Source organism: Daucus carota, chromosome 3 (genome assembly GCF_001625215.2).
Source record: "Daucus carota subsp. sativus chromosome 3, DH1 v3.0, whole genome shotgun sequence".
Lineage (NCBI taxonomy): Eukaryota > Viridiplantae > Streptophyta > Magnoliopsida > Apiales > Apiaceae > Daucus > Daucus carota.
In genome coordinates this window covers 64317090-64429200 of record NC_030383.2, presented here as the reverse complement: position 1 = coordinate 64429200, position 112111 = coordinate 64317090, and the positions used below count along the sequence as shown (strand labels likewise).

The window sequence follows — 112111 nt, the reverse complement described above, 5'->3', positions numbered from 1 at the left end:
TTATGCAAGCAACAGATCAGTATTTACATATGTTGAATAGGGTGCACCCCTCGATGGATAAAAAAGCACTTGTTGAGAGAGCAAAGTTATATAAAATTTCTCAAAGTAGAAATCAAAACAAAAATTAGAAATTAGAAACTAAGTTGAATCTTTGAATCAGTTCAATCACATATTCCATACAGATAATTTCTTCTAATTTGATTATTTTTTTTCTATTAATTATTGAACTTTTTTGTTTTGAAATAGGACTAGACTGAGTTTTTCGCAACCTTCCAATAATCAATTTGCATATAATATATTTGTATAATATATTTCTACGTATTTTAAGAACTTTATTATTTTAAGAAAATTTCTACCAAATAAAGACCCTCTATATATACACAAAAATATATTAGATATTTTAAATTATGAAAAAATACTCCCTATATCCCATTTAATTATATACGTTTTTCCACTGCTGGACAAATATTTCAATACTCTTATAGAATATAGTTTTGTAATTTATTTTTAAGAATTTCTTTCTGAATAAAAATTTAACGGGTATTAAACCTTTATTCAGAAAAAAATCATAAAAAATAAATTAAAAAATTATATTTTACTAGAGTATTAAAGTCCGTGCCGCGTTCCCGGGCTATTGTATACTATTCAGGGTAGAGGGAGTATTATGTGACCGTTTGGCTAAACTTATTTTTCAGAAATAAGCTTATTTTTGGAAAAAAAAATTATATGAAACTTATAGAAAAAATATTAACCACCTCCATATGAAATATGCATTGGTAGAAAAAATGAACGAAGGAATTAATTTTGTAGCCAAAATGGCCCTGTATGATGGATCAGTAAGTACGAAAATGTTTTGTGTAAGATGTTACGGAGAAAGCAGGCTGCTGTAATCTATTTTTCATTTATGGTTTATAATTTGATGAGAAATTACCGTCTTGTAAGTGAGCTTGATGCTCCATTGTTTGCAGCCGCAACTTGAGCTCTTTGTTTTCAGCAGCCAGGTGTACCGCATCTTCCTGGGCGGAAACGGACGATAATAATAATGACAAATAATGTATCCCCGGTAATTTGTGGGGATGATAAAAAAAAAAAAAGGGCTTTTTTTATTCATAATCATGTTTTCAATCTTATTTTCAAAAATTCTATCTTTTCCAATCTTATTTTCAAAAATACTACCTTCTCTAAAATAATTTCAAAAATACGGTGGTTGCATATGCAACCATATATATATATATATATATCGATTCCAAAGATGAGGTCGAAAATGACATTTGAAATCTGAAACTTGAAATCAGGGATTCAGTTGCATATATGGTTGCATATGAGGTTGTATTCAGTTGATTCTATTGTAATCTAATGGCCCCGCAGGGGCACACATACATCAGTTGCAACTTACAGTTTCCGTTGCATATGAGGTTGCATGCAACCTCATATTCAACCTCATATGCAACTAAATGCAACTGAAAACTGTAAGTTACAAATAATGTATGGGTGCCCCTGGCGGAGCCATTAGATTGCAATAGAATCAACTGAATGCAACCTCATATGCAACTAAATGCAACCTCATATGCAACTAAATGCAACTGAGTAAGTTACAACCGATGTATGGTGTGCCCCTGGCGGGGCCATTAGATTACAATAGAATCAACTGAATGCAACCATATGCAACTGAATACAACCATATGCAACCATATGCAACCACCGTATTTTTGGATGTCTAGGACTTGATCTTGGGACTAGTCCATAACGATCAAAGTCGAATCGTGAGCCTATTAGTGAAGCAAATTCAATGAAGCAACAACTGGTACCATAGAGAAGCGGCCATAAACTAGAAAGTCTTGACCAATTTGAAAGATCGTTTGATGTAGTTGAAATAACTGAATTTTGGGTTGTTCGATCAAGTAAGGGAAACTCGATGGAATTCATAACTGTCTCAATATTCTTTTTTTTTTCTTTTTATTGTCTGAATGTTTAGAAGCTAAGACCATTCCAATTATATTTGAAAGATTTTAGATAAGGTAGTATTTTTGAAAATAAGATTGGAGAAGATAGTATTTTTGAAAATAAGATTGTAAAAACAGTATACAAGGTAATTCCCCTAAAAAAACCGTTCAAAAAACATGAATCGTCCCGCAGCCACGAAAATACTCTGTAAATTTATTGTCGGGTATGTGATCTCATTCTATAAGATAAATATATACTCCCTCCGTCCCACCCAATTGTTTACATTGGGTTTGGGCACGGAGATTAAGAAATATGTATAAAGTAGTAGAAAAGAGGAAAAAAAGTGGGTGAAATGGTGGGACAAATTGATTTTTAATATATAAAAGAGAGATAGTGGAGTAAAAGTAGTGTGAAAAAGAAGAAAAAGTGATAAAGTGGTGAGACCCATTAACTATTTTAGGAAAGTTTTGTAATGTAAAGAATTGGGTGGGACGTCCAAAAAAGAAAACGGTAAAGAGTCTGGTGGGACGGAGGGAGTATGATATAAACATATTTTTAAATAAATAAATCTATTTTTATGTAAACTATGTATATATACACACATAGACAAAAATTTATATACAATTTCATGCAAATTTAAAGATTAATATATATTTCATCAAATAATACATTAAATTATATTTTTTAAATACATTATAATTGAAATTTATTATATATTTATGTTTATATATATGTATAAAGAATTTTAAAGAGACAGATATGGGTTTATTCTATTCTAACTTATTAAGTTTTCAATATTAAAATTTGAATTACTATTATTATATTATTATCCATATCTGTGTAGTACATACTACATACCTTGTATATGTTAAGTTGGGTAGCAAGAGCCTTGGCCTCAGTTTGAAGGGACTTAACCTTCCTCTCCAGTTCTGATATGTAGCGAGCCTTTCTCTCCTTGGAACGAGCAGCCGACTGACGATTGGCCATTATTCTGATGATTTATGCAGTTTATTTTCAGTAAAAAAATCTATCATATACAAAGAGAGTCTGAAGCAACTGATCACTTTGAAATTATCATCCGATAATAATTTGATATAAATATCATGTGACGCCCGAAGATGTAAAGATATGCATTGGGGCATAACTCTATGGAAATAAAGCTCGGGCTTGAGAGGATTCATTTTAATTTATAATGAAAAGCCCGATATTACATTCATGATTAGTTTGAGTTAATGAAAGGTGATCAAGAGATGGAAATTATGTATTAGTTACCTACGAGCACGCTTTGGATCCACAATCCAAAGCTCAGCCAATTTAGCAGCAGACACTGCCCTCTTTGCCTCCACAGAGGTCTGAATGTTGCTGCCAGCTGCTACAGATAAATTGGGGTAATGCTGGGGCGAGGGGGCTGGGCCGTCGGGGCTCTCGAATCGTTTCCTCCTGTCAAGCTGCTGCTCCTCCTCCTTATCCTCATCACCATCACCATCACCATCTGGTGTATTAACCCAATTAATCCCGTCACGTTGATTATAATTGAAGTTGACATCAATCTGCTTAACCTGACTCGCATCATCACCACATAAATTGTTAATCACACTGCATTTTTCCTCCTGATCATTATTATCAACGTCAATGAATTTGGAAAAGAAAGCATCGTAGTCAAGATCATTATCCTTGATACTTGATGACATGAATTCATTATTATTAATATGGGTAGTATTGATCTCTTGGTCTAGCTGTACAATATCAGGGCACGAGTCTCCTCCTCCTAACTTAATCGTTGGCCGATGGATGATGCTACAGGGAAACTGGAAGGTCGTGACATCAGAAAAACCCCTCTGATGGTGGAAGGCCTTCAAGGGAGATCTGAGATGAGTGCTCATTTTATCATCCATATTCATCCTGCATGCAACACGTTAATGTAAATCTTCAAGGTTGAATTGTTTCAATAATAACAAATCGTTTTTATTATACAAAATGACTAACATGTACGTATATATATTTATCTATATGTAACTATCTATATCGATCAATTCTTCAGCTTCAAATCTCTCCCCAGCCTCAGCAGCACCAGCTAATATACCTATAATCCTCCTGCATCTAATCTCATCTAATTTATATAAAAGCTGCTAGCACACATGACATATACGTGTGTGTGTTCTGGGAAAGGGAAGAAGAAAACGTTCTTCCCTGCCCTTGGCGATTTGCACCACCTCTAATTGATAATGCGCTTGCCAAGGACGGAGGAGGACGGATAGAAGGGTCGGTTCATCACGTGTATATGATTATATTCTAAGCATGACTCACGACGGTTGGTTTAGAATCTGGATTACAAAATAAATAGTAACATATTATATCTTTATTTATTAATTTGAAAATTGCTATAAAAATATATGAGCATCTAGCACCTTGCACCCGCTAACTTTGGTCGTTTTTATGATTTGATCTCGAATTTTAAATTACAGCACCCATAGTTTACAAATTTTAATCACATTGCACCTGTTTGACTCACTTCCGTCAAAAACTAACTATCAATGTTAAAGAAAGAAAGTTTTAATTTTGTAAAATTTTGTAACTAGTACTTTGCACCCATCCACTTTTGTCATTTTATTCGATCGGTCTCATATTTTTATATATCGGCAGAATACATCCCCCAACATAAAAAAAATTTAATCATATTACAACCTTTTAAAGAATTCCCGAAATATTAACATTTAACGTTAAATGGCATTGGTAAAACATGAATTGTGATTAGGTGCAATCATAATTATTTGTATTTTTAACTCATACATTAAATTATAAAATTATTAAACATAATCTCTCTCAACTTCTTCATATCCCTCGATCTCATCCCTCATAAACTGATGGAATCAATGACGAGATCAGGTTGCTACCAAGTTCACCCCTCCCTCCACCCTCTAGTGCATACCTCTCTGATCAAAAAAACTTAATCATTTCTCTTATTATCTGTCCATCACAACACTAGATTTCATGACAGTGCTGAGATATTACCAAATCAAACACCTCATTCTTCCTATTTTTCTTTTTGGGTCACAACTGTCATCCACGCTTGAATGATTTAGAGATGAATGATAGGGGCTTTTAAACTGAGTTGTAGTCGATCGGAGGGATAGAGTTCAATTATTCAGGATTATGTGATGAGAGAATCTCAGTGGATGGACATGTAATTATTTGGGAAGCGATAGATCACCATGTTAATACATATCCTAATCCACTTAATTTTATCGGGTTCGGATCGGATTAGGAGTTGGATATTTTACAAGTCGATCCATATCCGGTCCATCCGGATCGTGGATAATCGGATCGGAGATTCAATCCACTAAAAATTACGAAATATATTTTTTCATCGTGGACAATATTTTAGCTTCCATACAGAAAAAAAAAGGTGATATTTTCTAACTATTTTAATTCATGAATTTTAAGTAGCAAGCTCAAAAAAAACTTTGATGTTTGTTCCTATAAAACGTTCAACATCGAATGTATCGAGTAAAAAAAATAAAAAAGAAGTTGCTTAATACTTTTGGAGGAAGCAAATAATGGTATGTTCCTCTGTTAATAAGAATTAAAATCAATAAATATGTCTTAAATACAGATACAGATGATTGAGGAGTTGTTAAGTGGAACAGCTCCTTTATACTCGCTCTACACAAAAAAAAAAAGTGATTATAGATTAATCGAATAATAAGAGTGAGAGTCAGGTCAAGACTTAGGAGCGGCAGATCGGTTATAAGAAAATATGACCTAGAGTTCTGTCTTGTATTTTTAGAAATTTTTATTTTGTATGTAATATTTAATATAATATAATATATGTATTATAATATAATATTAAATATATAATATAGTTAAGCATGGATCGGATCGGATCGTTAACAGATCGGATTTGACCACATCCTTATCCATTCTTTATCGGACCGGATTATTAGCAGATCAGATTTTTTTAATAATGATTCATATCCATTTCTTTAACCACGGATCGGATATTCGATCCATTTTATCGGCGGTTTATTAATAAAGTGGCAGTATTTTAGTTGTTTGCGGGGGGTTATGGACAATTTAATTGAGAAGTGTAATGTTGATACATATATAATATAGTGTTATTACTAAATAGTGCTACACTAGATATGAGTGTTTAATTTTAGAAAAAGAAAAAGGTATTATTGTCTAATTACTGATATACCAATATATTTAACGTTATTTTTTAAAATTAAAAGATAATCCGGTTTTATACTTGTTATTTAACGTTAAATTTTAATATTTGACGTAAATTCGCAAAAGGTTGTAATATGAAAAAAAAATTATGTTAGGGGATGCATTCTGTCGATATATTATAAAAGGTGACAAAATCAAAAGTTGATCGGTGCAAAGCGCTAATTACAAAATTAAAAGCAGCTAAACCCATACCTAGTGTTTGGTGGGATTTTTTTTATCTTCATACCCATACCTCAAATCCCCATATTATGACTTTTTAAAACCCAAGTGGAGGGGTGGGTGGGAGATGCTGGTATGATGAGTATGAGTATTAATATTTGTTTCTTATATTTAGAAAAAAATATTAATAATAATAAATAAAATATTTATATATACAAATAAATATTATTATTGATAATAAAATTATTTATAATTTTTTATTTAATAAAATAATTTAATTTAGTCAATAACATGATTATATTTTTAATTAAATATATTCATTCCAACACTCAACCAAACACAAGATATCATGATATCTTAACCCCATACCACTCCAAATCGATTCTTAATTCCAACCCGATACTGTTCCACGAACCAAACGACCTCTAACATTGACAGTTAGTTTTTGACAGAAGATAGTGAAACGGCTGCAATGTGATTGAAATTCATTAGTTATGAGATATACTTTGTTGTAATTCACAATTCGAGACTAAATCGTAAAAATGATCAAAGTTAGTGGGTGCAAAGTGCTAAGTACTCAAAATATTTTCATACAAGATAAATCTTATATCTTCTATAATAATTTTTTTTTTACAAAATTCGACAAGGTACTAAAATCATGACATAAATTATGATTCAGATTTAACTGTGTTAACCCCAAAATTGAAATTATTTACTCCTCCGTCCCACCCAATTATATATATTGGGCGTGGACAGAGACCAAGAAAAAATATAAAAGAATAGTAAAAGTGGATTAAATGATAGTACATATTTATATTTAATAACAGATTTGAGATAGTGAAGAAAAATAGTGAATATAATAATATTTAAATTATTATAACTCGAATCGAATAAAAAAGAAATCGTGGGAGCAGGTTGAACCGGACCATTTAGCCCTAAAATGAAATGAGATAATAGACGAGACAGATTAATGATTTACAAATATATAAAGATTGAACAAGTGTAATTCCCTGTAATGCAATGGAAGGAGTGGCAGAAGGGTTGTGGGAATTGGCGGATTTATCGGAGAAAAGAGGAGAAATAAGTAAAGCTGTGAAATGTTTGGAAGCGATATGTCAGAGCAGCAGCGTCTCGTTCCTCCCGATTGTCATCGTCAAGACACGACTCCGCATAGCTACTCTTCTTCTCAAGCACTCACACAACGTCAATCACGCCAAGGCTCATCTCGAGAGATCTCAATTGCTTTTGAAATCAATTCCCTCCTGCTTCGATCTCAAGTTTCGATGTTACAGCCTGTTGAGCCAGTGTTACCATCTCGTGGGTGCTATTCCTTCCCAGAAACAAATCCTCACCAAGGCTTTAACCCTTTCCACAGCCTCTTCCGAGTAAGCCCCCCCACTCCAATTGACTCATTCTCTTAATTAATTAATTAATTAATCATTGCCTAATTCCAATCTATTTTGTTCATTTCATTTTCTTAGCTTTGCTGCCAAATTATGGTCTTGCAACTTTAATTCCCAACTTGCAAATGCCCTCATTATTCAAGGAGATTACCAAGCTTCACTCTCGGCTTTGGAACATGCCTATGTGTCTGCGAGTGAAATGCATTATCCCGAGCTACAGGTTTCTCTCCATCCCCCCTCTCCAATCCCTCCTACTCTCTTGCTCATAACTTACTATATCTTCTTATGCTGCTGCACAGATGTTTTTCGCTACTTCTATATTGCATGTCCACCTCATGCAATGGGACGATGTTAACTTGGTTGACCAAGCTGTTAATCGATGCAATGTGGTTTGGGACTCTATCGAACCCGATAAAGTAAGTACATATCCCCACACCATCACATGTTAGTATATACCATATCTTGTGTATGTTACATTTGATTTTTTGCTTACTTACAATCATTAATCATTACCGATTCTTGTTATAGTATTTGAGCTTGAAGCATTAAAGCGTTATAGGCCCAAGTATTCCAATGTCAATAATGTACGTATATTTACAACTTGTGTACTCCCTCTGTTTTGAAATATAAATATAGTTCGTTAGATTTTGTGACACACACTTCTAAGTACTTTCACCGCATGGGTAAAATCATTATTTTCAAAATTTTCTTTTTTTGAATAAAAAAATACGATTAATATTTTAACTAGTATTTAAACCCGCTATGCTGGGCTTTTAAAATTTTTAAAAAATAAATAATCCAACCTTTATAATCAGAACCAAATTTAAGAATAGTTGGAAGAATGTTAAAATGCAGAGCAGTTATAATTGCTAAACAATTAATTACTATTATCTCTCTGCAACTAATCTCTTTTAGAAATCAATTCATCAAATTGTTTATCAAGATAATGCACTTTTTAACATAGATAATTAGTCAATACTTATGTTTCATAAGTTAATGGATGATGTCAATGTATTAAGACAGTTTAAAGAACAAAAAATAATAATAAATGTATCGAACCATTTCTTTTGCACAAACCATCAAACAGTTTGTGGACAAAGTTTAACTGCAGCTAAAATAATAAAAAGAATTCATAAATGATGACCCTGCAAAAACTCATAGACCTTAATCTTCAGTTTATACATGACTAACGAAAATATTAGTCTATCACATTTCTATATATTTAAGATGCTTCTCTTACACAAACCATCAAATAATGTATATGAATTAAAAAATCAAATCAAGAAAATTCCAACCATCTTCGATTACAGTGATCTCAAGAATAAAGTAAAAGAAATGTAGATATACCTGGTGTATGATTCCAACAAATTCACAAATTTTAAACTGCAAAACAAACAGATACGAATAAGATTAGTGGAAATCAAAAGAAGTAGATAATTAAATAAATAGCAGGAAGGCAATCGAGAAGAAGATGCATGTAAATCGATATATAAGTGTATTATGAATTTTAAAGAGGAATAGAGACTAACAGGGGAAAAAAAGTAGTACCTAAATGTTATATTTGAATTGAAGCTTACGATGAAAGCTTTAGTAGGTTAAAAATAGTGGACAGAGATAGAGAATTGTCCAGGAGAGCACGTGCACACAGCTAGTCATCAGATATACATCATCAAAACGGCCGAGATTTGTTAAGAAAACGGTGGTATTTTTGTAAAATTCAGCAAAACTAAGGCTAAAGACTTGTGGCGGAGGATTTACAGTGCAAAACACGCATCAGAAACTATTATATAAATAGATTTAAAAAAGGAAAATTTTAAAAATAATGATTTTAACTATGCAGTCAAAGGGCTTAGAAATGTGTGCCAAAAAGTCAAACGACCTATATTTTAAAACGGGGGGAGTACATATTAATGCTTGTATCTTTTCTTTATGCAGCTCACATTTAAAACAGAATTTTCTATTACATGTAATTGCTACAGCTTGTTATCTTTCCATGTCAGTTAGATGCATAATGACATGCCATGAAGTTGTACATATCTCTAACATATTCTATTTGCTCTGAAAATATAGAGACTACATTGCCATGGTTTACTCTTCTACAACGAGCTGCTCCACATATTTTATTTGCTCCGGATATGCGACTACAAGAATGCTACTCAACATGTTGATAAATTAGATGCTGCCATGAAGGCAGATTTACAAAAAATGAAACAAATACAGGCACTTAAAAGAGAGCTTGATGTTATCAATCAAGACCTCTCTTGCTCTGATCCAGGTATACCCTACAGAGATAGATTAGCCCTTAACGCGAAGCAAGCTCAGGTTGAAGAACAACTAAGTAATCTTACTGGACATAGTTTGACTGGCAAAGATGCTTTAGAGCCAGCTTATTTTGGAAATGTGAGACGGGAATGGGGAGATAAGCTTGAGTTGGCGCAACCACCTATCGAGGGAGAGTGGCTACCTAAGAGTGCGGTCTATGCACTAGTGGATCTAATGGTTGTCGTTTTTAGTCGTCCAAAGGGACTTTTTAAGGAGTGTGTAAAGCGGATACAATCTGGAGTACAGAATATCGAAGGTTCGCTCTTTATATACTTCGTATCCTTTCAGTTCCATCTTTATGCTATCTCTTATGTCAACCAAACTATTCAATTTTTTTATGTCAAACCATGTTGGAAATGTCATGACATGACCTTGGTTTGGGGTATTGGATTCAAATCTGATCTTTCATGTTGTAACTGGATACATCAGTGTCTAGTAATCCAATTCAGATTAAAATAGTAAGGCCCCTAGGCAACTAATCTATCAGGAACAAGAGCCAGAGGACTTTTGTCATATTATCGTAATACTTTTTTGTTAAGAATACTCATGTTTAACTAATGTGCACTTATGTATAGGAATCTTTAAAATATGTGAGAGAATGCATGTAAAAGTTCAAGTAAACAAGTGCAGGATGTGTTAGTGGGCCACACTAAAAAGTACACCTTTCCCAATGCCTCAAACACCCTTCTAAGAGGTGCCTGATGTGCTATAAGCTCAGACCATCTCCATTTCATTACTAGAAAATGATGTAAAGTTTACACTATTTTGGTGTTAAATTTACACCATCGACAAAAACAACTCCAACCCATTGGCCATTACACCATATATTACAATAAAGAGCAATATTTTAACAATAGAAAGACATATTTTTTTCTAAATTTTTCAAAATAATTGTTTTGTTTGGATAATTTGGACAACGGACAAAGAAGGAATAAATTTGTTTTGTTTATAAATTTCATAGCCAAGGAATTTTAGAAGGCACCAAATTTAGTGTGACAGCGTAAATTTTACACCATTATACTGTTGCATTGAAGTTGATTTTATACCGAAGCGCTGTAAAACTCGTACTATTTTAGTGTTCTACTGTTGCATCTGAGATGCTCATATATCGATATCATAGTACCTTTTTGCATATTATCCTAGCTGCGACGTCTTATGCTTTAAGTTTGAAGCTTCCTCCTTCATGTGTTAATCTATAAGTTCATTTCAGCTTGTATGTGGACAGGGCATGGCATTAGCATATAGGAAACAAAAAAAATATTGCTTGATTAATCTTAAAGCGCTCATGTTTAGAGCAAATCCAGTCTCTAATATAATTGGGGCTATATCTATATTATAGCACCAGAATTATAATTTACCACTCCAATGGTGTGCTAAGCATTGCACAATGCTATAGTTTGTGCTATATATAGAACAAAATATAGACGGAGCTATATTTGCCACCTTATAAAAAAGTGAAAAAAGAGATGGAAATATATAAATGAGGTATCAGGCAGTGTAGGGGTACTTAGACGCTAGTTAAAATTTTTATTCAGAAGTATGGAGTTTTTGGAAGTTCGTTAAATTTAAAACAAAATTTGGAACAATTCAATGGAGACATGGTGCTATTTTTGCAGCAGAAACCACTTTTTGGTGCTAAAATATAGCAATAGCTCCATCTATTTAGCACAATCATTGGACTTACTCTAACTGTAGATAAGGAACATATAGACTATAAAGGTTCCTTTCGTAGGTAGTACTACAGTTTTAGCGGAATCTGCCTGCCCAGCTTTCAGCTATAATTCTTATTGCCACATGCAGGAGAGCTAGCGAGACTTGGAGTCAATGATTCTATGAGAGGTGAGCTGTAACTTCCACAATCTTGTTTCTTAAAATGCTTGAGTATACTTCCTAATAGATATCTTTCCATTTGATGTTAGCTCTATGTTATGCTCATTATGTTTCATGTTTGAGATGCTTGACTTGCAGAAGTGGATATACAACATTCTGCCATATGGATGGCTGGGGTATATTTGATGCTTCTTATGCAATTTCTAGAAAACAAAGTTGCAGTGGAGCTAACACGCTCTGAGTTTGTTGAGGCCCAAAAGGTTGGCACTGCATCTTTGGCATTGTAGTACTTAATAATGTACGTTTGTTCCAAAATGTATTTGGGTCGGATTATGATGGGGTATGAGTGTATGTCTTGCAGTGATTTGTTCCAAAAATGTATTTGGGTCTTAGAATTGTTAGCTTATCTCATTTAAGTGAGCAGTCAAAACTAAAAGCTTTCATGCACTAATGTTTCGTGTTGGTCTTTGGTAATGCATCCCTGTCAATTATATTTTGCATACGTTAAAGTGGCTTATTATATACCGTGAATAATCTACTTGATTATATGTTTCCTGCTTGCAGGCTTTGCTGCAGATGAAAAGTTGGTATGTTCGCTTTCCAACAATCTTACAAGCTTGTGGGAGCATCATTGAGATGCTCAGAGGGCAGTACTCTCATTCTGTTGGCTGTTATAGTGAAGCTGCTTTCCATTTCATCGAGGCATCAAAGGTTTCTATCTGTTATAATGTCATCATCATCTGGAGTATTTTTGCAGCAACTAATTTATCGAGTGAATACATCTGTCATTAACAAATCGGGTTAAATGGCGTTTTGGTCACTGAACTGACCTCTAACTTTCACTTGGGTCATCGTACTCAAAAAGCTGTCAGTCAAGTCACTTTACTAGTAAAGATATTCAAATAGATCATCAAACACAATAAAAATTTCACCGCCGTTAAGTTCCTTTGACTTTAGACGGACTTCTGTTAAATAGCAACACATGTGCTGCCACATCAGCGGGTTAACCCGTCCATTATTAAAACCACCCAACTACTGACCCGACCCAAGCAATAAACCCACCCAATTGATAACCCGACCGAAGGAATAAAACCCCCGATCTCCCCATATCATTTCACTCTCACCCAAATTAACCCCAAATTAACTCATTTAAACCCTAATTGCAAGCATGGTGCGGACTCGATCGGGTATTGAGGTTCGTGTTACTCGACCAAACGATGTTGAAGACGAAGTTAGTAAAGGAGGTGGAGCTAATGATGTTGTGAATGTTGAATCGGAGAGTTGCGGTGAGGAATCGAATGGCGAAGATGGGAATCGGAGAGTTCAATGAATTGTTAACAGAGGCGTTTGAGGCTGAGGAACTTTTGGATGTAGACATGAACCCTAATTTTGAGGATGAAGATGCAAAGGAGATAAAAGATGAAGGTGAATGGAGACTGGAGAAAAGAAACGGGTGTATTGGTTTTAAATGGGTGGGTGCAAGTGTGCAACGGTCATATGACCCGATTGCCACGTTTCAAACTGCCACATCGCTGAAAACAAGCCACATCAGCTGCTTATTCATCTTTCCGTCCATGTTTTAACGTTGCTAACGGGTAGTGACCTGTTTGAAATTTTTTATCAGTATAATCAGTTGACTGACAGCTTTTTGAGTACGATGACCCAAGTGAAAGTTAGAGGTCAGTTCAGTGACCAAAACGCCATTTAACCCTTAACAAATCACTAGACTGTCCTGTCGATGACTATCTTAAAGTATCAAATACGTAGTATCAATGTATATTAAATTATTTTCTTATTTTTGATAGTCTGATAGACCTCTGATCACACATCAGTCAATCCTTTGAAAATCACTAAATAAATGATTCTTTTGTGTGTGTGTCTGTGAATGTTGTAATTATATCTGTCTATTATAACAGTGTCCAATATATTATTTACACATGCACATTGATATATCTGTACATGTTGTACATTGATAAATTTAAAAAGGATAGTGATAGTACTACAAATTAAGTAAATACTTGACACTCAGAGAAATATAGCAATTTTGATTAAATTAATTATCTGTTAATAACTGAAAATTAGAAATGGATAGAGTTTTGGAGATTTAATATTATAACAGTATCTGATAGCCTGTGTATTTGTGTGCTTGTGCACATATCTGTGTTCCATCTTTCGCTTTTATATTAGAACCTAACTTGTTCGAATCTCAAGCTAGGGTCATGAAGTAAAGTTGTTTGTCTATGTGGAACTGTAAACAAGATATGTTATGGTGAAATTGTAGTTAACAGAGAGCAAATCACTGCAAGCCATGTGCCATGTTTATGCAGCAGTTGCTTATATTTGCATAGGTGATGCTGAATCTTCTTCCCAGGTACTCTAATTTCCTTCCAGAACGTGTTAAAATACTCAGTAGTTGCATTTCATCATCGGTCTAAATTCTGACCCAAGTTTTATGAGTGCAGGCACTTGATTTGATTGGACCAGTTTACAGCATGGTTGATTCTTTTGTTGGAGTCAGGGAAAAAACTGCTGTTCTTTTTGCTTATGGGTTCTTGTTGATGAAACAGCAGAATCTGCAAGAGGCAAGGTAAAAGCTGTTAACCTTTTACTTAGGACAGAATGTCTTTGTTGTTAGATTATGTTCCTGAGCTGTGGTATGGTAAAAATATTTCCGGCCTTTGATCTAGAATTTGATTAATTGCGTGTTGGATTTGGAGCACAAAAGAAACAGGACTGGGTTCCACATGTAGTATTCATTTAGTCATGATAAATGCACCACTTAGGGTACATATTATTAGCATGTCTGGATGCAAAGAGATTATTTGCTGGAAACAGTCGTTGTTTATAAGTTAAACATAATTGAGCTAAAGATTCGTATATAATGTGTAGACTTCGGCTAGCCAATGGCTTGCAGACGACCCACGTCACTCTAGGAAATCTTCAACTTGTTGCACAGTATTTAACAGTCCTTGGTAACTTGGCACTTTCTCTTCATGATACTGGACAAGCAAGGGAGATTTTGAGGTCCTCCCTTACATTGGCAAAGAAGCTCTATGATATACCTACTCAGATCTGGGTTCTATCAAACATGACAGGTAAGTATGCTTTTGTTATTTCTTAGAGGGTTGTAAATACTCACTTCTCCAGCTTGAACTCAACTCCCTTGATTTGTTGACACCCAAGATGCAGCAAGGCTGTAAGTTCATACCAGCTACGTGTTGGTTTTTTAAATTTCCTTTTACATGTCTTCTGTTGTTACTCCATCGATTCACATTGCCGATTCTGATGCAATTATTTGGTTGGCATAATGGCATGGCATTACTTCTTTAGTTTATACCTTTTTTCTAAAGTGCAGCTTTGTACCAGCAATTAGATGAAAAAGGTAATGAAATAGAAAATTCTGAATATCAAAGGAAGAAAGAAATTGATTTGGAGAAAAGAATTGCTGATGCGCATGGATCCATTCATCATACTGAACTGGTAAGAGCAATTCTGATGCACATTGACTCTTTAGTCGAAGATATTGAATGCGCACACACACCCACTTTCATATGTTATTTTCTGTACAGGTTGAGAGAGTAAAGGTTGAAGTTTACAAACTGAATGATTTTGACATGAAGCCAGGGACTGCAGAAGCTTTCATGGGTGTAAATAATCTTGATATTCCCGAGTCTGTGGGTCTGTCACCGTCAACTAGGCGGTCATCTGCACGATTGATGGATATAGACATTGGAACCAGGGGGAAAAGAAAAGTGTAGTTCCTACTAGCAAAAGTAATGATAATTAAGCATTATATGGAAGCAACCTGTTTTACATATCTTAGTTTCTTGCAGAGTGTCCCTCATATGTTGAGGTTGGTTTCTATATTTATGCGTACACGTCACTGGGAGTATTCTGCTTACGATTATGTGAATGATAATTTTTTAATTTTGGGTCAACCTGAGTGCAAGTGCTCTTTGTCAGTGACAAATAGAAATAAAAAGTGGATATTAATGAATGAGTTTCATTCATTGTATGTTGAGTAGGTTCACCAGTTCATGGACATATGAGCTCTAAACATAGTATCGGACTATGGAAAGTTCTTTTATGTTCCGGCCTACAAGTGGGGTAAAGAGATGGAATGTTCTGGGTTGAGTCAAGTTGATCATGAGTTTGAATTATCAAAAGCAGGGCTGGTATCTGAGGATGGAAGTTATTTTATGTTCCAGCCTACAAGTGGGTTAAACAGATGGAACGTTCCGGGCCGAGTCAAGTTGAACACGAGTTGAATTATCAAAAGCAGTGTCGAGTTGAGTCTACAAGTGTGTTAAACAGATGGAATGTTCTGGGTTGAGTCAAGTTGATCACGAGTTAGAATTATCAAAAGCAGTGCCGAGTTGAGTTGTATTTGTGACGGGTTTTTTTATTTTAATTTAATATAATAAATTTTGCACTTTAATTTAAATTGAATAAAAGAAATTTATTTTTTTAAATAAAGAACAGTGTCTCATATAAATTTTATTAATTAAAATATATTTTACAAATAATTTGAGAGGTTCCCTCTTTAAATGAAATGGTAGAAATTTTATCGAAAATAATAAAAATATAAAAACCAAACAAATAAAATTGAACAAGTTCTGTGGAGTTTCATTTCATTGGAGTCTTGGAGTCTATAAAACGTATTATCGTGCAAAACATATTTCACAAATATCATTATTTCAATAAAATCATACAAATTTCATAAATTTCCAAGTACAATATATATGTTATGTAACTGTTGTAACATGTATGTTCCGCAAACTAAGCATATTTTATAAAATAATATAGTTTACAATGTTCTGCTTGTAAAGTGTATAGGATCCTCAAGATTTTAAATAAAATAGTGATGTTCGTAGAATATCATTCGAAAAAATAATATGTTTTATATTATTCTAAGCTATATATTACTTTATCTTGTGAGAAAAAATCTATATATTACTTGCAGAACATATGTTGACTCCAAGACTCTAATTGAAAAATAAATATTGTTTAATATAATTTTACTATAACATTAAATATTAAAATATATATGATATATTAAACAAATATTGTAACTCATCTGTATTATAAACTACTCCCTCTGTCCCATTTAATTGTATACGTTTCTTTTTAACTGTTCGACACGCATTTCAATGCTCTTATAAAATATAGTTCCGTAACTTATTTTTGAGATTTTCTTTTTCTGAATAAAAATATAACATCCAAACTTTAATTCAGAAAAAAAAAATTTAAAAATAAATTACACAACTACACTTTACAGGAGTATTAAAATCCGTGCCGCGTCCCCGTTACTACTCAGGGGGACGGAGGGAGTAATAGTTTGTAATATGTTATATAATAAAAATTATTAAAACTTAATAAACTAATTTTTTAATATGATATTCATTAAAAGAAAATTTTAGAATAATAATTTTGATTTTCGATCGATTTAGAGCAAGTCCAACAGTGTCCTAGTTGAAACCCTAAATATAATATAAAAAATTATGTCCTAGTAGTTTAGGACATATTCAACCAACTTCAACTCCAACAATGTGCCTTATTTTCTCTATTTGTTTAATATTTTATTATTAAAAGTTCACTTTCATCATTAAAACATAATAGAAAGTAGAGAGAGAAAGAGAGTATAGATAGAAATTTATTATAAAATATGGGATAGGGTAAGGAGAGAGTGCCTCAAAAATAGGACTTGAAGGAGTTGTCCTAGTGATATAAGGCATCACTAGGACATTGTTGGAGCAGCTTTCTTTATCAAATGCCCTAAATTTTAACTTAGGACAATAATTTGAGTCACTCTTGGACTTGCTCTTATATTGAATTGTGCGCTTATCAAAAAAAAAAAAACAATAATTATTACGTTGTGTGGTGAAGCTTGATTTGATGTTAGATTTCCTCCGGTCCGGTCGTAGACTCGTAGCAGCGTGAGTGACTGAGTGAGTATAAAAAAATATCTAATTATTCTGATATTCCCCACCTCCTCCTCGAGAGAGAGGGATTGAGAGAGATTTAGAAACAGAGCGTGAATATATATTCTGCAACAAAACCACTCGAGAGAGAGCGTGTAAATTGTGCAACAAAACCACTCAACGATGCAAACATCAAGAATTGGTTTGAGGTATGTTAGGGCTGGGAGACTCATCATCCACCGCAACTTCCATAACTCAAACAAGACGAATATTATCAACAAGAATCACCGTCCTCCTCTAGTTGTTGTATCTTGTTCTTCTCCTTCACAGCAGCAGCAGCACCAACCACACACGTATCAACTTTCCCCCGCCTTGTTTAACCACCACCGCCTCAATTTCCCAAGACATGTAAGTAAGTGCAAGTACGCGCATTTCCTTAAGTCTATAACAATGCATTCCAATTGTTTGACTTTTTGTTTCTTTCGACAGCCTTTTCTTCTTCCTAATGCTGCATCCTCCTCTGCATTTTTCTCCACTGCAACTAATGCTGCTGACAATTCTAATTCTAATTCAAATGCGAAGGCCAATTCCAAAACCAATGATCTTGAGGGGCCTCGCCCTGACCACCAGGAAATCAATAACGCACAAATCCTTACTACCCTTGCCAAGTCTTTGTGGATGAAAGATAATGTCGAGTTTCGCCTCCGGGTTCTTGCTGCCTTGGCTTTTCTAATCGGAGCCAAGGTTGGTGCTTAAACTATGCATACCTTCTCTCCTCCTCCCTTGTTTGTATTACTAACCATCTTATTCCAACCCCTCCTTTTCTCCTTTGTTTTAGGTATTGAATGTTCAGGTGCCTTTTCTTTTCAAGCTCGCCGTTGATTGGCTTACAACCACATCAGGAAATGCTACTTCCCTTGCTGCCTTCACAACTGCCAATCCTACTTCAGTTGCTGTTTTTGCTACTCCAGCAGCTGTTTTAATGGGATACGGGATAGCGCGCATGGGGGCTTCTGCTTTCAATGGTACTATCCTGTGAAGTCAATTGCTAATGCCTGTCTTTACCAACCTGTGGGCGCGCCTCTTTTTTTATTGTGATGCTAAACTTTGCTTGTGTTGAATGTTTTCAGAGCTGAGAACTGCAGTGTTTTCAAAGGTGGCATTGCGGACAATCCGGTCTGTTTCAAGAAAGGTTTGTGCTAGGCGGTTTTGTTAATCCGCTGCTTATGCATGAGAATCGCTTTGAATACACCTTTCATCTGAATAAATCACTCTTGATCAGTATCAGGTGGTGCCTATTATTAGTTTTCTGAAAGGAAGAAGAGTATACTGTAACTGTTTTGTTTTCTAGGAGCATAAACTTCACACTTTTTTTAGGTTTGATGTTTAAAAAGAAGGGCCGATGTGGTTTAACCCCCATTGACATTAAACTAGTACTACATAATACTTACGGGAAGGGGTGTAATCGAGCCGAGCCGAGTCGAACACTGCCAGGCTTGGCTTGAGCCCGATTAAAAAGTTCGGGGCTCGAGTTCAACCAAGCATCTAATTTCAAGTTCGAAGCTCGGCTCGTAAACAGTTTGATAGGCTCGAGTTTGGCTCGAAAGCTCGAATCGAGTCACCAAATATTGAAAAAAACTCAAAATATGATCGGCTCGGCTTGGCTTGAGTTCGATTCGATTAAATATATAAATATAAATAAAATATTAAATAGTTTTATAAAAATATATTTACAATAAAAAAATTCAAAATAATAGAGGCTTGACAAGGCTCACGAACCTTACGAGCCGAGTAACTTGAAGCTCGAGCTCGGCTTGGTAAAACATTCAAATAGCTCGAGCTAGAGCTCAGCTCGATTATTACCGAGTCAAATTCGAATTTTTTACGAGCCGAGCTTGAGTAGCTCATGAAGAATTTGACTCATTTACACCCCTAGTTGCGGGCATATTTTATTTGTTTTGTCTAATATATTTGAGCTTATTACATTGTATTTCTATGTTTCTGTGCATTTGTTTGGCATATTGGTCACTTATTTACATCTAATAGATAAAAGTTTGACACTTATATACCAAACTTTCCTGTTTGCAGGTATTTTCACATTTGCATGAACTTGACCTCAGCTACCACCTTAGGTAATTCATGTAGATTTATTCAGTGTCTGATTAGTTTTTTCTGGGAAAACTGCTCATATTGTTGACTTTGTCAAAGTTCAAAAGTTTTATATGCAATGTTATTTTACTCATATTGTCTTGAAACAGCATTGGTTAAAAGGCATTTTGTTAGCTATACACAAGTTGTGAAAGAGAATTAAGTTAACAAAACATGTGAAATGGCTTTATTAATTTGTTGAACTTCAAAAGAATCAAAAAAATTATTAACTTCTGCCCTGCAGTAATTTTTAAAGTCTATGTATGTAATAATATGAGATGTTGATTATTGTTGGTTTCATGTGCCTAAACCCATGTTACTTGGTCACAGTTTGAAGTGTGCGTGTAGGCATATAATATATACCAAGAAAACAACCCGTGCATGCACGAACCAGTATATTAATAATATAAACTATGTAAAGTTATGTTACCTAAATTTAACAATCTGGTATCACTCTCGCGGCCCACAAGAATGGTGGTTTACCTCTTGGTGAATATTACTTTTTTGAGTAACACGGCATATTATTTAAAATATATTTATACTTAAAATTCATAATAATAGTTTGGTTAGAAAAAAATAACTTATGAACATATTAATTATATTATCGAACATATTTCTAATAAAACATAAGATATTATAAAAATTTATATTTTTGTTTAAATTTTCTATAAACAATTTTAATTTAGAGTTCAGTATTATTAAATAATGTTTTTTTAATCTTTATATCTATAAATATAAGTATAATGAAAAAAATTATATGTAAATCGTGATATAATCAAAGAAATGAGTACTAAATATTACACTTATAAGTTATCTATGTTAAATATCTTATAACTAGCATATTCTATATGAATGTTACCAAAAATTAATACGTAAAGTATGTTGTAAATCTATTTGTATGTTTATTTAATAAAATTATTACTTTTCCCTGAAAAAATACATAATTTATTTAAAACTTTAAAAAAATGATTTTTTTTTACATAACTATATAAATACATTATAAATTTTGGGGCCTTGCAACTTTAGGGGCCTTAGGCCACCGCCTAATCGCTTAATGGTTGCGTCGGCCCTGTATTAGAGATATCAATGTATAATTATTTGAAGTTTGTATACAAAATAACTTAATTTATGCTAAAGACGTTAATTGTATAATAATTTATTATTAGTTTTACACGCATAATAATTTAATGAGAACTTGTAATTTATATATATACTTTTTTAAGTGAATAAGCATGTATTTTGTAACTCTTTGATAAAATATTTTTTTTGTCAGGATGTTTGATAACATAATTGATTACATGGTATATGTTGATTTTGTCTTTTTGTTAGGTATGTATCTTGTTTAGGATTTATTTTAATTTTTACATGTATTTGGATTTGTGCACATTATGATGCACATAAGAAATTGCAAATTTTATTTCTAAAAGATTCTCTTACCTAATAAAACTGTAAAAATGTGAAGCAGATGATATAGTGGGTGAAATATTTAGAACTGAACTTGCAATTTTAGTAAAAAAAATTTTTTTTTTTATCATGCAAGTAAGTTCATAGGGTATCTTGCTATATATTAGATGATAGTTATGACATTATAATTATAATATAGATTTTTAACTTAATTAAAGAGTATCAGTATTGCAGTTTAATTCTAAAACTGTAGATAATGATGATGAAATTATCATATAAGTATGATATGATAACCAAATTTGTTATTATTATGACCAGTATCTGTAATATTGTGATGTATCATTGAAATGGTGTTCCGTCTTTTAATAAAGAGCAATTCATATATTGATATGTACCATATATTGCATCTTTTTGGTTTGAGAGCATTTTATTCTTGATTGTGTAGTAGATTAGCATCTAGTGCAATTTTCATTTGACTAAATTCCCAAACTTCCATCTAAGATTGTCTACTTTCTCTTAAAAAGTTAATCTAATAGGCAATAGCAAAACTTATCTTTCCTATTGGCTGTTTTATATGCAGTCGGGAAACAGGCGCTTTAAATCGAATTATAGATCGTGGAAGCCGTGCTATTAATTTTATTCTTTCGTCCATGGTATTCAATGTTGTACCAACTATATTAGAGGTATGAACTTATGTCGAAAATGTTTCCATTTCTTCTTTAAAATGGGCATCAAAGAGTTAAGACAAACGTCTCTGATACAATTCTCAGTCATTGGCATAGATTTCTGCTACTATACTAGGATTCTTCTTTTTATTTTATTGTAATGATAAATTAAGTCACAAATTACATTCCGACTGATATGATGCGTGTTATTTCAGATCTCCATGGTATCAGGTATCCTGGCATACAAATTTGGAGCACCGTTTGCATGGATCACCTCCCTATCAGTTGCAACATATGTCATATTCACGTTGACTGTAACTCAGGCTAGTTATCTGTTACAGAAGCTCGACTTTTGTTACCTTCCAATAATATTTTCAAGTTATATTGCATGGTTGTTGAAAAGCGCTTGGTTTTTATGGCTCTTGGGTAGTTTCTGTAGTAATATGTGAAAAGATTGAAAAAAGATTGTTTTTATGCTGTACCATTTTGAATATTTTGCTTTTCTCCCCCTGACAAGATTACAAGGAATTGATGCACACACACACTCACTCATTTCCAGTTATAAATGCAGCGAACACAGAACCTTACTTTTCTTCTTTGTAAAAGAATAGCCTTTTTGCCTAAGGCGTCTTGTTTCTATCCTCTACAGTGGAGGACTAAATTTAGGAAGATAATGAACAAAGCTGACAATGATGCTAGTACAAGGGCAATTGATTCCCTTATTAATTACGAGGTAATCTCTGATGCATTCAATAATTGTTTCTTATTCTAATATAAATGTAATGTGATGTTTTCTCTCATATGTAATTTCTGTTTTCTGTTTTTTTCAGACTGTCAAGTATTTTAACAATGAAAGATTTGAAGTTGAGAGATATGATGAATTTTTACAGAGTAAGTTTCTGTAGCTGGGGTCCTCTTCTATAATCTTATTAAAATATGAATCAAATTTAAAAGGAGCTTTGCCTAATGGAGTGTATCTATTAGCATGTACTTTGTCTAAAAAAACTGCTTAATAGAGTTTATTTATTAGCATGTACTTTGTTAAAAACCGTCTTTGCCTAATCGACATAAATCCATGAGTTTGTTGCTTAGGTCATTGTTGCTGGTTTCTTGGTTTGAAAGACTAAAGATATTTTATGTACATAAATATGCGGTCATCAGATATTGTAGTAAGTTTTCCACTATGCGGATTTTTTTTAGGAGGTTTAGCTGTTAGCAGCACACATCTTATTAAAACTCAAATTATATGATTCAGAAAACATATTATGTTACTCTTGGTGTTTTTGACTTTTTGCAGTTTAAGCGAACTGTACTGAACCATTTGTGTAGTTTCTTTTCAAAGTTTCACCGAATATTATCCTCTTTGTTTTTTTTCCTTTTTGAATTTCGCTGGAACATATAGTCCAGGGGGTGATAGGGATGTTTAAATGCTGAAAGTTTTATTGATTGCTCTTAATTGTGCCATCTTCTAGGATATGAAGATGCTGCCTTGAAAACCCAACGTAGTCTTGCTTCATTAAATTTTGGACAAAGTGTTATATTTAGTACAGCTCTTTCAGCAGCCATGGTGTTGTGCTCAAATGGGATTCTTAACGGCGAGATGACAGTTGGAGACTTGGTAGGGTTCATGATTTATATACTCCTTTAAGTTCTGGGGTTTTCAGTGTGATCATAAGACCTAACTTGTCATCTATAGGTTATGGTAAATGGGCTTCTATTCCAGCTATCTCTTCCTCTCAATTTCCTTGGTAGTGTGTATCGTGAAACTGTACAGAGTCTAGTCGACATGAAATCCATGTTTCAATTGCTAGAGGTAAATGAAAAGTTTTCAGATTTTTGCTTATCCAGAACAATCACTTAAATAAAATTAGCTATATTCGAGCTTCTAGTTCTATACATATTGACTATGAAAATTTCTGGCATTCTGCCTGTATCGTGTTAAGTTAGAGAAGTAAAAAAGGTAAGGTGGCCTTTCGTGCTGCTTCATTGGCAGGTGTACAAATTATATATGGTTTTTCTCGCTATTGTCTGCAGGAGAGGGCTGACATTAGAGATGAAAATGGTGTGAAGCCTCTTAAGTTAGACGGGGGATGCATAGAATTTGATAATGTGCATTTCAGGTAAGGCCCATCTTTGTTTTAATTTATTATATATTTCAGTGGAGCCTTTACAACAACAGATACCAATGTCTTGTTAGTATTTCTTTTGTATTGCAAGTGTCTCATATATGTACATCTTATCAGTTAAAACATAGTTCGGCTTGAAGAGTGCTAGCATCCAATCATGCTCTTGTGCTTGTATTTTTGTCTCGGAATGTACTCTCGATTGTACTTGTAGATTTATATTTGCATGTATTAATAAAATTAGAAGGGTTTTACCATTCAAATCAAATTTATTATAAATGCGACTTGGTGAATGATCAAATTTCTTATAGTCATGTTATAGATGACATATTTCCATTTCGTTGACCAAGCTTTGCTATCCCCGTCCTACCCAGCTATCTTCTCTTCTTGTTATGATAGGTATTAGAGTATCTCCAAGAGACTCCTGGTCCCTCATATATAATATAATATATACCATGGAAACAAGGAACGGGGGACGTGACCACGTATCGCGACCCGGTTCGTTCGTCCCCGATCCCGGAACAAACGCGACCGGAGACGTCGCCGGTCGCGATCGGAAACGCCGGCAGCAGCGATTCCGGCGAGGCGGCGACTATATCCGGCGTTATTTCATATTCATACCATACCAAAGTTAAAATAAAGAAGAAAAGGGCAGGTATGAACAATGTTAGGAGATTTCTAATCATGTGAAGAAGATGATGGAGAGAAGAAGATGGAGGAAGGAAAGAGAAAGATAGGGGAAGGGAAGATGATAAAGGCAAGTGGGGGGCAGATGCCTCGATTTAAGGGTCTTTAATGTTATATATATATATATATATATATATATATATATGATATATTTGTACTGATTTCTGATGTGATTGCGAGTTGTAATTTAAGTGCTGAAATTATTACGCTTAACATTTTAATGATGAGTAATTCAGTTTTTTGTTTTAATTTTTATTTCATTTTGAAAATTGTTATCGCGAACTTTCCCTAATTTTTATCAAATATATAAGAATTACATAAATAATAATTGTATTTTTCATAAAATTAAAAATTAAACAGTAAAAATTAACTTTATTTTTTATTTTCATAATTGCAATAAATCATAAGAAGGTAAGAATTTTAAATATGGAAATGATTTGTTAATTTGTTGGTGTCTATTTTTTTAAAAGCATCAGAACCTTCACTATATATAAAAATCCACGAGTCTATGAAATCATAGTTTGAAGTATCTCATGCACTTCAATGATATAATAGTATAATCAAATTTAATTTAAGAATATATCGTACCCGTACGTTCCCTCGTACCCCTGCGTTCCCTCGTACCCGTACGTTCCATCGTTACGGAAACGTTCAAGGTAGTCTTCCACGTTCCCGATTTCGTACCGCGTTTCGTATCGAACCCCGTCCCATGTAACCATGATACATACAATTTGGCTTTTGGTCATTTATTGATATGTATTTTATCTCCATCAATACTCTTTTAATTTTTATACTTAGGCACCATCTACTAATAAACATAGAATATGGAGTGGCGAGAAAAAACAGGGTATTTAATAATTTAGTTAGTGCATTGAGGCTCCTGAAGGGAGTCACTTGGATTTCATCAATAAATTCTCATGATAAAACTTAGTAGCTTAAACTGGGAGGCTCTTGGAGATGCTCTTAGTGTTCCCCTTCATTTTATGTGTTGAATCTGTTGATTATCCTTTGCATTTAATTTTTTTTTAACTTCCCTTTATTATTTTGTTGTCTTTCTCTTAGATGCCTTTTTGCAGCGAATAATAAAATTTCAAATTGTTAATGAAATATTTCAAAAAATCACGAAACTTATTCTTGAGTTGAGTAAGGGAGGGAAGGAGGGAGTCTCATATATTTCCGATATTGTTTTATCAGATTTAGAGGATTCCATACCACAGTTCTCGTAAAGTCAGTAGGATTGCTTAGGCAGTGCTGGAGCCTGGAGGTCTTCTTAATATATCTTTTAGTTCTATATAATGTACACACTACATAAAACATACAATTAAGTATTAAGATTCTATTTATTGATTATCTAAACAATTATTTGATAGGTTCTACTTGAGTTCGTAATTACTCACTGGATTCGGCTCGATTCGAATGAGTAACGAGCTACCATTTTAGTCTACAGTATTTATAATTGAAGTTATTATATAAGTATATAACCTACAAAGTTGTCTATATTGATGCAGTTATAAACGATCAGCCAAATATTTATAACTACTATCCCTGAAAGCCGGTGCCCCCCGTATAATAATATGATAGAACTACGTTTTAAGTAAAATTTAACATATGATTTAAATCTCAAGTGAATTGAACATATAGAGAATATTATAATATGAGCATAATAGTTAAGAATTAAGTCGTAAGTAACTGAATATTATAAATGGGTAAATCGCATATAAGGATTTAACCTATACAAGATATGAATCATCATAAATAGATACAATGTTGTAGTGTGATATAAGTAATTTATAATCAAACTTAACATATTTGGAAAATTACAAGTAATCTTAGATAAGAATTAATGTATATAGAACTAAAATTGGACTAGTATTAGAACTTAAAAGTAAATCTAAAATAAAAATTAGCAGATATGGATATTAAAATGTACTACCAATTGTTTTAGCATAAATATTTTTATATACTGTTTACTATCTTATTGAAGATTATCTTTTTTTAATTTGGAAAAAAAAGATAAAATTCTATATAAATAAACCCATGTAACCTACTCATATTATTACCATTCAAGATCTTATATAGATTGCATTGCTTTTTCCATATTTCTAATCCAGCCTAGATGACTAAATAATCAATATTTTAGTTGTTTGAGGCCCTCTTTGGGAATTAGCGGTTAGCTGTTAGCGGATTAAATTGGATGTTTTAACTAGCTGATTGATGCAGATGTTTTGACTAGCGGATTGAATTAGCAGTTTCTCATAAAACTGTTTGCTAAATAGCTGATTGATTAGCTTTTTCTGACACAAATCAAAACCTCTAACCCGAAAATCTCCTCAAAGTAGCTTTTTCAAAATTAGCTTTTTGGATCCAAACCTCTATTTCAATCTGCTAACTACCAAACACTAATATTAGCGGATTCTAGTGGTCAAACCTCTAATTTTGCCCAAAACCTCTATCTTCCAAACAGGGCCTGAATCCGGCACAAGTTTCGACTTTAACAATATATTATAGTTTAGAATTAGTATTTAGTTTAGTGTTTATTTTAATATATGCTAATACATTCTTTGTTTCGACTCAATATAGTTATCTTCCAGAACGGAAGATTCTTGATGGGATATCTTTTTCTGTACCTGCTGGGAAAAGTGTGGCTATTGTTGGGACTAGTGGCAGTGGTAAGATTTAAGTGATGCATAATAATCACTCATTAATCTTAACAAAATTAATGTATAACGTCATTAAAACCTCTTGGTTTTCCCTCTTATAGACTATAGCCTAGTTCTGTTCTCGTGGGCCTTGTAAATATTTTTTGTTCTGTTAATATCTTATATCCAATAAAATATAATGTTCTTATAATTTATATTATGTGCAGGTAAATCAACCATTTTAAGAATGCTCTTTAGATTTTTCAACACTCATTCTGGATCAGTAAGATTCTACGACCTCGGTCATAAATTTATAGTAATATTGTTCTTGTCGTTTTTACTGTCTTAATGTTTGGCTTCCAGATTTATGGTCACATATTCTGATGTTCATGTATATGGTAATGTAGTGGTATGTTGTGAAATGACAAGCAAAAACAAATTTTTAGATAAAATTGACAAATAATGATTTTTGAAGGTGGTGGCCAACTTTAACCTGTGGGATGCACATTTACAAACTGGTATCTCATCTGTATTAATAACTCCGTCTATAAATGCCCATCTTGTAAAAAAAGAAGCTGGATACCTAGGTAGCATATGCCTATTCCTAAAATGGGATATCCATTAGCAAGTGGCGGAACCAGAGGGGGGCTAAGGGATGCTAAAGCCCCCCGTAACCTCGAAAAAACGGTGTATATTTTTTTAGCCCCGCTGAATTTTAAATGTCATAGAGAGGGATTTATTGTAAAAAGATATTAAAACATATAAAAAACTTGTTATTGATCTTATTTTCCAAGAGATGGATAACCGTTTTACAGAAGGAAACAGAAAGCTACTACTTTGTATTGGCTCTTTGGATCTTAGGAATTCATTTTCAAGTTTCAATAACTCAAAACTTGTCCGCCTTGCACAATTATCAGTGTGTAATAGGATGGGAGATGCATGACTGAATGATAGTATGATAACAAAATATTTCAGACCCCCCTAAATCTTAGTCCTGGTTCCGCCACTGGGCCATTAGGTAGTTTGCCCATCGAATTCAAATAATGTTATTTTTGGCCTCTATACCAGATTCGTATATAATTCCAAGGTTTCTCAAATTATAACATGTAAAGATATTCATGCCTGAGTTTTATTGTTGGTGTTTAACTTGTAAATTTATATATTCAAGCAGCATCTGGTGAATATTGGTTCACCCCAAGTTTTATATAGATTTATGAATTTTAATGATCGATGAAGTTGAGTTTTATGAAGTTTTACTTAAGTCTTCATGCCACCGTCTAACTGGTGCCAAAGCTTGAACGAAACTCTTCTGGTAGAAGGGATTAAGGCATTGAGAGATACAAAGTACACAACTTATACCTATCTTAATAAAATAAAAAACAAAGTCCATGCTGTGTATTAAGAATTAAGGCAACATTGTGTAAAGCACTGCAGATGACTTGGGTTATTAGTCTTGCCTTGGGGATTTGGTTTTGCATCTTTGTTGTGCTACTAGCCCTAGTATTATAACTTCATTTTCTGTTTACTATCAGTGTTTGCTAGGGTGGTCCCCATATAGTTTTTTTTTTCAAACTCAGTTTCTTGGAACATGGTTCTTCTGTAAATTATTGATTTCTTAAAGACTTAAACAGTTAGATACTAAATCATCAAAACTACTTAGTAGACTTGTCCATTCTCTTTATGCCTGTTTTTCTCACCTTTCGTCTCCTAATTTTTTGCCACAACAATTCATTTTAATTGGCAGATAAGAATAGACGGCCAAGATATACGTGGGGTATCACTGGAAAGTCTCCGCAAGTCTATTGGTGTTGTTCCTCAGGATACTGTGAGTAGGCAATAATTTTTAATACTAAAGTTCTGTTCACTACTTCCCTATAATCTTTTTAATAGACTAATCAATGTTTTTTTTAATACAAGAGCTTACTTGAAATTAATGTACAGGTACTGTTCAATGATACAATATTTCATAATATTCATTATGGTCGGCTTTCAGCAGCACATGAGGAGGTTGATACTAAATTGGTGTCAATTATGCTCCAAAAATGGATTATTAACATTCTTTATATATATAAAAAAAAAAAAAAAAAACTTGTTAGGTGTATGATGCTGCTAGGCGTGCTGCTATTCATGAAACAATAATGAACTTCCCTGAAAAATATGCTACAGTGGTTGGGGAGAGAGGTCTGAAGGTATGGGATATTAACCTTTGCCATGCATCAGAGCACTTTACTGCAGAGTGTAGTATTTAAATATATCACATACTGTTTTGATAATTTTTCGTCCGTCAATGGGAAAGGAAAATATGAGAGCACTGGTTCATACACCATGTCTAAATTTTTTTAAATATAAGTTAATGGGTTTACATGGTACACTTTTCCTCACAATTGTTAGGAGTAAGAGCCTTCTTTGAATGTATAATAAGTTGATATACCTTATATTGTTAAATGTTAAGTGTTGTAATTCAATATGGAATCTTCTCTGTTTCGTATATGTTCATTTTTGGAAATTTCTATCAGGAGAGGGTGTTCATGCATATCTTCACTAGATGTCAATTACTGTATTAATTTGACGTTAGAAAATTCTTTGTTTCTTCTGCAGTTAAGTGGTGGTGAGAAGCAACGAGTAGCTCTAGCTCGTGCATTCCTGAAAGCACCTGCAATTCTGTAAGCTTTTCTTTTTGCTGGGATCCAAGTTTCAAATATTGCTTCCCTGTCCGATCTCTTTGTATGTAAATACTAAACTGTCTATGCATTCTGGATTGTTTTGAATATGTAGAGAAGTAATATGCCAACTGAACTATGACAAAAGAAAAACAAATTGTCCAGTTACTTTCAAATTTAGTTAGACTAATAACGGCTGCAATTTGGAACTTGTAAAGCATGCTCGCTATGGTACCGCAGCAACCCAAGGTGCCTGTGGACTTATGCAAAAATCTGGACTTATACAAGGCATAGGCCATATGGCGCCCGGCATTTGCTTATTAAATAAGTTACAAATATATGTATTACAGTATATATTATTTTATGTATTACTACAGCATTTATTAATTTTATATTTTGAATATTAAGTAGCAATAAAATATGTAAATATTATGAGAGCTTTTTTATTCATGATTCAAGTGTTAGATTCTTTTTAATAGAAAAATTACGATGCTTGGATATGTTTCTGTAATTGGGACATATTGGCTTAAAGCTTATTTCTATGATTTCAAAGATAGTGTCTTGATGTCTTCTACCAATAAATCATATACACCTAATCTTCAGTGTTAAGATAATGGCATAATAATTTCATGTCATCTCTTGCTCTGTTCATCTACCATATTTACCTGTATAATCCGTTCTGAAAGATTATTCATTTTGTTTCCTCAGTCTCTGTGATGAAGCAACAAGTGCTCTCGATAGTTCAACAGAAGCTGAAATTTTAAGTGCACTGAAGTTCCTCTCAAATAACCGCACTTCAATATTTATTGCTCATAGGCTGACAACCGCTATGCAATGTGATGAGGTAAGCATGGCTTGGAGTGTCGGAATGTTTATGTCTCTGAGGTCTTTAAATCCGAAGATGGCTCAGATTTCCCAGCCTATGATATTTCTTGCCCATGGTAACATAATACGAGAGCGAGACCCTATATCACTTCTGTTAATACTCTTGTGCATTTATTATAAAGTATATTAAGGTTAGTACTGCAGAAGTTCTTAGAATAACCAGGTAACTTGAAAGTGCTGAGCAACAAAACAATATAATAACCACCCAAGTGAATTGCACCGATTTCAGTTTAAAGACTTGCATATTAATTTTAATCAGTAAAATACTGCTTGGTAACCTAGGGAGAGAATCACAATATTTTCCCCAGTCTGGAACCTTTTTTTCCCCCAATGAATTTGTAGTTTTACTAATATTCCTGTCGGTAGGTGTTCTGCTCAAATTATGATCCACAATATAAAATTTTCGTATATTTTTGATCAGATTATAGTTCTGGAAAATGGAAAGGTTGTGGAACAGGGGCACCATGACATTCTATTGGCGAGGGCAGGGAGATATGCACAGCTTTGGGCACAACAGAACAATGCCGGTGATGGAACTGCTGATTTAGCTGTATAACTGGAGGCATAATCCTTTATTTTATTTTAGGTTGAGAGATTGCAATGTATATCTAAGGGAATATATTATACAAGTGTTTCTTCCCTCAAAATTTCTGATCAATCATCTGCCCATTTGTTGGTTATATATATCTGCACCCAATTGGGGTGATGGTGATAGTTCAATTTAGCATAGATTCAGCAATGTAAATTCTGGCAATAACTATATTTCTTGTATACCTTTGTTATACTTTTCAGACTGTATTCTTCATAAACGAATGACATATTTCTAGAAAAGATAAACAAAACGGGTGTTTATCCATATTAAAGATAGGAATCATTTGTTAAATCTGAATTATATCCAAACTATTCAAATTTCTAGACGAATATAATCACGGGTAGTTTATTTGATAAAGAAAACTTCATGAAATTTTTTGAATAAAATTATTTATTTATTACAATCTTCAATTAATAACAATCAATTTATCAAATAATACAATATTATAACAAAACACATATATTTTAATTAAAGTTTAGAATAAAAGAATAACAATTATCTGTGTTAAATTTGAATCACTATATCCAAACTATTCAAATTTCTAGATGAATAATCATGAGTAATTTATTTGATAAAAGAAATGTCATGAAATTTTTTGAATAAGATTATTTATTTATTACAATCTACAATTAATAACAATCAATTTATCAAATAATACAATAATATAACAAAACACATAATTTTTAATTAAAGTTTTGAATAAAAAAATAACAATTATCTGTTAATCAAATAATATTTATTCTAAAGTTAAAAAAATATTTATTATTTTATTGCACATAACCGTGCTTCATAATAAAATTTAGTGTTGCACATTATTACTACAATTTACAAGCAGTAATGAACCACTCAGCCACATTTTGGAGCCATAGGGTCATTTTCCATTCAGCTTTTCTAAACAAATGACCCCCTTAAGATTTTAACCCAATTCCGAATACATAATCTATAAAATTTAGGACACGTAACAGTGCCATGATTCACAAGACAGATCTCATATTACACAAATCTTTCAAGAAATGCATAGCACAATGGATAAAAAAATGTTCATCCCATAAATCGACTTTACAAGAATAGATACTAATCTAATCTGGGCACCACCGCGCAAGCACTACAAACCAGCCCCATCAAACCACGAATATACACGTATAAGATTCTTCTCGTCAAGTGGCAAACAAACTCAATCTAAACCTAACGTCCACTGAAAAGCGACGCTTTTCTAATCAAAGATTAGCCTCTTCAGGATTTGGCCCAAACAGTTTGGCAAATTCCCATGCTTTACACACCTGTTCGCCATTTTACTGTCAACTCTTGTCACCTCCTTGGGGGACCTCTTACCTCTCAGCACAGACTGAAGCCGCAACCATTAATCAAAATACCTTAATTTGACATGTAAACTTTCTATAAACATAAACTAACAAACCTGTGTGCTGCCAAAAAATTTCTACAATTATATGGTTTTCCCTTGTCCATCATTATCAGCCAACAAATGAACAAGACTCTTCCAGATATACCCACCCACACTAAACTTTACATTACTATAATGGGTCCCGGTCCCTGACAGTCGTATGTCAGGAACCTTTTAACCGACCAATCATTTTCTGACCGTTCAATTAATATCCGACAACCAGAATTATAACAAAATTTTAATAAGTTAAGCGCTTTTAATTCACTGGACGGATAAAATGACCCTATCCCGCGGTTAAAAAGCGTTGGACGAGGTCTTGCCAAGGGCTCGACGTATATTATAATCCTGGCCGCTGGACGGCCAGAACATGATAGGCGCCAGTTAAAAGGTCCCTGACATACGAATGCGAGGACCAGGACCCTACCATAATAAGTAAAAATATAAGGAACTCGATGACATATCACCACTGCATCCCATGATGACTAAAGTTGCAAGTGCATCAAAGATGACATCCAAATTCAGGGCAACAAATTGGACATATTAACAGTCAACATAATCATGGATTTTATAGTGTCCATCCAAGTTTCCTGGTTTGCCCAATCATACATTTTATAACCCATAGTTCACTGTGGCTTCGTGGCTGCGTTTACACTAGTTAGAATAAATCTTAAACAATACGATTCTATGCTGAATTAACTTAAACTCAATAACTAGCATCTGCAGACTGCGATAAACTATCTAAAAACTATAAAATCTTAAAAAGACAAATATTCCTTAACACTTGCCGGTTACGGCCCTTTTAAAATTAAAGCGTACATAATTTTTCCTCTTTTTACTTGGCCCCAACACAATTAAATAACCACTTCTGACTTTCAAATAATAAAGCAGAGTCAAACTCCTTAAAGGTTGTTGTCATTATTAGGGTTTATTCACTATTGTCCTGCGACACCCGGGTCCAAGAATTATTAGAACATATACTTATTTGTAAGGCATATAGGCCTAAATTGTCAACAACAACAACAAAAGTATCTTCATGGCCCCAGAAACATTTTCATTTAGATATGACGGGAACCTTTCGATTAAATTTCAATAAAGATCCTCGACAATTAAACTTCCAGTCTTTTAATATCCAGAAAAGCCAATGGCAACATTTACAGATGTGTGGGACTAACTAAAACTAAAGGAAGCAATCATCATTCATAAAATTTTAAACTACACACTGTGCCTTGCCTTTGTAAGTGTCTTTATCATTCCTTTCGTAATTTTCCAAAACCAAAACACATTCATCATTGCCAACACAGGAGGTATGCTAAGCATGCTGTAGAAGCCCAAGGGATACACTTTCTGAACCTGGAAATATTTACAAAACAACAAGATATAGCCACTGATTCGTAAAAACAAATTAATACTTTGCATTACAGCATGGCAGTACATCTGGCTCACCTGATCAAAATGGTTAAACATGTGGTAGAAAAAGAAGAGGAACCAAAGGATCCTGGCACCCTGAAGACATCAGAAGGGTTAACATGTAAGAAAATTAATGTTTACTTTGTTCAAGCATCCACTTCAATGGAATTGTGCAGAAGTACAAACGAGTTCCATATAAATTAAAAGGGCCTTGATTATGAGATTAATAATTAGGAATTAAATGTTTCTAACAAGTGAAAGTACAAGCATCACAATAAAAGGAGAATTACAAACTCACAAAAAAACTGTGAATTAAATATGACACAGTATTACTCTCTTTAGCAAATGAAACTAAATATGGAAGTAATCCACAACCTCAAAGTACTACAGATTTTTTATAGTTGTTTGTCTGCAAATTTATGTATACAATTATTGTTAATTCAACTTTTTGTGATTGTAGTGAAAAAAGTGGCAAGTTTTTCATTAGCCCCTCCTCTCCCCCAATATTTATGTTTCATGATACTTTTAGACATTTGTCAGGAACGAAAATATACTTTAGGCTTTTAGTGGTTTGCTGTATTTTTTATAGGATAAAGCCATAAAGGTTTTATGTTTCTATTTGTTTTTATATCTGTAGTAGCTAAATCACTATATTTTCAGCTCAATTAATAGATGCAGCCAACCACAGAGAACTTTTTGGAATTCCAAGACACAAAGAAAGATGGGAAAAAAATTTCAAGGTGGTAGACTTTACCAACCACCCCAGGAACAATGCAATACCATTGCATGTATAGAGTTTAGAGTTCTTTTTACCAGCAACATCCAGATACCTGCACATAAATTAAAGAGAAACTAAACTGAGAATTTTAAATATAATATTATTGAATGAGGATATCTTAATTGTTGTCTTTACCATCTCAGGTTCACAAAGGGAGTTGTGGCCTCAGTAAAGAGAACCATTAGTATGTAAAATTGCGCTTGACCACTTACAAGGGATTGAATAATTGAAAACATGGAGAGTCCATGGTGCAAAACCTATTAAAAAATACCAACCGAAATGAACAAAACGTAAATTGATCCACTAGATTGCCAAGGCTGCAAAGGTTTTGGAAAATGAAACCCAGAAAGATAAAGGATTGGAAGATAAAAAACTAAACATATAGTTCATTATCAATCTATTTATCATGATCCTGTATACTTACATACTCCATACCACCTAAAGCTGGAAAATTCCAAAGAATCATCGCCAAGTCTGATAAAAAATAACCAAAGGATATCTGTATCAACATGAGAAAAGAGAAGGTATGAGAACATAATGTCAAGGCTATCGGGTCAATAACTAAAGATAATTGGTAAGGCAATCTTATTAACATTTTACCAAAATTAACATGAGGACACTATAGATGCCATCTACTAGATCTTATTATCTAGAAAATTAAGATTTATGAAAGGGTCCAGGTCCCTGACATACGTATGTCAGGGACCTGTTAACCAACATTCAGCTTCCTGGCCGTCGGATGAATATCCAGCGGCCAGGATTAAAACAAAAGTTTAGTACATCCAGCGCTTTTTAACCGCTAGACGGGGAAAAAGACCCCGTTTAATCACTGGACAGGCCTCGTCCAGCGCTTTTTAAGCGCTGGAGTAGGTTATAATCCTAGCCGCCGGATATTCATCCAACAGCCAGAATACTGGTTGTTGGTGACTAGGACCCTTTATGAAATTGCCACTCTTATCTTTTTATGAACAATTTTATATCCTGTATTCCTGTAGCCACAATCAAGAACCATAAATTCAAAAAAACTACTTAATCAAGTAAAGGTGAAGCAAAGGAAACACGTCAATGCTCTCTACGGGGGTGGCAAAATCTGGCATGACCTGAAACCTAACACAGACTAGACTCAAAAATTATATATAACAAAGGTAATTGTATTCAATCGAAGTTAAATATCATTGTGTTAATTTGCAGGATACATTCAACTATGGAGTATTGTATACAAGCAACCAAAAAAAATATGACATACATTTATTAATAAGTTTGGAATAGATTCGGGCTTCATTCTAAGACATGATCATGAATCCAGTCCAGCACAAAGAGGTACCTCATAATCATATCAACTTCTATACTCGATTTTTCGAATATGCTTTTACAATGATTTATATGACAAGCCGATTAATCTTCCTCAAAAACCTACATATTCAATCTAGTCGCCTTGAGTTTTGGGATTTGTCTTTCTAGTAGACATTATGTAATACTTCTATTTATGTAGAATGAATCTAAATTGGAATTTGATGTTTTAAAAATAAAAATTGCAGTAGTCTTTTTTTATATATTGGCTAGGAAACATGTTAATTTTCCGTTCAATTAGTTAGCTGCATTAGAAATATCTTTAAAAATATAAACTGGAAACTAAAATAATATCTCATAACAACTATTCCTAGCAAATGTTTTTTCTCCCATGCGAAATAACAGTTCTGTAGTTATGCCCAAACAACTATTGTTCCAGCATAACTCATCTCTAGTTGTCCCATCACGCACTTTCACCAATTGTAAATATTATTGGAATAATAGACTCTAGTGTTAGCTAAATATTGTAGTACAACTTCAGGAAAACTATGTACAGATTCACATTGGTCATAAGTATATTGTTGTTTCTCCTTTTTATGGTAATGTGGATCACACATCCAGAAAGTATCTCATATCTGACTTATTTACAATTCTATCATATCTCAATACAGGCTATTTTGGTGAACATCCAGAAAGTATCTCATATCTGACTTATTTACAATTCTATCATATCTCAATACAGGCTATTTTGGTGAACATAGCAAAAGGGGGTATTAAAAAAAGAACATGCTCCAGTCCCTCATTGTTAAATCATATCTTTCACGGTTATGCTAAACACCAAAGTAAGATGACCAACAATGTTTCAATAGTAATTTATGTTTCAATAGCCTACCCCGAGTGTTGTATCGGACAAGGTAGATGTCCTAAAAGTCATTGGAACATCCTCAGAGGTGTCTTTAAAAAGATCTGATACAAGCAGAATATACGAGGAAGCAAGTGCCACAAAGAAGGCGTGGAAAGTAGAGAAACCCCTGGAGAGCAAAGCAAGCAAGCATAATAAGATAAGAATGTAAGAAAAAGGGAAAGAGAAGCTACAACAAAAAGAAAGAAAGAAAGAATGGGCGCCTGTTGTTCCATTCAAGTTTCTGCGCGCTGTTGAGTTTTGCATATCCCTTAAACAGCGAAAGGCTAACCACGCCTGTGGCTTGATAAACCTTGAAAAGAAATTTACGATACAAATAATTAGCAGCATTTACCCAACGAGGAAGAGGACAAGTGATGAGGACTTACAATTTTGCAGCAAACAATGGCAGCGAGGACAGAAAACTCTTTGGTGGGAGTCCCGTAATCAGATGTGGAATTATTAAAGCCAAGTGGGAAATTCATGTCCACCAGAAACACAAACGGATAGCTAGCTAGCTAGGCTTCAACACAAACTCAACTACTGTCTACTCACGGTTTTGGTGCTTGTCGTTTAAGGTTAAGTTGCTACGAATGACAATCAATCCGACATACACTATATATAAAAACCTAATCTGAAACCCCTCGTGACAGATTGGTTACGAGCCCACCTAGAAACTGAATAAAGTAGCAGAAGACATGGTAATCAGCCTGACTTGCGAGAAACAACAAGATAAAGATGCCAGTTGGGTCCTGTTCCAAGCAACCGCTGATCCAATTTTGAGTTTTTAATGTATCCGCGGATATTTTCCGTGGAAGGAAGAACCCTCTGGCCACGGATAAATTAGATCAGAACTATTAAAATATAGATGTAACGGCCTGTACTGTGTTAGATAGCACACGTGGGTAATCTAACCCAGCGCATCAACGGAGCAGGCCACAAAATGCAAAATTTAAGTTAAGAAAGAATAATATATATTAATAAAGTTATTAGACGGTGCTAATATTCTTCTACAGTTTTTTCACACCTATTATAAGATTTTTATTTTTATAATTTTATAATTTAATCTTCAAATATATCTGAATACTAAATTTTTGTTTAAAAAACTAAAATAATTTATAAAATCATATTTTATAAAAACAAATAATACGTGAAACTCCATTTTTACCTAAATTAAACACTACTTCCTTCGTCCTTTTGATATGTATACGTTTAGATTAGACACGGAGATTAAAAAAATGTGTAAAATAATATAAAGTGGGGACAAAGAGAAGGAAAAGTTGGTAAAGTGGTGGGACTCATCACTATTTAATTGATAGATTTGTAAAAGTGGATGAAAGTAGTGGGTGGGTGGGACTTTTATATTATAAAAAGTTACTCTCTCTGTCCTCCTAGGTAGTTTACCTTGGGGGACGAGAGTTTGGCACGCATTTTAATGCTCTTAGAAAATATAGTTGTGCGATTTAACTTTTATTTTTTTCTTTTTAAATAAAATTGTAAAAAATGAGAGAGACGGAGGGAGTACTATTTTGAGAAAGTTTTGAAATGTACAAAATTAGGTGAGATATAAAAAAGGAAAATGTATAAATTTAGAGACACGGAAGCAGGCTGTTAAGTGTTAACAGAGAAAAGAGGGGTTTGTGTGCCTGCGTTGCGTTAGAGCATCTCTAAGGAGCTCTCTAAATGAGCTCTTAATTTCAAATTCAAAGAGTAAGGGAAGAATTAGAGTCCAATAAGCTCTTTGAAACTCTTTAAAATTTTAAGAGCTCATCTCTCCTCTCTTTTAAAGAGCATATCACTCCTCCCTTTTAAAGAGCATGTAAGAGCTCTTAACATTTTTTTCATGAATATAATATTAATTTCCTTTCACCTTTACCAGCAACATTTCTCTCTCATTTATTTGATAAAATATGAATAAAGAGTAAGTATAAAGAGAAGTATGGGAGATGAAATTTTTTCAATGTCTTAACCCACTAAAAACTAAATATTATACTATTATATTTTAAAAAGTGATTTAAAAGAGCGGTAAAATAATGAAGAAAAATGAACGGGATAAGGAATGAGTGTGAGCACCGTCTTACTTTTTGTGCCTCCATGGCTAGGATACATCCCGATTGCAGCAAAGAATTCGAAGATTTCAAGTAATAGTAACAGATTTTCATAGGATTTTATGTACACGTCCTCGTTAACACTGAAATTCGGCTATTTCTATTTATATTCCTTTTGTTTTGAAATATAAGGCGTTTGAATTTTTTGCACGTATTTTTAAGTCTTTTGACCGTATACTAAAAATCATTATTTTTGAAATTTTCCTTTTTTAATAAAAATATATAATTGATATTATTATCCAAAAAAAAAGAAAATTTCAAAAAAAATGATTTTAAGTATGCGGTCAAAAGACTTAAAAATACGTGCAAAAAAGTCAAACGACCTATATTTCAAAACGGAGGGAGTATTGAATATTCTCTCGTCCCCTGACCACTTTGATTTTTGACCAGTCAAATTGACAATAATTTCACTGAAATTTATACATATCATATAATTTGAAATATAACAAAATTATATCATTACTGTTGTAATATGGATGTCTAGAATTTTCTAGAAAATGGTCCTTTGACTTTCTGGTTTCTATAACTTGTGTCCTTTGGCTTTTTGCCTTCCTGTAACTCTCTCGTACATAGCCTATATAAAGGCTCTATTATGTGCATTGTAGATTATCCATCTCTCAATAAAATATATTAGTCTCTCTCAAAGGTGTTTTATTGATAATGTATTTGTAACAATTACAAAATATATTTAATCTAATTTAAATGTTTATTATACAATTTTCATATTTTAAAATTAATGGATAGATAATTTATAATGTTTAGTCAAAAATTGATCAATTTAACTCCTTAAAAACCGCAATGTACATATGAATGTGGCAGTATGTTATACTCCTTGAATTCTTAATTTTTAGTGATGGGTTTATAATATGCTCTAGCACTTTAATGGTACATAGTTTTTCCTGTAATTTTGTAGATTAATCTTGTATGAACATTTCCCTTATCATGTTTAGAGAACTTGTAGGTTTTGCAATTTGTGAAGAGACACTGGGGCATACATACACCCCTTCTTGCTGGAAATTCAGTCTACATGGATCTTTTATTTCTGAAGGTACAAAATAGTGAAGTGTAGATGTGCGCGCACACACACGTGTTAGTTTAAAATATATTTTTGCTGTTTGATTATGAAATTTTTTGTTTGGGCTTTGAGTTTCATCTACTAATTAAAGAAAACAAGAAAGCCCTCTCCACTCAAAGGCACACACTTAGTTCTTTAGAGTCTAGACCTTTAAAGACCTCTACACTCGTCTAATCAATGCATTGATGTAGTGTAAGTGCATGGTAGTTGAATGCTTACATCGCATTAACTTTAAGACATATCTGTCAGAGACTTATAAACAAATTCACTAATAGGCTACTTTCATATTCTTTTGGATTTAAGCTAGCTTGCAGACTATGTTGATAACTGAATGTGATATTTTCATAATTCAAGCATTATTGGTCTCTTAATATATAATTCACCTTTATAATTGTTATTGTCGGGTTCCCAAGGAAATTTCTGCTATTTGCGGTCAATATTATCCGATGAATATCTTCTGTCATGGGTATCTACTGAGGAAAAAGAAAAACATTAATCATCTTTTGAGAAAAATGAGAAACATATTACCCTCTAAATTAATTGCATATATATATATATGTACATCCAATCTGTGTTTCTTTTAAAAACTGAATTACAACCCTTTTTCCTTCATCTATCTCGCCGTGATTCATTCACAGCAATCATCTGATGATTTTCTATATGCATATGTGTATGCCTAGATTGGCCAGTCTTGTCCCTCGTGTACTTGTGGACGTGAGCAGTGTTAAGGCGTTATGCATCCTCTGGTATCCGAGAGGTGATAGTTTTATTTAAGATCATATTTGACCTAGCTATGTGATAAAATGCTGCTGCTGTGTTTCTGATTCAAATTTCAATGTAATTGTGGTTTCCTTAGATGTGAATGTTTTATATTGTCGTACTTCTTCTTAGATAACCAAAAAGCACCTCAGAAGATAAACAAGCACAGGGCCATGGATGACATTAAGGAGAGCATAGCGCAGAACTTAAATTTTACCAGGACAACATATTCAAACACCGGACAAAGAAATGACAGCAAAAGGCAGACTGGGAATTATGCAGGGATAGGGAGCACTTGCTTTATGTTTTACTCAGAAACCTAATCTTTGGGCTACTACTGGATGTCAGGTCAAGAGTAAAATCGTCTGAAATTCATTCAGATTGAATTTGATACATTTTCTGGAAAAGAATTTTCTTGCCAAGCATTTTTTGTGGATAAATATTAGCACTTGTAGTCGCAGTACTACAATCTTCTGCTGAAGTTATGAAAGGGAATGCAGGGGAATAATTATTGTTGGTCATATCTGCTGCTTTTCCCATGAACATTGGATTAGCATTTCCGCACAGGAAAATAATCTGTTAGGGAGAAATTCACATATACATGACCACATCTTTTGGATGGAGATAAACACAACTTAAAGCTGTATTTCTCCTCCTCAAAATGTAACTTAATTCTTTTCATTTTGGAGAAAACGTAACACAATATTATGTTCTTGATTTAAAAAAACATAACTTAGAAGTTGTGTTTTGAATTGATAGCAAGGGCTTTATTTTTAAACAGTGACATTTAAAGTATTATGTATTAATATAATTAGATTATGTACGGATGATTTATATAATTTTATCTTTTGTATTTTAAATTCAATTTAAATACAAACCGATTGTGCTGATCAAATTCTTTAATATTTTGGGTTAACTGATACTCCCTCCGTCCCCTCAATTGTTTACATTGAGGGATGGGGACTCGGCACTCATTCTAATACTCTTAAAAAATTATATTTTGTTAAATTATTTTGAATTTTTTTCTTCTAAATAAATATTTATTATCTAAAATTTATATAATTTTTTTTAAAAAGAATGATGAAACTATATTTTATATGCATCTTAAAATATGTGTTGAACAATAAAAAAAAATCGTAAAAGAAATGAATTAAAGGCAAGGAGAGTAATAAAAAGATTTATCACTCGCTATTATCAGTGATCAAACCCTAAATTCACTTCTGAAGAGTAAAAACTACCTCTTGTTTGGATAGACTTGGAGATGACAGGTACCTATATGTTTCTTTTTATTTTGAATTTTTATAGTCTGGACTATTGTTCAAGTTCTTCTGATAGGGAAATTTTGGATCGACTGCCAAACAATACTTTTGATTGTATACATATGGATCACTATGCTGTTATTCCTTAGGGTGTTCATTTCTTTGCAGACAGGCTTTGGTATCACTTAAATGTTACATTTAGCTAATGTTTGCAAGTCATTGAGAAGACTTAGAATTTTTATACTTAGGTTTTAGAAAGAGTAGTTGATTCCTTGATCATATCTGTATTAATAAGCAACTATGTAGCTGCTCACTCCACTACAGCGATCTTCTTTGATTCCTTTCTCAAGTTTTGTTTTATCTGGCCTTGTTGCCTTGCTGCTCTTCATTTGTTTGTTCAGTTATAATTACTACATTTCCCATAAAAGCAGTGACCACATAAAGTCCGAATTCTATTTTTAAAGGATAAGTGAACCTTTTAGCTTTTCTCGTCCTTTACCTAAGTCGGCGACATTTTGTTAGGCTAGTGGAAATTCAATATCGTATTTTGTTTCTGCTCAATCTGAAAGATCTCCCTTTTGGTTCCATCTTTATCCTCCATATGTTATTTGTTATTAGCTAAGGCCTAAGAGTAATAGTTTTATGCTCATTCTTCAAATCCTACCCGCAAAGTTTGTAAGAGCATCTTCCTTTAATATTTATCCATGACATGTGTATATCCTACTTAATGAGAGGAGTTGGACAAGGTTAATTTAGCTGGCTTTTGTGATCTGAGACGTGGTCAATATAATTTTTCCAATGTGTCACTGATGTAGGTCTGGGTGTAGAAGTGAGTAGAATACAGGAGATCGCATGTATAATTACGGATGGAAACTTGACCAAATCAATTGAGGTAATTAGATTCTACTACATATATATGATTATTCACTCCTAACTAGGTTTTATACTATCCCAATACTAGCATCTTCTTTATTTTCTTTAGCTCTGCGATATTCTACAATATCTCCATTCATGTAAATTAAAGTGTCTAATCCTAGTTACTACTATTTTCTACATATTCTAAGCTTTATATGAATTGGATCTAGAGCTCTTTGGGTTACATAACAAACCAGCTGAAAGTTGAAGTAGGTACCTATATTAGTAGCTCTTTCTTTCCAGTTCAACTCATTCAACTTCCTAGTAGCTCTTTAAACATAGCTTTAACTGTTCCTTACTTTCTTCTTATATGTAACATCACTTGAACAATTCGTAGGAATCTTCTACAGTTTATTTTATATGTATATTACCCGAAAGGGGCAATAATATTATTGACACAGGGAAGGAAGAAGAGGGTTTGATAGATATAGTTGTGAACAAATTAATGCGTGCGACCTAGATCGGCTATTCTACCACTGAAACACTTAAGCCAGTAGTATGGTTTGAAAACTTCAGTTTTCAGATTCCTTGCTCTAATAGGTGTTATCTTCCGCATATAATTTTTTTAAATTGACTTTATCAGATGCAATGTTCCCTTGTTCTCAATATATTATTCGTTTTTTTTTTTTTCTAGTTTCATTTAGTTCATTGGTTTATGTCCTTTTAGGGTCTAATATAGTGATCCATCAAACTAAGGTATGTCTAGACAAATGGGAGACTGGTGTCAGAGTCACCATGGAGAAAGCGGTAAGAAGACAGTTTTGTTGGCGCCCCTTCTGTTCCTAGTATATAGTGTTATTTGTTATATAATGTGCTTACAGACGTTGTTATACATGCAAACAAATGTTATAGAGTTTTATTAAATTCAATCCTATAACCCTCAAGTGGATGCATCTCTAATAACAGCTTTTCAGTGTCCTACTCCCATATTGTATGTAGGTTTGACAAAGAGTGTAACACCCCAGTCCCACATCGAGAAGTGTGGAGAAGAGAGTACTCCAAAGCAAGCTTGGCGAAGAGGAAGCTGAAGCACAGGTGATACATTTTTTAGGATTTGTGAAGAGGAAGCTATAGTTCTGCATGTACACACATGTTTGATGCAGTATATATTTTCAGATATGTGTGCATCAGTTATTTATTCCTCAAACAGTATGGAAATATAGTTTTGTAGGCAAGAACAAAAGTATGTGGAAAAAATGTGACGTATCATCATAAAAGCGAAATACTACTTCTGGGTTCCACAAGGCGTTGACAATGTACATATGAATGTGGCAGTATGTTATACTCCTTGAATTCTTAATTTTTAGTGATGGGGTTATAATATGCTCTAGCACTTTAATGGTACATAGTTTTTCCTGTAATTTTGTAGATTAATCTTGTATGAACATTTCCCTTATCATGTTTAGAGAACTTGTAGGTTTTGCAATTTGTGAAGAGACACTGGGGCATACATACACCCCTTCTTGCTGGAAATTCAGTCTACATGGATCTTTTATTTCTGAAGGTACAAAATAGTGAAGTGTAGATGCGCGCGCACACACACACGTGTTAGTTTAAAATATATTTTTGCTGGTTGATTATGAAATTTTTTGTTTGGGCTTTGAGTTTCATCTACTAATTAAAGAAAACAAGAAAGCCCTCTCCACTCAAAGGCACACACTTAGTTCTTTAGAGTCTAGACCTTTAAAGACCTCTACACTCGTCTAATCAATGCATTGATGTAGTGTAAGTGCATGGTAGTTGAATGCTTACATCGCATTAACTTTAAGACATATCTGTCAGAGACTTATAAACAAATTCACTAATAGGCTACTTTCATATTCTTTTGGATTTAAGCTAGCTTGCAGACTATGTTGATAACTGAATGTGATATTTTCATAATTCAAGCATTATTGGTCTCTTAATAATTCACCTTTATAATTGTTATTGTCGGGTTCCCAAGGAAATTTCTGCTATTTGCGGTCAATATTATCCGATGAATATCTTCTGTCATGGGTATCTACTGAGGAAAAAGAAAAACATTAATCATCTTTTGAGAAAAATGAGAAACATATTACCCTCTAAATTAATTGCATATATATATATGTACATCCAATCTGTGTTTCTTTTAAAAACTGAATTACAACCCTTTTTCCTTCATCTATCTCGCCGTGATTCATTCACAGCAATCATCTGATGATTTTCTATATGCATATGTGTATGCCTAGATTGGCCAGTCTTGTCCCTCGTGTACTTGTGGACGTGAGCAGTGTTAAGGCGTTATGCATCCTCTGGTATCCGAGAGGTGATAGTTTTATTTAAGATCATATTTGACCTAGCTATGTGATAAAATGCTGCTGCTGTGTTTCTGATTCAAATTTCAATGTAATTGTGGTTTCCTTAGATGTGAATGTTTTATATTGTCGTACTTCTTCATAGATAACCAAAAAGCACCTCAGAAGATAAACAAGCACAGGGCCATGGATGACACTAAGGAGAGCATAGCAGAACTTAAATTTTACCAGGACAACATATTCAAACACCGGACAAAGAAATGACAGCAAAAGGCAGACTGGGAATTATGCAGGGATAGGGAGCACTTGCTTTATGTTTTACTCAGAAACCTAATCTTTGGGCTACTACTGGATGTCAGGTCAAGAGTAAAATCGTCTGAAATTCATTCAGATTGAATTTGATACATTTTCTGGAAAAGAATTTTCTTGCCAAGCATTTTTTGTGGATAAGTATTAGCACTTGTAGTCGCAGTACTACAATCTTCTGCTGAAGTTATGAAAGGGAATGCAGGGGAATAATTATTGTTGGTCATATCTGCTGCTTTTCCCATGAACATTGGATTAGCATTTCCGCACAGGAAAATAATCTGTTAGGGAGAAATTCACATATACATGACCACATCTTTTGGATGGAGATAATCTGGACACAACTAATTTGAAAAGATGTACTCCTTATGTCCTGATCGTACGAGTTTTTCATGCTTTTCAATATATCTGGAAGAGATACTTTTAAATATTATTTTTCAAATTCGTTTTGTTTTGTCTAGAATTATGGGTCCTATACTTCTATGTAAAATAAAAAGAAATTGAAAATATTATTTATAAGTACCTCTATGCATGCCAAACGAAGTGGCTCATTATTTTTGAACAAGGAGTAGTATTAATTGTTTATGCTGGTCAGATAAGTCAAAAGAAGTTCAAAATCAGAGATTTTTTTTTATTTTATTATTAAAATTTGATTTTAAAAAAATGTATAGAATCAGATAATTATTATTATATTATTTATAAAAATTAGAAGTTGTTTTTCACTTGTCAATAATTGTATTGGTCATGATTTATTATTGGATGATTATTGTTTTATTTATTCAAGAAAAAGATATGACGGATCATGCATTACTCGAATAAAGTATATTCTTCGACTAGGTGGGTAATGAAATAAATAAAAGTACTTGGTTCGATAATTTATTCGACAAATGTATGCATGTAATGAACACATAACTAGAAAAAGAGATGAAGCGTTACGTGAAGACATTAGACACTTGATGTTAATGTATACTCTGTATAAGAGATCTATATATGGATCGTGGGATAGCGAGCTTGGTTGCATTTATATCCCAACCCAATCAATCTATTAAAGTAGGAAAAGGAAGAAAAAGGATGAAGAATTGATTTATCAAGAGTATGTCCGAAGGGGAGGATGCAGGCACGTTGGAATACACACCAACATGGGTTGTTGCCGCCGTTTGTACTGTCATCGTCACCATCTCTCTTGCCGTCGAGAGACTCATCCATTACACAGGAAAGGTTCTCTCTCTCTCTCTCTCTCTCTCTCCCTCCCTCCCTCCCTCTCCCTCTGTCTCTCTCTCTCTCCCTCCCTCTCTCTCTCTCTACCTCTCTCTCTCCCCCTCTCTCTCTCAGTCTCTCTCATCAGTTAATTCTCCATTTTGACAACATACAGTATCTCAAGAAGAAAAGACAGAGGCCTCTGTATGAAGCACTGGAGAAAGTTAAAGAAGGTATAATTTTGTTCATTTCTTTCTGTGATTGGATATCAATACATCATCGTTCTACTCATATAATGCATGCATGTGTGTGGAAATGCAGAATTGATGCTTTTGGGATTCATCTCACTACTTCTTACTGTATTCCAAAGCACTATTGTTAAAATATGCGTGCCTCAAGATATTACAGAACACCTCCTTCCCTGCCCATTATCTGGTAAACCTAGTGACCACAATTCAACTCCAGATGAATCAGCGGATGAAGGTTTCTGTGCTGCCAAGGTAACTGCCTTCATTTGCTTACACTTTACTTCTCTTCATCTCACTAATATGCTAAACTCAATATTTTTCTTTTTTCATTATAAACACTTTTGGTATATGAGTATCACAAGTTGGAACTATTTTTCTGATGACTCCGCTTTTTTCCCTCTATTCGTCATGTCTGCAGGGTAAAGTTCCGCTGTTGCCCCTTGAAGCTCTTCATCATTTGCATATCTTTATTTTTGTCCTGGCCATCGTTCATGTCACATTTTCTGTTCTCACCATTTTATTTGGAGGTGTAAAGGTAGTTCTCGGTCTCTCATGTATGTAACTTGTTTTTGTTTTTGGATAAACAAACTCTTTCTTATGGATTTAAGTTCCTCTAATTATATTCTCGTTATCATAATAAAGATACGTCAGTGGAAGGCGTGGGAGGATTCCATTCAACAAGAGAATTTTGACACAGAAGAAGGTATACAACTGACGCTAATGGTCCTTTTGTCCTCAAATTTCTCCACAGACCTAAATCATTTTATTTAACTGCATTTGCTACCCTATCAAAACTTGATCGCTAACGAATTATTCAACTTTATGAAATTCCATCTTTTGTTGCAACATCCAAACGTACATAATTTTTTCGCAGTTCTACGGCCAAAGTTTACTCATGTTCAAGAACATGATTTTATCAGGGGGCGCTTCTTGGGTTTTGGTAAATGCTCAGTCTGTAAGGGTTGGTTGGTAAGCATTCTCTTTGTTCAGTGTACATGCGTCCAATATTATTTTGACAACAAAAAATCAAATTCCAACTTTGCAATAATTGATTTTGATAGATTTGGAGGTAATTTAGAAAGCAATATTTCAGGTTTCGCACTGTCCGTTGGAATATAAATATATCAGTAGTTCTCGTGTCATTAGGAAGATGTTGTCCTGATCACTAATGGCTGATGGTAAACTATGTTGACAGAGGATCATCCTATTAAATCCCATACAAAGTTGCATCTGTGTTCGCGTGATAGACGTATATGTATTCGGCAGAGCGTAATAGATGTCCATTAATAGTAGCTATTGTTCATGGTGTATTTTGTGAGGCATCTTCAAGTTAAAAGGCGACTTCTTTTGCGATATAATAATGCAAAGGTTCAAACTTACAAGCCTAGGGGGCTGCGGCGCATCTAGTAAATTTAAATGTCATAATACATATTACATAGTAATCATTAACAATGATACTTAGAGCCTTGAGGGTTTCTTAGTACATTTTAGAAGATTTGGTTTATATTGCAATAATAAGGTTTCTTAGATTTACTTGCCAAAGTACATAATGGATTTTTTGCAGGTCGTATTTCAGGGCCAAATAAATCATACTTTTTTTTGGGTCTCTGAAAGGCATAGGAACCAACTTAATTTCTCCCCCACTTTTACCACTTACAACTTACAATGTCCTAACTCCTAAGAGTGCAAAAGAAGTCTTTTAGCAGGACACAGAAGTACGAATGAATAGTTTTAATTTCACCACCAGAGCAGACATCTCAGTCAAACCGTCAGGGATATATTAACCAAACCGCATAAGTAGATGAATTCATTACTATTATTTCCTAAATTGAACCTATTGGTTACTGAGAGTGAACTAGTACAACTGTGAATCATGATATTCCTTTAGAAGTTTGTCCGACTTTGTTGCTTACTGAAAGACAACTTAAATCACATTGGAATTTCAGTCATCTATATCTCTGATGGTTTTAAAGCATTTTAGTTATTGTCATACTACCTTTACGTCTTTGCTGTTATAAACTACTGTTAACGTGAAGGTTCATGAGTGCCAGGGCCATCACTGAATGCATTCCCTGTTGAATGTTGCAGCATTCCTTTTTCAAGCAATTTTATGGATCTATTACCAAATCAGATTATGTATCACTTCGACTTGGTTTCATCACTGTAAGTATGCGGGTCCTCTTATTTTGTAATAAGAGGTCGAGGGTTCAAGTCACGTTGTAGGCATGTGCGTGCGAGTATTCCAATTTCTGTAATCGTTATTCACCACAATTAATAAAAGGAGTGAGAGGGTTTATCTTGCCTTTTGATTTTTATAAAAGAAGCAATACAGTGATACTTCTATAGCGTTATTAGTACCATTATCTTTCTTCAACATCAAGCTTTAGCTAAAATATGGTGTCATTCAAAGATGTTCCTCAAATTATGTTATGCCTTGTGTCTAAGATGTAATTTTACATTAAGTATTTTGGCAGAGGAGCGTTTATGTTTTTCCTTCTGCCAGGTGGGGGTAGGCCGGTAGGTACACTATGGGTCCCCTTTATTCTTATCTCCATTCTCATACCTTTTAGAGCTTATACTTCATTTCTTTGTTTGCACATTCATGTTACAGACACATTGCAGGGGAAACCCGAAATTCAATTTTCACAAATACATGATACGGGCATTGGAAGACGATTTTAAGAAAGTTGTAGGCATAAGGTAAGTATATTTAACTGAATTGATACTTTATAAAAACTTCTTACACGTTACTTCTACTCGCTCTACGGTTAACATATCACTTTGTCTATTACAGTTGGTACTTGTGGGTTTTTGTGGTATTATTCTTATTGCTCAATGTTCATGGTATGCACTCACCTCTTTATTCGTAAAAAGAATGTGGTTATTTTTTTAGGTTTCTATTCCCTCCCCTCAATAAATTATTGCAACTGGATTTTGTGTTTCTACACAAGGATCACAACAGAAAAATATCTTGTTGACAGGTTGGCACACCTATTTTTGGATAGCCTTCATCCCGTTTTCTGTAAGTGGTTCTAGCAAAAAGCTTATGCGCATTTATTTAAATCAGGATACCAGCTTATTTCAAATTCCGTAAAGTGCTTGATTGGTTCTATACTTTTCCGACTATAGTGTTGGGACTGTGTTTTGTGTTAAAAAAAGATAAAATTTGAAACTGTAATAAATGGTCTGTATCACCATGTTCAGCGAAAACCCTTAACAAAAGCATATGGGCAACAGTATCTGGTGAATATCCATGAATACGATTTGATATCATGATTTAGCTAAAAAAAGATGAAATCACATCACGAAATAGGTATTTTTGTTATTATGTAGTAGTGGTACAAGCTGATGAACTGAATGTAGCCGACTTGTTTCATTCTGCAAGCTGTGCGTGGGAACTTGTAAGCTGACTTTGGTTGTATTTTTTTGATGTTTATGACTCAATCAGCTACTACTAGCTCTTGGCACTAAGCTAGAGCACATAATATCTGAGTTGGCTCATGAGGTTGCTGAGAAACATATAGCTATTGAGGGGGAGTTGGCAGTGCATCCATCAGATGATCACTTTTGGTTCCATAGGCCCAAGATTGTTCTTTTCTTGATACATTTTATACTCTTCCAGAATGCTTTTGAGATAGCATTTATCTTCTGGATCTGGGTAAACTGATTTTGTCTAGACGCACTTCATGAAACTGTTCTTTCTTTGTAATGCTAATTATATGCAGATCACCCCCATGTAGGTTCAATATGGCTTAAACTCCTGTATTATGGGACAGGTCAGATATATGGTTCCAAGACTTGTTATAGGGTACGTCATATAATACTGGATATCAAACGCACTAGCAGAGTTGGTAATGTAAGGATACTGGTCCAGTGGTGCAGCGTGATATGTAATGTAATGATATGCATTTGTTTGATTGTCCTTCCTTTAATCTTTTCTTACAAAATTTCAATCTCTCTTGTTTTAGGGTATTTATTCAAGTACTCTGCAGTTACAGTACTCTTCCGCTATATGCTGTCGTCACACAGGTGAGTTTTATAGTTGTTGTATATCCTTGTGACAGACCGTAGAAAATGGGTGATAAATATGTACCTTTTCTGTTTTCTATTCCGGGTGATGCAATGAAAATGAAGATGGGAACACATTTCAAAAAGTCAATATTTGATGAGCATATACAAGTAGGACTTGTTGACTGGGCTCAGAAGGCAAAGAAGAGGAATAAAATGTTGAAAACGGCAGAGATTGTTGTCCAAGAGAATGCAACTAGTACAGGTCCTCAACTTGTTGAAAAAGAATGTAGTCAGGAGGAAAATCAGCGCTCGAATGAAATTGAACCTTCCAATGAAATCGAACCCTCCAATGAGATGGAATCCTCCAACACTGCTGATGCCTCAGATAATGTTTAGTTCACATGCATGATAGGGATTCTGTCAAGAGGCGAGTATGAGTGAGTGTTTAGCAGCTGGTATTGGAGCATAAAACGACAAAGTGCAAAGGCAGTGTACAGTATCAATGCCACTGCAGTAACTTTGTAGAGAACTACTATTGATAAGTTTATAGATAGGGTCTTTTGTAGTGATAAAAAAAGAGAAGAATTAGCATAATTGACTGTTAGCTGTAGTGGAAAGGATGAATTTGTGAAAAGAATGAATCTTGTTATACAAGAGAATTCACGCCCAAGAGCTCTCTTTTGTCCCTGGGTTAGCATTAAAAAAGCCGAATGCCGTGTTTTGGCATGATTGTGCTGCCTTTGTGTGAGCTCACCCGAGACTAGTCATCGCCTTTTCCAGGACTTGAAGCACATTTGCAGCAGCATCTACAATCATGCATCGAGCAATATTAGAACCCGTGTAAACTTCTTGTTCAGTGCTGCTGCACTTCATTCTGTTCGGAAAGAGCGGTTTAACTGCAATAGTTTCTCCTCACCTCTGCAGCCTGGGCAAGTGCTGAGGATGCTAATTGGTCAAGGAAAGTCAGAGCTCGAGTTTTTTCCTCCAACGGGGAATTTAAGAAACTATAAGTAAGAGTATCTCCAATGATGGATGCTAACTAAAATTGATTAAAATGAGTCATCAAAAATATTATTATTTTATTTTTTCTCTTTTTCGACAATTTTTTACATCTGGCACCCAAAGTTGCCACATTTTTTTTCTATTTTAGAAGGGTGTCAAAAGTTGTCAATTGCTTGGCACTCCTTCCACTTTAATGGAGAGCCAACAAGAGTGTCATGCACACGTAGCTGGGCCTGGGTAGATAAGTTAAGGGCTTATTTTTTTAAAAAAAAAATGCATATTTTTATAATTTTCTTAAGTCCTTATTTTAAAAAAAAGTTTAGTCAAATGACCATCTTGTTTTAGAGGATTTATTAATGAAGAAAGAAGAAAATGATATAAATTTCGTGTTTTCCCCTTCATATTCCGGGTACTCTTTTCCTCTCTTTTTATAAATTTCGAGTTTTTTTTTATTTGAAAGAGAAAACAAAATTTGATAAGATTTGAGTTTTTCGGATCTTTTCTTTGGAAAAAATTAGATACTAGGATTGTGCCCGCTGCCGCGGACTGTTAAATATGAACTCTTTTTTTTTAATAATTGTCAATTTATTCTTCTGCTTTTGTTATCAGACATTTATGCAAATTAAACACATAGTATTGGAAATTAATGAAATAAATGAGAGGCTGCTCTAAGAATATCACACACAAATTCAATTGATAATTTCATAATAACTGCTAAATTTTTTAGTGCGTTGGGTAAAAGACAAAAGCATACATACGATTAAATTATATAGATAAATTTTATTTAATAAATTGGAGATTAAATAAAAAAAATTCTTTGTTGTGAGACTCCATTGTTGACAACTATTGTAATTAAATTAAATTTTATATCATAAAAGAAAAACTGATATAATCTAAATATCTGTATTTAGAATATCCTCACTTAAATGATTTCATGATACGTAAACAATTTGTACCATATAACCAATTAGATTCAAGAGTAAAGTTCTATGGAGTACACAAAATATTGGAGTATTGGAGTACAAAGTTGGATAAAATGTAATCTATTCATCTAAATTTCAATTTTTTTGTTCAATAATATTCGTAAACATTTAATAACATGCACATTATGTTCTACACAACATAAACATTGTAATTTAAGGTAGAATAATGACTTTTATAAATTACAGGACTCTATGTTCTGCAATATAACTAATAAGCAGAACAATAATGTTAATACTTGTTAAAGTTGAAAGATATTAACGATTGATAGACAATTATGTGCAAGACAACTTATAAATGATAGATTGTATGAAAATTTGTATAATCAAATCTATTATTTATGATTAAACTAAAAAATTAAGACTTGTACTCCAATACTCCAATGTTTTTGTGTACTCCATAGAACTTTACTCTTCAAGAGTAAAATACATACATCAAATTTGAATTAGATCCTAAAATCTTTTAAAAGATAGTTTATATTTTATATTTGTCTCGTGTTTTGTTCAAATAATTTATATTTCAAAATTTTGCAATCAATATTAATTTACATGCAATTCGTAGTTTTCTTAAATAAAAGATAATGATTAATATAAAGAGTCACATTTACTTGAAAATATATGAATGCAGGTCAATAATATATACTCCCTCCGTCTAACTAATTTCTTATCTATATTTTTGTATAAGATTATTATAATAAAATAAAATTTATTTCAAGAAAGGTATAATATAATAAAAATCCATCACATGCATTCTAAAATTAATTAATATTTTATTAGAACGTAAATAGTCGTATTTTATTAAGTATTCCTCGACGTCGCCGAGCTGCGACACCTCCCACTTTAATCGAATATTTTATATTATAATATTTTATAATCAAATCAAAATAATTATATAGCTAGTGACGTCTCGCGTTTTGTTCAAATAATTTATATTTTAAAATTTTGCAATCAATATTAATTTTCATGCAATTCGTAATTTTATTAAATAAAAGATAATCATTAATATAAAGAGTCACATTTACATGAAAATTTGCGAATGCAGGTCAATAATATATACTCCCTCCGTCTAACTAATTTCTCATCTATATTTTTGTATAAGATTATTATAATAAAATAAAATAAAATTTATTTCAAGAAAGGTATAATATAATAAAAGTCCATCACATACATTCTAAAATTACGTAATATTTTATTAGAATGTAAATAGTAGTATTTTATAAAGTATTCCTCGACGTCGCCGAGCGGCGACGCCTCGCACTTTAATCGAATATTTTATATTATAATATTTTATAATCAAATCAAAATAATTATATAACTAATGACGTCTCGCGTTTTGTTCAAATAATTTATATTTTAAAATTTTGCAATCAATATTAATTTACATGCAATTCGTAGTTTTATTAAATAAAAGATAATCATTAATATAAAGAGTCACATTTACATGAAAATTTGCGAATGCAGGTCAATAATATATACTCCCTCCGTCTAACTAATTTCTTATCTATATTTTTGTATAAGATTATTATAATAAAATAAAATAAAATTTATTTCAAGAAAGGTATAATATAATAAAAGTCCATCACATACATTCTAAAATTATGTAATATTTTATTAGAACGTAAATAGTAGTATATTATAAAGTATTCCTCGACGTCGCCGAGCGGCGACGCCTTACACTTTAATCGAATATTTTATATTATAATATCTTATAATCAAATCAAAATAATTATATAGCTAATGACGTCTCGCGTTTTGTTCAAATAATTTATATTTTAAAATTTTGCAATCAATATTAATTTACATACAATTCGTAGTTTTATTAAATAAAAGATAATCATTAATATAAAGAGTCACATTTACCTGAAAATTTGCGAATACAGGTCAATAATATATACTCCCTCCGTCTAACTAATTTCGTATCTATATTTTTGTATAAGATTATTATAATAAAATAAAATAAAATTTATTTTAAGAAAGGTATAATATAATAAAAATGCATCACTTACATTCTGAAATTACGTAATATTTTATCAGTGCGTAAATAATCATATTTTATAAAGTATTCCTCGGCGTCGCCGAGCGGCGACGCCTCGCACTTTAATCGAATATGCTCGACGATGCCTCGCACTTTAATCGAATATTTTATATTTTCATATTTTATAATCAAATCAAAATAATTATATAGCTAATGACGTCTCGCATTTTGTTCATATAATTTATATTTTAAAATTTTGCAATCAATATTAATTTACATTCGTAGTTTTCTAAAATAAAAGATAATGATTAATATAAAGAGTCACATTTACATGAAAATTTGCGAATGCATGTCAATAATATATACTCCCTCCGTCTAACTAATTTCTTATCTGTATTTTTGTATAAGATTATTAGAATAAATTAAAATAAAATTTATTTCAAGAAAGATATAATATAATAAAAGTCCATCACTTACATTCTAAAATATGTAATATTTTATTAGTATGGAAATAGTCATATTTTATAAAGTACTCCTCGGCGTCGCCGAGCGGCGACGCCTCGCATTTTAATCGAATATTTTATATTTTAATATTTTATAAGCAAATCAAAATAATTATATAGCTAATGACGTCTCGCGTTTTGTTCAAATAGTTTATATTTTAAAATTTTGCAATCAATATTAATTTACATATAATTCGTAGTTTTCTTAAATAAAAAATAATGATTAATATAAAGAATCACATTTACATGAAAATTTGCGAACGTAGGTCAATAACATGTACAAAAGAGAATATACAAAATAGAAAGGAAAGCATTGGCAATGAGTGGAATATCATTTTGAAATTTGAACGTGGGATAGTTATGTGTATTTTTATCAGTTTAGGTATAAGAAAGAGAAAGCGTACTTTGAGAAGCCAAACTTCTGATATAAGCTGTAGTAGTTAAAATCTGTTTTAATTTCGTGTGCACATGCTGTGGGCCCGTTATAGTGGCAGCTCGCTGTCAATGTACACTTGCACGTAAGTGGTGGCAATTTCGCAATTACGAAGTAAAGTAGGGTTGAAATGTTTTCATGAGTAGTAAACACGCTTCAGAAGCTATAATATAGGTTGATCAATCAAAGATTTTTAAAACAATGCTTACCTACTCCTATAATCATGTGATTAGTGTAGCTGTATTGAAAATAGGATCACGTGTGTTTCATAAGGCATAGCCCTATTATCAATTCAAAAGAGCTAAACATGTTCTTGACAATATTGATGGAAAATCTTTCTTATTTGATTGGTCGTATAAAAATTATTCATTGAAACTTAAACATGAGAGTATATTATAATAGTTACTTACCCTCTCCGTTTTATTCAAATATTTATATCTAAGTTGGGCGTGGAAGTTATAAAAATAAGTAAAATAATGAGAACATTTTCAAAAATTGAATATAGTGGTGGGATTAATTGGTATTTAGTGTATAAAATAAGTATATTGCAGAAAAGTAGTGCGATTAGTGGATTTTTATATTATAAAATTATATTAAATTTTGTAAAATTTGAAATGTAAAGAACTGGATGGACATTATAAAAAAAATATAAAGAAATAGTTGGCACATAATGAGTAGTTATTAGTTTTTTGTATTATAAGATTCATTGATAAATCACGATTCATAAGCGATAATAATTGTTATTTGGACGGTTGTCATGAATAGATGATAAATATGGGAATTTTGATAATATCAAAGATAATAGTCAAATATCAAAATATTTGGTCAAAACTTTGATATTTAGTCATATATTTGATTTTATACATTAATATAAAATGTAAAAGTTGAATTTTTTTGGAAAAAAAGAATTATTTTTATGGAAAAACCAGACCACTTGTTCTTATCAAATTTTTTATTAAGAGTATTGTAAATAGCTATGTATATTATAATATATATGATAAAATAAAAACATTACATCATTTGAATAGCCTAAACGAATAATATTAAAGCAATCATATTCATCATAATAAAAATGAAAATTAAATACCATACAATCTGGTATTTATATTAAAATTTGAAGTTCAACATATAATCTGGTATTCTTATTAAAATTTATGCTTATTTTAAACAAAACGTATAAATATAATTTTTCATTACAAATATTTAGTTTTGCCAAACAAAACACGTTAAACATGTCATAAGTGATAATTCTCTTATAAATTAGAAAATTTTATAATTATATGAGAAAAAAATCTTAAATTAGATATCATAAACACGCCTATCAAGTGAGCTCGGAATGATCTATTAAAAATATATTATACACATGGATTACATGGGCGGGAATAATACATAAATTTGGAATGATTTGAATTACAAATCTTAGTACAGACTTAGCCTGGATCTAGGAAGGACGGACGAAAAAGGAAATAGGGAGGAGTACGGGAAGTAGGGAGATGCAGGACCGAGCGAGGCGTGTGTGTATACTCATTGCCCATCTTAAAATATTGAGTAAAAAGTATGGAAGGGTTTGATGGGTAAAACTTTAGCACAACATTAGCCTACCTCTTTGTAACAAATCTTTGTTTAATAAAATTAGTTTCTTTTAAAAAAAACATTTCTTTTTGAAAATAGTGGAGGATATCTCGTAATAACACTAACATGATTACCTCATTCGTTTCAATTTGCATGTCCATTTTAAAAAATCATAAAGTTCAAGAAAAATGAACATTCATGAATTAATTACATTAAATAATCATAATATGTGAAATGAGATTAATGAAATATAAATAAGAGATATTTGAAATAAAAATTGATTTTAGAAATATAATTTTGCATTGAAAGCTAAAGTGAACAACTAATTTGAAACTATTTTTTCGTAAATAAATTGATTATATTTTTAGAGAATGAAAATAAACTAAATATATTTGCAAATATTAAATAATTCAATTCAATTATATATTAGAGAATGACTACTGAAGTTGTAAATATCAAACACAAAATCCAAATAACGTTGTTAGGTTGCTTTCTTTGATACTCCCTCAGTTCCGGCGGCAGGTTTTTTACGTTATTTTTTGACATGCATTTTTAAATAATGCATTTTGAAATATATGCGTGCTAAACTTAATATATGCCGCTACTTTTTTTCCTACATGCTTGCTATTATGGACATGTTTGGGTGAGTTACTATTCTTTACGCTGAGTGCTCTGTATTTCAATTCTTTACACCATGCCCATATTTTTGGGATGTTAGTATGTCATGTTTTGTATTTTGTGTGTGTTTTCTTATCGTTGTCGGAGATTTCTCTAAGAAGGATTCATATGGTATCTTGGGTCATCTGTAAGACTTGCATCGATTCTGAGATGACGGTGGATATCGCAAAATCTCACCTTTCACTACAAAAATTTGTTCATATTTTGGGTGTCCATGTTGCTCCAATATCAGTTGATACAACTGATAGTTCTGAACGTTGGGCTACAGATGATGCTTATGTGAATGTCAATTGTGATGCTACCAGTTTCATAGGTGATGTAGGTTGGATTGCTCGATATTTCATTGTATTACGTTTTAGATCAAAGAATTTAAATATTCTATGTTTTAAGCGATCTGAAAACAAAACGGCTATTTGTGTAGCTTGTTCTTTGTTTCACAATTAGATTGTAGTTAACAGTTGGGGGTTTGTCCTGGCTGTGTTTCGATGAGTGATTTCTATTAATAAAATCATTTGTTTGTCAAAAAAATAGTTTATTCAAGTGATTTTATATCATAGATTATCCGACAATACATTTAATTTGACAGATAATTCATTTGAGTGAAAAAATTGATTTTAATTTTAAATTTTTTTTGAAAATAAATTAGGTTAATAAAAAAAATATCCAATGAACTTCTAATTTTAAATCAATTCTGATCTTGTTTTTAATTTTAAGTTGTTTTCCAACATATTACACAAATATATGTTTTTCAGTTTTGAAAGTCTGATAATAAATTGAAACCCAAGACTAATTCCCCGCCGCACATACTCTATATGTTTTAACATATATTTTTCATTAAATTATTAGTAATCTTTTATATTTAAGTGTTATAATTAAAACACTTATAGTTGGTGTGTCAAATAAAATCAACCTAATAAAAATTAGTGTTAGTAATTTTATTTAATATTATAAGAAATTTGTATGAAAGGTAAGATTCATAATATTATAAGAAATTTGTATGAAAGGTAAGATTTATAGTGGGTGTTTGGCAACTCCACTTCTGAGCTTATTTATAAAAAAAGTGCTCTATGTTTTTTGATGGCCTGTTTGGCAAATAAATTTAAGTACTTATCATGGGTATTGCTCAAAAAAATAAGGTATGGATCCTAGCTTTTTTTGTTCACCACAACTTTTTCTTGTTTTAATTAACTTCAAACTTATAAGTCATCATATTCAAACGCTTATAACAACTTATAAATCCAAATCAACTTCTCACTTATAATTCACTTTTTTATTTTAAGTAATAAATCACTTCTTTTAAGTTTAGCCAAACGGTCCTGCAGTGTTTTTGAAACTTAAATTTGGTGATATAAATTATGTGCATGTGCGGAAGAGTGGTGTTTTCTATCCGACGATGTGCTCAAATCTCATTACATTTCCCGCGTCCATCAGATTTTCTGACTAATATGGATGCACAGCCGCACAGGACCTGATGGCAGTGGAGCAAGTACTCTCGAGTCTCGATCATGGGTTTTCAAAACTCTGGGCAAGATGTCACTGTTAAGCAAGGTGGTACTGACAGTACCAGTCCAAAGAAATCCTGTAGGGCTGCAAGTATCTAGTGTCAAAGTAGCAATCTAGTTTAGTTTAGTCTGCTGATCTTCTTCTTCTTCCGTCCCGCTGGTTGTACGGGTTTATTGTTTGCATGTATTTTGAGACTTCTCTAAAGCAGAATTTCATAATATTTTTTATAATTCTCTTTTAATTAAATAAAGGTCAAATATCAGATTTTTATTCAGAAAAAAATGAATTTAGAAAATATAATATAATTATATTTTAAAAGAATCTTAAAAAACGTGCCAAAAAATCCAGTATATAATGAGATGTCACATTTGGTGTAAAAATTACTTCAATCCAACATGTGTAAAAATTATTGGTTGACACCAAATTTGGGGTCACATTTTCATTTGGTGTAATTTTTAGACTAATTTGGAGTTTTTTAAAATGCGTATTATGTCTCCACACTTATTAAAGAAAACAGATTAATTTCTTTTATGTCCCATTAAAGTTGTTTTATCGTATATTTTTTATTCTTCAATCATAATCATTTTATTTTTTTTACTATTTAATTCATATTTTTTATTTATTTCAAAATATCAATAAATTTATATTCTTATATAAATTTTTTTTTCTTAAATAAATTTGATTCAAAAATAAAATACACAATGATTAAAAACACAAACTTAATAAGGAAGCTCATTTTGAACTTCGCAACCCCTTGAGCTTGATGAAACTTAATATCCTTTTAATCAATGGAGAAGTGTTGTTCAGTAGTTTTAAAAGACCTCCAACCTAGACTCCAGAGTTTAAAAGCATAAACCTTTCCCTTACTATTGTTATTCATTGTCATTAGACCATCCCAAAAAGTGAAAAAGCTTTATCCCGCGCGCGGATGTGCATATTTAACTGTACTCGAGTCTTAACAGTTGGCTCGGTTTAGTAATTTGTTAATAATATAAAAACGGTTTCGCTAGTGTGTGTCCATCTGCACATGTTAAACGCGGAAATTTTTTTATTTGAGAGATTTTGATTGATGTGATTGGTGTATTTGTAGGGGGTCTATCATTATCATGCGATAGGAGCCATTGATTTTGATTGGCGTGGTTGGTGTATTTGCAGGGAGGTCCACCATTATCATGAGATAGGAGCGAATCAAAATGACTAAGTACAAAATTTTTCACGCTTAGCAATGGACACACCATAGAAAAACCTATATTAAAATTATGAGCATGTGCATGAACTATTTTCATAAGTAACCCGTAAGTCGTAACCCCAACTTGGCAACTTCATGACAACAACCATCTCAGTTTACTTTTTGAAATGTACTTTGTAAACTAATTTTTCGAAACGAACCGTTAAATGCGGTTAATAAATTCATAATTTGGGCCGGGATAGAGTGGTGTTTTCGATCAAACAACCATATTGTTGTCCTCAAATCTCATCTTGATCATGAATTTAAAAGACATGCGGCAACCAGAATCCAGAGTTTAAAAGCATACATCTTTCTCTTACAATTGTGATTTCTACTAAATTGAGTTATTAATAAATTCTCAAGTCAATAATTACTCATTATCATATTTTAAAATGAGATCATAAATATATGAATGTGTTTTATATATTATTTACGCATTTTGTTAATTACATAAAATTATTAATTATTAAATTTGAAATTTTCAAAATAAATAAATAAATTAGGACTCATGACATATTTGTCACAAAATAATATTTTTAAATTCACTTCCCAATACATATTACGTAGAGTGAATTAATTTGTACTTTTTTTTTTTGACAAAGAATTAATTTGTACTTTTGAAAAATCTAATTTCTTTTTTGTTTTTTCTAAATTTTAAATGTGTGGATTTCCTGATTCCTAAAATTTTGTTACTTATTTTTATCTAACATAAAATTATATATATAATTGAGGGTGTTACAATATCTCTGATCATAGAAAATTCAGTGACAAATATATTTATTTCCTTTAAACCATTCAGTTCTCTATTACACTCATGGGTGGAGTGATAATTGGTTTACAAATAGCTTTTTTGGAAAGTCCCAGAACACTTGAACAGAGGCGCTGCAATTGTTTTTGCAGTTTCAAATCCAGATTCTTTGCGAATTCCTCAAATTCTCTTAAACTCCTCTCTTTTCCCCGATTCAATGCCAACATGATCATATTACTATCAACTGCATTGTTTAATCTTATGCAAGAACTGGTGTCCGAGTATTCAGGCACTACTGCATTGTTGAAGTATCCACTGCATATTATGTACGTCAAAGATAATGATAATGTTTCACACATAAGTTATGAATATATTTAAGAGCATTTATTTATAGAAATGTTCACCTTCATGAAGATGACTTCTCCTTTTGCGACACTTTCAAACATTTCCTCCTCTAGCATTAAATCTGTTGTTTCTAAGTGCAGGGTATTCAAATACATGCATGCCAGCATGAGCCTTGTTAAAGTGATACCTAAAAACATTTAAACAACCACAAAAGTCTGTAGATGTCTTCTTATCAGGTTTAAGCATTTAGACATCACTAACCATTTCACACGGACTCTTCTCTTTGCCATCTTCTCCGGCTGCTGCGGTCCATTTCAAAGAATTCTGTCAAGCACTGCCGGAGCAGCAGGACCTGGACAATTCCTGGGCAACACCTCCGAGAGGGGAGATACCATTTACAGTAAAAAATACAACGATGATCTCGAATAATAGGACATTAAACAAAGATGGTATACATTTTTAAGTACCTGAGACGGTAGACATTTCCTTTAGCACAGGAGTACTGTTCTAGCAAAAGAAGACGATAATCTCTTGTAGATCTTGGTTTTTTCATCAAGAACTCATCAAAAATGCCAAATTCAAAATCCAGATGACTGAAAAACAAACAAACAACATGCATTACATTATATGTGTGGCAAAATTAGTGTAATTAATGTTTCTTAAAACATTGCATAAATGCATAGTTACATACAAAACAATCAATTTGTTAAACGCAGAAACTTGAGAGAGGGAAAGTAAATAAGCTGAGCGAGAGAGAGGTTTTGCAAATTTCAAGTAAATAAGTTGAGAGGGTGAGAGGGTTTTCAAATTTTGAAATTTGAAGATGACTAAAACAGATGAGAAAGATGACTTACATGAATTGTATATGATTTTAAGTACAATAACCCATCAACTTTTCACATTGGGAGTGAGAAGCACAACACATATTGTACAACATACAGCTGTTCTATTACAAAAACACAACACGCACGCAAATTCTCCATGTAGTACTGATATATGACAAAGCTTTAATGACAGCATGTCCTTCATTTTTTAAAAAAATAAAAAGCATGCAGGAGAGCAGAGAACTACACTATATGTATATGCAATTGCACATGCAAAAACAGGAGAAGTATTATACATGTAGGCATACATAGTATATCAGTCGTACAAAAATCATAATACATCAGCTTTTCCTTTGTAAATTTGTACAAATGTAGTATTAGTAGGTAAATACATAGTATTATACGTAAGAGGGAGTAGAAAAAGTACAGTATGAAGGTACTGAAATTTTTCAGGAATTATAAGTTATATAGATTCTTTTTTTCCCTGTAAATTCGATAAGGTTTGAGTTCTCTAACTCCTTTCTATAACACATATTAGAATGCAAAGGTGTGAATATTGACCAGAGGTTTGAAACTTTGAAAGAATTCCTAAATATAATACTAATTTAATCAACTAAAGAATTATATGAATCAAATGTGTAGGTATTTGATATTTATGTAATCTGGTGAATCTTTCGATGAGGGTTCAAAATTAGTATTTACAAATTAAGGTGGATGTGGTGATAGGGTTAAAAATGGGGTGGGGAAAATGGGGAACTCGTCCCAACCGGCCCCGAATGGGTCAGATCCACCCCACTAATGGGGTAGTGACGGGGATTGATTTTATGCCCCGCCAAAATATGAGGCAAATATGGTATTTGTTGAATCCCCGCGGGGATTCCCCGCCCCGCCCCGTATATATTTAATATAAATAAATAATTATATTTAATATATTTAATATTATTATTTTATAATGCACAAAATTATAATTTTAAAATCTATTTAATTTGGAGAAGATGAAGACTTTTGATATTAAGTCATTAATGTCTTTAGTTTGTGAAGTATTTTAAATAGTTCAGATCTTGAGACTTGAAAGTATTAGAAAGTTCTTGTTACTAAAATGTCTTTTTTGATATTTTTATATGTAAAACAGTTACTAGAAAAAGATTGCGTGATTATATTGTTATTCTAATTTGACATGCATGCATTATTTAGTTTTTTTCTTTTAATGTACGTGCCTCGTATATTTTTATTAAATTCTGAAGAAAAAATTACAAAATTTTTAAATATTATTTAAAATATAATATTATAGCAGCGGGGCGGGGCGGGGCGAAATTATATTAAATCCCCAGTGGGGCGGGGATGAGGATTAAAAATAAATCTCCGCGGAGAATGGGGCGGGGACGGGGCAGGAAAATATATATGGGGTGGGGGCGTGGAGCTGGGAAATGAAGGCCCCGCCCCGAACCCACCCCATTTTTAAGCCTATGTGGGGATCTCATTCAATTGAAGAATGGGATCATTATTTAATTGATGATCAACTAAAATTTTTAGAAACACTTCACATCAATTGTATTTGGATTTTTGATTATAATTTTTTTATAAATTCTAACTTAAAATAAAATTCAACAATTTGGTGATTTTTAATTTTATTTACACCTACAAATTTACCAATTTCAACTACATAAATATAAGTTTTCATTAATATTAATATATTTATACTTTATTATATATTTATATTTAAATTGTTTATATCATAAATATTAATTATAAACATATCAAATAAATGGTAGTGTAAGAATAAAGCCGATCGGGTTTTTTCAACGGAACCAAGTTCTTTCTATTATATAGCGAAAGAATACTACCAACAAACCAGAAACCACAAACCCTGACAACTCCAGCAAATAAGTAACCACAAATCTGAGGCGATTTCACCCCAATTCAAAGCTAATTCAAGTCAATTTCAGCTTAATCTAGTGAATATTTTCTCCGACTTACATATACGTGTGTGTGTATGTATATGTTTGTGTTTTCCTGTATGTAAATTTTGATTTTGCTTTATAAATGTATGTATATATACATTGATGTATATATGTTTGTAGATTTAGATAAAGTTGGATTTTCTAGTTCATTTTTGAATTTGATTTTTAGTTTGAGTTTGTAGATTTTGGATTTTTTAGTTCAATTTTGAGTTCGAGTTCGAGTTTGATATTTTAGATTTGGATAAAGTTAGATTTTTTTGGTTCATTTTTGAGTTTGATTTTCAGTATGAGTTTGTAGATTTTGGCAAAGTTGGGTTTTTTTAGTTCAATTTTTGAGTTTGACACTGTAGATTTAGATAAAGTTGGATTTTTTTTAGTTCGATTTTCTGTTTGAGTTTGTAGATTTTGGCAAAGTTCGAATTTTAATTTAATTTTGAGTTCGATTTTGATTTTGATTTCGAGTTTATAGATTTTTGTAAATATCAATTTTTTAGTTCGAGTTTGAGTTTGATATTGTAGATTTTGATAAAGTTGGATTTTTTGGTTCGATTTTGAGTTTGGTAATTTGAATTTTGTTAAAAAACTATCAAACATTTTCACCTCATCTAAGCTATCAGACAATTGACCAATACAAAAACATATTTCATTCAAGCTATTAAATTTCTCATCAGCATCCTCTCGAAAATCATCCCCAACATCCTCTGAAACGCTAAAACATAGATTTTGAATGATGATGTAAAGGGATCATGTGGACGCGGGAGTGACGCGGGAGTAGATCCAGATACCACATCATCCCCAACATCTTCAACCACATTATCACCAACCTCCTCAACCACATTATTACTATCATAAAATTTATTATTGGGGACATTCCAACATCATTCTCTTCTTCAATTTCAATTATAAGTTTGTTAGATGTAATGGAATTATTTGGGATTTTTAATTTGAACCTCATCCCATATATGTATATAATTATTTTATTTTTATTAATTTTTGTAATTGATCTCATTTTTCAATATCAATTTGATCGTAAAAATACTTTATTTTATTATTACGATATATAGAAGAAATAGTCATGATATTTTAATTATATAACTAAATTAATTTTTCCTTAAAATTTGAATCATATATTAAAAAGAAAATTGATCATATTTTTGAACGAACCGGTTAACTTGGATTAACTAAAAGCCCACCCGGATGAGGATGGAATTGGGTGTTGTGACAGGAATAGGAGTGGGTAGGCTGAGCCTGGCTCCACCCCCAAATTTGAAATTGAAAGCCAAGAGGGTGTTTAGCGGGAAAAGCGGCGGCCTTGTAATGGACGACGACAAGGAGGACACAATGATGGGTGGGACTGGGAGCAGAAGAAGAAGCAGCAGGAGCAGGAAGGCGAAGAAAACGACCGACGAGGAGGAGGAGGATGAGAAGAAGAAGAGAAGACGGGCGAGCAAAAAGACATCATCAGGGCTTAGTACTAGCAGTGTGATGATTGATATAGAAGATTTTGGGAAAGAGCAGTCTTTTGAAATTAGGTCCTCTCTTCTTGATTGGTATGACAATAACCAAAGAGATCTCCCGTGGCGCAAAACCACCACTTGTAGTGACAGGGCTTATGCTGTCTGGGTTTCCGAGATTATGCTTCAGCAGACCAGGGTTGATACCGTTATCCGTTATTTTATTCGTTGGATCCACAAGTGGCCCACTCTTGTTCACCTTTCCCATGCCTCTCTTGAGGAGGTGAATCAGATGTGGGCAGGCTTGGGTTATTACCGCCGCGCTAGGTTCCTCCTGGAGGGAGCTAAATTCATTGTCCAACAAGGAGGTCACTTCCCAACTACACTTTCTGAGCTTCGCAAGGTTCCTGGAATTGGGGATTATACAGCTGGTGCTATTGCTTCTATAGCCTTCCAACAGGTAGGTGTAGGCGTAGCCGTAGCTCACTCCTACTCTTCATTTATAATTAGCACCACTACTCTCTCTCTCTCTTACTTCCCTGTCATAATATACCTTTACAGGCAGTTCCCGTGGTCGATGGAAACGTGGTCAGGGTGATTGCCAGGCTAAAGACTATATCTGCAAACCCCAAAGACTCTACAACTGTTAAGGCTATGTGGTTAGCTTTTTATGACTCAATCATTCTCATATTTTCCTGCTATATTCACTTCTCCATTGCTCACTCTACTTGCAAGTTGCAACTATATTTCCTCTACTTGAGATCTCATATATCACACTATTTGGTCTGTGTAATACATTGACTTTGTAGCAAGTGTCTGAGATAAATATTTTTTTTTTCATTTCTCAACTGTTAAGTTGCTATGTAACATCCCCTATAGTTACCTTTGTTACAAAACTCATCTGAACCATGCAATGGGGATAATATGTAGTTTATACAACCTGTTCAGCAAGAGATTTTCATATATGGTTGTTTCTTCCCTGCTAGAGGAGTCCATTCCGGATTGATGGTGTTGTCAAATGACACACCACCCTCACAATTAAATGCAACTAAGATCTCCTACCATTTAAAACTGAATCCTCAAATGTACAGAAGTAGGACTCTGTTGTTAAGCAGATCGAATAAAAATATAGTACTTCTCATTTTATCTCTGATTTTAAAAACCTGTCTCTTTCGTGTTATACTTCTGGTCAGGAAATTAGCAGGGCAATTAGTCGATCCTGACAGGCCGGGAGATTTTAATCAGGCTCTCATGGAACTTGGTGCCACAGTATGCACTTTACATAATCCAAGCTGCTCCACATGCCCGGTCTCAGGTCAATGTCGTGCACTGTCAGTATCAATAAATGATAGATCAGTATCTGTCAAGGATTATCCAACAAAAGTTGTCAAGGCCAAAAAAAGACATGAATTTTCTGCCGTGACTGTTGTGGAAATAATAGAAGATGAAGCCCTGATGGATCAACCACAATGTAATAGTAGATTCCTCCTCGTAAAGAGACCAGATAAAGGTTTACTTGCTGGCCTTTGGGAGTTTCCATCTGTTCCATTAATAGGCGAGGTAGACTTGGTCACAAGGAAAGATGCAATCGACCAATATTTGAAGTCATTTGATCTCGAATCTGGAAGTACATGTGAAGTAGTTTTAAGAAAAGATGTAGGAGAATATGTACATATCTTCAGTCACATACGTCTCAAGATGTATATAGAGTTGCTGGTTCTACATCTAAAAGGTTCTACCCAGAGATAAATTACTCAACACAGACATACATGCACGTCCATCTGACTTTGATATCTAGCTACTTATATTGTTTCTTTTGGAATGAAGGCAGGAAGTGTGTGAATCTGGAAAAAGAGAACATGGAATGGAAGTATGTTAATAGCAAGGACGTAGGAAGCCTAGGACTAACATCTGGAGTGAGGAAGGTATGATATGATCTGCTTAGAAATTCATATATTTTAACAGTATTAAAGTATAAATCATGCCTTTGAATTTAAATTTCTAAATATCTTTTTGATAACTCTTTGACAGATGAGTGAACCTACAATATTGTAACAGTTCCAATTCTACAGTATTGAGGTCAAAGTAGAAACAGCAATATTTTTCTATTAGCAGAAACTAACTTTCTTAAATGTCGGAGTGATGTTAATAATATATTAAATAGTGAAGAAATGTCGATTTTAATAAAATAGTAAAATAGTGTTGATATGAACGTGAAACTAAGTTTCTAATATATCAGCATGAGCAAAATCTTTGTCCAATATAAGATTTTCAGAAATCTTTGACATGGTTACAACTTAGAATCAAATTTCTTTAACTTTTTGTCCAACCCCCACCTCTCCAGGATACTTTAATAGTAGCATATAGTCTACAAAAGTTATCTTCACTCGTGAGAGCATTATTTATGTTGTTACTCCATGCTTTGAAATCATTATCACTGTCTCAACTAATCCATGAGTTAACTTCACAACCAAATGACATTTCTTTCCCTTTCTTGGCTTGCTGAAGATGCACTGACAAAGCACATTCTGTTTGAGCTCTACAGGTTCAAAGCTCTAACACGGTTTCATTTTGACCTATTTGCGTTATCTATTTCATGCTGCAGGTCTATGATATGATTCAGAAATTTAAGGATACTATCCCACCAAAAAGTGACAAAAAGGTGCCAGAGAAGTTGTGAGAGAGTTCCTGATCTCTAGTAAACGAACAATGATTACCTGACAAAAGTTGGTAGAAGCTCCTGCTCATTTTAAGGAAAGCGGAAAATGCTGGACCTCAACAGATGTAGTAATGCCATAAGCTTTAAATTATTCATGAAGAAGTTGTTGAGTCGTTTTGTGAAGCTGATGTATTTGACATTTGTGTGATTTAGTTTCATATTTTTACTCCACAAACAAGACCCCTAGCTAGGAGCAGTTGATGGATCCTGAATATTTGTGTCTGAATGCTAAAAGTTGCAAAAACAGAAACTTGAAGTACATGATGACTTGTGATTGTTGATTGTTAGGCGTCAGAACTGGCACTTGCCTTGCCCATATGCCATAGCCCACCGGAGTTTGTTCAAGAAGTCCGTCTGGAAATCAAAGAAACACAGGCAGTTTAAAAATGAATTATACAAGCGCACACATATAACAGAATGTATACTTTCTGTCCCTCCATCTTTCACCACGCTAGCATGAGTAAAAACACAACTTGCAGGGGATGCGACTAGTTGATAGAAGAATTATGTTAACACAAGTAAGAAGAACAATGCAGTGATTATATTCACAATAGAATGCCAACAAGAGGCTGTGAAGTTAATTGTCAACTTTGCCGAATCATCAACTTGGCAATATTCTACTCCAGCAGTTAGCAAATTTTGAAAGTTGCCTATATGGTCTCCTGAATTAAATAATGAATGATCCATAAATTAAAAGAAGTATTCGTAATATACACTTTTTGAACCTATATGTAACCCCATGGAAGATGCTCTTATTAACTCCACCTCGGTGGCCAGTAAAAAGTGAAAATAAGATTTAATCACTCACTTGCACATTTATCGGATATATTCAATAATAATTAATCTGTGATTTTCAGAACAATATTCCTATCAGTGTGATTTAAATAATAGAAAAAGATGAGTAAAGTAGAAAAAATAATAGAAAAAGATGAGTAAAGTAGAAAACGAATACATGATTGCTAAATGCAGTAAGAAATTGCTTAATGCAGTAATCAGAATTTACTATTATGTCCTTAACTTGTTTTTTTGCGCGATGTATAGGAAAATGAGAAAAGAAGCGAGTTAACGATGCATCTAATGTTTTTAGGAGTAGTTGTTGAATTTGTACGTAAAACATTACTCTGGTCAAACATATTTTACATTTACGAAGATTTTGCTTTTTACATTTATCAAACTATTTTACAGTAGCATATTTTCTCTATTATCTTCATTTTTTTTTTCAAGTGCTTTTTACTAATAGTAATTTTTTATTTTTTAATTTATATTCTATAGGTATTTTTAGGTATATCAAACACTGATTTTCGTCAAATATTTAAAAAACTTGTACTTGTAAGTTTAAATTTAATTATTTGATTTTTTTTATAAAATAAAATAATTTTAAAAAGTATGCCTTCCATACACCATGAAAAAAAGTGGACAAATAATTTATAATAAAAATAATACTAACAAATTAAAATGCTTAAGAACGAGATGGTTATATATAAAAAATACTCACCATCTCAAATCATATTTTCGGTCAACAATTAAATGGCCCTTTAATAATTTTTAGAAACTAAAAGATAAATTTAAAAATTATTATATAAATAATATAAAATTTTACAATTATATATAATACATTTTTTTTAGTCAAAATCTAATAAATGTGGCTAAAAAATATGAGAAAGGTTAATTTGAAATAGAGATAGTATGTTATTTTACTATGACAAAATAAATTAAACAAGATAAAAAGAAGATTTTATAATGAGACAAAGACATAAATAATGTTGATGTTAGATATTCCATCATTTTTAGATTGTTAACTAAAATAATATAATTTTAAATACAATTATGATAGAGATAAACTTAATACTTACAAATAAAACAAAAATAAAAAATATCAGAAAATATCGACAAACGAGAGTATGAGTAGATAGACTTTAAAACGAGTAAAACTTGATTAACAAACTCTAATACACAGTCGTACGCAAGTGCATTTAATAAGGCAGTGAATATTTAATAGTACATTGAAGGACTTAGTTGTAATTCCTGATTACTGCATGAAGTAATTTTTTACTGCATTTAGCAACACCCGAATAAGCTGAAGTGGGGTTTAAAATAATAACCCGACCCATCAACTCTGAATTCATTCGCATTCCTTTGCTGTTGACACCAGTTGTCTGTCGGACAAATGGGCGGCGGCGAAGAAGATGAAGCGCCGGAATCGTCAAGGGCGGCGGCACCACGAGCATCACTGAAAACGATTTCCAATTGGAAACACAAGGTAGTGTTGTTATAATAAATGAAATGATGATATCAAATTATTACAATCTACATACATATTGATGATGATGGATGAGTGTGCAAGTGTAGCTGAGGGAGAATTGCTTGAAAAGGATCCGTGATGACCGCTCCCGCCTGCTCTGGAAGATGAGACTCCTTCCCAACAACAACAACAATCAGGTATTCAACGAAAACCCCTTTTACTTTGATTTTCTTTTAATTATTTTTCTTATTAATATTTCATTTCTTCTGTTTATTCCTCACCAGGCTACCTTGATCCAATCAGCTTTACAGGCCATTGTTTCTGATGAACTTACTAAAATTAACCGCGATCTATTATGGGAATATGATGGCCTTCCTTCCCAACCCGAGTGCGAAGATATTCTCTTACAAATGCAAACTTTCTTCTATCAAGATCTTATGCAACACCAATCTACACTAGGTACCGTTTTCAACTTCTTTTACTCTTTTTTACCATTTCTTAAACCCCATTTTCTCCTCAACCAGAAAGCTCTGCCAAAACTTGGGAAGACGAGGAGGACGACTACTTGGCACGTGCCGTTTATCACCATATGCAGCTCAATGATCACCCGGTATTCTACTAATCAATATTACATTATTTTCTTCCTAAATACTCTATAATCTACTTATACTATTCCTGATTTGGTGTTGTGCTTGTTTTTTCATGAGTCTTGTCAGCTTTCATAATCAGTCAATGTCATCCGAGCAAACAACTGTGCTGTTATAAACAAGTTACTAAACTGTTAGGCCCAACACTCAACTCTATCCTTAACAAATCTAAAATATGAATCCGCTGCTACCTAGATGGATATTAACAGTATCATCCAGTTGCATTCTAGTGTTTATGCTTTGAAATGGTTGTCGGAGTCTACTAATTTCTCTCACCCTTTTAGCTTCCAGTACAAAGATGAAATCAGGGAGAGAGATGGTAAGATTGTTTTTTTGCTTTATGATAGTTACTGTTTTATTGAGGTACTCGATCATATTCTATTGTATTCACTTGCCTCCCTTCAAAAAATATACGAAGTTTCCACTTAATATTATGGTCTTTCTACCAGGTGCAACAGACGGTTTGGTGTCCCATCTGCAAGGAGGGAGAGTTGCACGAGAACTACTCTCATGTTTATTGCACTTCTTGTGAACTTAAGCTACTCCGAGGGGAAGAGGTCCCGCTGCTGTTCTTTCTCTTCTAGTTTACTTCTTTCCTGCCTTTTAATTTACTTTTATGCTTAGACTAGTACCATCAGTTGAAGTAACTTCCGTCCTCTGATGTCCAACACTTGTGTTATAATTGTATTAGTCAGATGCGGTAATTATATTTTTGCCTTGATAAAGATTCTGGTATGCGTCTTCTTCCTTCAATTATCTACACTGAGGAAGTTGGATTTCAATTATCTTCGGATTTCTAGCAGTGTTACTCTTTGGTGGCAATTGCACTTGTTATATTAGAAAAGGGCAACAAATCACTGTAGGGATAACTGAAGCATCCACACTTTCAATATACTTATTTCAAATAGCATATCCACCCAAGTGAGATCTGGCTATTATGAAGTTGACATTGTTGCTAAACAATTCTAGGAACATTAAAAGTTGATAATGTTATTTCAGGCTAGATTCTGACTCTGCATTGCGTGGTCATTTTCTTAGGTTACTTTGGAGTTGATCCGGAATCGGCTGGCTGAAGCTCATGCAGAACATCTTGATAGGGGATGCAAACTGACACCAAAGATCCGCATGGAATCAAGATTCAATCTGTCTGTCTTGTACATAGAATGTCACAGTTGTGATACATTTGAGGTAGTAATTTAGATAAGTTTACATGATTTCACAGATTCACTTCAATTTTGCAGGAGTTTTTGTATGTATATACTGTTGGGGCATATTCAAACTTAATAATGATTTGTGTCTATGATTTAGTAACATTTGTATTCAATTGCATTTAACTTAATCTGGAAAAACCAGTATACACCTGCAAAGGGGACCGGTTCTCCCAGCTCTTGCACTGTGGAGCTGTCTAGGATTCAGTTATTTGTGATGTGATGAGCTTCATAATATAAGACCAAACTAAAATATGAGATCTTTAAGGTTATAGACTCGAAGGTGAGTACAGAAACAGGCAACCATGGCACCAGCTTGACAAATTTTCCTTGGTTTCATGTCAATGGCTAATCCAACATACACATACTGTACCAAACCAAATGATTTATTTTATTTTTTGTTTGTATTAATTATTCAAACCATCCACCTGGCAATAAATCATGTAGCAAGTATTTATTAAATCCCATAAATTGATGACTTCCGAAAACATTGAAGTATAATTTGCTTCAGATAGTACGCATTTGGTAGATATTGTAAATTTATAATTAAGTTGGGTGCAATGCCCGGTACTGTCATGAATATTACCACTTTAAATTTGAACGTTTCCTTTTTCCATTTTGATGCATTGCTTGCTTCCTTCTCAACTTCCAGTGAGTGGCTGTGATTCCGATTGACTATTGGAACTCCTTTCGCCAAGTTTCCAAAGTAGCTTCGAGTTGTTGTACAAGTCTGATGGATGAGCTCGCTCGGTTCTAAGATTTGTATCAAATTTTGGCATAAAGAGATTATTCTGCATAGTCTTTGCGCATACATTAAGTCCTTCCAAAGCTACTTCAGCCTCTCCTTGTAAGAACTCAAATAGCTTACTCTTCGGAGAGGCTTACGACATGTAGTAATTACATGCATAAAACCATTTCAACAGTCGGCTACTTTCAAAAATTTACTCCCGAGCTTCTTCAAGACATTTTCAAACCTCCTGGTTGCAGAAGCTCCTCAGTTGGTGCCTTCTCATGTAGATCTGCTAACGCTTCGACTGCCAGCCCTTTTAACTTGTCAGCAGCCCACCGTTCATACTAACAAACATAATTTTATGCTTCATCTCCTGGCCCTCTCTAACCTTCTCATGGACAAGTCACGTTTTCCGACTCAAAACACTTCTTCAACATGCACTTTGCCAGTCCCGCAGTCCAATGGACGATGAGAATCCTGTTAGAAGTTAATTTGTTGTACGAATTAAGCGTATTAAGATTTATTTTCCGGGATTCTGGTCTCGGGATTGCGAGTTCAGACGAGCCTCATATTGTAACCATTCCAATCGTATTACGCATGGTGCTTGCATAAATGAGCAATATTAGTTGTGTCGATCTTGCTCTAAGCACTACATTCCGACCTCTGCATACTCTATTGGTGCAAGGCAGTTATTCAGATTGACGAGTTTGTGATCTTTGCCAACACAAGGAACTGCCAAGGACATGAACGCGTTGTTTCTGCTCGAGAACCTCGTCAAAACAATCCCAGTAACAGAAACAGAGAAAAGGCAACACGTTTTGCTAATTAAATTGCTTTATATTATTTTATCAGGCAAATATTCCTAGCATTTATTTGGTACTTGTATATCGGTATTTTAATCATGTTACAATGATATTGACAAAGAGCATAGATAGAGAGATAACACCTTGAGTTGTTGAATCGGACGGGACAGTGTTGGCAGAGGCAAGAGTATAATGAAAGCAGGTAATGGATTACTAGGCTGGTAGCTAGTTATTTACAAGAGATAAGTAAAATACTAGTCTGTCATCCACAAGCGCACCTCCAGAATAACAGCAACAAGAAACAAAAGACAAACAACTACTGCATAACCCGCGTTCCATCCAGATCCGGCATCGCCTAGATGAATGCCGTAGAATACATTGGCTACTGCCAGTATTATCAAAGCCCTTCCAAGACCATAGTGATACCAGTTCCAGTATTTCCTCACTTTGGATTCCTTGTCCGCTCTCGCCAGAAAGGCAATAACCTGTTGATCAACATGCCAGACTACTTAGTAGCGAGTACATAACAAACAAGAAGCGAGCAGAAGTGGTTGAGAAGAAGAAGAAAGGGACCTGGAGACAGCCGAGAGTTAGGATGAAGACCCCGAGGCTCTTGTGTTTATCAACATCAACCCCAAGACGATTCTCCAACACAAAACCGCACACAATGCCTGAAACTCCAAACAGAAAACCGAGCGACTGGAGGAGTGAATGCGAATAAAACCAAACTGGATCCCATGGCTTCATATATCTGGCAACCATAGCACCTATTGGTATGATTATTCCCCATCCCAACATGTTCAATATTCCATGGCTCTTCTTCAGGTTTGAGGATGAACTTCCTTTTGTTTTACTTTCACCTGCATCCCCAAACTTGTCATTTTCACACTTCAATCTTTTCTTTTCGTTTTTCTTGTCAGGCACTACTTGAGTAACTGATTTAACTATACTAAAGAGTCGTTTTGTTGACTTGTAAAGGTTTGTGCCATGCCTAATGTTGATTGCTTCAAAGTCAAACATACACAATGTAGCTTTCAACTAACCACCTATCTTCTTATTCTTTCCATCTTATATTCGGGCGACGGATATGTTATGTACACAATAAATGTACTGTTTCAATGTTAGAAACGTGATGACATTTTAACAAGTACCTAGACGCAACTGCCTTAATATTATAGTTTTTCTTTACGATTATAGTTAAACAAGAAAGTTACTACTAGCGGTTGAGTACTCACCCGAGGCATAATTCAAAAGAGTAGACACCTTCTGATCATGCTCCGCCAACTGAAATCCAGGTCCAACGGGCAACCTTCCAGCCGGCCCAACAGAGTATAGAATTCGAGATTCCGGCAGGCTGGTGTTGAGCTGAAAGGCAATATACAAACGTCCGGATAGAGATACAAGGGAAGATGAATTTCCAACGACTTGTAAGTTTCCTTGATCAGGCACAACCTGTGTTGGTGTTTGTCCACTTAGATGATATCTCTTGATCATACTCCCCCCATCAGCTCCTATCCACCCTACGATTGCGCTTGACCCAACCATCTTACCGTTGGGCGAAAACCCCATTCCAATATATGAATTTGTGTTTGGAGCTGACAGTACGAAGCTCCATAAATTTGGTGACGACTCTTCATACTGATCCACATATACATAGGAAGCAGATAAACCATATATACAGTTAGAAAATATGCAGAATGAAATCCACAAACAGAGTTAGATGTTTTTAGTGTTGTGTGTGTGTGCACGTTTGTGTTGATCACTTACTCTAAGGATGAAACCTTGAGCATCCCAGACAGAGCGGCAGACGAGAGAAGAGGTATCAAAGGTCAGTTGTCCCTTGAGGTCGAAATTAGAGGCACATGAATCTGTCGCTGCAGCTTGAGAATTCACTTGAATCCTCTGTGACAAATTACAAGCAATGAAAATGATGATGTTGATAAGCAAAAAGGAGGATGTTCTCATTTCTCTCACGAGGAATACCAAACTGGTGGCCTGCCCCCTCAAAGTTTATACACCCTATTATTCTAAATACAACTAACAAACCTTTTATGCAACAGTTTATTAATACTTGGTGGGGTAGATTGGCTTTTAAGCCTTTCTACACCATCATGGGCTGCGACCTGCTATTTATTATTCCCTAGTATCTTTACCAACAGACTTTAATTTTGATTATTACTGATAAATACCCACCTACTATTCATTCATCCCCCTACTTTCCTGCCGCTCCAATGTTCTTCAAGAAACATACACACATCATAAGATACATATGTTTAGCCCAAAAAGTTTTTCTAAGTGTCCATCACAAAGACAAAAACAAGAAACTAACCCACAACCAATAATATACAGATCTGGAGGGGTAGAATATCTGTGAAATTTTAAATATGTAATCAGTCAACTCCAACCTGCTGGAACACATGCATTGGTGTGAACCGGTTTGCAGACTCTGCAGTAAAGAAAGTCTTATGGTGGAGGACAACCCTCCCATTTCATACAGACTTACAATCGCACAACCAAGAGTACAATACTTATCTCTTACAAGGACTAGCTTCTTATATACAGGACAGGAGCACTATACATCAGCGGCTACAAGTATGATACTTTCTTGTGTCTTGCGGATGATTGAGGTCGGTTGCTCGCAGAGGAACAATCAGACTTCACCCTCCTATAAAAGAGTACATATGCAGCACTGGAACGTACTGCATCTTCATCGATTGGTGATACATGTGCATCATCGAAATTATACCACCGATTTTCGTCAAGGAGCTGCATGACCAGTCATATGCACAAAAATTAATATCATGGTCATGATGTACAGGTTCGCTAACTAGCAAACCAAGCAAACATCAGATCTAGAACAACTACCACAAAGTTCCCATATTCAAGGTTTGCCAACAAAAGATAAACATATTATGTTCTTCTAAATAGTCACAGTGCTTCTCTTACACTGTTACATATAACTCCAGGTAGTGTAGAATAACATAAAAAGGCAGTTTGATTATGAATAGCCATTATTAACATTTGGCTGCCTAAAACAAGCATATTATCATACCAAGTATAGCAAAGAGTTAATCCACATAAACATTCACAATGTATTCCTTACTTTATCTTTTGAAAGAAAAGGAACAGGGTAGGGAGAGGGATATTTTTTTTTATATTATCTTTAGTTTACCTGAAAGAAAGCAAGGGAATATATCATCACCATAATTTCACTAATATCCCCATCATGTCCTACTTTATTTCCTTCTACAAGAACTCACGAAAACACTTACAAAAATTTTTACAATTTTTTTTTCATTCTTTTCTTTTCATATTCTCAGCGTTAACACAATATTTTATGCACATTCTAAATGACATCCAAAAACTCATCCCAAAACAAGCTAAAAGCAATATGCACAGGGGTGGTCCAGGGTAAACGCCTAAAGCAGACAAGACCTGCACCTAGACCCAAAAATTTACGGGCCCCGAAATTTAAAATCCCATTTATAAACATAAACAATTAATACACACATATATAGTTTTAGGGCGCCATGTATCAAATTTGTATAGACCCCTTTTAGTCTTTTACCTCTGGTCAGCCCTAATTATGCACCTGAGAGAGTTACAAAGGGCAAACATAAAGACTTTTGCTCACCTTAATATGTGCTGTGTAGTGACCACTTCTCATGTCACCATAATGATTTATTACGGCATAAAGTTCATACAGATGTTGCATCGAATTCCTTTTGCTTCCTATGTAATCTGTCAGGTTAAAGTCATGGATGGGAAAGTGGACGAATGTCTTCAGCTTATGCTTTGCTGATCTACTATATTCGAACCTCTTCAGTTGAATGATGAGGACATCAGGAAGCCTCCAAAGATCAAGTTTCTTACTTGCTTGCCTTTGCTCCTTGCACTGCGGACAGTACCTGCAACGTGCATGTCAAGCATATAACAATTCTAAGTTAATGGTAAACATCAGAAGCATAGTAAACATTCGAAACATATATCATTCAACTAAATTTTTATTTATAGCCTTTTCATGATTGCCAAGCCACCAATGAAATCTTAAATCACCCAGCAGTTTAGTGGAGCGGTGTCCCAGAGCAAAGCTAAGCACTACTTTAGTCTCGATGGTGGAAATCAGAAAAATTGTAAACATTAAAAATAGGATTCAAATTCTTAATATATGGGCTTAACTTATCTCAGATACGATTTCTAAAACTGCAAAGATACTAAAACGTACATGGACTTAACTACCAGAAAGACTCATGGTAGCCTACTTCAACTAATGGAGAAAAGATGACGAGACTAACCACATCTCTTCAAGTACCAGAGGCTCTTCACGCAAAAAAGCTTCCAGGCAAGTATACAGGGAAAGTGGTTCTTTGCGAGTTCTTTTACTTGCTGCGCCATTCTTGACTACTGGTAAGTTTTCCAGGTAAGAGGTCTCGTAATAATCCAAAAGATTTTGAGACCAATCAACGGAAACAAGTATGGATCTTGAAGATGAGGCGATTTTAACAGCCTTCTCTTCTCCAACTGATAGATCAAAGCAAGAATTGTTTTCGTCCACTTGTAGTAAAGGAAGTTTCCTTAAACCAGTCACCTTAGAATTGCCACTCTCCTGTTTTGACTCACCGAAGATGAAATCAGTACTAGTCACAGTACAATTGACAGCTCGAGGCAGATCTGATGCTGTTGCGGCTATGCTTGTATCAAAGACATCAGCATGTCTCAAGATCTCAGTTCTTCGCAGAGGAGAGAGCATTGTATGAACTACTGACTGTATATCACCTGTTGTAAAAGTGTCATCACACAAGATAGGTGAAACAAGAGGTGTTCCAAAAGGCTTCCACTCTGTTATTCTCTGGGAACTACCAGGATTCCTGAGGTAAAAACAAATAGCAAGTGTTTCAGATTAATTCTCAACACAAACACTCTATGTTTTCCTTTTGATGCTACAATAAGAGAGCGGGGGGTTGGTTCGCAAACATGTACTAGGAATGTAACCGGAATTAAGCACATTTTTAAATAAACCAAGTAACTAATTAAGAGTGTTGCCTCAAATATACTTACTCTTCTTCCCGACGGTGTATCAGCTGAAGAAACTTAAATTTTTTCACAAACTTTGGAATCTTGTAGGCAGCAAGATGGTCATCATCTTTGATGGAAGACAATGGAACTAAAGGGTCTTCCAAAAAGCAGTTAATAAGGTGGTTTTGTATCTGTTGATCACAATTCCAAATTATCAGCACAGAAACTTTACACACAGTGACACAAATACAGCCACTCAGATGACTAATGTTCCTCACCTTTACAAGTAATATTATCTCATTGTCTTTTAAGGAACACGAACTGCCGAGTGCCTGGATTAGATCCCTGCAACGTCCTAGCTTTGGAACATTTATAGTGAAAGCAGCTGGTAGTGCACTACCATCACAAGTGAACACAGTCACTGTCATTGTTCGGATGGACGTGAATTGGAGAGGCAGGGAAAGATACATAAAGGGGTCGAATATCACGGACATTTTATTACAGACAGGACAAACTAAAGTTGACTTGTACTGGCCCTGCCAAAAGCCACAATCAGGGCATGAATTGAACACACATACAAACATAAAAAATCAATCACTGATATGACTAAGATGACAAAAATAGGGAGACCCAATCAACTCACGACTTGACGCTTAAGCAGTAAAACACAATATCTTCTCTAGAAGGCCTTGATTACCATAAATAATAAAAACATAAAAAATACAATACCCTGCGACTTAAACCTAGCAAAATCATAACAATTATAGTAGATCTAAAAGGATTCACCATTAACAATATCATGCCGATTACAAATTAATGGGACACTATTGACCACATACAAAATTAAAATAATGAACTAAAGAAAGAGTGCACACATAAGGTGGCTGATGCCATTAACATTAACCGGGACTTAGTAGCGATTGTTTTTTTATAACAGATAACAAAATCTCTCGTTTATGAGTGAGGCCTGATTTTTGCGTTAACTATCAAGATTATAGATACTAACCTGGCAAACATCTACAATTATGGAATTGTTACGAGCAACATGATTTGACCAATACTCATCGCCAACTTCCTCGTCAGGCCGACCATCAGCATCTCTGGATTTGATGTTAGATATCTTTTCAACATGGTTCAGATCTTCATGAAGCCCATCCAACAGCAAAACTAGGAGTTCCTGAACAGAATAAGAAATATTAGTACCTTGCAAATTGCATTCAATTCATTACAAGAGAATTCTCAATCAACTTTATGCAACACAGCCAACCTGAGAATCATGCTGATGCAAGTCACTAAATTGCGGAGCAAAACGACCAAGCTTTGCTTTAAAGTGACGAGGATTCACTGAAACCTGTCCTGGTGGCGGTGCCCACAATTTCTTGAGCAGGTCACCAAAGGCTACAGCTAGCTTACCCTGCATATTGAGAGTACGCACATCAGTACTATAATTTAGTATGAACCACCGGATGGTGTACCTAAACAGAATTAGGAAAACTGAATGAGCTACAATAAATTTTCCAAGAAGCTCAACTTCTTGACTGGTTTTTAATACTAAAAAAATTCTCAGGCTGTGGACAATAACCAGTTTTACATAGCAACCAGGATGATATCTCAAGTGAAGAAAAAAGTGTACAACATGAGAATAATTCCTTCATCATGTCGATTTAAACTTACACGTCTGCCAACACGGTTATGCCGGGTTTTTTCTTGATGATAATCATCCAAAAAATACAAAGCAAACTGTGGTGTATGAACAAGGCACTGTATTGCACTATTCATGTAGCAAGTATTGCCAAGATTCGATAACCCAGTAAGACCCCCAGAAGAATCACTTGTACTGAAACCAGGCATCCCATGTATCTTCTCCACTTCTCTAGAGGTTGTCTGATTTAGATATTGAGAATATTGAGACAATTCTGGATTAACGTTCTTAAAGAAACTCTTGTCCATAGATAAACCTCCAGCAACTGATAAACTCATGTTACCACCATTGTCAGTGATGTCAACTAGAATCTGTTTGGATCACAAGAAAATATGATTAGTTGAAGTATCGACACTAAGATTACAAAATAAGGATCCAGGAAACTTGTAGGGACAGTTCTGTAGCCTGATAATGTCCTTTCGAAAAATAAAATATAGATTACATTCTATTAACCTTTATACACACACACAGAGAGAAACTAATATAACTTGACACAAGAACACGTACATCCTGATCCATTTCTATGTTAATATCCTCGAGAGATTTGTCCATGTCATTTATCAAAGCATGTTTACGCTGGCCATAATAATCCCAAATGAATGCCTGAAAGAACAAGGGCAGGGAAAAGACACAGGTAAATATATATTATATTCCCGAGGAAAGGGGAAAAGCTGAATACTTAAACAAGTAATATACTTGCTCGGACTCAAGACCAAAAGTCTCACAGGCTTTTCTGTAAAGTTCTCCAACAGTTTCCTGTTCAAAGAATCCATATGCAGCATCAGTTTAGTATACATAGAAGAGGACTCGGGAAAAAAGATCATAGATGAAGGTTGATTAATTAAAAATACAATGTACAAATTATAGAGTTGATCGAACCTTCTTGCTTATTCTTATAGTACAACGATCTCCTTTCGGATTCAAATGTAAGTGCAGCCGAAGAGGATATACCTCCACAGAAAGTTCATTTTCTGATAAGCCAGAACTTATGACTTTACGTGCCAATTTAGGACCCCCTCCATACCTGCATCAAGGCATAAACTCTTATCAACCACAGCTAAAGTATATCTTTCATGCGAAGTTAACTAAGAAAGTGTTTAGAGTCACTTTCGACTAATATTATCTGTAAAAGTATTGCATTGATAGACCAATCAATTTACGAAACATGTACTGGTCATAAAACATATCTCAACACTGAGTTAGTCGATAGAAAAAAATCCTAGTTTTCTATGTAAGGACTCTGGGCCATTAAGATTGATCTCCGGTATTCACGGTGGTTGATGCATAATGTTGTCCTTGACCTTTATTATGTTACATCAAGATATCAAAAAACGGATATTTGTGTACATTCCATATAGACCTGGATCTTGCTCTCCCCACAGTCAAGTTCCCCTACCTCCAACTAGGTTATTTTTTAAGTACGTACTTACCCGAAAGGTCTAAGGATTAATGGTACTCTTAAAAAAATCTCAATCGAGTCCTCAGTCTGAAGGCCCATTGAGATATTGCGTCAATTACATCTATGTCTAGTTCTTGATAAATATGAAGTCCAATATAATCTAACCTGGGCCCAATATGAGATCTTGGTCTCCCCCACCCAGTGTTCGTTCAATCAAAATTTTCCCTAGTTGACTAATATGTCACTAATGAGAACTAAAGCCTAATATATCAAGAATTCCGCTAGACCATCACCCTAATCTTTGAACATGGAAAGTTAAAATCTTTCCACCTTTGCCAATTTATTTTCATTGTTTGAACTAAACCTTTTTAACAGTTTATTCTACCACAACTTATGGAAACTTGGGCCCGAACCAAAAGTTAGGAGCATTATCCAAAGAATGCCAATTGGGTCGTCCACGCCCACAACAAGACTATAAAAAAGGCTATGTTCAGCATGTTGCCGGTACTCATGGTAGTAGAATAAGGACCTAATGAAAAATTATATTTAAACCCACATTTTTCAAGTGGCCCGGGTATGACATACTATATATCAAAAATTTAATATTTACTTGTGCTTGACTGTTTCCCGCTTTAGTTTAAATAAAAGATTTTCCGCCTAGCCTTTTGGATCAACGTAATGGAACTCTTCATATCTAGAGACTAATTTTAAAATTTTCACATATTTTATGTCACTGTATATTCTACTTCATACATGTTTCTATTTCAAACTTCCAATAACTCAACCGTCACGAACCAAATGATATTACAATATCTTTAAGAGAATGTCCTAGTGGCTTACGTCATTTTTTCTAATGCTATTAGCATGTTACTTTTCCTATTTGGTGATTCTTGGTGATTTTCTGCATGACTACAAATATATATATATACACATAAACATATACTGATAACATACATATTTATATATTCAGAACACTGAATATTTAAGAAGTCAATAGAACATAGACAAACACAACATAAATCATATATGCACATATGAGAACATGTTACAAATGACAGGTTAAAAATCATATATATTGTACACGATTTCAGTAATAATCGCTCAAAGTCTAATAATATTAATTGATAACTTTAATATTTAACTCACCATTCATGTAACTGATTCCAAATTGCTTTGGGAAGCAATATGTAGTCAGTGCCTTCGACTAGATTGTCCCTGAGGTCAAATCCAATAGCAGCATCTTCTGAACCTGAATGCTGAATCAAGTCGGTATTATCAATGGCACAGGGTCTGTTCAGAGTAGTTGAAGGCACTGAATTTTGTTGGTGCGAAACTGATGCAGCTGAGCGGGTTTGGCTGACGTAGTTGACCCAAGAGTTCCACCAGCTATTAAGTGAGAGATGTAAGCAAACATTCAAGGCAGATTGATGAGAAGTAATAACAGCAACATGATTATAGAGCAATAAAAACTAACAAAAATAGAAATCACAGAATGACTAACATTTAAACAGTCTATGAAACAAGTTTAAATATAATTAAAATTTGAGTAAAAGGACGATTAAGATAAACAGGAAAAACGATTCAACAGACAGCAGAAAAAACCCGTAAATATGAGAAAGATACATTGATCGACACAGAAAGAGAGGGGGGAAGGAAAGAGAGGGAGGGAGGGAGAGGGAGAGAGAGCGAGAGAGGGGGGGGAGAGAGAGAGAGAGGGAGAGAGGGGGAGAGAGAGAGAGAGAGAGAGAGAGAGAGAGAGAGAGAGCGAGCGAGAGGGAGAGAGAGAGAGAGAGAGAGAGAGAGAGACCTGCAAGCGACGAGATGGAAGACATCCCCTGGTTTAGCAAGGCTTTCAGCTGATTCAGATAACGCTCTTACCACAACCGTCTCTTTCTCCGGCGACATCTCCATGTCTGTCTCTGTATTTGCTGCTGCTGCTGTCAATGATCACTCTACCTGGGTATGCAAGCTATATATCTCTGGGCCACTGTAAAACGGGTCGTTTTCAGGCCCAATTTATGTTTTTCTACACACTAATGTTTATGCAATTGTGCTTAATTTGCCTCACATCGATTCCGACAACGCTGCTGCTGCTGCTGCTTTTTCTATTTCCACTCTATTTCTATTATATTAAGGTGTTGTTATTTAAAGTTTAGAATTTTGACATCCGAAGAACAATCATGTCGAAAATAGGTGTGATAATTCCAATTTCTGTAATGTCTGCCCTTTTTTTAAAAAAAAATTGCTTGGAATCTTATCATAATTTGTCACAAAAGAGCGGGAATGATTATCTTTTAAAAAGCACGCTTAATTAATAATAATAATAACATCATCAGATAAAATAAACCGTTATATTTAAAAAATGTAACCAGTTAAAATGACATACCGTCATAATCACGTATTATATTATTATTAAAGACGTAACATATGTTATTCAAATATTAATGATTCATTATGACTAAAATCAAAAAAAATAATCAAAAAACACACTTAAATGAGTAGAAGACATTAAAAAAACATGTTCGTCTAGACAGAAACCTTGATATAATGTGCATTTGCTTCGTATGCTAACGAAACTTTTTATCATATGAAACGCTTAATAAGTAAAATATCTCTATTCTATTTTTTTCCAAAAATTGCCATTTATATAATTTCATCTTCAACTTCAATAGATGATTAACAAGAGAAAGAATGAGCTGAAAACTAAATGGAATGGTTTTGAAGTTTTAGAATTATTGAATATCATTAATTGATATTATAAGTAATTTTGTTATATTAGATATGTTTAGCAACATTTGAAACTTAAAAAATTCAATAAGTAATATATATTTACTAAATTTGAACGTTAAAAAAATTTAATGAGTAAAATATATTTAATATAGATTCTGATTTTTTTTTATGAAAAAACAATGATACTTCTCAAGTCATAATTCAAAATTACATTCCCATTTCAAACAATACTACAGCATCGAATTTATATATCTTTCCCGAACTTGTATCGTTCACATCGCACCTCAATCTTAATCAAACTTATTCATATGTTACATTACATCTCAATGCTAAAAAAGTAATTTTATCATCACACCTCAATCTTAAACAACTTAACTTTTCTCCTAATGATATCACTTAATTTTCTCATTGCACCTCAATCTTAAATAACTAGCTTTTCTCGTAATGCTATCACCTGCGGTATACACAGCGATGGCCTCGAATGAATCACGAAATTTAAATGATGAAAGCTGCGAAATCAAAGAAAATCCGGATGCCAGTTCTACACTCGCCTCACCTGAGCTGAGCGTCTGCAATTCCTGCTTTACTTATACTTGCCTTTTTATATTTCTCTGTATAGTTATATCTATTTCACTCATTATACAACTCCATTCACCAATTAATCATCATCATCTAACAGCGCCAAGACAGACATGGGAAGGTGATTTCCTTGTAATATTACAACCTCCCTTTCAACTACGGTGAAGCTCAACTTGGTTGATGTGAAGTAATCAAGGTAGTTCAGCTTACAACAGAACTGTCACAAAACTATGCACAAGAAACTGTCAACATTACAGTTAACAAAATCCTATATTGACTTTCTTGAAAAAGGAAAAAGAAAATCCCATATCAGACTACTTTACATCGTCCAAGGTAGCTATAATTTTAGATGTAGAAACTAAAAGTAATAACTATTTAATTTAAAATCTAAAACAAACTGGACTGACTAGCCAAGTATATTTGTATCCGGATCAGAACTTGAGAAGTGATGTATCCATGGCATCTTTAGGGAGCCAGTTCACCCATGATTACTTATGCAAGGATGGAGGAGGAAGAAGTTTGCTTGAAAGCTCTTCATTAAGCTTCACAGGCAGGGGTGGCATCTGCTTCATCACCTCTGGTACGTCATTTAAGCTGCAATATACAAATAATCTCTTTCAGCCAGAAACTCGTCCGTTCACTAATTGTTGGTCATTACATCAATATGCTAAGAATAATAACTAACTTCATATAGTAGCATGAAAGAGTAGTATAATGACTATGAATACCTTAACGGAATACTAGTATGATTAGCCCAAAGAATTCGTGGACACAGTAGTCAAGGCAGTGGATAGTCTTACATAAAGCAAAGCTTTTAAATTTTAATTCTCACCAAGTTACAACCTCAACTTAAATGGATTATCTATTTTAAAGCATGTAATTCAAAGAGTCCAGCCTTGGTGATATAAAGTTTTCCAAATTGTATACTAAACCGAGCATCAAATGATTGGACAAAAACACTAAAACATATATATACTGGACCACGTGAAAATTAGAACTATATCTGATAAGTTTATGATCAATATACAGAAAAAAGATCATATTGATACAATGGTCATCTACTTCTCATCCACTGGGTTTAAAATTATATACAAGGGCAACACTTGAAAGTGTGCTGACAAGAAGTTGAAATTCAGTTTAATTTTTAGATCATTAAATGTACTGTTTAAGGCATATTGGTCCACATTAGTTCTCTACCAAAAATTGTGTGCTTTTCCTTGTTAGCCGAACTCCATCAATACACATAAGGTTGACTAAGTACCTAACAGTATTTAGTTAGAATTAAACTACAATATTAAAACAAAGAAACTGGCGCAGTGGTTTGAGAAAATTTGAACATAAAAGGGGGAATAGAATGTAAGATGGGGGATATTATTGCTTCAGGACAGAAAACAAAATCATATAAACTTACTCTTTTATAATTGAGATAATGTTGTTCCGAGCTTGGCAAAAGAGGTTAATGTTATCATGAATCTGCAAAAAAAAAAAAAAGAGAGAGAGAACGAAAATTAGGAAAATGTAAATGCAAGTCCATTCCCAATAATGACTAAAAATGCACAAATGATGTAGAAAAGAGCAAATGAATTTGAATGTATATCTCGCGAGGCACATGTTGACTGGATTAGCTTAATAGCAAGTCCTCTACAGAGTGAATCTATTAACCCTTTCATAGAAATTAATTGCTATCGTCGCCAGGAGAGTAGTACTTCACTTAACTGATCCACACAATGCTTAGTTAAATTCATACGATCACGTTGATTATTTTGTATAGCAGACAGGTCTAACCGAATAACAGTATTTATTAAAATATTACAGGGCCAATACCAGAGGCCAATTTAGCATATCACAAACTGACAGTTAGCACTTAAGAGGCGGAAGGATGCAGATATAACAGATAGACGCATTCACTTTCACGGTGCTAGCTAAGTACAGATCCATGTCTAAGAAAGAGCTCCTTATTTGTATAAGCATGGAACATATTATAAAATTTATTTATCAAAATCAAGAGAAAACAGCAAACAAATAACCAAAGTATATAATTAATATATACAAAATGGATGTAAAAGAGATGCATGAGACCAAATGGTAAGCCAAGTTAACCTTGAATGATCTAAAGTTTGCAGAAATTTGATCCATAGCTTGAGCATTTTGTTCAAGAAGTCGACCCGTTACACCACCAATGGCTGTAATAAAGAACATAACCATTATGTTACAACATAAGAATTGAGTAAACATGATGACCCAGACATTTATAACAGAAGACGGAAAACAGAATCATTGGCTGCTGATTCCACCTCTTGAAGCATGACCATCCAGCTACGAGCCTACGACTATAGAAAGCAACATTAATCATTCTGATGGCATTCTTGAAAAAAAGACCAATACTGAATGATATTTTGGCAATTCTTAGAGATAAGTAGAATCAGCCATGTGTGAAGATCAGATCCCCGTGAATGAGATTGCCCTCTCCTCATTTAATTTATTTTCTTTCATGTACTCTTAAGACTAATAAGCTACTTCCTTATGGTAATGATGACTACAAAAATTTGCACCAAACTATGACTTTAATATGTCAAAACCAGAAAAAGGGTGCAGTAACCTTTGTATGAGATGCCATCATCACTGTCCATAGAGACCGCTGTTTGAGCATAAGGCTGACCATTGGAACGATTGGTAAGATAAGACGATGATTTAGCTGAAGGATCGACTACTTCTTCCTGGCGTGAACAAAATGTAATCATCAGAATGTCAGTGTTAAGAAAGATGTTTTAACTACCTCTTTGGCGTCTAATTTCAACCAGGTCGCAAATGAGATACTCGCAGGTCCTACGAGAAGGTGGTATATAACTAGACAACAGCCTTTCATGTTGGCCTTTACATATGACTGTGGACATATCATGCACATAAAAACATTTGTGTGTGTGTCCATGCGCGTGCATTAGACAGAGGTTGGACTTGGAGGACTGAGTGGACTTCATTTTTTCTTTTGGGATCAAGAGATCACAATGTGTGGATTATAGTCCTCGTGATGGCCAACCCAGGTGTAATGTCCTTCTAAAATTTGAAGGACATCCTGCCAAGCATTGTAGACCATCGTTAACAGGTCCAAAGCATCAAATAACATATGCCCTAAACCAGCAAAAGCTGTTTTTATATCGAGATAGTTGAAATGCCATATGGAAAGACCATACCTTCTTATCTTTGTCTTTCCTTGATGAAGTATCATTATCTCTCCTCCGTTTTTTGTTCTCCTTTTTCTGGAAAACAAATTTATAGTTAGTGCTATACTTAAAATATATATAATCAAACTGACACCATGGCAACAGGTATGTTATGCTTAATTGCTTAAGCATCACTTCTCACATCACAAAGTTGACATATTACTGAGCCCCGTGACGTGTTTACGCACTTACGATGTGTTTCTCTATTTTACATTAATTGTGGTATGAAAGAGATTATTAAAGCCGTGAAACCCCCGTCAAAGTAAAGGAGACCCCAGGGAAATTAGTACTATAACACAGCATGGAGTATAACAGTGCTACAGGAACCTATAAAACAATTTGGTTACTACTGTTCAGAACTTGTAATAGACCAACTCATAAGTACCTTGCACATAACAATTAGCACAGGCCAACTGCAAAGTAATGCAAGGACAAGGATAAACACGTCCAAACAAAGAATGGTCGATACAATGTCCGAAATGCAAAAAGATTGGGTCTCAGCCCCCACAGGCTGCCCAAAAACGACACAAACTATTGGTCCACTAGGCAATAGAACTAAGTATTGTGTCATACCAATCCAGACTAAACAGCAAGTTTGAAACATTGGTCTGGGTTACTTGCATTAGCTATGTGTGTGTTGAACTGGTAGTTACCTTGGCACTTGTATGATTGTATCTGTGCAGCATAGCCGTATAAACTTGGTTGAATTAAAACTAAATGCAGGTTAGTATTAATTTAAGATGATGATAATTAAGAATAATCTACTCATATGAGCTGATAAAAGAATTGAAAGAAGATTCAACACTTACACTTTCATTCATCTTTTTATGGTAAAGGATAACATCCCTAATTGTCTTATCATTTAACTGCTGTGCAATTTTGGCATATTTAGTGATAGTTGATTCCGAATCATATCTGAAAAAGCAGAAAATGAATTAAACATCAGACACACATCATTTCGGAGGAGAAGAAGAAGAATTTAACGCTTACAAGAGATAAATAAGCCACAATAAAAACGTTAAAAAAGAGGAAACAAAATGTTAACAAGTTGACAAAGTGAATCTTCTTAAAACATTTTTGGGCACAGAAGGCCAAATAATAAGGTTTTAAAAGTGTTGAATCAGTAAAACAAAGAGCACATGCACACAATGTATACAAGCTGAATTAAAGATGAGATCTTTGATTTAAATAACCGTTTGAAATAAACATGAATGTTGTTTAAGCATTTGATTTTGAATTGAAGTTTGTTGGGAATAATGGTGCAGTAGGGTCTATAAAACAGTAACATATAAGAAGATTGAAGAATTGCCTGAAAGAAGAACATATACAGTACAACCCTCATAAATCTAGAACACTACATAATCAAAACCCCCAAAGAAAGAAGCAGAGTAGAATGGAAGAATGAAAACAAGAAATCACAGATTGAAAGTAAAAAAACTTGAATTATGCATACAACAAATATATGAAGAGGGAGGGGGAGAGAGAGAGGGTACCTGTTAGACAACTGATGGATGAGGGCAATCTCTTCGGGGGACCAATTCAAAGAAAGACCAGGATCGTGCTTAAGAGCAGCAACTGTAGGACCAAAGACATAGTTGTAGTAGCCACCGGAGGCTACCGGAATTCCAGAGTTGTTACCATTTCCGTTGCTCCCACCAGCACCTCCACCACCTTGATTGCCACCGTTATTATTATTATGACTGCCATCCCCGCATGGGTCTGCACTCGCCGCCATAAACTCGGCAAACCAAAAGCCCTCCTGCTCTGTATGTATAGATTATGTTAGTATGTGTTCTGATCTCTACGACTGCTAGTATGCAAAACCAAAGAGCAGGGGGAAAGGCGGTTGTATTATTTTATTCAGCTCACCCGCCGCATAATTTAAGCTGATTTCCGCTATGTCTTTCTTTCCTTATTTTGCGTCTCGCTTTTCACATATTCACTCTTTATCTGTCCCTCATTGTTTTTTAAAAAAATGGAAAATGCGCTGCTTGTCTTTTTTACTTACATTAACCTGCTTACGACTACTCATTTTACCGACGGCTTATTTGCCGCACTTCTCAATAAAGACTATTGTGTGCATTTGGGCACACCATAAAAAATCCTTTTTTAAATTACTCTATGTGTTTTTATAACTTTTCAGATATAAATGTTTTTGAAAGCTAAATGTTAAAGAGTTATCTTACATTCGTTATTTGATAAAAATTAGGAGTCTATTTTACAAAAAATAAAGTTTAATGTAATTTTCTAAAAAAAAATTTGGAAAATTAAATTAGCCAAACAGTCATTAATGCTAAATTGTTTTACCCATTTGATTTTTTATTTTTTTTGACAAATATGGCTTATAACCGTACAAATGAGTATCTGTTCTAAAATATTCTTGAGATGAACCAGGTCAAATCCAGGACCTGGGAACGACGAAGGATACTGAGCTATCTAACCGTGCTCTTACCCGTTTGATTTTGATCGAGAAAGGAATGGAAATTTGTGATTAATTTTATATTCAATTTCTTTTAACATATATAATTTTAAAAGAGCCAAATATATTTAAATCTATAACAAGATAATTTGTTTACATTCTAATAAATTAATAGTTTATTATTTAACAATGCTATTAATTTTTTAAACTAAATTAACATGCGAATTATATCACAATTATATTTTATTCTAAAAACTAAATTAAAATTATTTTTAATATTTAAAATAATTAATATGATAATCTTTTATTTCAATTGTTTAAGATATTTATTATAATCCAAAATAGAAAAAAGAAGTAAGGACAGGGAAACCAAATACCTAGTTTAGGATGGGAAAGGATTATGAGCAATATTGGGTAAATCCATTACTAAAAAAAGGAAAAGAGAATGATATTTCTAACAAAACAAACACTTACAAAAAGAATGAATCATGTTGATCCTCTTTCACTTTGCTAGTTACCCCCAGCCAAAAGGTCTTTTATTGGGTATATTCGATTGTGAGTTTAAAGATTTTTTTTTTTTTCATTTATGAAATTGTGAGGGTATTCAATTGGGATTGTTTAAAATCTTATGGTATTCGATTGACATTCTAAATTATGCTAGAAAATATGGTGATATTATATCAAGATTAAATCTGATGGTATTCAATTGAGATTTATTTAAATCCCATTAAAATCTGATGATATTCAAATGATTATGGATTCTTTTTGGATTTTATAAAATGATGGATTTTATAGGATTTTAGTGGATTTTAAGTTTTTTGAAATCTCACCAAAATCTAAATCCTAAAGAATTTATATCAACTATGCGACTAACTATCAATCTAGAGATTGATTGGTCTGCTAAACCTACCTATATTTACCTCCACTTTTTCCTCAAATCTAGAGGCACAAACTCACCATGCTGTACTGATCCACCTGTTTTAAAGAAGACAAAAATTTATTAGTGTTGGTGAGTGGTGACACCATACCAGCCCTGTAACGTGTTCCTAGGTTTCTTATGTGTGCAGATGGACACCTGCACAGCTCTTCCAACATACAATTAGGAAATCAGTTCTTACACTGCGGGGACTTCATTGCTTAAGAAACAAAAGCTAAAGGTCTCCCAAGAACATTGAAAAGAGGCAGGCAAGCTAAACCGCGTAAGAAAATTTGCTCAAACAACTTGCAAGTGAAATACGTCCAATATTAACTATCATGAACTACACTTCACGAAGAACAAAGTAGAAGTAAACTTTGTTTAAATCTATACACACAGACATACATTTGTATGCAGATCTTAAGATTGTGTGAATGGTATTAACTATTAAGCATGTTCTATCTGCAGAGTCTTTTGTTTCTTTCTTCTTTATTTTGGGCCTTGGTTGGGTCTTCATGCAGTCTTGGGCACCATACAAGTTAAGGAACCACCGACAAGCTTCACAATGGTACAGGAAGATCAATATATAAATCTTACTATTTCATACTAGAATGCATATATATACGTGGATCAAAAACTTTAAACACGAATCTTCTTCAATTTTCATGTGGTCTAAGAACAAATAACGGTTAAATTCTCTCTTCATTTTCACATTCAACTAAATTAGTTTCCAATAGTCTCTGGTGCCTAACCTAGTTCTGACTTCTGAAAAATCTAAGTACTGGTTTAAAAACTCATGAACATTTCAAATCTAATGCTTAGTTGATTTGGCTTCTAAAAAACTAATCAAGCATTCAAATTGCAAAGCGAAAGAGCAAATCTCAACAACATACTACAGAAGCTGTGCAAAGACATACTCTTCAGTGTCCTTTTAATCCTTTTAATTTCTCACAAGGTCCATCTTGGAGAGGATGTTAACATGAGGCAGTTCAAGCTGAACCATTGCAGACAGCGAAGCCATGCAGCCACTCATGAACTTAGCAACATCTGTCATGAACTAATAGCCAAAGTAACTTTTTCAGCTTAAATGGTAAAATAAAAAGATAAATATTTGATCAGACAGAGAAACTTCAACCGACCTGAGAATCAAGCAAACAAACCACATAAACATTGATATTCTTGCGCTTTAACTGTTCCACAAAGTTCTTGAACACGGGGACATAAGTAAAAAGTTCAATTTGACCTGCAGTATTCAATTGTCATAACACACAATTGATCAAACCCACTAAAGCAAAAATTCCATCAGTATGACTTATCAGCTAACCTTTTGTTTGGATTCTACATAGAATGAAGTATGTGATGTCAGGACCATCAGCAAACTACTAGTAAGATATTTAAAATGCCATCACCGCTTAATAGATCCCATGAAACATAAAGCTACAATTAAGTGACCTTTTCTTTTTAAAGTACATGCACGCTTTACTTGTGCAGTTGTTTAACAAGTATAAGAAAGCAATGTGGGTGTTTAGGGTGCTGGAACCCAGTTTTTTTGGACCAGAAGCCACTCAGCACTTATTGAGTGTGTTTGGATAAAGAAGTTAGTAGAGCTTATTCTGAGTTTTTTGTCCAGCAGTATTAGCTGACCCCCCCCCCCCCCCCCCCCCCCCCCCGCGCGGATAATAATCGGTCACAAGGCCAATCTACGTGTTAAGAATGTAAGTGAATGTGAAGGATTGTTTTAATAATTTTAATGAAGAAAAGTAACCAAAAAACAGGCAAGCTCATTCAGAAGTGTGAAATTTTTAGTAATTACTACTGAGTTGTTCAAGTATGTGGGCATGAGTGTCCAAACTCCAACATATGTGCATGCTTGCTTCCCTTACTCAATTAAACATGTAAGTGAATGTGAAGGATTGTTTTAATAATTTTAATGAAGAAAAGTAACCAAAAAACAGGCAAGCTCGTTCAGAAGTGTGAAATCTTTAGTAATTACTACTGAGAGTTGTTCAAGTATGTGGGCATGAGTGTCCAAATTCCAACATATGTGCATGCTTGCTTCCCTTATTCAATTAAACATTTAAATTTTCGAACCATCAGAAAACAGGAAACATTTGAGTAGAAGAAAGTAAACTAGTGACATACTATCTCAATAGTAAGTAGTGGTACCAGTCAGGGATGGAGCCGGCGCTTAAGTACATAGGGGGCGAATTAATTTTTTTTGGCTACTTACGTAGTAAAGATTTAGTATAAATATCATGAATATTTTTTATATAAATTTATTAGTTCAAAAACTTAAAAACTGTAAAAAAAAAAAAATTACGTATATTTTAGGGGACGAAGTTAAAGTATTCAATTAGATTTATCCTTATGTCACTGAAATTTTAATAAAAATCATAAATTTTATAACTAATATTATACAGTTCGCACCTGCCAGCCACCCCCTGCCTCCGTCCCTGGTAACAGTTGTGCAATTAACAAAAAAAATACAGTTCCAAGTACAAATATAATACCTGGACAATCAAAAACGATGTAGTCATCATCTGTAAAGTTATCCAACTCTTCTTTTAACCTGTCATCCAAACTTTCTTTGAGGTGTCTGATCATAAAGAGTCAAGGATATACATTTGTCCAATTACATAAAAACAATATTTTTTGGGTTCTTCTTTATACTGGTAAGTGGTAACATATAATACAAGACATACAACAATCAAGTACACAACTAAAGGAGACAAAAGGAAATATTTTGAGTAAGAGGGATACTCCATGCAGTAAATAAGAGCCCCATTAGGACCCAGTTTACGTTCTTCCATAACTTCATCCAGAGATATAATTTCCTTAATATCTGCATACATTTAAAACTCTTACACATTTCTTACAGTAGAAAGAAAAAGCAATTGATGAGTTTGAATTACCCATAGCCACTTGATAGTCAAAATTTTCAGCTTCGGGATCTAAATTTACTATATGAACTGCTCGTCCTCTAGTTTCACAATGTTGATACAAACTTGCACAATAAGTAGACTGCATTTCAAAGTAGGAAAAGTGAGAGTATAATATCGAAAAACTAAATATACAAGTTCCTCATAGGATTTTGTCACTGGATAATATCATGATTTAAAGCTATTACAACAAGCATTAGTTGCGACAAAGAGTTTATGTGTTGAAGACAATTGCATTGCGGTAACTGTTATCCAATCTAATACCAACTTTTGAACTAACATCAAATTTTGACTTGTAAGAAAGTTCTTGTTGCAACACTATCAACGTGTTGTACTTGATTACTTTAATTTAAAGTAACTGCTTTCAGCTTGAAGTAGCGATGGTAAGAAAGAGCTTCAATGAGGTTTGCTATTTTGCTGATCAAGCTAGAATTGTAGTGTTCACGTTACTCGGAAAGTGATGTGAAAAGACTATATTCAAGCAAGTACTTGTATCCATTCAGCAATAGAATTGATTGGGACTGTCATCATATGGTGGCAATTTCAAACAAATGGTGTTATATGAACATGGAAAAAAGACATGTTTTGTTGAGGGGGAGAGGATTCTGACCAAGACCATACTAGGATGCTCACACATGCCTCCTACTGAAGCTGACCAATTGAAAATAAATGTTAATCTAAGGAAGCTGATGTGATAAGAATGTGAGAGCAGGATGTTCTGTAGAGATAGCATTTGAAAGCAAGACATGATATATATAGGGGTCACGCTCAAGAGAGGACCAATGCTTAAAATAGAACCACAAAGGTTCTGCTGCAGAACCCTGTTTTTTACATAGATTTTCAGGATCTGAATCTAAATACATGTTTTTTTTCAATCGGTGTGTGTGTTCAAAGTAATTTCATTGAATAATACATAAATAAGACATTTTTTTCATGTAACGTTCTGCTGCAGAACCCTAATTAATACTGGAAATAAGCTAATGGTTCTAAGGGTTCTATGTGGAACATGACCCATATATATAGATAGCATATTATAGCAATAGAAGAAATAATACGCAGTACCTTTCTGCTTCCAGCAGGAGCAATTAACTAGCTGCGCGTAAGTCGTAACCCGTTGTAGCTAATTCCCTTGACACTTGACCTTCTCAATACACAACAGGACTACAAAAGCAACTAAATAATTGAAAGACCCCAATAATAGCAACCAAGGTATAAGCAGCGCACCAGACAGCAGCAGCAATCAGCAAACTCAGTACAGAATAAGCCATCAAAAGCAGCAGCAAGAAACCAACAGCATAACAATACCACCTCAAACTCCCTTGTCGGCAAAACAGAGAAAATTGAAGCTACTATTTAATCGCCTCGCCAAATTCTAAAATTTTACATATTTACTTAGAATAATTAACATCATCATACCGGGCCTAAAAGCACTGTATTATTGAAATTAATGTTACAAGATTAATTCACTGAAAAATCGAGATGTTATTTTAATTCTTGGCAAGGCATAATTTTGATAGAATATAACATGGTATGATTAAAATTAGACTAAATTCTTGAGCGCTGGTATTAATTAAAAGGTAAAAAGAAGAAGAAGCAAGAGCTGAGCTACAAGCAAGGCAAATCACAAAGACGAAACTCATAAAATCATAGAGATAGAGAGGGATTCTTACAGATGAAAAAAAAGTGATCAGAGACTTTCCAGTACTGTGTATGACTTTGGCCCCTCACTCCGCACCACTCGCAATGTATGTTGAAAAATGGAAATTATGCATACATTATATGTATGTAACTATGTCCATGTCTTATCTCGTAAAAAGTAAAAACTGCTTCTTTAACATTGGTATTAGGTGCGTGGGTATATTTGTAAATTTAAAATTTTATAAATGAAAATAAGTTATCGGAAAAGTTTGAGAGTTTTAATTTATCATATTATAATTCATAAATTTATTGGTTTCATTATACAAATAATATGATGAAAAACAAATTTTGAACTATCTGTTTGTGAGTGTTGTTAGAAATTGTTATTCCGTAATATAAAATGTTGATAGGAAAGTGTTGTTATAGAAATTAGATACTTGTCTGACAATTTTTTTTATTTATTTACATATTTTGATATAAAATATAACAAAAAATGTTTTGATGAGATTTGATAATGAAATTTATGTATGCCTGCCACAAAAACTGAAAAATATTAAAAACTGAAATATCTGCTTTTTCCAAAAATACTTCCCAGATTCAAAATCGCTATTCAGAAAAATAATTTTCATATTTATCAAACAGTTTTTCACATATTTTTTTGATAAAGAAGCCTAATGTTGATGTAATGGATAACAATCGCTTATAACTAGAAGTCACATAACAAAACTTACTTAACGTGATCTTTATTTTTTACTTCCATCATTTTTCATATGCACTTCAACTAGGACTGAGCAAAACCGAACCGAAACCGAATAACCGAACCGAACCATGCAATTCTGGTTAGGTTCGGTTTTCATTTTTCTGAAAATTTCGGTTGATTCGGTTTTCGGTTATTGACCGAATTGTTATTCGGTTCGGTTCGGTTATTAGAATTATAAATACGGTTATAACCGAAATAACAGAATTATAGATTTATTATTTTTTAAATAATATAATATATATATATATATATATATATATATATATAATATAGAATAGAAAATACAAAATAGAAACAGATTAGACCTGCGGCTTGCCCACACCCAGTTTCTCGTATACCTAATCTTATTACACGCAGCCGCCGCGACTCCGCCTCTCCCTCATCCCTGCATCCACCGAATTCAAGAATCAAAGATTTTTTCAGAGGTATCCACGCTAATCCGTATCAAGTTGATTATGTATCAAGTTGCATTGAAAATCTGGCAGAACAGATCACAACTTCAGCACCTCCATTTAAATTCTACTATTTTTTATTAAGAACTAGTACCCACGCACTATCATGTGATGTTGAAATTGAACTGAATGTTTGTCATTTGTGTACCTAAATTCTTGATGATTTGCTAATTGCTAAAAATTCGGTTTTTTCATAACCGAAACCGAATTAACCGAATTATTTCGGTTCGGTTTCGGTTCGGTTTAATAGATAATTCGGTTCGGTTCGGTTCGGTTTAGTAAAAATTTTGAATTTCGGTTTTCGGTTATTTCGGTTCGATTCGGTTATGAACCGAACCGACCGAATGCTCAGCCCTAACTTCAACCATAAAAATTTAGTATAGAAAATTTCACCTGTGTTTTAGCTACTCATTAATATATTTCAAGTATTTATAGTATAAACCTTCTTACAAATTATAATATCTTCTTGATAAATGAAAGATTGATTTTGACTTATGAACGTGGTATTTGTAAAAATCTCGATAAATCTATATTAACATATTAATTGAATATAAATAAAATTATTTTAACTATTGTCATTATTCTTGTATGAAATTAAAATTTCAATTCAAATTTCGAACACAATATGGATGTTAAACAAATCTGGATAAACTGCTTTGATTATAATAATGACATCGACGGTTTTTTTTAACTTTTATAAGTTTATATACTTGTATATTACTATCATTTAGCGAAATAAAATTATTTTTGTCAAATGGAGGTCCGTAACTTTTAACGTTTTTACAAAAAAAAACTTTGTTAATATTTTCATAATTTAATATCAAATAGACGAGATTCTACATTTAAAAGGTAATAATATAGTTTTCCTAAACAACCATTTCTAATATTAAGAATTTCTCACAATATATTGAAGAAAGATTATCGGTATTTTGTGCGAACTTAATAATATTATTTTTTTTTTTTTGACACAAGGGATATATTTCATTACTTTCGAAAATCATTGACAAGTATATACTGAAATTCGGAATAGACATCTTCTACCCTCCAACTATGATCAGCAATGGAACTATTGTACCTCGCTAGATAGAGCTACATTGTTCGCTGCACGTTTAACAAATCCAAACTTCACATTTTTGTTACTCAAACTTACAAATAAATTACGACACTCACTTATTATTCAAACTTACGAGTAAATTACAACACTCACTTATTATTCTCCCTAAATAAGAAAAGCAGACAAGGGACTTCCGTATTGCTTGCACAATTTGTAAGCAGTCAATTCAAGACTCGTATCACTTTAGTCCTTCTCCCTCGGTCAACTCAAACTCAAATTCTTTCAAATTTTTTGTTAATGATTAATCTTAGTCTTAAATTAACTATTTTCTCTTAATGAAATAATTAATTATAGATTATAGACAAATGTCCCCTCAAATCCAGATGGTGTCCCTAGACAAATATGATTAAAAAACTCAACTAATTCAAAATATATCTCTAAATAATCGTAACACAATTGTATTAGTGTCGTCCTTGTATAAAAACACACATATATTTGGAAAAGATCTGATACATTCTTTGTTTTTCATTTTAATAGTCGTCAAAATAATTTTTTCCCGTACTCTTTTTATTTCATGCAAGTTTTATACAATTTTCAAATCCAGTCTTGAATAATGAAAAATACAAAATTTATTATTTTCATATTTCAATTACTCCAAAAACTTTCGAATTATTATTTATCAAATTATTCCGTTGATATTAATATTTTTTTGCCAGAATATTTTTTATTTTTATGTGTTGCATGTTTTGTACTCCCTCCGTCTCTTAATACTTTTCAGGTTTGTCTTTAGCACGTTTGCCAATGCACACTTTTGATCGTTAATATCTTTATTTTCGTATTAGTATTAAATATAAAAACTTCACCGTATTAAAGTATTTATGGATACGAATCCAACAAGATCACTCATGATTATATTTCTTATAAATTAAACATAAATTAATAATTCGTCTCATGTTATGAACAGTCCCGACATATGAAACGAGAAAAGAAATAAGAAATAAGAAACGGAGGGAGTATCATTGACTTGTACGGTAACATCCGCTAAGATCTTAACGCTGTTCAGATAAAATATATCAGAAAATATTTTCCGTGAATCAAAAAAATTTGATCGAGGAGAACATTCTCCGGCCGGAAAAAATAACCAATTTTTTGCATAAAAAAATTGCACAGTAATTATTAAGGGGAAAAAAAGGAGGCGGGCTATAAGAAAAGGGACGGAAGCGAATTGATTGTACGAGCTTCGCTTTTCGCTTCAACTTCCAAACCTCCAACTCTCCGACGAGAATTAGGGTTTACGAACGACGACGTTTCTTCTCCAAATTTATAAAACCCCAAATCACATCTCCACTCTAGTCACTACTCGCCGCTGCAATTTTTAATCTAGGGCTACAATTATATCAATCTCTCTCCGATCTGGTAACTAATTACACTTCATGTTCTCTTATATATATTTATTATTTATTATTATCACTTGTTCGTTCTTGAGTTTCTATCAATTGGAAATTAATTTTTTCATTGAATTCTTCAAATTCTGGTTATATGCTAATTCAATAAGGCAGATGGGACTAATGATAGTATTCGAAATTATCGGACATTGTTATATGATTTCTTAATATGTATATATGACCACTGATCAAGTACATCACAATTTCTCGGGCTGACCTGGGTCATATATAGGTTTTTTGATGTTCCCCTACACTAATGTTTAAACCCCTGCTATAATTAAATAAAGACAGGAAATTTATATTTCTTTGGATAATCAGTAATCTCAACGACAAAGACAATAATTTCAATTTTGTCATCATGAGAATCAATTGTATGTTAATGTGAGGATTACATGACCTTATATCGAACTAGAAACCTAATAAGATAACATAATGGACCAAGGCTGACCTATGTCCTAATAAGATAACATAATGGACCAAGGCTGACCTATGTCACCCCGACTCTTCTGTTTAGGTTGTCGTACCCAAGTCAGACATTTGGACACTCGGACACGTGTCGGATCCTTTTACTAAAATGGGGACACTTTGACCAATTTAAAAATCAAATATGAGTCAAACTTACAATTCAGAAGAAATATGTGAGAAAAAAGAAAGAAACAAGAATGGGATTAAAAGTACACAAGACGCCTGATTTGAAAAATCATGTACAAAATCACGTCTAATTTAAGTTTTTTTGTTGCTATACTTGTTTATCAGTATGCTATAATGGGTCCCCATACCCATGTCCAAAAATAGGACAGTATCCCTGTGGCCCCAATTTTCAAAGTTCCCAATTCTGACACTCGGATATTTGTCGTGTCCGACACTCCGTACCTAAGTCCGAGTAAGATAGAGGCTCACAAGCACTTATGGCCAAATGATCTAAGCAAGTATATATATACTACACTGTCGGGACTCGGCATGTTTAGAATAAACGCCTCAAACTTTTTTTCTACACTACCCGATGCATGTAGTTGAACCGCTTTCTTATAAATACAATTTTTTTTTATTTAGCAAACAAAATACAAAAATATAGCAAACTTCTTGTGTAGCTATTTTCACTTGTATTTCCTTCACCCGATGTTATTGGAGGCAAAAGTGAGCGAAGAGGGGTTTCTTGTAGCTTAAGCGCGAAGCGTGGGATTCTGCAAACAAAGTGCCTTATTAAATTATGTATATTTTTATATATCAAGATAATTAAACATGCTAATTACTATCTATAAACTCAAAAGAAAAAACTAGGTCCGTGTTGCATAGTAATAAAATATATTAAGTGGATAAGTTTAATATTTGTGCATCAATATATTCTCTGCTTCCATAATAATCAAAACCTTCAAGACACTTATTCTACGCAAATTCAATCGCCTCCTCATTCTTATTACTGAGCATCCTCATCCTCAATGTCATTGATTAGCTGCCTTTTGGATGATTCACTTTTGTGTACATTGGCCACTCTTGATTGTGTGCATTGAGGATTTGTAAGCATTGAGAAGTCTCTTGCTGGTGCTTTGTTGAGGATTTTTGGAGGATGATTGAGGCGACTAGTTATTTTGGAGTGTATATATGACTAAAAGTCTTGTATGAATAATGTGCTCGGCTTTAGAACAAGCCCAATAAAATAATATATTGACCCCCCCTTTAATATTATATCCAGAAAAACACCATTTACACAAAAATGCCCTTTGGCCTTCAGCGCGCATAAATCAAGATTTTTGTAATTGCTCTGTGCTTCAGAAAAGCAGGGTCCAATAGGTGCGCTTAAGCAGCTCTTTAGGTGCGTTTTTAATAACAATGCCCTCACCTACTGTTGTCGGGGAACATGAATATGAATATATAAGTAGATGTCTAGCCTCCGTCAAGAAGCCATGCTATTGCATTGAAGTTCTATCACTGCGATAGTACCATTGCATGACAGCTTTACATCAAGTTACCAGCCAAAGCTCCATAGCACCATTATCAGTGGTTGCCACCTGTAAATTGTTGCCATATATGTTTCTTAATGTTCTTTACCGACCTAGGTAATCACATTTACTGCACCAAGTATAAGTTTGTTTGTAGCTTCAGTTGGACAAGTTTATATCATAACTTAGTATCAGATATTTGGATGCTCAACTATTATAGTCAGGAGCTGGTATAATGGGGAGTGATTCATATGTTTTTGTAGACAAACTGAGAGCAAGTATAATAAGAAAAAAATAAAAAGGTGTTGATTAAGGATTTTGTTTTAAAATGATGTGCATGAGTTAGAATGGACTAGAACAGTGGTTAACTCACAATTTCAATATAGAAGTAGTGGATTATGGCCCTGGAGGTGGACACCACAAGGGAGACCTAGTGCAGAACAATGAACTAAATTTATAATTTGCCTGCATTGTAATCTCACAGGAATTTGCTGGATATCTTGGATATATGAACCTTTTTTTAATGCATGGAAACTGAATTTTTAGTGCAATTATCTATTGAGTTTTTGCTTTTGGAAGGATGAAGTATATATAGATTTACTCGCAGAAAACTTCATAGTAGGTAATGAACCCTATGTATTGTGGCACTGGCATATTTAATTGTAATGTTTAATAACAATTTTAATATTATTTATTTATGTGATGCTTTGTCCTACAAAGCATATTGTTGATATTTAACCCACATCATCAAATATTCAAATGTATCATCTTCATGCACATGTCCTATTTTTTGTAAGGATTTTAAGTAAAGCAACCGAGATGTGTTCTAATAATCTCCCCATGGGTATCTCACTTTTGAGGACGATAACGTGCCTTCTTGTGATTGTGCATACACGTTCGTATGGTTGCATTTTCTAATTAACAATGTGTGAGAAAGTATATAGCAATAATTTTGTTGTATCGGAATTTATCATGTATTGAATATTCTGCTTTCTTATGGCCATAGTCAGGCGATAATGGTCTGCCCTTGTATGATTAACTGACTGATGGATCAGGAGAGCAAGAACTTTGGAAGAGGTATGGTCATTTAAGTAGCATTAGGCAGAAATTGGAAAATGTCACCTTATATATTGTTGATGCTATGAAGCAAATTACTAGTATCTAAAGTTTACTTCTTTGTTGTAAGATTCCCTGGCCAATAGGTCTATTTTGTTTTTAATTGTGGTCAACTCTTCTTTGTAATGAACCAGGGCCAAGAGAACTTACAGGGGCCGTGGATCTTATATATCATTACAAATTACTTCCTCATCACGAGTTCTTCTGCAAGAGGTCACTTCCTTTATCAATTTCAGACACACACTATCTTCACAATGTTGTGGGGGACACAGAAATCAGGAAGGGAGAGGGAATGCAATTGGATCAGCTCATTCAAAGTACATCATATCCAAGAGAGTCAAATGTACGCATCCAGCCTTTTGACATTGACGTCCTTAGAGAAGCATTTCAATTAAGGGAAACTGGTCCAGTTGATCTGCCTACTGTAAGAAATCTACTTTCTGGAAGTTTAATATATTAATTTGATGATTTGGTCTTTTATTTCTGGATTATTTTACCTTTATATTTTAATCGTCAAGTTCTTGCCGAATCATGTAAATTGTAACCTGTATACTTTACCTTCTGTTGTATTTTCCCTTTTCTCTGAGGTATTAACTCAGTATAATTTTTTTTATTAATAGTCTGAAAAGGGAACTCCCACCATAGCTGGAAAGTCCAGAAGCGAGTCAAAAGACAAAGAGAAAAAACATAAAAAGCACAAGGATAAGGACAGGGAGAAGGACAAGGAGCATAAGAAACACAAACATCGTCATAAAGATCGAAGTAAGGATAAGGATAAGGAGAAGAAAAAGGATAAAAGCAGTCAGCACCATGAGAAGGTTTTATGATTTTCTCCCTTGCAAATATATTGTGGCAAAATACATTGAAAGCTGCTTATGATGCATTTAGCTTGTAATTAACTTACTAGTGTGTAACAAATGCTAGATTTTCTACCATTTAAGTTCTTAGAGCAAGTCCAAGAGTGTCCTAAACTAGTGTCTTAAACTAGAATTTAAGGCATTTTGTATATGTAAGCACTCCAACAATGTCCTAGTGGTGCCTTAAATAACTAGGACATCCACCAAGTGCCTCATCTTTAAGGCATCACTAAGCATGCCATATTTCACTTCTATCAATAAAAAAATTATTTACCTCACTTTTTACACATCTCTTCTCTCTCATCTTTTCCCTTCCCTCCAATTATAATTCAAATATGAATATGATACTACTTTAATCATAAGACACATTTATAAGGCATATTGTTGGAGTGAATATTTAAAAGTCATGCCTTAAATCACTAGGACACTATATTTTATTATATTTTGTAAGGCATCTAGTGGGACATTGTTGGACTTGCTCTTATAAGTGAATTCTTGGATGAACTAATTGAATAAGTTTATATAATCTATTTAACAAGGAGGGGGGGGGGGGGGGGGGGGGGGGGGTCCGAGAGGCGATTTTAAAGAGCACCACATGGAGCACAACAATCTACTAGAAGAAATAAATTTGTAGCTTTTTTAAGTACTTTGTAGTAACTATGTAGTATGTGGGATATTCTTAAAACTGGTAGGAATATGTCACTAGACATCAATCAACTGATGTTAACCAAGTTAAACAACATAGCATGGGTCAGTCTCTTGGTCTTCAAATTCTCTCCTCACCTCATTTATCTTTTTCTACAAGAGTTGAAAAAGCTTCATGAGTTGCGATTGAGGTGGATGTGTTATGTGTCAAGTGTCTTCTAATTTCTTTCAAATCTGAAAGAAATACATACATTGTCTAAATGTAGGTGACAGCTGAGAGAAAACGAGGAGGAAGAGAGTAGAATTTGGAAGAAAGATGAACGTAGTTAGGGATTTTAATTTAATTGTGATCTTCTATTAAAAGCATATTAGTCCTTCTGCATAACTTGGGAGTTTTTCTGTAAGTTTTTTTTGTTTTAAGCGCTCTCTGCACAGAATCGCTACTTTTTTGACTCACAAACTTCTGCCTACTTGCGAAGTGGGAGTATACTTTAATTTCAAAGCCCTGGTTTAATTTAACTCAATATTATTGCTAGGAGATTGGACTGTTATCATTCTGCATTTAGCTTCAGAACTAGCATAACTTTTGTTCAAAATTCTTGAACTGGCCTTAAACATCTTTCCAGCATCCTGGACGGTAAATTAATACAAGTTCCTTTTTCTAATACAGAAAAGGAAGCATGACGGAGATGAAGATATTAATGATATTCACAGGCACAAGAAAAGTAAGGTAATTTAATTTACCAATTCATTTCAGTCAATTTAGTTAATGTAAAGAATGGAGACAGCCTAAATTCAACCTAGCTTAGCTTGTTGAATGGATGCCATAAACAAGTATTCACTTCAATCTTTATTATAATACTCTAGGTCTTATCTTCTGTTTTTCTCCAAGTAATCTACTGTATCTGTAAAATGTTGCAGAATAAGAGCTCAAAGATTAATGAGATGGGTGCGATAAGGGTAGCGGGCTGAGGTTTTTGCGTTGTTATTAATTTTTTGTCCTCAAAATGTTGCTGTTTAGAATTTGGAGGAGCCATTGTTTACTTAACAGATGATATGAGGTATGTGGGATATGTCCTGGAATGGCTTTTGCCGTCCCTTTTTTTTTTTTCTTCCCCTTTTTTTTTGTGAAGTGCTAGCTGTTGGGATCAGTGATTGTCACAGGTTCATGAAGTTTGTCATGATTTTGTACTTTCCCTTAGCTAGTGGTCCAGAGAAAAGACGCTGCCTTGATATTTAGTACTGTGTGTGTGTGTGTGTGTGTCTCCGTGTTGGGGTGGGGGGATGTAGGTTTGAGGAGACCATATGTTTTGTAGTTTTCCTACCTTCTATGTTCACGAGTTGCATCTGTATTAAACACAATTTGCTTAAAAACATTTTGGTTGCTAAAAGTAATGCTAGAACAGGATTAATAATCGTAGATTAGAATGTTAATCAAATTATTAAATAATTTAAAGGCTTAATGACCTTTTGGTTCTTAAAATTTATGACCCTGGCCCTTGGACTGCGACAGAGGTTTATTACGGTATATATCGGAGGTTGAATTGTCTTTTTTGTCCTGCCAATATATACCATTACACAGTAACACACCTGTGTCCAGGTATAAGGGTCAATAGGTATATATTTTATACCTTGAGGGCTAAATGGTACACGTTTAAACTTTAGGGCTTGATGGGTACATGGTCATGGACCTTAAGGGCTAAAAGGTCATTAAACATGATTTAAAAGATAGTTTACAAGCATAGTGTAGCAATTTTTACCGAAGCATGTTTTAATCCTTAGAATTAATACAATATTAGGAAATGCAGATCTTAAGACATCACAATAGTGCCTGCATTACATTGCAATGATTTATGACTTGTACATAATGCTTGCCTTTTTCCATATATGCAGAACCAGTTGTGGACTAATCAAGTTCTATGGAGGTGAACTCACCTGTAAAAATTTAGATTGATGCAAGTTGCTGAGATGGATGAACTTTTTTGTGTCATTATGACGGCTCCAATATATTTTGTAGCGGCATATAGACATTTGCCTATTTAATATACCGTGCTTTTGATGTATGATCATATTGCCATGGACTGTTTTCCTGGTCTTGTCTTTTAGAAATGTTGCCAGTATTTTTTAGATAGAGTGATTTTAATTCATAGGTTCTGGGTGGTAGAAAGAATTGAAGGTTAATTAAGAAAATTGTGTAATATTATCTGTGTTTTGTTTAAGAAGATTGTGTATATGTATATGCATTCAGTAGAAAGTAGATGGTTCTTTATAGCCTAACATCATGAGCGGGAAAGCCCGTCTAAGCTTTGGCAATGTTGCAAGTTTTTCAGTTGAAAATGAATTTGTGGTTGCGATGAATATCTAATACAGTAGCAACACTATGATTTATGTCAATAGGACTGCTTACTGCTGGTAACATGCGGTTGCATGTGATCATTTAGAAAATCAGTACCCCTTGCTCTTTTAGGTGTTTTTTAGCTTGGCTTTTTTTTTTCCTTGCCTGTTTTTGAGTCTTTTGACCCATAAACAAATTTAGGAATTATTTACATTCAACTGAAGCATATTGTTCTATAATTTTATGATAGTTTTGTTCTGTCTTATTAAAACCCAGAGTTGAATTTAAGCCTGATGTTAATAAGTTAAATTGAGAATGTTAATCTTTTCAATCTTAAAATAGGTTTTTATATATTTCTTGTGTCAAGTCGAGAGCAAGATTAGCGATTTGTAAGAGATAAAGCTGAAAAACCGTTGTAGCTATCCTCTGCAAGGGCGAATGATGATACATAGAACATGGCTTGATTAGCTATGTGTAAGAAATCACTACGTAGTACGTACTCTTGAACAAACGGTAAAAATTTTGTGGTGGTGGTATAACGTGGGAGTAAAGATGGTTGGGACATATAATGTGTTATTTGGTATTATTTTTTATTTTTTAAAATAACATTTTATGTTTTCAATTTTTTTAATTTTTAAAAGAGTTTTTAAACTCTATATATCTTGAAAATTGTTTTTAGAAATGGAACAATACATCATTTTGTTTGAACCACGTATGATATTTGTTCTCTGTTTTCCATGTTTTTAACAATTGATTTTCTCAGGAAATGAGTTAATAATCATAAATTAATAGATGATGGTGTGATTACATGCAATTTTTGTCGGCCATATGAGAGTGGGGCTACTGGCAGCAGGGATTCATGGCAATACAAAATTGTTAAATGCATTAGTTTCACAAGAAAACAAGGTGCAAAAGTATGCACCCACCAATTTGTCTTGTCGTGGGGATAAATTTATATTCAAGCACAGTCTTCGCAACACACTCTAAAAAGGGTTTCTTTCAATGAAATGTTTACAAATTAACAATTACTCCCTCTGATTCTTTATACTTTGCCCATTTCAAATGTCGGCACTGTTCATGACACGAGACAAATTACTTGTTTACGTCTAATTTATAAGACTAAATATAGTCATGAGTGATCTCGTTGGATTCATATTTACGAGTACTTTAATACAGTGAAACTTTTATATTTAATACTAATACAAAATTAAAGATATTAATGATCAAAAGTGTGTGTTGGCAAACGTGACAAAGGCAAACGGGAAAAGTATTTAGGGACGGAGGGAGTATTTAGCAGTAATATTCCTCTACAAACATGTAGAATATGTTTTAGAGTCTTGGAGCTCTGTTTATTACTCTATTATTCAAAGTTCATTATCATTTGAGCTTCTACTGTCGGATAATGTGAAAGGCCGATTTGTTTATAGTGTTAAATGCGAGAAAGCGTTCAATAGTCAATCAAAGCGGGGGGTTCATTAGTTTCGCACGACTTGCTAGTAATGTGCACGTATAAATATAGACCCAAGGCAGCAGTTGGCAGCTATTGTCATTTGAGGGGAAATAGAAATCGAATTTTCCTAACTAGTTATAAATTTTATAATTTAAGATATGTGTCTAAAGTAAATTTAAGCTATTGTTTTTTGAAAAAATAAATAAATTAATTCAATAATGAAAAGCCATACGGCATTTACAAGAACAATCGAGTCAAACAAATATAAAACAAATCATATCGCTGATTAATATGGTCTTTGTAAAGACACAATCAAGCGATTTGTTGAAATTGATATATACACATATAGCTTTCATCAAAACTATCGATCGTAACTGTAATCCCATATGAATCTTTATCACTGAATCAATCCCTTGAAAATCTGACGGATCCAACGTCTTGGACATTGAATCACATCAAAACACACCAAAAAACACACCAAGCTCTCACAAGGAGAGAATAAACAAAACTCAAATAAATTGAGAACAAAACTCAACCAAAAAAGATTTTATCAAATAAAGATACAATCTTGAAAGATAGTAATCCTTACCTGGGGAGGAGTATTATTGAAAAACAAGAGCAAAGCAAAGAAAATAACTGATTTGGGGCTTTTCACCGGTGAAAACTGATGGAAGCCCCTCACGACGGCTAAAAAAAAAAAGCTTGAGAGGATTTTTTTTTTTTTAGAGTTTTGAGGAGAGGCTGCAAATGTAAATTTAAGCTATTGTTAATAATTTATGAGTTAATGAATTGCATCTATAACATTTTAAAATATATGTTAAATCATGATTAAGCACCATCATTCAAAATCTCGTGAAATGTGGAGAGATATTTAAATTTTAAAGGATGTAATAAAATTATCATGCCACATATTTCACAAAAGTTTATCGATTTTTATGTATCATCAAATTTTGATAAATTTTAAGTAACCTCAAGTAAATACAATCAAAATTTTAAACATGACTTAAAATCATATCCTTGATAATTTTTAAGATAACTTAACCTAGTTAATTATCTCAATATCCTAATATATTTTTAAGAATCGTAATTAAATTTTACTCAAAAAAAGAATCGTAATTAAATATATGTAAATTTCATGGATGATTTTTTTTTTAAATTCGGCTTTAAAATGGAACTGAAATGTATAATATAAAAAGGGTTTGTCTGGTGTGTGTCAATGAGCACATGCAAAGCACGGAAACTCATAAAATTAACATGTTTTCATTGGTGTGAATGCAGGAGTGCCATTATTATTAAAGAAGTGTAAGCCAATCAAAATATAGAAAAATTATCAAATTTTGTGCTTATTTTGTGCACACGGGCACACCATAGGAAAAATGATATAAAAATTGAATACCAAGATGATTTGGGAAGATGCAGTACATGGTAGTTTGAAGTGTGGATGTAAAAAGATGTAGGTAATTTTGGGCGAGGAGGATAAACAAGTACGTAGAATGTAGATGGAAGGAGCAAGGAATGGGAAAAGAAACAAGAGATTGATAATAAATGACTAAAATACCTACATATGGGTCGGTCGAGTGTCGACGGTGTTGTTTTTGTTTAAACAACAACTACTACTACTATACTACATATGCATGAATGTGTAGCAGTCCAACACACCTGTTCTTCTACTCGCGCATTACACAATAATAATCAATTAATCATAATAATAGTAGTATAATACTAATAATAAAGATGGCGAGTGAGATGAGAGAGGGAGGAGCGCCGAGTGATTTGTTAACGTATATATATATTCAGCAGGGTTGCATGCCTGCCGCGTCTACCGATTACACAATCCATACTCGTTTACGTACAAAGATTCTACTCATCATCTATTCTTGCATCTTACTACCTCCGTCCCCTCAATTGTTTACATTGGAGGGGGACACGGAAACCAAAACACTTTATGAAAAATGGATAAAATTAGATGAAAAGTGGTGGGACCTATCAATATTTAATAATAGATTTGAGATAGCTAATAGTAATTTTTATTGTTAAATATGAGATAGTAGGGGAAGATAATGTGTGTAATGATGAAAAAAACTTACTATATATAGCAACGTAAAGAAATGAGAGGGACATCCCAAAATAATATGAGAGGGACAGAGGGAGTACATCTTACCACACTATCAACTGGTATCAACTCTTCCGTGCTGTGCTCTTTTGGAGGTGTCTGTCGGTGCCTACTATTTGCCCTGTCCTCCCTTGTATATTAACTTCATCGCTTTTTTATTTCTCATTTTTTTAATTTTTAATTTCTCTACTTTAACTTAATATGATAATATATTAATCAATTTCACAAAAAAAATCAATTTGTTCAACATATAAAACACAAATTTTAACAAGAAACAAGAAAAACAGAA

At 33.6% G+C, this 112111-nt stretch overlaps 12 protein-coding genes and 2 long non-coding RNA genes across 25 annotated transcripts; 7 read left to right on the top strand and 7 right to left on the bottom strand.

The window, feature by feature from the left end:
- Positions 1–902: 902 nt before the first annotated feature.
- On the bottom strand, positions 903–3840 carry LOC108212994 (probable transcription factor PosF21). Its single transcript, XM_017384709.2, has 3 exons — positions 3217–3840; positions 2803–2935; positions 903–1016 (listed from the first exon to the last, which is right to left on the bottom strand). Exons 1-3 carry the CDS (start codon positions 3837–3839, stop codon positions 903–905), a joined length of 870 nt encoding a protein of 289 aa, XP_017240198.2. The 5' UTR covers position 3840.
- Positions 3841–7260: 3420 nt separating this feature from the next.
- LOC108214606 (sister chromatid cohesion protein SCC4) lies at positions 7261–15885 on the top strand. The gene is made up of 12 exons (XM_017386702.2): positions 7261–7718; positions 7815–7956; positions 8036–8152; positions 9807–10314; positions 11859–11897; positions 12027–12148; positions 12453–12599; positions 14170–14259; positions 14351–14475; positions 14778–14983; positions 15244–15368; positions 15458–15885. Exons 1-12 carry the CDS (start codon positions 7354–7356, stop codon positions 15644–15646), a joined length of 2175 nt encoding a protein of 724 aa, XP_017242191.1. The 5' UTR covers positions 7261–7353; the 3' UTR covers positions 15647–15885.
- A 1874-nt stretch (positions 15886–17759) lies between these two features.
- On the top strand, positions 17760–31811 carry LOC108210542 (ABC transporter B family member 25, mitochondrial). 2 transcript variants are annotated; one of them, XM_017381869.2, is made up of 20 exons: positions 17760–18217; positions 18299–18553; positions 18648–18834; positions 18940–19001; positions 19898–19941; positions 21942–22044; positions 22242–22349; positions 22676–22759; positions 22857–22917; positions 23499–23644; positions 23723–23839; positions 24061–24146; positions 27417–27505; positions 27703–27758; positions 29220–29300; positions 29417–29482; positions 29572–29664; positions 30074–30138; positions 30844–30979; positions 31442–31811. In XM_017381869.2, exons 1-20 carry the CDS (start codon positions 17993–17995, stop codon positions 31574–31576), a joined length of 2199 nt encoding a protein of 732 aa, XP_017237358.1. In that variant the 5' UTR covers positions 17760–17992; the 3' UTR covers positions 31577–31811. The 2 variants fall into 2 exon arrangements, with proteins under 2 accessions (XP_017237358.1, XP_063946402.1); XM_064090332.1 differs by having other exon boundaries at positions 18082–18221.
- A 2251-nt stretch (positions 31812–34062) lies between these two features.
- Positions 34063–38272, bottom strand: LOC108210809 (uncharacterized). Of its 2 annotated transcripts, none has more exons than XM_017382228.2 (8): positions 37780–38272; positions 37615–37703; positions 37382–37520; positions 35624–35698; positions 35335–35456; positions 35176–35251; positions 34458–34517; positions 34063–34364 (listed from the first exon to the last, which is right to left on the bottom strand). In XM_017382228.2, exons 1-8 carry the CDS (start codon positions 37873–37875, stop codon positions 34227–34229), a joined length of 795 nt encoding a protein of 264 aa, XP_017237717.1. In that variant the 5' UTR covers positions 37876–38272; the 3' UTR covers positions 34063–34226. The 2 variants fall into 2 exon arrangements, with proteins under 2 accessions (XP_017237717.1, XP_063946401.1); XM_064090331.1 differs by having other exon boundaries at positions 34227–34364; positions 35202–35251; positions 37780–38012.
- A 2096-nt stretch (positions 38273–40368) lies between these two features.
- On the top strand, positions 40369–41853 carry LOC108213908 (uncharacterized). The gene is made up of 3 exons (XR_001805406.2): positions 40369–40546; positions 41254–41330; positions 41465–41853. It is a non-coding gene; the product is annotated as an uncharacterized LOC108213908 (long non-coding RNA).
- Positions 41854–42552: 699 nt separating this feature from the next.
- On the top strand, positions 42553–52599 carry LOC108213142 (MLO-like protein 1). Of its 6 annotated transcripts, none has more exons than XM_064090329.1 (19): positions 42557–43483; positions 44174–44253; positions 44446–44541; positions 44924–45010; positions 45714–45790; positions 45925–47303; positions 47458–47515; positions 47604–47782; positions 47949–48065; positions 48173–48233; positions 48405–48499; positions 49619–49693; positions 50142–50230; positions 50325–50374; positions 50512–50552; positions 50979–51188; positions 51271–51338; positions 51499–51559; positions 51665–52599. In XM_064090329.1, the coding sequence occupies exons 6-19, from the start codon at positions 47181–47183 to the stop codon at positions 51935–51937; spliced, it is 1500 nt and encodes a 499-aa protein (XP_063946399.1). In that variant the 5' UTR covers positions 42557–43483; positions 44174–44253; positions 44446–44541; positions 44924–45010; positions 45714–45790; positions 45925–47180; the 3' UTR covers positions 51938–52599. The 6 variants fall into 6 exon arrangements, 5 of the variants coding, with proteins under 5 accessions (XP_063946399.1, XP_063946398.1, XP_063946397.1 ...); XM_064090328.1 differs by having other exon boundaries at positions 44421–44541; XM_064090327.1 differs by having other exon boundaries at positions 42557–44253.
- Positions 52600–62151: 9552 nt separating this feature from the next.
- LOC108213726 (uncharacterized) lies at positions 62152–63347 on the bottom strand. The gene is made up of 3 exons (XR_001805358.2): positions 63200–63347; positions 62568–63101; positions 62152–62478 (listed from the first exon to the last, which is right to left on the bottom strand). It is a non-coding gene; the product is annotated as an uncharacterized LOC108213726 (long non-coding RNA).
- A 3122-nt stretch (positions 63348–66469) lies between these two features.
- Positions 66470–69725, top strand: LOC108211302 (adenine DNA glycosylase). Its single transcript, XM_017382861.2, has 5 exons — positions 66470–67207; positions 67309–67406; positions 67941–68479; positions 68575–68672; positions 69353–69725. The coding sequence occupies exons 1-5, from the start codon at positions 66491–66493 to the stop codon at positions 69425–69427; spliced, it is 1527 nt and encodes a 508-aa protein (XP_017238350.1). The 5' UTR covers positions 66470–66490; the 3' UTR covers positions 69428–69725.
- A 1831-nt stretch (positions 69726–71556) lies between these two features.
- On the top strand, positions 71557–73679 carry LOC108214282 (uncharacterized). The gene is made up of 6 exons (XM_017386209.2): positions 71557–71726; positions 71816–71905; positions 71993–72167; positions 72233–72318; positions 72805–72912; positions 73394–73679. Exons 1-6 carry the CDS (start codon positions 71634–71636, stop codon positions 73553–73555), a joined length of 714 nt encoding a protein of 237 aa, XP_017241698.1. The 5' UTR covers positions 71557–71633; the 3' UTR covers positions 73556–73679.
- Positions 73680–75284: 1605 nt separating this feature from the next.
- LOC108214281 (cytochrome b561 and DOMON domain-containing protein At3g07570) lies at positions 75285–77195 on the bottom strand. Its single transcript, XM_017386208.2, has 4 exons — positions 76864–77195; positions 76332–76734; positions 75670–75956; positions 75285–75581 (listed from the first exon to the last, which is right to left on the bottom strand). The coding sequence occupies exons 1-4, from the start codon at positions 77059–77061 to the stop codon at positions 75351–75353; spliced, it is 1119 nt and encodes a 372-aa protein (XP_017241697.1). The 5' UTR covers positions 77062–77195; the 3' UTR covers positions 75285–75350.
- Positions 77196–77344: 149 nt separating this feature from the next.
- Positions 77345–85331, bottom strand: LOC108214280 (ubiquitin carboxyl-terminal hydrolase 5-like). Of its 2 annotated transcripts, none has more exons than XM_017386206.2 (13): positions 85021–85331; positions 84360–84599; positions 82694–82838; positions 82511–82570; positions 82322–82417; positions 81787–82125; positions 81380–81526; positions 81119–81289; positions 80391–80648; positions 80155–80303; positions 79392–79964; positions 78731–79004; positions 77345–77862 (listed from the first exon to the last, which is right to left on the bottom strand). In XM_017386206.2, the coding sequence occupies exons 1-13, from the start codon at positions 85122–85124 to the stop codon at positions 77683–77685; spliced, it is 2736 nt and encodes a 911-aa protein (XP_017241695.1). In that variant the 5' UTR covers positions 85125–85331; the 3' UTR covers positions 77345–77682. The 2 variants fall into 2 exon arrangements, with proteins under 2 accessions (XP_017241695.1, XP_017241696.1); XM_017386207.2 differs by having other exon boundaries at positions 80391–80642; positions 85021–85254.
- Positions 85332–86722: 1391 nt separating this feature from the next.
- On the bottom strand, positions 86723–93143 carry LOC108214571 (uncharacterized). The gene is made up of 8 exons (XM_017386639.2): positions 93073–93143; positions 91237–91507; positions 90553–90658; positions 89714–89779; positions 89122–89239; positions 88623–88705; positions 87934–87995; positions 86723–87116 (listed from the first exon to the last, which is right to left on the bottom strand). The coding sequence occupies exons 2-8, from the start codon at positions 91476–91478 to the stop codon at positions 87011–87013; spliced, it is 783 nt and encodes a 260-aa protein (XP_017242128.1). The 5' UTR covers positions 91479–91507; positions 93073–93143; the 3' UTR covers positions 86723–87010.
- A 219-nt stretch (positions 93144–93362) lies between these two features.
- On the bottom strand, positions 93363–97836 carry LOC108212991 (GPN-loop GTPase 3). 3 transcript variants are annotated; one of them, XM_064090323.1, is made up of 8 exons: positions 97688–97835; positions 97080–97335; positions 95991–96099; positions 95839–95920; positions 95589–95674; positions 94218–94321; positions 93996–94135; positions 93363–93636 (listed from the first exon to the last, which is right to left on the bottom strand). In XM_064090323.1, the coding sequence occupies exons 3-7, from the start codon at positions 95992–95994 to the stop codon at positions 94019–94021; spliced, it is 393 nt and encodes a 130-aa protein (XP_063946393.1). In that variant the 5' UTR covers positions 95995–96099; positions 97080–97335; positions 97688–97835; the 3' UTR covers positions 93363–93636; positions 93996–94018. The 3 variants fall into 3 exon arrangements, with proteins under 3 accessions (XP_063946393.1, XP_063946394.1, XP_063946396.1); XM_064090324.1 differs by having other exon boundaries at positions 95589–95647; XM_064090326.1 differs by lacking the exon at positions 93363–93636 and having other exon boundaries at positions 93993–94125; positions 97688–97836.
- A 3136-nt stretch (positions 97837–100972) lies between these two features.
- On the top strand, positions 100973–108284 carry LOC108210872 (mediator of RNA polymerase II transcription subunit 19a). Of its 2 annotated transcripts, none has more exons than XM_017382320.2 (7): positions 100973–101337; positions 104313–104383; positions 104557–104846; positions 105043–105240; positions 106595–106654; positions 106846–106985; positions 107818–108284. In XM_017382320.2, the coding sequence occupies exons 2-6, from the start codon at positions 104353–104355 to the stop codon at positions 106894–106896; spliced, it is 630 nt and encodes a 209-aa protein (XP_017237809.1). In that variant the 5' UTR covers positions 100973–101337; positions 104313–104352; the 3' UTR covers positions 106897–106985; positions 107818–108284. The 2 variants fall into 2 exon arrangements, with proteins under 2 accessions (XP_017237809.1, XP_017237810.1); XM_017382321.2 differs by having other exon boundaries at positions 104317–104383; positions 107818–108201.
- The last annotated feature ends 3827 nt before the right edge of the window (positions 108285–112111 follow it).

Excerpts from the sequence above, each read along its gene's own strand:
- LOC108212994 (XM_017384709.2), bottom strand. The coding sequence starts at position 3,839 with ATGGATGATAAAATGAGCACTCATCTCAGATCTCCCTTGAAGGCCTTC. Across the intron at positions 2,936-3,216 it reads GATCCAAAGCGTGCTCGTAG|AATAATGGCCAATCGTCAGT; the intron begins GTAACTAATACA and ends ATAAATCATCAG. Across the intron at positions 1,017-2,802 it reads CCCAACTTAACATATACAAG|GAAGATGCGGTACACCTGGC; the intron begins GTATGTAGTATG and ends GTTTCCGCCCAG.
- LOC108214606 (XM_017386702.2), top strand. The coding sequence starts at position 7,354 with ATGGAAGGAGTGGCAGAAGGGTTGTGGGAATTGGCGGATTTATCGGAG. Across the intron at positions 10,315-11,858 it reads TGGAGTACAGAATATCGAAG|GAGAGCTAGCGAGACTTGGA; the intron begins GTTCGCTCTTTA and ends TGCCACATGCAG. Across the intron at positions 12,600-14,169 it reads ATTTCATCGAGGCATCAAAG|TTAACAGAGAGCAAATCACT; the intron begins GTTTCTATCTGT and ends GTGAAATTGTAG.
- LOC108210542 (XM_017381869.2), top strand. The coding sequence starts at position 17,993 with ATGCAAACATCAAGAATTGGTTTGAGGTATGTTAGGGCTGGGAGACTC. Across the intron at positions 27,759-29,219 it reads TCAACACTCATTCTGGATCA|ATAAGAATAGACGGCCAAGA; the intron begins GTAAGATTCTAC and ends TTTAATTGGCAG. Across the intron at positions 30,139-30,843 it reads CTGAAAGCACCTGCAATTCT|TCTCTGTGATGAAGCAACAA; the intron begins GTAAGCTTTTCT and ends TTGTTTCCTCAG.
- LOC108210809 (XM_017382228.2), bottom strand. The coding sequence starts at position 37,875 with ATGAATTTCCCACTTGGCTTTAATAATTCCACATCTGATTACGGGACT. Across the intron at positions 35,457-35,623 it reads CTTTAGGTGGTATGGAGTAT|GTTTTGCACCATGGACTCTC; the intron begins GTAAGTATACAG and ends ATTTTTTAATAG. Across the intron at positions 34,365-34,457 it reads TGTTTAACCATTTTGATCAG|GTTCAGAAAGTGTATCCCTT; the intron begins GTGAGCCAGATG and ends AAATATTTCCAG.
- LOC108213142 (XM_064090329.1), top strand. The coding sequence starts at position 47,181 with ATGTCCGAAGGGGAGGATGCAGGCACGTTGGAATACACACCAACATGG. Across the intron at positions 50,375-50,511 it reads CTTATTGCTCAATGTTCATG|GTTGGCACACCTATTTTTGG; the intron begins GTATGCACTCAC and ends TCTTGTTGACAG. Across the intron at positions 51,189-51,270 it reads CATTTATCTTCTGGATCTGG|GTTCAATATGGCTTAAACTC; the intron begins GTAAACTGATTT and ends ACCCCCATGTAG.
- LOC108211302 (XM_017382861.2), top strand. The coding sequence starts at position 66,491 with ATGAGGATGGAATTGGGTGTTGTGACAGGAATAGGAGTGGGTAGGCTG. Across the intron at positions 68,480-68,574 it reads GCTGGTTCTACATCTAAAAG|GCAGGAAGTGTGTGAATCTG; the intron begins GTTCTACCCAGA and ends TTTGGAATGAAG. Across the intron at positions 68,673-69,352 it reads TAACATCTGGAGTGAGGAAG|GTCTATGATATGATTCAGAA; the intron begins GTATGATATGAT and ends TTCATGCTGCAG.
- LOC108214282 (XM_017386209.2), top strand. The coding sequence starts at position 71,634 with ATGGGCGGCGGCGAAGAAGATGAAGCGCCGGAATCGTCAAGGGCGGCG. Across the intron at positions 71,906-71,992 it reads CCAACAACAACAACAATCAG|GCTACCTTGATCCAATCAGC; the intron begins GTATTCAACGAA and ends ATTCCTCACCAG. Across the intron at positions 72,913-73,393 it reads AGCTACTCCGAGGGGAAGAG|GTTACTTTGGAGTTGATCCG; the intron begins GTCCCGCTGCTG and ends TCATTTTCTTAG.
- LOC108214281 (XM_017386208.2), bottom strand. The coding sequence starts at position 77,061 with ATGAGAACATCCTCCTTTTTGCTTATCAACATCATCATTTTCATTGCT. Across the intron at positions 76,735-76,863 it reads CTCAAGGTTTCATCCTTAGA|TATGAAGAGTCGTCACCAAA; the intron begins GTAAGTGATCAA and ends TATGTGGATCAG. Across the intron at positions 75,957-76,331 it reads TCTTTTGAATTATGCCTCGG|GTGAAAGTAAAACAAAAGGA; the intron begins GTGAGTACTCAA and ends TTGGGGATGCAG.
- LOC108214280 (XM_017386206.2), bottom strand. The coding sequence starts at position 85,124 with ATGGAGATGTCGCCGGAGAAAGAGACGGTTGTGGTAAGAGCGTTATCT. Across the intron at positions 80,304-80,390 it reads AGATAATATTACTTGTAAAG|ATACAAAACCACCTTATTAA; the intron begins GTGAGGAACATT and ends TGTGATCAACAG. Across the intron at positions 77,863-78,730 it reads ACTACACAGCACATATTAAG|CTCCTTGACGAAAATCGGTG; the intron begins GTGAGCAAAAGT and ends CTGGTCATGCAG.
- LOC108214571 (XM_017386639.2), bottom strand. The coding sequence starts at position 91,478 with ATGGCGGCGAGTGCAGACCCATGCGGGGATGGCAGTCATAATAATAAT. Across the intron at positions 90,659-91,236 it reads ATCCATCAGTTGTCTAACAG|ATATGATTCGGAATCAACTA; the intron begins GTACCCTCTCTC and ends CTGCTTTTTCAG. Across the intron at positions 89,240-89,713 it reads GGAAAGACAAAGATAAGAAG|GAAGAAGTAGTCGATCCTTC; the intron begins GTATGGTCTTTC and ends TGTTCACGCCAG.
- LOC108212991 (XM_064090323.1), bottom strand. Across the intron at positions 95,675-95,838 it reads GCTCTTATTTACTGCATGGA|ACACCTCAAAGAAAGTTTGG; the intron begins GTATCCCTCTTA and ends CTTTATGATCAG. Across the intron at positions 94,136-94,217 it reads TTTGTTTGCTTGATTCTCAG|TTCATGACAGATGTTGCTAA; the intron begins GTCGGTTGAAGT and ends TTTGGCTATTAG.
- LOC108210872 (XM_017382320.2), top strand. The coding sequence starts at position 104,353 with ATGGATCAGGAGAGCAAGAACTTTGGAAGAG. Across the intron at positions 104,384-104,556 it reads GAGCAAGAACTTTGGAAGAG|GGCCAAGAGAACTTACAGGG; the intron begins GTATGGTCATTT and ends GTAATGAACCAG. Across the intron at positions 106,655-106,845 it reads ACAGGCACAAGAAAAGTAAG|AATAAGAGCTCAAAGATTAA; the intron begins GTAATTTAATTT and ends AAAATGTTGCAG.